Raw genomic sequence first — 144179 nt, forward strand, 5'->3', positions numbered from 1 at the left:
CTTTGATTACACTCTGGTTTGTTCCTGAATGGCTTCAGGGCCCTGTGGTGAGGTGGGGGGGGGGGGGGGGGGGGGGGTTCACTTGAACAATGGAGACCTGGACCTGTAGGTCCTGTTCTGTCTCATCCAATCAGCACGCAGCTCTCACGATATAAAGCAGCCTAAAGGGCAGAGTCCCACAGTTCACACTGAGAACATCACCCAGACCACGATGGATGGAAGCAGGACCACAGAGCACAGATCCAGCAGCCAGACTCCATCCAGTCCCAACAACAAGACTCCGACCTCCAGGACACCTCCTGTCCTCTCCTCATGTACGGTCAGCCAGACACGCTTCTACTTCTCTCCGATGGACATCTCTGACTGCAGGGACAAACTGGAGACGCTGAGCCGTGGTCAGGACTTCCAGGAGTTGGCTCGGGAGCTGGCTCTGCACTTTGACCAGCACGTGTGCGCTCACTGCCTGGCTGTGGACGGTCTGCAGGAGGCCAGCGATGTCGAGGAAACAGACCTGTGAAAGTCTTCCACCACGTCCACAGCAGCTCCACATCAGCCGCATGTTCACCCCACAAACCAAACGGTCCTTTTAAAGACCAAACACCCACAACTAAGAGCTCTCCAACAACAGCACTCTCATTTCTATCACTGCTGTCTGGACACGTCTGATCTTCATGTTCCTTTAGGCTTCAGATGTAATCAATACCAGTTATTGATTACATCATTAACTGGCTGTTTAACAAGTTTCATGCAGAAGAATACATTTGAGCCATTCAGTAAAACAAAGATGATTAAATCAACCTTGTTGGATTCATATTCAGAGCGATCAGTCAGATCATCTTTGCTTTGCATAACCCTTACCCTGCATTTTTGTTTTTTATTCATCTCAAACCAAATGATATTTCTACAAAGTGTGAGCAACGACAGAAAGCACCATAAAACATCCTCATCGCTCACACGAAGAGTCATTTTCCAGGCTGTTTAAACCTCCAAATAGGATCAGATATGAAATGTGTTCATTTAGTTCTGTTTTTAAAAAGATTCATTTGTTGTAGTTAATAAAAACTGTTTGAAAAGTCCTGATCAGCATTTTCTAAATGACAGAGTGAAACCAAGCTTCTCTCCACACTTCAGCTCAGAAAGGCAGCAGATGGGATAACTCTGCCTGAGTTTGCAGCAGATCCATTCAAACAGATCAGCGTCACATGTTTGTCCCCACAGTGAGAGACGTCCATCAGAGGCAGAGTGAAGCAGAGGCGTGTCTGGCTGACGGTGGACGAGGAGAGAATATAACTGCTGTGATTATATTGCATTCTCTGACATACTGAAAATCTGCAGCATCAGCAGGAACTGAATCTGCATCAACATTTAGTTCAGATTGTTTTTTGTGCTCATTTGAATAATCCTATAGATGCTTGTGAAGAAAATGCACAGTGTTAGATGATGCATATGATGCAGGTTAATTAACTACTATTTAACTGGTACATGAGCAATGATGCCGAAATCCAAAAACATTTTTATGTTTTTATTAATTAAAGCTGATTAAAAATAGGTACGAAAGTAACCAATGGGATATTTTTGAGTCCATCTCTCACACTCCGCTGTTGGTCTTTAAAAGGACTTGTGTCTCCTTTCATTGCTCATTGGCCAAAAAACATCTGGATGATCCCCGAGACGTCTGGGAAAACTTTCTGTGGGCTGACGAGACAAAAGCTGAACTGTGATTCTCGTTACATCTGGATCAAACTAACAGCAGCTCATAAAAAGATCACAACAACAGTCAGACATGGTGATGGTAGTGTGATGGGCTGGGCTGCTGCTGAATTCTGCTCCTGAATGTCTCCACCAGAAAAACCTGAAGGAGCTTCGACCATCACTTCCTGCTCTGCAGCTAAAGAGCACTTGGGTAATGCAGCAGGACGATGATCCAAAACCAGCAAATTCTCCTTAAAAAAGTTTTTGAGTGTCTGAGTCCAGACTTAAATCAGATTAAGAAAAAAACCAAATGTTTTTTGACCACTCAGGGATCCTGCATTTACCTGCAACGATGCTGAGAATGAAAAGGCACCAAAAACACAAACCCACCTTTGTTTTTATTAGCAACAGTTTCTTTAGCAGGACTTTGTTGTGCACATTACAATCACTAATTACCATAATACAGGTTATACACATTTTACCTTATAGACAAAAACTTATGCAAATCAAATATGTCCGCATAGGTGGAGCAGTTCATGTAATTTTGCAAGTTCAGTAATTTAAAAACACATAAATTCAGAGCTGAATGAAGATGTTTGACTTCATCATTTAACAACGATCAGAGCTGATTACAGAGAAAAACTGTTCACATTAATAATTAAAGAAAACACGGATAACATCTTAGTTCTGCCATAAAACTGGTGTAAATGATATGCAGATATGTTTTTATAATGAATAACTGCTGTGATATTTGGAGAGAACAGGTTAAATTATAACAAAATTTTTAAAATTATTTATTCATCATAAGTGAAAGAAAAATAATCATTAAGTTTTCTTTCACTTGTTTATTTATTCATCTTGTGTTTATTATTAATGACACATTTATGCAAAAAAAGCAAAAACAAACAACAATCATAATCAAACCACAAATATTGACAACAGAACAATATATGAAAGAACAACAAGATTCCTTTTAACAACAATCTAATATTAAAAAAGAAAAAAAACATTTTGGTCAAATGGTGATTTTGACCAAACCAAAGAAAATCATCCACATGAGTAATTTTGCTTACATAGTGCAGATTAACGTGTAAATCAAAATGATTATTATTGGTTGTGAGTGGAGTTAGTGGGCGGATGGCCACGCCCCTCCCTGAACCTGGTTCTGCTGGAAGTTTCTTCCTGTGAAAGGGAGTTTTTCCTTCCCACTGTCACCAAAGTGTTTGATCATCTGATTGTAGGGTTTCTCTGTATTGTTGTAGCGTCTTTTCGTTACCATATAAAGCCCCTTGAGGCGACTGTTGTTGTGATTTGGTGCTATATATATATAAATAAAACTGAACTGAACTATTTGAGATGATATCCAATCAGCAGCTTTTTCTGTGGTCGTGATGAACAATCATGTGTAAAACATGCAGAACAACAAGTCTGCACATGTTGTTTGTTTCTGTCCTCTAACAGTTAAAGAACAGCTGTAAAAGTGGATTTCTCTTTATAAAATGCTGCAGGTCGACGCGTCCTTGATCTCTTCATTCAAAATTTCTTGCATTAACTTATTTAGTTGTTCTTCGTGTTCTTCCTGGAGGTTTTCTTTCCCCTCTTCATTTGTCACAGATCTCATTTCTTTTTCATGTTTTTGCATTAAATTCTTGATCCTATTCGAATAGTCAGTCTTTTTGGTCACACGTCTCACCAAGTCGTAAATTTCCTTCTTATGTTCTTCCTTCTGAGCTGCTAATTCATCCACGTGTTTCTTCTGGGCTTGGTTGAACTCTTCAGCTTTCTTTCTGGCTTCCTGTTCATGTTTCTTCTTTAGATCATCCAGAGTTTTCTTATGAATTTCCTCCAGTTCTTTTATTTCCTCTTCTCTTCTTCTTTGATCCTCTTCTTTATTGGTTTTTTCACATTCCAGCTTTTCGTTATAATCGTCCTGTAGTTTTTCCATTTTTTCTTTCTCTTCCTCTCGTCTTTTGTCTTCGTCTTGTCGTTGTTTGTCCCACCATTCCTTCTGTTCTTTCTCCCACTCCTCTTGTTTTCTTCTCATCTCTTCTCTGGCTTCTTCCAGTTTTCTGTCCACATTTTCTTTTGCCTCTTTTTCTGACTGAATTTGTTTGTCCAGCTTTTCAAGTTCTGTTTCAAATTCTTGTCTGCGTCTTTCTTCTTCAGCTTCCTTTTCCCTTTTCTCCTTTTCCCTGATTTCCTGTTCCTGCTTTCTCTTCTCTTCTTCTTCTCTAATTTTATTTCTCATTTTTTCGAGTTCTTTTCCTCTCTGTATTCTCTCCTTTTCTCTTTCTTCATCCATTCTTTTCTTCATAGCCTCCATTTCTTCCTTATGTTTTCTTTCAAATTCTGCCTTTTGTTCCTGAATCTCTTCTTCCTTCTTCTTTAAAATCCTCAGCATCTCCTTCCTTATCGCAGTTTCAGCCTCTTGCAGCATCTCATTGGTGTAGAAGCTTCCTCCATTGTTCTTCACCATGGTGTCAATCTTTGCTATCAGATCACTGACTTGTGTGCGGTTTTGTTTGTCAGAGTTATTGAACACATGGTATCTTCCTCCACAGTCAGAGATCAGCTTCTTAAAGGAACTGTGACATTTCTTCTTGATGTAATCATCAACAGACTCTCCCTGACGCTCCAGTTCATCACCTCTGGTTAAAAGAACGATGGTGAACTTTTCAGAATTCTTCCCAAAAAATTTCTTGATGAGTTTCAGTGTCTCCTTCTCTTCTGCTGTGAATCTGCCGATCTCTACCACCAGCAGGAAGACATGTGGTCCTGGAGCCAGGAGACTGACACATTTCACCAGCTCCTCTTGAATTTCTTCATTGGACAAACTTGTGTCAAACAGACCTGGAGTGTCGACCACAACAACAGGACGACCGTTCACCTCACTATTTGCTTTCTGACAGCATTGTGTGACCGACATTTGACTTGATGCAGCTTCAAACTCGTCTCTTCCTAAAATGGTGTTTCCTGTAGAGCTCTTTCCACAGCCGGTCTTCCCAATCAGCACAATCCTGAGACAGTCTGAGTCCTGTTCTCCAACTTCACCACCTAAAACATGAAAACAGTTGCATTTAACTTAGAGTTAGATCAGGACTCAGTGGGTCATTGGAAATAGAAAATCTAAATTACTTACCAGTGACAAGTTTTAAGACTTTCTCCATTTGTGCGTGTAAAAATGTTGCAGTTGTATAACAGCACAGTTGTCCTGTAGGCTGACTAATTTTGTCCACAATCTCAAACATCTCTGGGATCTGCTGTTTTTTCTTGATGTTGAGAACAACTGATCTTCCTCCACAGCTCTGGAGGAGCTTCTGGATGTTCTTATTTTCCTTTAAAAAGTTACCAACAGCTGGATCTGTAGGATCTGAGTCCACGGTGAACAGAATCATGGTGAAGTTATTGACTCGAGAGCCGAATGCATCCTGGATGGTCTCTAACTCTCCCTTGTCTTCATCAGTGAGGGGAGCCACAGGTAGGACCAGGATGAAGGCATGGACACCCTCAGGATCACAGAGGGAGATACACTTGAATGATTCCTCCATCACTGCCTCCTGAGGTTTTCCATACAAGGCAGGCAGCTCCACCAGGGAAACCCAACGTCCACACACCTCTCCCTGATGTTTAACACACTCTGATGAGTTGGAGGCTGAATGAAGCTCAGTCTGACCTAAAATGGCCTTGGCTGCTGACGTCTTCCCTGCTCCTCTCCTCCCACACAGAACCAGGTTCAGACTGGACTTCAGATTGGGTTTAGCCTCTTCTTTTAACATGAGATATTTCCCCCAGTTTTCACTCACTATCTCATTCATTTCTTCCATCAACTCTGAATAATCTGTAGCAGAACAATTTTTTTCAAACCAGTTCTGCCTTTGGTTGCAGTCTTCAATGAGTTTTTCCACTGAGTTGTTGCCTTTCTCCTCTTTCTGTGTTATAATGACCATTGAGTGTTTAAGGGCATCTTGACCAAACAAGCTCAGGACCAAATTCAGAGTTTTTCTGTCCTCTTCGGTGAAATCAGAAGGTTTGACTAACAGCAGCAGAACGTTTGGTCCAGGAGGACAGAGACTCACACAGCTCTTCATCACTTCGAACAGAGTTTTCACAGACAGACTGAAGATGTCGGGGGTTTTGACTACTGTTAACGGTTTCCCTTTCCACTCTCCAGAGGCAGCGCGACATTGCTTTCCTCCAAGGACTTTAGGCATATTAAACTCTTTCTTTCTAATGATGATCTTTTCGAGGGATGATTTTTTGTTCTCACTTTTTCCAAAAAGCATTATCCTGAGTTCATGTGCTGAAAAACAAAGATAAAACTTGTAAATTACCTTTAAAATTGTGACACACAGACTTTTGTCACCACAGTTTTACTACATTCTGTTACAGGGTTTGAAACATTAATAAGATCACCTGATTGGTTAAATACCACCACCATTTACTTATTTTTCCTAAAGCAGTTAGCTGATGATTGCTCACGATAACAAGAAAACTGCAGATGCACTCTCTATTCACAGCGCACAACCAGTATCACCTTTTAATATCATCTGCCCCTCTGTGAATCGCTGCCTTATCGTGGTGGAGGGGCTTGTGTGTTTCAGGGATCCCAGGTGCTATGCTGTTGGGGGGCTTTTGCCACCTGGTTGTGTGTCCCATTACAAGTTGGCCCTGAGTGAGGGACCAGACACTAAGCCATTTAGAAGACCCTTATAAGACCCTTACCAGACCAAGGGAACAGTTTACCCTGTCAGGCATCCGGTTACCTGGGCACCATTTTGGAGCTAGGACATGGGAGGTGACCCGAGGGAGAGCATCTGGTGACTTGCCTTAGCCCATGGGGCCTGGCCGGGTGCAACCTGAAGAAGGAACATAGGCCCATCCTCCTTTAGGTAACCCATCTTAAGACGCCATAGAGGTCGGGTGCAATGTGTGTACTAAGAACGTTGACACTGGCAGACTGATCCCTGCTACAGAGACTGGTGACTTGGACATGGACTCTCACCTCTCTGGTGGGGAAGGAGCCTGAGCTAGTGCATGAGGCCTGGGAATGCTTTGGTATTCCACCGGATAAGCTAGAGGAGTTGGCTAGAAAGAGGAAGGTGTGAGGTTCTCTGCTTAGGCTGCTGCCTCCAGAAACCAAAGTCTGGGGACAACAGGGACAAAGTCATCCCTCACCATAGGTGAGGACACAGAGGCAGTTATACAACTCGTTGGTGGTAGAGCTCCTGGGGTGGATGAGGTTTGCCCTGAGTTCCTGAAGGCTCTGGATGTTGTAGAGCTGTCTTGGTTCACACACCTCTACAGGATCTCATTGAGAGCCTTTAGATTGGTAAGCCAGGGTGGGGGTTCTTATCCTCAACAAGGTGGACATAAGGGGGTGCTCCAACTACAGTGGCTTGCAAAAGTATTCGACCCCCTTGAACTTTTCCACATTTGGTCACATTACAGCCACAAACATGAATCAGTTTTATTGGAATTCCAGGTGAAAGACCAACACAAAGTGGTGCACACGTGAGAAGTGGAACGAAAATCAGACATGATTCCAAACATTTGTTACAAATAAATAACTGCAAAGTGGGGTGTGCGTAATTATTCAGCCCCTTTGGTCTGAGTGCAGTCAGTTGCACATAGACGTTGCCTGATGAGTGCTAATGACTAAACAGAGTGCACCTGTGTGTAATCTAATGTCAGTACAGATACAGCTGCTCTGTGACGCCTCAGAGAATATTGGGAGCAACAACACCATGAAGTCCAAAGAACACAGCAGACAGGTCAGGGATAAAGTTATTGAGAAATTTAAAGCAGGCTTAGGCTACAAAAAGGTTTCCCAAGCCTTGAACATCCCACAGAGCACTGTTCAAGCCATCATTCAGAAATGGAAGGAGTATGGCACAACTGTAAACCTACCAAGACAAGGACGTCCACATAAACTCACAGGCCGAACAAGGAGAGCGCTGATCAGAAATGCAACGTGGAATTCCAATAAAATTGATTCATGTTTGTGGCTGTAATGTGACAAAATGTGGGAAAGTTCAAGGGGGTCGAATACTTTTGCAAGCCACTGTATATGGAGATCACATTCCTCAACCTCTCCAGGAAAGTCTATTCCAGGATGATGGAAAGGAAGGTCCATGCTTTAGTCAAAACTCGGACACAGAAGGAACAATGTGGTTGTAGTCCCAATCACGGAACACTGGACCAGCTCTTAACCTCGCAGAGATATCTGAGGGTGCATGGAAGTTTGCCCTACTCGTCTACATGCGTTTAGTGGACTTGGAGAACGCCTTTGACCTTGTCCCTCAGAGTATTCTGTGAGAAGTTCTTCAGGGGTATGGAGTGTTTTGCCTGTTGCAGCAAGCCATTTGATTCTTCTACAACCATTGCTAGAGCTGGGTCCACACTGCTGGCAACAAGTCAGACTCCTGGTGGGTGTTGGACTCCAGCAGGACTGCCCTTTGTCACCAATCCAGTTCATTATTTTTATGGACAGAATTTCTAGGTGCAGTCCAGTGGTGGAAGGCACAAATTCGTCTCTGCTTATTTTTTCAGATTATGTGTTTCTCATCAGTTTGACTCATCAGGTGGTGTCCTCCAGCTCGCATTGCAACAGTTCACAGCCAAGTGTGACGTGGCGAGAATGAGAATCAGCACCTCTAAATCAAAGGCCATGGTCCACAGTTGGAAGAGGTTCTCCGCCTTCTTTCAAACTGGAATCGTTCAAACCTGAACTGAAGTTGGAAAGTTCACAGCTAGACGCAGATGATCTCACCTCTCCATAATCCATGACTTTCTAAAATAGTTTCCTAGAACTGTTATCAAGCTAAACACCTTTCTTACCAACAGTACCTTAGGCTACGTCCACACGTACACGGGTATTTTTGAAAATACGGTATTTTCTATGCATTTGGGCCTTTCATCTACACATTAACAGCATTCTGGGTCACTGACAGCTGAGATTTTAAAAAACTCCTGCCAGGGTGGAGATTTTCAATTTACTCACGCAACATCAAAGGTGTGCGCCGTTTTTGACATCACGCTGTGCGCCACGTTATTGTTTACATGAGATGAATTTCAATAATGGCGGATAAAGACAAAATACTGTCTATCTGCTGTTAATCTTACTATCTGCAGTTTTCACAGGCTTACATACACACACACAGTTACTGTCCCTCCGTTAAGAAAGACAGAGGCGTCAGAGTGAACTTCGGACGTGGTTTCTACATTCAACACAGACGTTGTCACAACCCAAATCCTGACGTCCGTTTTGAATAAATGTAATATTTTTTCAGTTACATTTCTGTATGCTCTATGCATGTGGTTCATTCCCAACGTGTGAGTCTACACAACAGCCAAAATACTGTCTTTAGTTATTAACATTTGAAATAATGAAAGCACTTGAAAATGGCACTTGCAAAGTAACACAAAATTAGCTGCCTTTCAGAAAAACAATAACATTTCAGAAGTACTGAAGGTTTTGTCAGGATACAAAGGCCTGTTTACTCTTTCCCTCCCAGGCTTCTATACTTCCGATTGGCCAACATTTCATTTTTAGCGTTTACATGTGGACGGGATTATATTTAAGAGTTGGATCATTTAAAAAAAAAGTCATCTCCAGGATTTCTTTCAGAAAGGTAGTGAGCCAGCAGTTGTCAGGAGTTTCCAGACAGTTTTACAAATTGCTGGATTTGTAAAACACTGTTGAAAACCCTGAACTTAAACCTGACCATCACATTATACTGTACAGAAAACACAGTTTTAGACTCACCGCCCCTTATAGGATCCACGTTGGCAGAGACTTTTTCTTCCTCATCTTGACTGGGTGAAACCGATGTTTCCTCACTGGAAACTTCCTCCCTCATGCTCTTCTTCACCACTGTATCTATGGCTGCTAACAGCTGCTCTTGTTCCAGGTTCTTCTGCCACAACAATTTTTCTCTACATTTCTTGATAATCTCTCCTAACTGTGGATGCTGCTGATACTTTTCAATGGAACTTGAACTCTTGTCTTTGGGCATTATCAGAGCCAGTGAACGATCAAATGATGGATCACCAAAGAGTTCAAGGACTCTTTGTAGCCTCTGTCTGTGATCCTCAGTGAAGTCTGCAGGCTGGAGGACCAGCAGAAACACATGAGGTCCAGGAGCAGAGAGTCTCACACAGTCCTCAACTTGTTTCGTCAGATCTTCTGGGGAGATTTTAGTTGACAGCAGATCTGGAGTGTTGATGAGATCGATTTCTTTCCCCTTCAGCTCCCTTTTGACTCTCAGACAGAGGTCTGCTTTATCCTCAGAGCTGAACACAGTCACTCCCAGTATGAAGTTGCCCACTGAGCTCCTCTTAGACCAGCTGTTCCCCAGCAGAACGACCCTCAGCTCAGACACTGAAAAATAAGTTCAGTTTCTGAAACACTGAGTTTATTTTAAACACACGTTTTTAAATTATTCATTGATTTTTTTGTAGAAACTATAATATTCATGCCTCATTCTGTGATGTTTTAACCACATTTTCTTCTCCTTTTGTAAAAGAAATGAAATGATTATGCTCTTCAGTCTAAAACAGTTTAAACATGTAGGAGACGAAAGTTAGCCTGTTAATGTCTAATATTTTATCCATGTTGTAAGATGTACATATTGGTAATAATTTAGATTCCAATGGTTATAGATAAGGAAACACTTAAATAAATGGGGAAATTAATTTTACTTTAAAATCACATTTTAGCATCATTTTCATGGTTATTTAGTGTTTTTCTACTTTTTTAGTTGCTGTTGCTTTAATCCGCTGTAATAACGCCCATGCTGGGCAGTCGGACCTCTGCACTGTGGAGGCTGTAACCAGTGTTGGGGAGTAACGGAATACATGTACCGCCGTTACGTATTTAAAATACAAAATATGAGTAACTGTATTCCGTTACAGTTACCGTTTAAAAAGGTGGTATTCAGAATACAGTTACTTTGTTGAAATAAATGGATTACACTGCGGGATTTTCCTGTGTCATAAGGCTCTGTCCTCTCTATATTTGGTAATATTTTTGGTGAGTGCGAGGGAGGGAGAAAAAGGAAAAGTACAACTTGTCACGGAGCAGAAACGGGAGCTGGAAGCATGTAAATATAATAACAACCACTGCAGCCTGACGAGCCCAGCTGTGAGTAAGCTATGAAGACTCGACTGTACGCTGTGTTCCTGTTTCCTCTGAAACAATAAGCTCCGTTGGAGTCTTTCAACGCCTCTCTCTGTCTCTCGCTAGCAAAGTGACCCAGACAACAAAGTAAAGCTAGTTTTCAGCTACGAGCCCGACACGAACCCGACGTATTAGCCAGAGGTCCCTTTGCTACGGTTCGGAGCCGCGGACCTGTTTTATATACGCGAGGAATAGTTTTCTATACGAGATCACTGCAAAAAGTGCAGCCTTACCTAATGTCCACCTGCTGTTACTCATTTACATCAAGATTTAAACATGTAGCTGGTGTTGGTGTGGAGAGTAACCTGCAGTAATAGTAATGAATCACACAGCAATAGTTCATTCACTATCATGCTTTTTACAAAGTAATCCAAAGTATTCAGAATACGTTAGGAAATACATTTTGGGACATGTAATCTGTAATCTGTAATCTGTAGTGGAATACGTTTTAAAAGTAACCTTCCCAACACTGACTGTGGCTAGCTCTGGAGTCAAACAGTTTAAATAATTTTGTCGTGCAGCGTACAGCAACATTCATGTGAGTTCAAGTTTGTGGAAATTAATATTTGTGCGTTTGTTTTCAGCTACAAAGCAACTTTTGTGGATTATTTCAACTGCACAAGGACACATGTACGGCTTCACTACCAGCTGGTGATTTCCACGGTCACTGAGCATTTTTACTCAATTTCTTCAAAAATATTAACAGTATGAACAAAACAGAAATATACTTATACATATTTAATCAATTTAATTTCCCATTCAATGCATTCAAGATTTTGACCTGTAACTACTGGACTCACAAATAAGCAGGAAATCAGGCTGCAGGATTTAATAGATGCTTCGTTCTCTCTTTAAATAAGAAAGCTCCTGGCATAACATTTCATTCCTCTAATCCACCAGCTTCTCTTATTTTATTCATGATATGAAATGTTGTTAGTTTGACTTACAGTCCTCAGACTCTGAGCTGCTGTGTTCTGGTTTGTTAAAATCATCATCTGCAAAAATACAGAAACATGAATCAGTGTGCTCCAATTTACAATTTCAGGCTGAAAACACGAGAATCTACAAATGCTACGGGAATAAAGTTTAAAAAAAAAATTTCAGTTTAGCAAAAGTAAGTTTAGTTTGTTAACTGCTCTGGCATCACCTTTACACAGACACTTTCAACACATACAGATCAATATTTAATCCAAGCTGTCAGAGCTCACAGCTCACATCAGTACAAAATGAAAATGATCAAAATTAAATCATCAATCATCATAATTCAATTAGCTCATTAAATGTTATTTCCTCCTAAAATCATTTATGTTCAGCGAAGATAAGTAAATAAACACTCTGTGTGTGTGTGTGTGTGTGTGTGTGTGTGTGTGTGTGTGTGTGTGTGTGTGTGTGTGTGTGTGTGTACATAATCATATACTGTGCATCCCAAAAGTCCCCGTTCATTTCCTTCTTTCGTTGCTTGGGCATCAGTGAAAGCTCAGACTTTACAGTTCTTGTAAGACGATCACTCGCCTTACAAGTGATCGTCAGGGTTTTTCAGTCCCTGACTGCAGTTCAATGTGAGTTTGAGAAACTTTATGGACGTCACATCAGTGCATTAGTGTAACACATAACACAACTTGTGCAATCCATAGCAAGTTTCTTGAAACGCCTCCTTGAGCAGGCGTTCATGCAAAGCCAACGAAGGTTCATCAAAGGGCTGCACTCTAACTCAGCATCACAGCTCGACTCAGCGGCTGCTTCAGAGAGGATAAAGCTCTGCCTGTACCAGCTTCAGGTTATTCAGAAATTTAAAGCAGCAAATTATAATGCTGAGTGTAAATGTGTGAATCACTCCTGCAACCTCCGTCCTGGAAAAGTTCAGTGACGAGTCTCTTCTCTCTGGTTGAAGCTGCTGTTTTAGTGTGCAGAGTCTCAAGTTTCATTTGGAGCTGATTTATGTGCTGAACATAAATGTTTTTATGTTTGTTTTTAAGAGAAAACTAATTCAACAAAAAGTGGAAAAAAAACTCATCATATTTCTTTTTCTGTTTACAAAACAGAGAATTATTATTATTATCATGATGTGGGTTTTTTTTTTCTTCCAACAGGTGAACAGGTGTGTTGCATGGTCAGAATCACAGTAAGTTACCAAAGGCCAACAGTGCCAACCAATTTTCACACTCCTGTCAGTATAAAGAATGAATCTGATCTCAGCAGGCTGCAGGTCTCACCTGCAGTCTGTCTGGACTCACCAGGTGCTGCTGCCATCATGTCACTGCTGAAAGTCCACCGACTGACTGACCTGAGAGAGGAAAAGATGATTTTAAGCTCTCTTGTGCTAAACTTGCTTATACAGACACATGCAGTATCATACAGTAAGTCTTTGGATGAGCAGTGAATACTAAATACTTTACACTGTGTCCCCAGAACTCCAGAAAAACAATGGTCTGCACAGCTCAGATGCCAGAAACACAGTAAGCTGTTGTGCATCAACTATTGAATTATTATTTTGTAACTTTGATGTGTTTCTTTGGTCTGTTGTTCAGAATGATGCAGACAGACAGCAGCTACGTCAAATCTCCAAGCAAAGCCTTACAGTCCACATAAAGACCTTGAAAAGCTCATCCATGCCTTCATTACTTCGAGACTAGACTATTGCAATTCTCTGTACATGGACCTCCAATTCTCTCTCCTCCAGCGTTTAGTTCAAAACGCCTCTTAACTGGCACCAGAGGGCATGATGACATCACTACTGTTCTAGCCAAGCTACACTGGCATGTCCGATGTCCGCATGTCAGATTCCAGTCAATCGTTTAAATCACGCTTAAAAACTCACCTGTTCCATTTGAAGCAAATGAGTTTGGACTTCCTCCCGGTCTGCAGTTGTGCTCTGTAACTGTAACTGTAACTGGTTTTAATTGTTTTTAACTGTTTTTGTTGCTTTTGTTGTTTCTGTTTTGCTACCTTGTGTGAAGCACTTTGATGGACACTGTCCTTTTTAAATGTGCTATAGAAATAAAATATTGATTGAGTTAGCAAACTAAAGTTTTTCTTCACAAGCACTGAAAACATTCATGCCAAGCTTCTAAGCAGTCATCGTGTGTTATACGTTTCCTGTCATTTGTTTCATTCTTGAGTATCTGAACTTTTCTTCTGCTTTTCTTTGTGTGAACATGAACAAGAAATTTGATGTGAGTAGTTTCACAGTTTGTTAAAACGATGAACTAAAACGACCTGGTCCAAAACTTTAGAGGTGGAAAAACTACATATCAGAAATCACTGAAAGTGAAGAGAGATGTGGAAGTGCAGCAAGACAGCAAGAGCAAAGTAACTCTGACGTGGACGATCTGTTTTTGGACAAACGAGGTTTAAAAGATAAATGTTTGTGTTTTAAGTGGATTCAGAAGGTTAGTAACACCATTTAGAGAGGACTCAGCCTCAGAATTATCACGAAAATTGATTTTATGAGCTAAAAATGAAAAGTCGACTGACTCAAACACTTGTTAAAAACATGTTAATACTAAACAATATTGGCGTTTTCTTAAAAATAAAAAGTGGACAGCATTATTTTAGCTCACTGAAACGCTCTTCTGGACTCAAACTAAGACCCTTGTTAATGTCACAGATTACAGTACCAGCGTACATGTAACATGTAACATGTAACATGTAACATGTAACATGTCAATTTAAGGATCTTTTCATAGGAAAGAGATTCTTCATCCACTTCAAAAGTGCACTTCTTAGTTTGTTTTCATGTTGCCACTCATTAAGTCAGTCATTCCATAAAATACACAAAATGTTAAAGGACAGTTTCAGGTTTAATAAACATTTGCAAGCAGAGCTGTTTATCTAAGCAGCAGAGTGAACCAATAAGGACAGCTGCAAAAACATCTGTACACTCAAAAACGGATTAGTATCCCTCACAAACATGAAGCAATAATTCTGAGTAAAATGCAGCTGAAATATGTAAAATCAAAGGTTTATTGATTTAATAAAATTATATTACTAAGGACAATAATCCTGGTATATACTGAATGTATATCAATCAACTACATTTCACCAGATTAAACATTTTATATTGTTCTTATGTAACAAATTTACAATGATTAATTACCCAAAGTCAGAGTTTTGAACATAAATATTATTTTTGAGTCTGTCCACATCTCTCAGCCAGTCAGGAAAAATGCAAATGAGGTGGAAAACCTGATTTAATTAAAATGAAGAAATGACCGAAACAAATTTCATGTCAAAAATGTTTTAGTTTAGCCAAAAAGGAGGAAGCGAAAGAGTCACAGCAGAAACACTAAAAAAGGCAAATAACTTAGATTCTATGAGAATAAAGAAGATGAAAATCTGACTGATCTGTTATAGTTTGAGTGATTGATTCCTTTTAACAGCAGGTGTGTGTGTGTGTGTGTGTGTGTGTGTGTGTGTGTGTGTGTGTGTGTGTGTGTGTGTGTGTGTGTGTGTGTGTGTGTGTTACCTGTTTGCCTCGATCCGACTTCACAGCTGAACACCTCTGCACGCTCTGAGACACAGCAGTGCTTCTTCTTCTGTGTGATTGTGTGTCTGATCACATGTGTGCGTGCGGTGGGGGGGTAGTGATGGTGATCATGTTTTCTGTACTTTCGCCAAAATAAAAATCTTTTTTTGTTTGTATATGTTAGTAATCATTAATCATAAAAATAACTTATTTCAAACAATAATGATCCACACTTGAGACCTGATTTTAAAATATATTTGTACATGTACGTATTAAAGCAGGTAGCATTGCGCGAGTGTTTTCCTTTAAGAAATCAAATCATTATTTTTAAAGTGTACTTCGGTTTGACTCTCGTCGTCTCTTTCCAATATTTTATTTGTCCAAGTGTGACAAACGTCACAAATCACGATGTATTAAATGCTTTTCACAGCACATCCATCCTCTGGGTTTCAGGGGCAGCAGCAGTCTGATCACCGCCTCCTCTGAAGAACTCGCCTGACATTTGTGATGGAAAATCTCTGAATGATCATCAGCAAATCAAAGTTGTCCTTTTGTTATTTATTGAAAGCAAACAAATCAAAGTCACTGATATATATAAGTGCATCATATCAGACTCAACCAAGGCTGAAGCAGAAACAGTGCTACAGTACGTCTCACTTCCTCCTGTTGACAGATGACACACCGTATGTGGTGAACAGTCCGCTGACTTTTCACCAAATAATAGAGGTGGTTTCTTTCTTACCGTAATGTGCACCTACAACTTCCTGTTTACCACAGAACGCAACTACATCAAACCTAATAAAAAACAACATCACGGAGAAACTTTATTAATCGTGGAGGAAAATATAGTTGTCATAAAATCATAAATACGACTCACAACAAAGCAAATTTATGAAATGAAGCACAGAAAGAGAAACATGTAGCCTCCACCTTCATCCCCAACACTCAGCAGGCTGAATCGTCTTAAAGGATCTTGACAAGTCAAAGATCAATTTACAAACTGTGGTGTTGGGTCAATGTTCTGAGCTTCTCAACTATCTTCTCACCTGAGAGGCTGTGCTGGCGGGTCTGACTAACTGGGTGGTATCTGGGGCTGTGATGCAGGGTGGCATGAAGGGGGATGGAGGTCAGAGTGATGGGGGTTTGCTGGAGGTGTCAGAGGAGCACAGATCGTGTGATGTGATGATGTTTGAGCAGGAGGAGGCGGAGTTAAACCTGTTGTTTTAACTCCTTTGCTCTATGCACATCAGAGTTTCACCCCCACCTTCAGCGATTTTTCTCTGCCCTCTCCTCACGTCCCTGTTATCGCTGCTCCAGCTTCCTTCAGTAGATCACAATCAAGTATCAAGTCTTTGTAAAACCAGGTTTTCTAAAATCTTCAAAAACTAAGAAAGCAGAGAAACTGCTCTGTAATTCCATCCATCCATCTTCATCCGCTTTATCCGAGGCCGGGTCGCGGGGGCAGCAGCCTAAGCAAAGCTCTGTAATTGAATACATTTTATTTCCATATTTGTAGATAATTTTTCTGTCTTATTTATATACTGTTATTTACTTATGGTCTATATTATTCTTATAAATATGCCTGTGTTTGAAGGACTGACTGCAGACTCTTATGTTATTTAACCATGTCATGTATTTCATTTTTATCAACTTCCTCTAATTAAAGGGAACGATGGCCCGTGATTTATACCCTCCTTCCTTGTTCTTTGCACCCCCAGCTGGTCGCAGCAGATGCCCGCCCCTCTCACAGCCTGGTTCTGCCAGAGGTTTCCTCCTCCTAAAGGAGAGGTTTTCCTCCCCACTGTCACCAAGTGTTTGCTCAAATGTGATCATCTGATTCTTGGGTTTTTTCTTACAAGATAAAGTGTTTTGAGGTGACTGTTGCTGTGAATTGGAGCTTTATAAATTAAATTAATTGAATTTCTCTTTGGGAGCACAATGATTAAAAACAAAAGAAAAGCAGTGCACATCCCACTCTAAGTGCATCTTATCACAGCCAGAATACTTCCTTCACACACCCATCCCACATGTGGCTATGGCTCACGTCCTCATGATCACAGCGTGCACCACACAACAGAAGTGGTTTCTTTCCTACAGTAATGTTTTCACCCACAGCTTCCTGTTTACCACAGGTATGAAATGTCACATGTTTTGTGTGCATGTTTAGTCTACAACACAATACAAAAGACATAAAACCTATTGTTTCTACTGTGCAGCAACAACAGTGCATAAACGTCTGTGAGCTGAGGAGAGCAGCAGCTCAACTTCTGGGGGAGGAATGTTTTCCCATCCTTGTCTAATGCAGTTTAGCATCATCCTGCTGAAACATGAAGGCCTTCCCTTAAAAATACTTTTTTAGATGGGAGCATATACTGCTCTGAAAGCTGTAGATACCTTTCAGTATTGACGGTGACTTTCCAGACGTGTACGCTGCCAATCCCATAGATGCTGATGCCCCCTCATACCATCAGAGATGCAGGCTTTGAACTGAGCACTGATAAAACGCTCTGGTCCTTGATTCTCTTTAGTCCAGAGGATGCAGTGTTCATGCTTTCCAACAAAAAATTGAAATCTAGATTAGTCTGAGCTCAGAACAGTTTCCACTTTGCCTCAAACCATTTTAAATGAGCTTTGGTCCAGGAAGGATAGTCATGTTCATATGTGGCTTCCTCTTTGCATAATGGAGCTTTAACCTGCATGTTCAATTCACTTCAATTTTATTTATACTGCGCAAAATCACAAAAACAGTCGCCTCAAGGTGCTTTATATTGTAGACCCTACAATAATAAAACAAACACTGAGCAGCACTTTGGCGATAGTGGGAAGGAAAAACTCCCTTTTTACAGGAAGAAACCTCCGGCAGAACCAGGCTCAGGGAGGGGCGGGGCCATCTGCTGTGATTGGTTGGGGTGAGAGAAGGAAGACAGGATAACAGGCAGTGTTGGGGAGTAATGCAATACATGTAACGTCGTTACGTATTTAAAATACAAAATATGAGTAACTGTTTTCCGTTACAGTTACCGTTTAAAAAGGTGGTATTCAGAATACAGTTATTCCCCACCCACCTCACCCACCTCACTTTGGAGGTGGGGTGCCCCCGGCCTCTCAGCCTGGGGCTCGGTCACTCAGGCACAGCTGGCTGCTGGCGGAGCTCACGGGCGCGTCACTGCAACTCCCCCTGGCTTCTGCTCCGCGGCTGCTGAGTGAACCCTCATCTGGGACTCTCCTCAGCTCTTACTGGGACAGTGGCGCGGCTGCCCCTCTGTTGGTCTTCCATGGTCTCTTGTGTTCTGGGGGCCTCTGGATGTCTGGAGTTTTGATCTCCTCCATACCTGCTTCATACCATAAAGGACGGGGCTGTGGCTCCCCACACTCCCTAGCAGATCATTACATGGAGAAACCTTTGGAATGCAAGCATGCTGATCCACACAGGTATGCACACATGGGTATTCACCGACGCGGACTACAGCTTTCTTGGCTGCTGCCTCAAAGCACACTGTGCGCTGTCTATCTTGCGTGCGGCACAATATCGTTTATTATTTAGTAGCTATTGATATCTACTGCTAGCTAGTTTATTGTGATGGTGCGTTTTTTTTTCTATTATTATGTTGCTCTTTGTTGTTTGCTGTCTCTTCTGTTTTTTTTTCTCCATACAGGTGACCCAGGAGTTTTTTTTGTTTGTTTTTTTTTCTCTCTTCCCCCCCTTCTCACCGTCTCTTCTCCCCTTTGGTTTTCTTTCTTTCTCTCCCTCTCTTTCTTTCATTCTTTCTCCCTGTCCTATCTATGTCTCATGTCTGACCCGTTTGTAGCAACTGAAAATAAAATAAATTCATAATTATAATAAAGGTCAATCAAATGGACCAATATGGCAAGGCCATGATGATCCACTTGGTAAAATAAATCCGCTTGGCATCTTTCTTGGCCTCAAGACAACAATTCTGATGGCTATAGATCCAAACGGGACACAAAAAAAAGAAGATTTTAACATCTAGTTGGTATTGGTATGGTGAGTAGCCTTCAGTAATATTAATAAATCACACAGCAATAGTACAGTAGTTGTAAAAGGCATGGTAATATATTAAGTAATCCAAAGTATTCAGAATACATTACTTTCATTGAATAATGTAACGAAATACATTACAAAATACATTTTGGGGCATGTAATCTGTAGTGGAATACATTTTAAAAGTAACCTTCCTAACAATGGTTACAGATATGCTGTGGAAGAGAGACAGAGGTTAATAACAGAAATGATTCAATGCAGAGAGGTCTGTTAATACGTAGTGAGTGAAGAAGAAACACCCAGTGCATCATGGGAATCCCCCGGCAGCCTACGTCTATTGCAGCATAACTAAGGGAGGATTCAGGGTCACCTGGTCCAGCCCTAACTATATGCTTTAGCAAAAAGGAAAGTTTCAGGCTGAAGAGGGGCCTGAAAACTGAAGGCTCTGCCTCCCATTCTACTTTTAAATACTCTAGGAACAACAAGTAGGCCTGCAGAGCGAGAGCGAAGTGCTCTAATAGGGTGATATGGTACTACAAGGTCATTAAGATAAGATGGGGCCTGATTATTTAAGACCTTGTATGTGAGGAGCAGGATTTTGAATTCTGGATTTAACAAGAAGCCAGTATTGACTGAAACTCTTCAAATAAACCTCTGCAGATGATCTGTTAGCTGTTTGACAACTACTCTTTCAAGGATGTTTGATATAAAGGAAGGTTGGAGATTGGCCTATAATTAGCTAAGACTGCTGGGTCTAGAGATGCTTTATGAGTAAAGGTTTAACTACAGCCAGCTTGAAGGCCTGTGGTACATAGCTGATTATTAGAGATAGGTTGATCATATTTATATTGTTTAGATTTAAGCCAGCTAAGTCCATGTGGTGTGACTGAAACACAGCGGAACCACAGATTCTGTGTTAGAGCCATTTTGTTTATTCTGGCTGCAGCTCTTGTTTGTCAGCCTCACGTCACACCACAAAAACTAACTCACAACAACCCCAATTCCTCTTGTATAGGTCAGCGAAGGTAATTGCAGATGACGCGCAGGTGTGTCCGCCCTCCCTGCAAAGCACCACAGACCACGCCCACCACAGTCCAATAGTAAGTTGAACGCTGTGTTGAAGGTGTCATTTTTAGTATTCTACATGGATGTTAAAAGCTGTGTAGAAAACTACGCAACTTTTGTAAATCACCCACAAAACAATGCTAAGTGTTTATTTATTTAATTTATTTATTTATTTATTTTATAAAGCACTTTTCATACAAAAAATGTAGCACAAAGTGCTTTACATAGCCATACAAAGCAGCCCACCCCACCCTCCAACTCACTCCCCACACTCTCATTAACATAAATGATGTGAATACACACATATTCGCCCCCCCACCCCCCCACACACACACACACACACACATACACACACGCGCACACTTAAAGAGTAAAAATTGGGCTGGGCTCGCATGAGCCAAGTGAGGAAACACTATAACAGGGAGCCGTCTGCACCGGGAGCCGGTCACAGACCGCAGCCTCCAGGCTGGGCACACAGCGGGAGGGAGGCAAAGGAGCCCCCCAGCCAGGCTGAGAGGACCCCCAGAGACCCAGCAGCCACGGTCGATCACAGCCCCGGTGCAGAGAGCGCCCTCCGAGGAAACACTGGAGATATGACACAATAGGATATATACAGGGTAAAATGATAAAATAAATAAGAACAGGATACAATATAAATATAAATATAAATAGAGTAAGAAGATTAAAAAATGAATAAGAATAAAATCAATAAATATTAGGTAAAGTCTAAATTAATAATAGAATAACAGGATAGAATAAATAAGCATAAAATAAATAAACGCTAAGTAAAAGCTAAATTAAAAAGGTGGGTCTTGAGCCTGTTCTTAAAAACATGTACGTTCTCTGCGGCCCTGAGCTCCTCCGGCAGGCTGTTCCACAGACGAGGACCATACCACTGAAACGCTGCCTCTCCGTGAGTATGTGTCCTGACTTTAGGGACAATCAGAAGGCCAGTGCCAGAGAACCTCAGGGTCCGCGAGGGTTCGTATGGTAAAAGCAGATCTGAGAGATAAGAAGGCCCAAGACCATTAAGACATTTAAAAACCAATAAAAGAACTTTAAAATCGATCCTGAAACACACGGGGAGCCAGTGCAGCGATTCTAAAACCGGTGTGTTAGTCATTGTTAATGTTTAACACTAAGATATAGTTAAAAATATAACACTGTCTAAAGTGTAAATTTAACAGTCAGAAGACTGGACACATATAGACACTTTTCTAGTGTCGATTTAACACTACTGATTTTGTAGTGCAGATTTGATTTTCACCCATACCTGAACTAATGGCTTGGTGGTGTTCCAGGGTAGGATAGCAAAGCCCTCTTTTCCACTTTTTCCACGTACAAGCTGGCCACAGTGGGTGAAACTGGGGAGCCCACGGCACACCCATGTTTCTGCCTGTAGTACTGACCCTTGTATGTGAAATAGGTGGAATTAAGACACAGTTCCAAACGCAAACACACTCGGTCGATGCTGAGAGTGGTCCTGTTGCTGATTTCATTTATTGTGCAAATTTACTGTTTATAAGGTTGGGTTACCAAAAACGCCCAATGTATCAAATGCAATAAATAACATATGTAATAAACAACATGATATCACAAGGAAAATGTGGATTTTGTTAGAAGGGTTAATAAACATAAATCAGCTCCAAAAAACGGAATTTTCTGGCTATTTTTGATGGGTTGGGTCTTACAGGGTGAGGAAGCAACCTCTTATTAACAAGTATAACAGCATTTACTCAATTTTTATTATTTAAACCAATCATATATTGTAAAAAAATGCTTTAAAGCTTTTATTTACTCTTTGTTTATTAATTGTACAAGAAGAATTTTTGTTTTATAATTAATGGCATAACTAAGGTTGATTTTACTTGTAGTGTGGCTGTTGTTAAATGAAATAAACCATGTTAATCCACATTTGAATTTGTGTGTTTCTTCATGCTACTAGGAGACACTGTCAAAGTGCAGGTTAGAATAATAACTCCATCTACACTGATGTATGTTTTCCTCTCCAGTAACATTACACAAAAACTTCAGTCAAGTTTCACAGAGCCTAGTGAAGAGCTCAGATATTCAAATAAGAAGACTAAGTCCATTATCACAGGTATGTGTAGTCTCTCTCTTTAAAATCAGAGCTCAGGTCTTGTTGGAAGATGTGTTCTTTGAGTGCCCTTCTGTTTTAACTAATGCAGCTCAATATATTTTACATTTCAACAAATCTATTTTGTCTGAAAATACTTTAAAAACTTTGTAGCCTGATGCTCTCAGTAATTTCTAATGTAATGGTTCAGGTCAGTACTATAACAGTGAACAGCTTTAGTGAGCATTAATGTGCCACTTTCCTGTACAGAAGCAGAACGACCAGGTTATCTTCCTTACCTGGCTCCACTTACCGTAACACTGGCAGTAGTGCTGGGTAATCACACAAAGGTTATTGCAACATAAAGGCTTTGTGCTGTAAAAGCATGTCACAGGGTGTTTCTAACCACCAGGGGGCGGTGTAGGAATATTGATATATAAACACCGACACTGAGTCCACCATTATCAATATGATATTCTCAAGGTCTAAAGTCCTTCTAGCAGCAAGTCCTGGCAGTCAGGTCCATCCCAAAAACCTCTGAGCACTTATTTTATGTAAATTGTGTTAAATTTCAATGATCATCGCCTCCAGTTTCCTCTGTATGTTTAATGGTTATTTCAGCAACCTCAGCTCATTTATTTCAAGTAATTGTTATTTCTGTTAGTATCCAGCAGCAGGATTTTTGGTAAAATGTTCTTCTTTTATCCTCTCTCTTCTTTACTTCTCTGTCCTTCTGAATTATTTTGGTAGCCTTTTGTCTTTTGTGCTTTGTATTATATATTTTGTCTCAACTGCCATCATTAATTTCAGATGTGTCCCCCACCTGTTTCCTGCATTACCGCTTGTATCTATTGTCTCGGTCTCTTCTCGTCCTTCTAGCTCCGAGTTCCCCTGTGTTTGTAGTCTTTGTGTTTATCATTCTAAGCATTTACCTGAATTCCCTGTTTTCTGTCACTGGTTTTATATCACCTGGAAAATCAATATTAAAGCTTGCTTTGCATTCTACTCCTGCGTTTGTGCCCATAGGGCAATAAGACGATCTATACAGCTCACGGTGGTTATCTTGGCTAATGAAGAATTAACAATGGGTAGAGGGCTTTCAATGTCACGGTCCTGGGTCTGTGACCCAGTGTTTTCTGTTTTGTATTGTTAATCTTTGATTTCATGATGTATCTTTGTTTATTCTTGCGTTTTGGGCCTGTTATATTGTACCTCTAAGTTCAGTCTATGTATTGGGGTGTCTCGTGATGTCTGATTACTCCCAGCTGTGCTCTCCTTCTGTGTCTCATTTCCTCGTTGTCCCTCTTTGTATTTAAGCCTTGTGTTTTCCTCTGTTAGTTGCTGGTTTGTCTGCATTATGGCTCTCCGGCATCTGTGGTCATTCCCTGCTTCATTCTGTGTCAACAGCCCACGTCTCCCTGCTTTGCCATTTCAGGTCTGTGTTTTGTTAGCTTTCTCCAGTTTAGGTTTTGATTAGTGTCCGTCTACTCTTTTCCCATTTCCGTTTGTATTCCACTTCATGAATAAACTCACTCGTATCTCAGCTGCCTGCATCTTGGGTCCTAATTCTCCAACCCCACACATCTGCCTCAGCGGACGTGACATTGAAAGTGTACAGAGAATTGTTTTGAACTGTTTCAGTAAGACTCACCATTTTAAAAAGTAGATGCTAATTTTGGAGTGTTTTGGAAATATGAAATAAATTGATGTGCGCACAAAAAAGTTGTCTTTGTAGGTTCATTTTCAAAGGGGTCAAACAACAATACAGAGCACAGCAGCAGCCGTTTGGCATTTTACTTAGACAAATAACAAGCATAAAATCATTTATAGAGACAAGTTATCTACCTGCTATGGCCACAAAATTATGGCGTTATTTTTGTGCCACTATTCTGAGCGCACGTAAAAAACATTTGCAGGTGCAAGTGTGAAGAAAGTGAAAAGAAATTTATTTTGAGCCAAGAAAAGCTAAATTTGAGTGAACAAAATTCATTGCTGCGTGCAAAAAAATGTATTTCAGTGTTTGCTGTTATCCACAAACACACACAACAGCCCCTCTCGCTCAGTTCTTGCATTTGCGCTCTCTATGTGTTGCTTGCGCTCTCAACATTTCTGCCTCTTTCTGTACACCGTTATATATATATCAACTCCCGTCAGAGTGATCGCAGTGTGGTGGATTTCCCCGACAAAACGTGTTGGCCTCAAAATGAGCTGCAGATGGGTTCCTTCAAGCATTAAATGATCAGGTTAAAGAACAACTGGTGTCACGGGATGAGCCAGCTTCCTTCGAAGAACTGATCTCCCTCACTTTTCATATACTGACACACAGATGGGAGAGAGCGAGGCAGATAAAAGTTATAAATATCCCTTATCCCTTATAAATACCTTCTGCCAGAACAGATTCTGTCTCCCTGCCAACCCATGCTTCCTCCTCCACTGCCTCTGGCTTTGATGCCTCACACTCAAGGTGATAAAGACATACTCCAGAGCAGAGAGAGAGTGGGGTGTTTTTACAGCGGTCGCTCAGGGCATTTCCTCACTACCTGCCAGGTGTCATTTTCCTGTGTCATTCAGTGGTGCATTTTGGTAATCTCAGTCTCTCACTGAGTGTTTGCCTGTGACTCGCAAGCATGTCATGGAGTGGGTGGGAGCTGTTATCCACCATGATTCTTATCTTCAACCACATTCGCATTTCTGACACCACCTTAAGAGAGTCCAGCTCCGTCCCCACAACATCACTAGCCTTCTAGATCAGTTTATTGAGTCTGTTAGCATCTGCGACCCTCAACCTGCTGCCCCAGCATGCATCAGCATAGAGGATAGCACTGACCACATCAGACTCTTAGATGGATGGATGTCACATCTCCGCATTTCAACCATCCAATCAAGTCGCTGACATTTAATTATCCCATATCCACGCGCACCTCATCTCTCCCTATCTGACTTACACTGTAAAAAATGTTTGTGAAATTAACAGTAAAATTTGGTGAAATCTTGTAATCAAAAAAGTGTAAATAGAAAAACAAAGCAATGTCTAATTTACATCAACATTTTCTAAATAATATATATTCGACTGTAAAGTACTGAACCAAAAAAAAAGTTAATTTTACAGGTTTGTATTTGCACGTTTTTTCAGATAGCTTTGTGTTAGGACGTGTTAGGGTGGAACGTTAACTATTAATATTCAGTTATTCACAAATGTTTGAACACATGTAAATCTTCATCTGTAGATAATGCAATTGACATTTATCAAAATTTTACAACTAAAACGAACCTGCCAATACTGACACGTGCACACTTAACAGTCACCACCTCCTCTGGAGAGCTCAGCTCACAGTTGTGATGGTAAATCTTTCTGAGTGAGAAGAAATAATAAATTTTCATTAAAAGAATGAAAGCTATCTTTGTGTTAGTTACTGAAAGGAAAAGAAAACAGACTTCATCTTGAAAAGGCGATGCACATCACACTGCAGGAGCATCAAAGACAGAAAACAGTCTGTCTCGTTTCCTGCCAGGCAGCACACCCTGCAACTGGCACCTTTTCAGCATCTTTCTCACAGTAATCTTTCCACCCACAGTTTCCTGTTTACCACAGGTATGCAGCTTCAGCTGTTCTCTGTTAAATCTGGGTCAGGCCATTCAAGAACAGTATAGAAAAAACATAAAACAAAGAAAACACAACATAAGAAATATTAGAAATTGAATATTGAAAACCAAGTATTCAAAAAACAAATTTGTCACCACAATCACTGTGATTACTGTTACTCCCATCACAGTCTCATGAGCTCAGATCACTCAGTTTTTATTTGGTTTTGCAGTTTGTGTTGTTTTTGGAGTCCTTTGGTTTGATTGGTATTTTGTTTTTTCACCAGGTCTCGTGACCATTGATTCATGGTAATGTACACAAACAGAATGTTTTCCAGGTTTCCATAGCAAAACTTTGCATTTGGTGCATTTGTCCTAACTCTATAATTTCCCTCCTGATTAATAGATTAAAAACAGAACCAGTTCAGATCTGTTCTTAGACGGTAGCAGCCTTACTTTTTTTTTTTTTTTTTTGTCCCGTTTGGATCTTTAGCCATCAGAATTGTTGTCTTAAGGCCAAGAAAGATGCCAAGTGGATTTATTTTACCAAGTGGATCATCGTGGCCTTGCCATATTGGTCCATTTGATTGACCTTTATTATAATTATGAATTTATTTTATTTTCAGTTGCTACAAACGGGACAGACATGACTGTGGGAAAGAATGAAAGAAAGAGAGGGAGAGAAAGAAAACCAAAGGGGAGAAGAGACGGTGAGAAGGGGGGGAAGAGAGAAAAAACCCCAAAAACACCTGGGTCACCTGTATGGAGAAAAAAAAACAGAAGAGAAAGCAAACAACAGCCTTACTGAGCACGCACCAGCATCAAGCCTCCTTCACTGTTGGCAGGAAGTCAAAACAGGGTTTTGTGGTTTTGAAAGAACGACGTCACAGGTAGAAGAAGCAGAAATGATCTTCCTCTGAGAAGTGTCTGTTCTCCCCAAAGCTTTGAATAAACTTTATTAAGTTGACATGTCTGGTAATTGGTGCCTGTGATGAAGATGATGTCCTTTGATTTATGTTTGTGGAAGCAGAATTTCCTTTTTTTCCCCCATAGTTTCTATCATCTTTCTCCACGTCCTCTCATTCAGCTGTCTTGTTCTGTGCGATGTCTTGATGTGCTGTTTGAAACCTCTCCATGTTGGCTTGAAAATTTAAGTTGAAAAATGAATAACTTGTTCACTTGAACAGTTTCAGATTTTGTGAGAAGCTCAGAATGTGACGTCTAAAATATATAACATTGAATGTGCATGTTAGGCAATAGTGTGCAATAAAAGGAAATACCAAGACCTATTCTGCTCTGCAGTGTGACAGCTACAGATAAAGTTTTGATATAATAGGTCTGTTGACTGACTCAGTGGATGTTTTTGTTTCCTGACTTCTTCCTGACTTTGAACAGGCCAAACTCTATTAATATTGTAGCTGTTTTTCAGTGTCACTGCCCATTTAAAGCTTTGAAGCATTTAAAGCTCACACTTTGATATAGTACTTTTAATACTAAACTACTGTACAAACTAGAGATGGCACGATACCACTTTTTTATGTCCGATACCGATATCATAAATTTGGATATCTGCCGATACCGATATGAATCCGATATAGTGTATTTTTAATCAATAAAACTGTTTTTTAAATATCTTGCTGCATTTTGTATAAGTTCATACTCAAGTTTAAAACAACAACTACACTAAAGCTATTCTGTTATACCTGTATGCAAAAAAAAATATTTCATAGTTCAGCAATACTGATCAATCTAATAAACTTAAACCTACACCATCCTCCCTATTCTGGTATTTTAAAGAGTACTTAGCATAAATATTAAGCAACCTAACTAATAGGGTTCCAACTCCCAGCAACAACAAAAATAAATAAATAAAAATAGGGAACCACCCCTCACGCTCCACCTCATGATGCTTAATCGACGTAATCAACCTTAATTTGATGCAGTGTGAAAAAAAATGCACAGAAATCAATTATTTTTCAAGAAATATTAAATAGATTCAACATCTTTCTTCAACAAAATTGCAGACTGCACAGATGGTACCTTCCCAAAGGAAAAAGTACTATAGCTTACTAGGGTATATTAGACTTAACAGTTACTATATACAGTAATTGACTTCTATTCATTTTACATCAAATTAAAACTTTGTGTGTCAGATAATTATTTATTAAAAGCTAGACATTTTAAATGAGAATAAGAAAGAAAAGTATGTCTTTGTGCCCCCTTTTCCCTGTTCATGCCCTATCGGCCCCCCTGGCTAAACTTTGCTAGATCCGCCCCTGCACAGTTACCAGCGTCAGCTACGTAGAAAAAGATCCTGGTGTAGAAAGTAATATTAAATAAATTCTAACAACAGCTTATAGAGCTTAAACGTGCTGCTGTTGTTCAGCCGCTGGTTTCCTCTTTCTGGTGCAAAGTGGACCAAAAACAAAGACGGACTCGCGACAGAAAAGCCGATCAGCTGATCATTAAGCAGTTTCATGATTGAAGTAGCAGCCGGAGAGCGAGAGGCAGTCGCTCGTTAAGCTTAACGCAGGAATGCTTTACAAACATTCAGAGATGGACTTACACACTTGCTTTACTTCTCTCGGGGATAACTTTGTCGGAGATGAAATGCCGGGTTGCTAGTGAAGCTCCACATGCTATCCAGACCACCGACAGGTCCCGCATGCCACAGCCGCTCTATCACGTGATGCATACTGCTCCGACGTGCTAACGTTCTGAGGTGAGTTACGGCGTGTTGCAAGTTTTGCAAGGTGCTTTCGTGATATTTAATGGATCGGATTACATTTTTTATTTTTCTCCGATATCCGATCCAGTAATTTAGGTCAGTATCGGACCGATACCGATAGTAATATCGGATCGGTCCATCTCTAGTACAAAGCTTTTCCTCTCACACTGCTGATATATCTGCTGGAGCTGTGTTACTTTCATTCTTCATGTATGTGTGTAATCTCCTTATATTTTTCAGGAAAGATGTTGCTTCGTAGTAGAGATGGCACGATACCACTTTTTTATGTCCGATACCGATATCATAAATTTGGATATCTGCCGATACCGATATGAATCCGATATAGTGTTTTTTAATCAACAAAACTGTTTTTTAAATATCTTGCTGCATTTTGTATAAGTTCATACTCAAGTTTAAAACAACAACTACACTAAAGCTATTCTGTTATACCTGTATGCAAAAAAAATATTTCATAGTTCAGCAATACTGATCAATCTAATAAACTTAAACCTACACCATCCTCCCTATTCTGGTATTTTAAAGAGTACTTAGCGTAAATATTAAGCAATCTAACTAATAGGGTTCCAACTCCCAGCAACAACAAAAATAAATAAATAAAAAATAGGGAACCACCCCTCACACTCCACCTCATGATGCTTAATCGACGTAATCAACCTTAATTTGATGCAGTGTGAAAAAAATGCACAGAAATCAATTATTTTTCAAGAAATATTAAATAGATTCAACATCTTTCTTCAACAAAATTGCAGACTGCACAGATGGTACCTTCCCAAAGGAAAAAGTACTATAGCTTACAAGGGTATATATATTAGACTTAATAGTTACTATATACAGTAATTGACTTCTATTCATTTTACATCAAATTAAAACTTTGGGTGTCAGATAATTATTTATTAAAAGCTCGACATTTTAAATGAGAATAAGAAAGAAAAGTATGTCTTTGTGCCCCCTTTTCCCAGTTAATGCCCTATCGGCCCCCCTGGCTAAACTTTGCTAGATCCGCCCCTGCACAGTTACCAGCGTCAGCTACGTAGAAAAAGATCCTCGAGTAGAAAGAAATATTAAATACATTCTAACAACAGCTTATCAAGCTTAAACGTGCTGCTGTTGTTCAGCCGCTGGTTTCCTCTTTCTGGTGCAAAGTGGGCCAAAAACAATGAAGAGAGACGATCAGCTGATCATTGATCAGTTTCACATTGAAGTAGCAGCCGGAGAGGCAGTCGCTCCATATATCGCTCGTTAAGCTTAACGCAGGAATGCTTTACAAACATTCAGAGATGGACTTACACACTTGCTTTACTTCTCTCGGGGATAACTTTGTCGGAGATGAAATGCCAGGTTGCTAGCGAAGCTCCACATGCTATCCAGACCACCGACAGGTCCTGCATGCCACAGCCGCTCTATCACGTGATGCATACTGCTCCGACTGCTAATGTTCTGAGGTGAGTTACGGCGTGCTGCAAGTTTTGTGAGGCGCTTTCGTGATATTTAATGGATCGGATTACATTTTTTATTTTTCTCCGATATCCGATCCAGTAATTTAGGTCAGTATCAGACCGATACCGATACGTAATATCGGATCGGTCCATCTCTACTTCGTAGTACAAGGTGTCACGGGCTGTGGAGGCAGACTGTGTGTGGTTCAATGAGGACCCAGGTGCAGAAACAGGCGAGTAGACCAAAACTAACTTGAACAAAAAATGAGCCTTTATTAGGTGGCAAAAACAAAGCAGTAAAGACAGAGGCAAAGTTAAACTGGAACCTAAACTGAGAAAACTGAGTCTTAACTATGACAACTAGGAAGACAATGACAAGGAGACTGTGACAACTATGAACAGGACTTTGTGCAAGAACTATGAACCATATACATGATCAAGCAACACGAACTTGACCTGCACAGAGTCCTGAAGTACATAACCTGACGTGACATAAGGGAAGGTACACAGATGATGTGACACTGAACAAAAGAAGACGGAGGTCTTAAATACACATGAGGTGATCAGGGGAAGGGGACACACATGAGGAAACAGCTGACTAGAATGAACCTAATGACGCCACAGAGGAAGTGTAAACTAATCGCATAGATCATGGAAACAAGACTTTGAAAATAAACAGGGAACCTGATGGGGAACAAAAATGACCCGAACTTGACAACATGAACCATACAGAGAAAAAATAGGTAAGAGACACTAAGCAACAAGGAAGACTTAACACAGAGGAAAATCGCACAATCAATCTAAATGAACAAAGAACTATAACTAGGAAACCTAGGAGCTAAAGAAGACTAAATGAACCAAAACATAAACAATGAATATCAAAATGCAATGAAACACTAAAACACTGTGTCACACAACAATAATCCTGACACAAGGCCCAGTTCGGTGTATTTATAGTCCCATTTTCTCCTTGTTGAAGCTCCTCTGTATGTTTTCTGGTTTGTTCCCTGGAATTGGTTTGTTGGTTACTTATTTATTGTGAATCACTTGTACTTTTGACCTTTTGCATTCTCTTAAATACATTAAATAAGTATGTTTTCAGTCACGTCTGCGTGACTCCTGCATTTGTGTCCTGCAAAGTATATCAGGTGTTCTCTCTAAAGACTTGTCATATGTGAGTGCACTAACTCGGGTGAAGGTTTGGCTAAAAGAAAATTAGAGCTGTTAGTAATTCATTTTAAATTATGTATGTAATTATTGTGTTTTTGTTTAAGTTTTAAATCTTTAGTGTTGCGGTTTAGGGATAAACACTTTTCCAACTTGTCACTGAGCCACTAAGCACCGCTGTGTTAGAATGAAAATTGAACTGAACTAAATAAAAAGATATAGAACTGAGCATCCTTGATCAGGTCCTCAGAATATTCCTGCTGAGAGGCAACCACATTCCTGATCATCGACACCAGAATTCATTATACAAATATATATATGCACAGCGAGGCTGCTGGTCAGTACATGAAAGATTGGATGTGTAATTTAAAAGGTTTAATTTGATGGTGTGTTCAGTAATGTCAAGAAGCACATAAACACAGAGGTGAATGAAGATGTTTGACTACATCATAGTAACAGTAGAGAAAACTTTATTCATCATTTACAAAGATAATACAAAAAAATTATATCTGAAAAAATGAGGACTCTGAGTTATGTAATTAATAAAAAGAATCATGAGACATTTCATGAGATAAAGAAAAATTTGGACATTACAGAAAAAAATGAATTTCTATTACAACTAATTTTTTACTGATAATTAAACATTTTAAAAATGGCACTTGTTCATTTATACATTTACAGTATAGGTTCAAAATATGCACAAAAATTAGGCTTATAAGAAGAGACAACTAAAAGGAAAATTATGTTAGAACTCAGGAACACAGAAGTGCATGTAACATGTAACAACAGCTAATTACTATACATGAGATGAATTAGTTTTACCAGTCAGAAGCATATTTAATGTTGGTGTAATGACCTGTAGTTTAATGATGACATTGCTGAGACTGATGATCACTAATCAGTTTCTGTGCTACTTTAAAGATTCTCTTATCTAAATGACAGAAAGAGAAGAACATCTGACGTTTCATTTCATAAAATGCTGCAGGCTGATGAGCTGCTGAGCTCTTCTCCCAAAATGTTTTTCATCAACTCATTTAGTTGATCTTTTTGTTTTTCCTGGAGGTCTTCTATGTCCTCCTCATTAGTTTGATTCTTCATTTGTTTTTCATGTTTTTGCATCAATTTCTTGATCCTATTCAAGTTTTCAGTCTTTTTGGTCACACGTCTCACTAAGTCGTACATTTCCTTCTTATGTTCTTCCCTCTGTTTTGCTAAATCATCCATGTGTTTCTTCTGGGCTTGGTTGAACTCTTCAGCTTTCTTTCTGGCTTCCTCTTCATGTTTCTTCTTTAGATCATCCAGAGTTTTCTTATGAATTTCCTCCAATCCTTTTATTTCCTCTTCTCTTCTTCTTTGATCCTCTTCTTTTTTGATTTTTTCACATTCCAGCTTTTCGTTATAATCGTCCTGTAGTTTTTCCATTTTTTCTTTCTCTTCCTCTCGTCTTTTGTCTTCGTCTTGTCGTTGTTTGTCCCACCATTCCTTCTGTTCTTTCTCCCACTCCTCTTGTTTTCTTCTCATCTCTTCTCTGGCTTCTTCCAGTTTTCTGTCCACATTTTCTTTTGCCTCTTTTTCTGACTGAATTTGTTTGTCCAGCTTTTCAAGTTCTTTTTCAAACTCTTGTCGACGTCTTTCTTCTTCAGCTTCCTTTTCCCTTTTCTCCTTTTCCCTGATTTCCTGTTCCTGCTTTCTCTTCTCTTCTTCTTCTCTAATTTTATTTCTCATTTTTTCGAGTTCTTTTTCTCTCTGTATTCTCTCCTTTTCTCTTTCTTCATCCATTCTTTTCTTCATGGCCTCCATATCTTCTTTATATTTTCTTTCCATCTCTTCCTTTTCTTTCTGCATCTTTTCTTCCTTCTCCTTTAAAATCTTCTGCATCTCCTTCCTTATCGCAGTTTCAGACTCTTGCAGCATCTTGTTGGTAAAGCAGCGCCTTCCATTGACCTTCATCATGCTTTCAATCTTTGCTATCAGCTCAATGACTTGTGTATGGTTTTGTTTGTCACGGTTATTGAACACATGGTATCTATCTCCACAGTCAGAGATCAGCTTCTTAAAGGAATCATCACAGTTGTTCTTGATGTAGTCCTCTATGGACTCTTTGTCATGCTCCAGTGTATCTCCTCCTGTTAAAAGAATGATGGTGAACTTTTGAGAATTCTTCCCAAAGAATTGCTTGATGAGTTTCAGTGTCTCCTTCTCTTCTGCTGTGAATCTGCCGATATGAATCACCAACAGGAAGACATGTGGTCCTGGAGCCAGGAGACTGACACATTTCACCAGCTCCTCTTGAAGTCCTTCTGGTGACAAACTTGTGTCAAACAGACCAGGAGTGTCGACCACAAAAACAGGACGACCGTTCACCTCACCCTCTACTTTCTTACAATATTTGGTGACCGACATTTGACTTGATTTAGCTGTAAACTCGTCTCTTCCTAAAATGGTGTTTCCTGTAGAGCTCTTTCCACAGCCGGTCTTCCCAATCAGCACAATCCTGAGACAGTCTGAGTCCTGTTCTCCAACTTCATCGCCTAAAACATGAAAACAATCAGAGTTAACACTTGTATACTGGATTAAAACTCTGGGTCATTGGAAAATATAAAATCTAAATTACTTACCAGTGACAAGTTTTAAGACTTTCTCCATTTGTGCGTGTAAAAATGTTGTAGTTGTATAACAGCACAGTTTTCCTGTAGGCTGACTAATTTTATCCACAATCTCAAACATCTCTGGGATCTGCTGTTTGTTCTTGGTGTTGAGAACAACAGATCTTCCTCCAGCGCTCTCACAGAGCTCCTGGATGTCTTCATTGTCCTTTAGAAAGTTACCAACAGCTGGATCTGTAGGATCTGAGTCCACAGTGAACAGAATCATGGTGAAGTCATTGACTCGAGAGCTGAATGTGTTCTGGATGGTCTCTAACTCTGCCTTGTCTTCATCAGTGAGGGGAGCCACAGGTAGGACCAGGATGAAGGCATGGATTGCCTGACAGAGGGAGATACACTTGAATGATTCCTCCATCACTGCCTCCTGAGGTTTTCCATACAAGGCAGGCAGCTCCACCAGGGAAACCCAACGTCCACACACCTCTCCCTGATGTTTAACACACTCTGATGAGTTGGAGGCTGAATGAAGCTCAGTCTGACCTAAAATGGCCTTGGCTGCTGACGTCTTCCCTGCTCCTCTCCTCCCACACAGAACCAGGTTCAGACTGGACTTCAGATTGGGTTTAGCCTCCTCTTTTAACATTAGATATTTTCCCCAGTTTTCACTCACTATCTCATTCATTTCTTCCATCAACTCTGAGGAATCTGAGAAGGAGTCTTTTCTGTCAAAATTAACGAAGTGCTGCCTTTGTTTGGATTCTTCAATGAGTTTATCCACTGAGTTATTCCCTTCCTCGTTATGCGTTCGGATGACGATGGAGTGATTAAAAGCATCTTGACCAAACAAGCTCAGGACCAAATTCAGAGTCTGTCTGTTCTCCTCAGTGAAATCAGAAGGTTTGACTAACAGCAGCAGAACGTTTGGTCCAGGAGGACAGAGACTCACACAGCTCTTCATCTCTTTAAACAGCTCATTCACAGGCAGACTGAAGATGTTGGGAGTTTTTACTACTGTCAACGGTTTCCCGTTCCACTCTCCAGAGGCAGCGCGACATTGCTTTCCTCCAAGGACTTTAGACACAATGGATCTTTTCTTCCCAACGATGATTTTTTCCAGGGCTGATTTCTTGTCATCACTTTTTCCAAACAGCATTATCCTGAGTTTATGTGCTGCAATACAAAAGGTTTTACAGTATTAACTTTTAAAAATTTTAAAAGCAGATATTTTCACTTCTCTCCGGGTACTCCGGCTTCCTCCCAGAGTCCAAAGAAACATGCAGTTAGTGGGGAAAGGTTATTGGAAACTCTAAAATTGCCGATAGGTGTGAATGAGCGAGTGCAACTGGTTGTCTGTGTATATGTTTTAGCCCTGCGACACACTGGCGACCTGTCCAAGGTGTACCCTGCCTCTCGCCCTAAGACAGCTGGGATAGGCTCCAGCTCCCCCTGCAACCCTGAAAAAGGATAAGCGGAAGCGAATGGATGATTCCTAAGAAGAAGAACTCCAAACACAGCTATGTCAGATATATGTATAGGGCTACCCACGGCCTTTCCCTGAGCCAGCCCCTGTGAAGCAGCTCATCAATCAGCACCTGGTGGATGGACCTTTACTCATGGGCCCTTGCTGTGCTCAGCCAGAATGCACCATATGTGACTGAACCTCTGTGGGCCCACCCCCTGCAGTTTTATTTGCACTATTTTTTTTTTTTTTTTGAACATCAGTTGTAAGCATAAGGATGACTATGAGTCATTGGGTTAGGGTTGCAAGTCTGGGATCAGTTTTTGGAATCATAGGGGTTTCGAGTTTTCAGCTGCAAATAACTGCACTTAAAATAAAAACATCTTCACTGATCTCACATTTTATTTTATTCTTAATGATTATAGTTTTTCATAATAAATTGGATTTTTCACTGATACATCCTTTTGTTTGTTTGTCCTTGTTTTTTGGCTGTTCGTATTAGGGGTCACCACAACAACATCTATTACTCTATCACTCCTCTTCTGTTACACAAATCCTCTGAATCCAATAATCTTTTCCGTGCTCTTCCTTTTTCACCTCTGCTGCCAGCTCCATCTTCATCATCTTTTGTCCAGCATATCCACTACCCCCTTCTTTACATGTCTAAACCATCTTACTTTGTATCCTAACTTCTCAATCTGAGCTAAGGGATATTTAAGTGCTACATCTGTTTTTATTGAAGGATTGTAGGTTTTGTAATTCTCTGATGAAAACACTAAACATAAAACTGATCATCACATTATATGCAAAAAAAAAAAAATGTTGTTCCTGCACTTACCGCCCCTAACAGGATCCAAGCTGGGAGAGACTTTTTCTTTTGGGTAATTACTGGACAAAACAGATGTTTTGTTATTGAAAACATTACAGCTCACATGTTCTCCCATGCTCTTCTTCACCACTGTATCTATGGCTGCTAACAGCTGCTCTTGTTCCAGGTTCTTCTGCCACAACAATTTTTCTCTACATTTCTTGATAATCTCTCCTAACTGTGGATGCTGCTGATACTTTTCAGTGGAACTTGAACTCTTGTCTTTGGGCATTATCAGAACCAGTGAACGATCAAATGATGGATCACCGAAGAGTTCAAGGACCATTTGTAGCCTCTGTCTGTGATCCTCAGTGAAGTCTGCAGGCTGGAGGACCAGCAGAAACACATGAGGTCCAGGAGCAGAGAGTCTCACACAGTTCTCAACTTGTTTCCTCAGATCTTCTGGGGAGATTTTAGGAGACAGCAGATCTGGAGTGTTGATGAGATCAATTTCTTTCCCCTTCAGCTCCCTTTTGACTCTCAGACAGAGGTCTGCTTTATCCTCAGAGCTGAACACAGTCACTCCCAGTATGCAGTTCCCCACTGAGCTCCTCTTAGACCAGCTGTTCCCCAGCAGAACGACCCTCAGCTCAGACACTGAAAAAAGTATAATTAGTTCAATTATTGAAAAACTAAGTTCATTTTCAATAGAAAATTATCAGTTATTATTCGTTTTTTGTAGTAGCTTTAGTCAAAAAAAAAAAGTAAACAAAAAAATAAAATGTACACTTTCGTTTAATCCCTTATTTCCATTTCATCTAATAAAGATTGTGACCTGTAACTAACAGGCTGATGAATGAGCAGGAAATCCAGGATTAGTAGAAGCTTCATCCATTTTTTTTAAATCCTAAACCTCTTGACACAACATTTGATGCATTAAATTAATTTTTTTTTTAAATTTTATTCATCATATATGAAATGCTGTTAGTTTAACTTACACTCCTCAAAGTCAGAGCTGCTGTGTTCTGGTTGATTGAAATCCTCATCTGCAAAAATATAGAAACAAATTCAGCATTCCAAATTTATTGAGAACTCTCAACCAATTAGAAAGAGAAAGGGGAAAAAAAGCATCCTCTTTATTTAGTCCACAATAACGTTTCAGCTTCCAACATTTAATTCTGAAGTTTTGCATTGAAAATTCAGTTTCAGGAATACCTGTAATTAAAATCAGTTATTCAAACTTAAAAGAACTGCCATTAGATTTGACCATTTAGCTTAAGTATAGGTTATGTTGAAACATGCAGGTCAACAGAAAACTATTCAGTCAGTTAAAAAAAAAAACACTGAAATTTTTAAAATGCTTTTACACTACAAAATTATTCATAAATCCCACCACTGGAAAAACTACCTAATACTGGATTTAGAGAATCTGATATATAAACACAAATCATCTGTGACACTTACTTTCATGCATGTGTACTGACGTGTGCACCTTTTTGTGTTTTTGATGCCCTTTCATTGTGTCTTACTGCAAAGCACTGATCACTTTCAGTCGTCACGAACTAATAGACATTGGCCTCAGCCCGAATTTTACTTCTGATTGAACCGACATTATCCCACCTGAGATTTAAGACTACTGGTCTCTCCGGGGGTTATTGTTGTGAACAGCAAGCGATGCAGACAGTGCAAGGAGAGAAAACAAAAGCGGGAATACAGAGTTTCAAAAACAACAACATAAACCCCTGCCGCCATCAATCTTCCTTACCAACATAAGATCCCTTGAAACAAAATGAAGGATCTACAATCAGAGATTTACTACAACTCCTTTGTCTGGGAGTGTTGTCTACTGACTGTAACTGAATCTTGGCTCCATGCAAATATCCCTGATATTCTACTCAGGCAAGTCTCTGAGGGTCATGTTTTTTTACTTTTCCAGTACTTTCAATACCATCAGGCCGACCCTCCTGGGTGATAAACTGACAGTGATGCAGGCGGATGCTTCTCTGGTGTTCTGGGTTGTTGATTACCTGACAGGAAGACCACAATATGTGCATCTTCCACATTGTGTGTCTGACAAGGTAATCAGCAACACAGGGACACCACAAGGAACTGTCCTCTCCCCCTTCCTCTTCAACCTTTACTCCACATGGCCATGTTTTAATAATCATCTGGGTCATTAAAAAATGGCCAGATGATGCCTTCCTTCAGATACAGGTTTCAATCTGACAGACTGGTCCATTTTTGAACAGCAGGACCTGGAGACATTCACTCAGTCTGTCCTTTTCTATATTAAGTGCTGTGTAGACAACATGACAGTGGCATAAACCATCTGGGTTTTTCCCAACTGATGATGTGTGAAGTCCAGGCTCTGATCAGAACTCGTAACTCAGCCTTCAGGCTGAGGGACAGTTCTCTGTACAGCACTGCCAGAGCCAACGTGGGGAGGGGCATCAAACAGGCCAAGGAGGCCTACAGGAGGAGGATAGAGGGCCTCCTCACTGACAAAAACCTCCAACAGCAGCCTCAAACTGGCAGAGGAGCTAATAATAAATAAATAAAGAATTGAATTGAATTGAATTGAGGCCACTCCTCCCCCACACCCCCGTACCCCACCTGCCTTCCAGCAATATGAGGCCAGGAGGAGACTGAGTGCGTTTAACCCCCAGGAGAGCTGCCGGTCCTGACGGCATCCCAAGGGCTGTGGTTAAAGCCTGCCTGGACTAACTGGAAGGGATCCAGGCTCCTTGACTCATGCCATGGTTCAGAATCAGAATCAGAATCAGAATCAGAATCGTGTTTATTGGCCAAGTATATGTGCAGACACATACAGGGAATTTGGTTCCGGTAGATGGTGGCTCTCAAGCACAGCAATGTAAATCACACACACACACACACACACACACACAAGTGTCTATATATACACATTACACATACATACACAAAGCTGTGTAAACCAACTATAAATAACGAATCTAAACTTATATACATAAAATACAGAAATGAATGAGGTGGAATGAATACTACAAAATGTACATAAGCTGCAGTTGCAGTCTGGCAGTGTGGCAGGTCAACTGTTAAGAAGGGAGATGGCGAGGGGAAAGAAACTGTTCCTGTGTCGGGTGGTCCTGGTCTGCAGGCTTCTGTACCGTCTGCCAGAGGGCAGCAGATCAAAGAGTCTGTGTCCAGGGTGTGAGGGGTCTGCGATGATTTTCCCTGCTCGTTTCCTGGTTCTTGAGAGGTACAGATCCTGGATGGAGGGCAGGGGGGCGCTGATGATCCTTTCTGCTGCCCGTACAGTCCACTACAGTCTGCTCCTGTCCTGTTTAGTGGCTGCTCCATACCAGACTGTGATGGAGGAGCACAGGACAGACTCAATGACCGCAGTGTAGAACTGGATCAGCAGCTCCTGTGGAAGACTGTACTTCCCCAGTTGTCTCAGGAAGTACATCCTCTGCTGGGTCTTTTTGAGGATGGAGTTGATGTTGGTCTCCCACTTCAGGTCCTGGGAGATGGTTGTACCCAGGAACTTGAAGATCTTCACAGTCGACACAGGGCTGTCTGATATGGTGAGGGGGAGCAGAGTTGAGGGATGTCTCCTGAAGTCCACTGTCATCTCTACAGTCTTAAGAGTGTTCAGCTCCAGATTGTGCTGACTGCACCAGAGTACCAGCCGCTCAACTTCCTGCCGGTATGCAGACTCATCACCATCTTGAATGAGGCCAATGACAGTGGTGTCATCTGCAAACTTTAGGAGTTTGACAGCAGAGTTCTTGGAGGTGCAGTCGTTAGTGTAGAGGGAGAACAGTAGTGGTGAGAGGACACATCCTTGAGGGGCACCAATACTGAGGGAACAAGTTTCAGAGGTGATCTCCCCCAGCCTCACTTGTTGCTTTCTGTCTGTCAGGAAGCTGGTGATCCACTGACAGGTAGCTGGTGACACGCTGAGCTGGGAGAGTTTGGAGGAGAGAAGTTCAGGCACAATGGTGTTAAAAGCCGAACTAAAGTCCACAAACAGGACCCTGGCATAAGTTCCCGGGCGGTCAAGGTGTTGCAGGATGTAATGCAGCCCCATGTTCACTGCATCATCCACCGACCTGTTTGCCCGGTAGGCAAACTGCAGAGGGTCCAGCTGGTGGCCTGTAATGTCTTTCAGATGGGCTAACACCAGTCGTTCGAAGGATTTCATGACCACAGACGTCAAGGCGACAGGTCTGTAGTCATTCAGTCCTGTGATGGTGGGTTTCTTGGGAACAGGGATGATGGTGGAGCGTTTGAAGCAGGAGGGAACTTCACACAGCTCCAGGGATCTGTTGAAGATGCGAGTAAAGATGGGAGCCAGCTGTTCAGCACAGGTTTTGAGGCAGGAGGGTGAGACGCCATCTGGTCCGGGGGCTTTCCTGGGCTTCTGTTTCTGGAATAGTCGGCTCACATCCTGAGTGTGTATTCTTAGTTTCAGGGAGGAGCTATTTTAACCCGTACAATAACCCACCCAGCCAATGTCATTGGCATACTTGACAATGACACCACCGGGGTTGGACAGCGTAAAGGGAAGAGGTAGAGATCTTGTCCTGCTGATTTTCAGAAAACAACCTGAAGCTGCCTGTACGTGTTCTCAGCAGAGCTAAAGATTCCCACATAATTCAATTCAGTTTTATTTAAACAGCGCCAAATCACAACAAGAGTCACCTCTGGCCGCTTTATATTTTAAAGTAGAGCCTACAATAATACAGACAGAGAAAAAGCCAACGATCTTATGACCCCCTATGAGCAAGCACTTTGGCCAAAGTGGGAAAGAAAAACTTCCTTTCAACAAGAAGAAACCTCCAACAGAATCAGCTCCTACCGCTATTCAGTGGAGATCATGCTCTCCCTAACCCCTGCCTGGGTGTTCGGTACTCAGGCCATGTCCACACTAATACGTTTTTGTTTGAAAACGCATCATTTTCTCTCCATTGTGGCATCCCGTCCACATCGAGATGGTGTTTTGGCTCTAGGAAAATGCAGCGTTTTGAAAGCGCTCTCCAAAGTGGATGCATTTGAAAATGCCGTTTTTGCAGCAGTGCAGAAAACTGAGCCTTTTCGAAAACGATGACGCATTTTAGTCATGTGAGTAAGTAATGGAGTGCTGGCTTCCACAGTCACCTGACCTAAACCCAATCAAGATGGTATCAGAATCAGAAGAATCAGAATCAGAATCAGAAAGGGTTTTATTGCCAAATGTTGAGCAGGTTTACAACATTAGGAAATTGCTGCGGTGCTTCAGTGCAAACATACTGTCATAAATTACGCTTAAATAGACATGAAAATAAAAATAAGAATAAGAATTAAAAGTGCTAAGTAGATAGATATATACATGATATATACATGATATATACATGATATATACATGATATATACATGAGTGCAGGTGGTGATCAGTGCCAAACATGGAATGATGCAGTGAACACAGCGTAGGGTCATGTGTTAGTGGCGGGTACAGTCATATGGTTATTGTTCATGTGTCCAACAGCAGAGGGGAAGAAACTGTTCTTATGGCGAGAGGTTCTGGTGCGAATGGACCGGAGCCTCCTGCCTGAGGGGAGCAGGTCAAACAGACTGTGTCCAGGGTGAGAAGGGTCAGCTGTGACTGAGCTGCACGCCGCAATGTCCTGGAGGTGTACAGGTCCTGCAAAGATGGGAGTCTGCAGCCAATCACCTTCTCAGCAGAGCGCACGACACGCTGCAGTCTCTGTTTGTCCCTGATAGTGGCTCCAGCGTACCACACGGTGATGGAGGAGGTGAGGATGGACTCGATGATTGCAGTGTAGAACTGCATCATCGTCCGTGTTGGCAGGTTGAATTTCTTCAGCTGCCTCAGGAAGTACATCCTCTGCTGGGCTTTCTTGATGACGGAGGTGATGGTGGGCTCCCACTTCAGGTCCTGGGTGATGGTGGTACCCAGGAAGCGGAATGAGTCCACAGAGGTGATGGGGGTGTCAGTCAGGATGATGGGGGGGAGTGGGGCTGTGTGCTTCCTGAAGTCCACAATAATCTCCACTGTCTTCTGGGCATTCAGCACCAAGTTATTGTGGCTGCACCAAGACACCAGACGTTCAACCTCCCTCCTGTAGGCAGACTCGTCCCCGTCCGAGATGAGCCCAATGACGGTGGTGTCATCTGCGAACTTGATTAGCTTGATAGACTGGTGGGTGGAGGTGCAGCAGTTGGTGTACAGGGAGAAGAGCAGAGGAGAAAGAACACAGCCCTGAGGGGAGCCGGTGCTGATGGTCCGGGAGTCCGAGACATTCTTTCCCAGCCTCACGTGCTGCTTCCTGTCCGTCAGGAAGTCAGTGATCCACCGGCAGATGGGATCAGGCACATTCATCTGGGAAAGCTTGCCTCGGAGATGGTCTGGAAGGATGGTGTTGAAGGCAGAGCTGAAGTCCACAAACAGGATCCTGGCGTAGGTTCCTGGGGAGTCCAGATGCTGCAGGATGAAGTGTAGGGCCATGTTGATGGCGTCATCTACAGACCTGTTGGCTCTGTATGCAAACTGCAGGGGGTCCAGGAGGGGGGCCGTGAGGGTCTTGAGATGGGAGAGAACTAGGCGCTCAAATGACTTCATGACCACAGATGTCAGAGCCACGGGTCTGTAGTCATTTAGTCCAGTGATCCTAGGTTTCTTGGGGACAGGGATTATGATAGAGGACTTGAAGCAGGCAGGCACATGACATGCCTGCAGTGAGGAGTTGAAGATGCCAGAAAACACTGGGGCCAGCTCGTTTGCACAGTGTCTGAGGGTGGCAGGAGACACGCCGTCTGGGCCGGGAGCTTTCTGAGCATTCAGACTCCTAAACTGCTTCCTCACATCTGCTTCATGAATATGAAGAGTTGTGGTGGGAGGAGGTGGTGTGAAATCCTCTTTTGTGTGGGGTGAGGAGGGGGGTGTTGTAGGTGAACAGTTTGAAGGTGGTGATGGCTCTATGGAGGGGGGAGAGGTGGGGGGATGAGTGTCCAAAGTGTCTCTATTGTTGGGGCCGTTGGAGGTGTGAAGGCTGCCTGATGGCTCGTCAAAACGGCAGTAGAAGTCGTTGAGGGTGTTGGCTAAGAGCAAGTCGTCAGTGGAGTGGGGGGTTTTAGGCTTGTAGTTTGTAATATTCCTAAAACCTTTCCACACAGAGGCCGAGTCATTCTCTGAGATCTGCTGCTGCATCTTCTCAGAGTGCTGATGTTTGGCAATGTCCACTTCTTTAGTGAACTTGTACTTGGCCTCTCTGTAGCAGTCCCTGTCTCCGCTTCTGAACGCCTTTCTCTTTTCCAGCCACAGCTTTTTGAGTTTAGGAGTAAACCAGGGTTTGTCATTGTTATAACTCACCCTGGTGCGTGATGGCACAATGCTGTCCTCACAGAAGTGGATATAGGAGGTGACAGTGTCCGTAAACTCGTCCAAGCTGTTAGAAGCAGCCTTCATTGTGTCCCAGTCCGTAGACTCCAAACACGTGCGAAGCTCCTCCACAGCCTCGTTGCTCCACAGTTTTTTGGTCCTCACGACAGGTTTGGAGAGCTTCAGCCTCTGTCTGTACGCGGGGATTAGGTGGATCATGACGTGGTCAGAAAGTCCGAGTGAAGCGCGGGGCACCGCGCGATAGGCCCCGCTGATCGTGCTGTAGCAGGTCCTCTCCTCTCTGGTCGGGCATTTAATATACTGCTTGTATTTGGGAAGCTCATGGCTCAGATTGGCTTTGTTAAAGTCCCCAAGAGCAATGATGAGAGAGTCCGGGAATGTCCGCTCCATGTGCAGTATCTGCTCCGCGAGTGCGCACTGAGCTGCCTGCACATCCGCATCTGGCGGGATGTAAACAGCGGCCAGGATGAATGAAGCAAACTCCCGCGGAGAATAAAACGGTTTGCAGTGAATAAAAAGATATTCCAGAGAGGAAGAGCAGTGCTGAGAAATCACTGTTACATCTGTGCACCAGCCACTATTAATGTAGAAGCAGACACCTCCACCTTTGGTCTTACCAGAGAGAGCGGCCTGCCGGTCCGCGCGCAGCAGATGGAAGCCCTCCAGCTTGAGCGCGCTGTCCGGGATGTCCTCACTGAGCCACGTCTCCGTAAAACATAACACACAGGAGGAGGCAACGTCTCTGTTCATGCTTCTCATCAGGGCCAGCTCATCTATCTTATTCCTGAGTGAGCGTACGTTGGAAAGGAAGATGCCAGGAAGAGCAGTTCGCAGTCCGCATCTCCTCAGACGCCCGAGTGCGCCGGCTCGCTTACCTCTCTTTCGACGTCTCACTTTCCTGATCAGAGTCTGCAGTAAATCTGCCGCAGATGCGACAAATATTGGAAGTAAATCCACAGGTGTTGTAGTCCTGTGGTTAAGAAGCTCTTCTCTGGTGTAAGAATATCCAGAGGAGTGCCCAGACACAGAAGTTATGCACAAAAACAAGACAGAAGTAACGCACTGAAGCACCAGGGCATCCATACACGGCACCATCTTGGAGAAGGTATGGGATAAGATGTCCCGCAGAGTGAAAACCAAAGGGCCAACAAGTGCTCAGCATCTCTGGGAACTCCTTCAAGACTGTTGGAAAACCATTTCAGGTGATGACCTCATGAAGCTCATGGAGAGAACGCCAAGAGTGTGCAAAGCAGGAATCAAAGCAAAGGGTGGTTATTTGAAGAATGTGTGTCCAAAACCTTTGACTGGTAGTGTATTTCCTCTTGATTGTATGTGTTGTATATTTTTCTCCTGTTTGTTATTTCCTCCTGCCTGGCTCAGAGTCTCCACTCTAATTCATCCCAGAGGTGTTCTGTCAGTTTGAGGTCTGGACTCTGTGAAGGCCAGTCAAGTTCTTCCACACCACACTGGCTCATACATGTCTTTAAGGACCTTACTTTATGAACTGGTGTGCAATCATGTTGGAACAGGAAGGTGACGTCCACGAACTGTTCCAACTGAATTGGGAGCATGAAGTTCTCCAAAATGTCTTGGTACGCTGAAGCATTAAGAGCTTTCACTGCTGGCGCCTGTTTAGATCTGAGATGAGGAGGGGCTAGAGGCATGAGAGCGGCCAACCCAGGTTTAAAACTGACCCATGGCCATTTGCCATGTCTTCCCTTCTCTCTCTCGACTCTGCAGAAAGTTGGCAGCCTCTGCATGTGCCTCAGCATCTGCTGACCCCACTCTGCAACTTTAAGCAGCCTAACACTTGCCATCATTTCCATTCACTTCTGCTACGCTGAGCATGAACAGAATACTCTGTTAGGGTTGAAAATTATATTTTTATTAAATGATTAAGCAAAGCTTTTTTAATTATCTTTTATACACACTACAATTGCGCTTATATGAGTTGGCATTCCGTCTTTTGAAGGTTCAGAGCTTCATTCATTGATTGTCTGAGTTGATATATTGCAGGATGACGTAGAAGTGCAAAAAGATATGCAACATGCTTACACAAATCACAATTGATAATAAGTAGCAGGATATTCTCTGGACAGGGAGTCCCAAAAAGATGTCCTGAGTGGAGCCTTAGAATCAGCAGCTAGCCAAGGCTACGTAGGGTGCGTTTTTGTTTTGTCTTTCCAATTCCAGGAAAGGAGCATATAGGAGGTCGAGGAGCTGAACGGGGGGAGGATTTTGCAGAAGCCATCAGGATGGGTGTTTGAAGAAGATAGCCATAATCATTTGTTGTTGTTACTGTATAAAACCTGTGCAGCCATTTCAGGGCCAACCTTGGTGCGAGGCAGTATGCTGTATCATATTCACGGTCCATAGTGCTATGTCACACTTGTAATTTCAACTGCCCAGCAAATTAAATCTTTTTAAATGACACAACATTCCCCCGGATTCCTTCTGAAAAATTTGAAACAAGTAGTTTTCAAAGACGGGGTGATAGTGGCTCAAGGGTTAGCAGTTCGTCTTGTAATCGGAAGGTTGCCAGTTCGAGCCCCGGCTCCGACAGTCTCGGTCGTTGTGTCCTTGGGCAAGACACTTCACCCGTTGCCTACTGGTGGTGGTCAGAGGGCCCGGTGGCGCCAGTGTCCAGCAGCCTCGCCTCTGTCAGTGCGCCCCAGGGTGGCTGTGGCTACAACGTAGCTGCCATTCAGTGTGTGAATGTGTGGATGACTGGATGTGTAAAGCGCTTTGGGGTCCTTAGGAACCAAGTAAAGTGCAATACAAACACAGGCCATTTACCAAAGTTTATGTTGAAAAAGCATTGGAGTTTGGTTAAGTTTGTGCTGTAAAGATTTAACTTAGCAATTTCTACAGGAGTTATGCTACTCTAACGATACTTAAAACAATAGGAAACAATAAGTTACACAAATTTTTGTTGACATTTTTAATTTTAAAGTCTTTTTAAAATCTGTCAGCAAGTGACACGTTTAACTCAAATGAAAGGATTTATATGTTTATATATAAATCATTTAGATTATATAAATTTAAATGTGTTTTAAATTTCAAGCGTTTAATTGCTTGATTGTATATTTATCCAGTAATGTATCGAGACATCAAGGTGCTGCATCTTAAATCTGTAATAGTAAATAAGAATAATCGACACAATTGACTGAATGTACTAAGCAAAAACTTAAAGATCTGTCACTGGATTAAAAGGTAATAAGTACCTACTCATATATGACATTTTAAGTTTTTGACCATGTTTCATAAGGACCGAGTTCATTAGTTTCTGGATGATGACAAATTCTGAGTATTTTGCCTCTATGTACCACCATAGTGGATTGTAAAATCAAATAATTTAGATGTGATTAAAGTGCATTACATCTTATATCCCACAGAAAATACCTTCTGCTGCAGTTCTGAGATAACTAGAGTTAAAAAAAATGTACACGTGAGAATCTACTTTATTCCTCTCACCACATTTGGATATATAGCAGCTGAGTGAAACCGTACTCCATGTAAAAGTGGTTTTCAGTTGTTTTTCTTTGTAATGCAGCCCAAAATGGACCTCTTAGCCTGATTTTTAATTTTTGTCCTTGTTTTCCACAGAGTTTTTGGTTTTATTAAACTAACATAAGTCTATTAGCAGTGATGTCACGTTCTGTAAAGGACAAGATGGCACTAAGTGCAGGTAGAGGAGATAAAGGACATGCATTTAATAGGCACAGATACAGCATTCAACATTGTTTATTGTTTTCATTTTTCTGTTGTGTGTCTTCCAAGGATTTTTTGACTGTTCTTGCAGTGACAATTTTTACTAAATGTGATGTTTCACTTTAACCAAATAAAAACTTGTAATGAGAAAAATTTTCATTCAGGGCTGATTTATGGCATGAACATTTGCTCCTTTGTTAAGAAAGTAATTATTGAATACAAAATGAAAAAACAAAACAAAAACAATTGTTCTTCCTTTAACAATACAATTTTATTTATATAGCACATTTAAGAAACCACAGGTATGCCAAAGTGCTTCACAGAATGAGTTAGGAGCAATAATAAATACAAATATAAAGTACAAAATACTAATAAAATATACTAACAGGCGGGTGACATAACTAACCAATAATACACCAGGCATAGTAGGCACAACCCGAAAGGCTGAAGGTTAAAACATTATAAACATTAACAAAGTGATAAAGATAAGTTCCAGTACACTAAAAATGTGGGCTCTAGGAGGCGGGGAAAGCAAGGCTAAACAAATAAGTTTTTAATCGAGATTTAAAAGACTGAATTGAATCAGACGCCCAAATAGCTAGAGGGAGGTTATTCCAGAAGCAGGGTGCGACAGCGTTGAATGCTCGGTCACCTCTGGTCTTGAGCTGAGATCTAGGTCGCATCAGGAGCATTTGGCCTGCTGATCTAAGCGCTCTCCCAGGGATATAAAAGCTGAGGAGATCCGTAAGATAGCTGGGTGCGGTGTTATTTATGATTTTAAAAGTGAGCAATAAGAATTATTGAGACAGAGAATTATTTTATTTTCATATTTTTATTTCCAACACTGGAACCATTGCTTTGTCTTGAAATGATCAAAAACCAAAAAGTTTCAACCAGTTTTCACATTTCTGTCAGTTCACAGTGTATAACACGGAATCTGATCTCACCAGGCTACAGTGTGTTTAAACAGTGTGTTATCTAGACCAGTGAAGTCTGGCTGGACTCACCCGGTGCTGCTGCTGCTGCCATTATGTCACTCTGCTGAAAATCCCACAGACTGATTGAACTGGAGGAAAGAAAGAAAAAGATTTTAGTCTTTCTTGTTCTAAACCTGCTTTTAGAAACACATATTTCCAAAGACAGAGGGCATGCATTATAGTTTTGGACAAACAGCGAATACTCAATACTTTCTCTGTACTTTGTCCTCGGATCTCTGCAGATTAAGATGGTTTGCTCAGATGGCAATACAGAAATTATTTAGATAGCATTAGTGTGATCATTTTGATTTTTGTTCAGAAATTACACATTTCTTTGAGTTGTTCACAAATCTTTTTTTCAAAATAACATTTATTATTACCATATAACATTTGTGATGGACACTGTTGGAAAACTCATCTCTGACATCAGAATATCATAAACTGTGAGCGGCAGGAAGGATGGGACACAAATCCAGACTCGACAAGCAAGTAAAAAGTAAACTCAAAAAACAGCGAACACAAGGAAAACCAACATTAACTAAACTGAGAATACAAAAATAAAACTAGACATGCATGCAGGCTGGCAGACAGTAAGGTATGAGAGAGATGCTGGCATAAATGCACAAAAGGATAACGAGGGAAGTGAGAACACATGGGGAACACAGCTGACACGAATTAGCATGACGCCACTGGGGAAAGCACACCGAACATGCAAACACAAGACTTTCACAATAAAACAGGAAACTGAGAAACATGTCAAGTGCACAAGAAGCAGATGAGAGGGAGCGAGGGTGAGAGAGAGACATGACAGACTGGGGAAACATGAATTAACAAGACAAGCAGGGGGAAACATCGAATGACACAGAACTCCTTTTTGTGCAAACATAATTTAAAAAGTCATAAAAACTTTATGGCACCCTTAAACTTTTTTCTTTTTTTGCTTTTATTTGTGAAAAGCCAGTTAGTACAGTTATTCGACACTTTGGTTGAATCAGTGGAAATAAACTAAACAGACCTAAAACTTTGGAAGAAGAGCTGACAAACGACACAACTGGAATCCCTCAAATTTAATGAGATAGGAAGAAGAGAGAAAGTACAACAACAATACAGTAAGAGTAAAGTTACACTGACATCCGTTTGTAAAACATTCTGGATGAATAAAGTACAGGTCAACATTTAAAAGACAAAATCTGTGTTTTGTGAATACAGAATTTTGGCAGAGATCTTTAGAGATCTAAAGCTTACCAGAAGTATGTTTTTACCTGACTTCTCAAAGAGAGATGAACGGTGTCTTTTTGACTGATTGAAAAAAATTCTCTTGGTGTTCAGTTTGGTTAAAAGCACAAAGGACATCACTTCCATCTCACTAAACTCCTCACATAAAGAGAACATTCAAACCCAGACCTTGATGTGTGGCATCACAGGTTACCAGTACCAACAGAAAGTCTTTACTAAATGTTTCAACTTCCAGTTTACATGTAAATTTAAGAATCTCTTTGTTGCTGAAGTGGATTATTTTACCCTACTTAGATGGTGCCACTCATTTAAGTCAGTTATTCCATAAAAGTACACAAAACTGATCAAAAACAGCTTAAGCTTTAATACACAGTAGCCTTCAGGGGTGTAAAGCTAAGCCTGTAAGTAGCAGAGTGCACCGATCATGCAGGCGGGTGTCAGAGTGCAGTGAGGAGAGCTGTAAGAACAGCCGTGCCCACACCTTTCAGTCACAAAACTGATACTTTACTTTTTAGTAAATCGTGACATTAGCTTTTGAAAGCCAAACAAAAGTTTTGCACTGGTTTAAAAAACGTAGCATATCTGCTCCTAAAAATTGGTTTGACACTTTTAACAGTTTGTCTTTGGCTCTCTTGCATGTATTAAAGTTAATGAAGACTAAACTTCAATCAGATAATGTTAAATGTAAATTAGACAAAGAAGTGTCAGAGTGTCATCCCAGTGCGAGGTTGGTGTAAGTCAGACATGAACAGCATACTGACTGATCTGTACAAGTTTAAGCAGGTTATAGTTCGGTGATTCCTTTGCAGCAGCAGGTGTTTGTGTGTGTTACCTGTTTGCTTTGCTTTGAGTTCGCAGCTGAACACCTCTGCACGCTCGGACAGACAGCACTGCTTCTTCCTTTGTCTGTTTGTGTCTCTCATGTTGGTGGGTGAGAGAGTGGGACACTTTGTAGGTGGGCTGTAAGCTGCCTGCCCAATCAGAACTTACACTCCCTAAACGAACAAAAAATAACAACTCCAATCAGAATCAGGGAAGTCATTACGGCTGGAAAACAAGACACAGCTGAATCAAACTATCACAGAACACTAAGGCACGGGAAACAAATAAATTAAAACAGCAAGTTAAAAAAAACAGAACGCTTACACAGAGGAACACTGCGAAGTGTTAGGACAACAAACCGAATTACCAAGGATTAAATAGAAACAACAGGGTGTTAGGGGGAATTGTTACATGTTGTCATTTTTGCGCTTACAACTGTGGATCTTGTTTCAAACTGTATGATCAAAGACCTTCTTTTGTTCCTATCCACCTCCCCGGCCTGTTGAGTGGTGGGGGAGGTTAGAGTGTTTAATTGCAGGCACATCCTATGTGAGGTTTCTTTTTCCTTGTTTAGTAAACGTCCTGCCGTTTATGGCCTCACCTGTGTTTGTGTACGGTGGACCGTTAGAGGGGTTAAACTGTATGTAGGGGTGGGGTGAGATGACACTTTTTTTATGACCAAGAATGGTAAATGGCTTGTATTTCTATAGCGCTTTACTAGTCCCTAAGGACCCCAAAGCGCTTCACACTACATCCAGTCATCCACCCATTCACACACTGGTGATGGCAGCTACATTGTAGCCACAGCCACCCTGGGGCGCACTGACAGAGGCGAGTATGTAGTTATCTTGCTGTAGCAATTGATTGTTTGTATCTTCCTTTAAATGCCAATTTTTTTTGCAATGCTCCTTTCAAAACACTGCAAATTGTCACGTTTATGAATAAGTAGATTGGGTGAAAAACTACAGTTTTCTTGCTGTAGTCATGTTAAGAATGTAGTTAATACTGTTGTAACCAGGAAGTCACGCACACAGAGACACTCACACGTGCATACACACCCACACACACACATGCTCGCACACACACAGTGCCTGACACGCCACATGGGTTTTTTCGATGGGTGGTGCTTGTGTAAACTATAACTGTATTTAACAAAAAGGCTGCAGAGGGAGCCAAGGTCAGAGCCGTTTGAGGTCGAGGGCAGAGTGCTGCTCTGAAAATCCGACCAGGCTTCCCTTGTGCACGTTAAAACCGATCGATCGCTGTTCTGTCTTGCTTTGATCATGGGAATAAGTCTCTGAGTCAGCGAGGTCTATAAGTTTAGACCTAACACAGGGTCTAATCAAATAACTCAAAAAATGCAATACAGACAGAACCTGCAACTAAGAGCTAATGTGTCAAGATACTAAGGAAAAGAACCAGACCACAAACACAAGGACTTGGAAAAGTTCATTTATAAGTAGAGCCGCTATTATTTTGCTCTCTGTGTTTTATGAAGCTTATGCACAAGTTCAGTAGTGAATGTCTGTAATCGGTCATCTGCCTGCTTTCCTGAGTGTTTGGCTGCTTTTCTGTTCTTTACACTGCTATCACTTTTCCATGCTGTCAATCATTACTCTAATCCAATCATTTTCTTTCCTGCCTTCTTTGGGCCAATCAGCCTCCATGTTGCATAGTTTAAATCTGTGCTCTCCATCATCCTCATTTTCAAACTCTCATTTTTGCCACTCACCTTCTCCCCATCTCCACATCACAGACTCCTCAGTCAGACCTCCATCCAAGCCTCAGTCTTCATCTTCATCACCACCGGCGCCTAGACTCTGGGTTGGTCCTGTCCTAAATCACCACCAGGATTCTGTTCTGCCACAATGGGTCATCAGAGTCTAATCACCAAATACATTCATTTCTCTGTCTCAGTTAATCATGTTCACTACTTCCTGTGAACATGATTATATTGAACTCTACATGTAGCCGAATCAGATGTTAATCAGTTTGGTTTAAGAACTACAGAAAAGGGCTTTCCTGTACACTGTATTAATAAAATCATTGGTCCCTTTGTGTGGATTTACCAAGTCAGTATAAAAATTACTACACATTGTTTTCACCTTGTTTTTATTTGCTTTGTCAAACATACCAATCAATTTGTTACTGAGTGGATCAGTGAAGCTACCTGGCGTTCTAGATACACAACTAAAAAGATATACTTGATATTTCTCATCAACAGTTTCTACAGTTAAAAACATATTTTCTGTGCTTTCCACCAACAGACAGGGAAACTGCTTCTCCATTTCTATTGGTCCTTTTAACTTTAAACTAGTCACATCATAGTCTTTGTTATTAGTCTCAGATAAAGAAAAAACATTCAACTCTATGAACTGATATAAATATTCCTGTTTTGTGCAGTTTCTGCATCTTTCTACTGTTGGTGTGTATGACTGATAGAGCACCTGCCATTTCCACATTACTGTTGAAAAGCTCATCTGAGTAATACTCACAGTAATGTTTCATGTTGTTGTGGCTTTCTAAATCTGTGTATGAATCAAAATTTATTCAAGTTGTGCACATTTGTGTCCAAATAGTTTCATGTTTGTGTGAAGTGGAACATGGATTTGTGAGTATTCATTTACATACAGTTTTTCTTATTCCTCCACTGATCATGCAATATACATTTACAACTATTTTAAAGTCAGTTCTCTCCATTCTGTACAGTTGAAAATGTTAAAATGATCCAGCTTAACTAACACTAAAACACAGTGCTGTTGAATCTTGTTTATTTAAATCTATCTAGAAAAGAAAGTGCACATCACACAGAATGAGCCAGAAACAGAAACAGAATTTTTAAAAGCTAGACTGCTTGCTTCGCCCACCGTTCCCACGTCTGACTATGTCTCATTTCCTGCCGGCAGCACACTCTGCAGACAGAATATAATACATGCGGTACATAGATACAGTAATATTTCCACCCACAGCTTCCTGTTTACCACAGGTGGGCAACATCTATGTATATGTATTCTAACTATGTATACAGACGTGAACAAAATTGTTGGTACCCTTCGGTCAATGAAAGAAAAACCCACAATGGTCACAGAAATAACTTTCATCTGACAAAAGCTTTTCAACCATGCTTCAACTGAATTATTTTAAAAATAAATGCATGAAACAGGCCTGTTTCATGCATCAAGAACAGTATCTTGAATCTTATTCCACTTCCTCTCATTTGGCTGTGTTGTTCTGTATGATGTCTTGATGTGTTGCTCAAATGTTACTCAAAATTTGGAGATTTTTGTTAAAAAACTAAAAAGCTTGTTCACTTTACTTGGATGCAACATGTATGTGTGATTTTGTTAGAAGTGAGACTCTTCCCCTTTGCAAAATATGACATGAGCATATCAGGCAATACAATCTTCAATAAATCAAACAGAATGCCAGGGCTGTACATTGTACACCTGTAGATGGGCACACAACATGTGTACTGCTTGGAAGCGATAAAGACTGAAGGTCAAAACATCCAAAAACCAACCTGGAATAATAAGTTCTGGTGGTGGTCACAGAAATGTTTTATATGATATCCATCCAGGCAATTTCTTCCACTTGTCCACTTCAACGTCATGGGGATGGGCCATAATGTGAGCTGGAGCCTATCCCAGACACATAGAGACAGACAACCATTCACACTCACATTCACCAGCATGTCTTTGGTGTGTATGAATATCCCAGCATACCTAGAGAGAACCTACGTAGAATTGGGCAGAATATGCAAACTCCAAACAAAAAGGCCCACACTGGCTTCAAACCAAGGACATTCTTCTTCTTCTTGCCAAAAACGATACTCATAACCATCTCACAGATGAAACATTATGTATAGCTACCTTCAAAACTATTAATATTTCCTTTGGCTCTTTCTCTTTAATTGATCTTTCTGAGTTAGCTTCAGTAATGACTTCCTCCGAACCATCAATGTGACTTTTAGACCCCATCCCTTCAAGACTCCTCAAAGAAGTCCTGCCATTAATTAATTAATTAATCTATGTCTATTAATGGACTACATACTACATAATTTTAAGGTGGAAGTTATAATTATCCATTATTTTCACATGATGGCAGAGCTACTGGGACCCGCCCATTTGGCGGGCAAAAACAGTAATGTGGCCATTTGCTCTCCAGCCTTCCTTTAAACATCTTTTAGTTTAACTTCCAGAAACCTGTTGTGCTCTTAGTTGCGTTTGTTTACAGGTGACAGAAGAGCTCAGAGTAAGGCACCAACATGTGAACACACCTTTCCTAACCCTGGCTTACAGGCCAAATCACACCAGTTGCCCCTTTTATCATGTAGTATTTGTCCAAATCAACATAGTTCAAGAATTACTTATGGTAGTTTGTTCAAGCTAGCTACCGTTGTTTTAACTATTCTTGTTCTTCTTGTTTCCATCCAGATGTAAAACAAATGTAGCTGTCCGTACTAGGTAAGCTCTCATGCTGGCAGCAGTGTAAAGTGAGCGATTCTCTACAAGATACATGTAGATTTCACTGAACTGGAGCTCTGGGAGAGACGTCACCACTTTAAGGCTTTTTTAGAAAGCCCTGCATGAAATAGGGGCCACAGGTAGAGCAAGAGTAACAATGCCACAAATGGTGTTGAATAGCACCTTAGGATTACCTCTGCTCTTTGTAACCAAGTGTGAGAAATAGGCAGCCCTCACATCTCTGATCACATTATTAAAAGAAGCTAAAAGGTCCTTTAGGTAGAGGAGATGAACAGTTAGGTGAGTTTTCCTCCACCTGCGCTCTGCTTTACGACAATCATGTTTTAGACAACGAATACTGTCATTTAGCCAAGGAGGAGATTTGCAAGCAGAAACTTTCCTCGTTTTAACCGGATAAATTTCAGCTAAAATAGAAAGGCAATAATTATTCAAAAGATTGGTTGAATGATCAAAAACTCTAGGCTGGGTAATAAAAGTATAGCCATCCGGGCAGAGTTCAACAAATGACGAATAGTCTACGTCCCACTGCCAGGTCTCAGTTAGGAATAAAAGAATCCAGTTTTTTAGATAATATAAAATCATTCAACAAGAATGATTTATTAGACAGAGATCGAGGTTAAAAAAGCGCCATATTCAGCGAAGTAGAAGCCTCCGTATTTGCGGAGGCTCAAGTTAAAGGACGTAGATACTCAGGGTTTGAACCATCTTGCTCATAGAATCCGAGGGAAGAAAAAGCCAGCCAGCAGAAGAGTCTGGATAAACCCTCCCCAGGCAGGCCAGTCTCAAAGAGCCGGGCCCAGCGTATCCAAACAGGGACGTGGAAAACAAGTCCACCTCCATGGAGCTTCTCTGAGCACAGGAGACAAGGCACGCTCGGTGTCACTTCCCAGCCGAACCCCGCAGCCAGTAAAGCCTGAGCTTTACCTGAAAGCCTCCTCTTCTCACTCTCCTTCTCCGTGGTCTAGAGGATCCGCCGAAATCACCTGACGAGGATCCAGCTGATGGAAGAGGGTGGAAAATGCCGAAGGAGGACGAAGAGACATCATGAGGCATCATAAAAGATGGGATAGATAGCAAAGCCAGACGATCATACACCAACGCAGCCAATACATCGTTAAAACTAAATGAGAACAGCAAAGCAGAAAAAAAATAACACAAAAGTAGTGGAGCAAACTGCACCCGGCAGCGGCAGAGCCAAACACATGCGCCACCATACCCTTCATCATGATACCATAGCACAATAGTGCCATGATGAAGGGTATGGTGGAACAGCTGCATCTGGGATGCTGCAATCTAGTGATTGCGCTTCTGGCTGAGCCGCTGTCCACATTGGATGGGAGGAAAGCATGGAAGGAGGCGTTGGATTCGGGCAAGGGAGGGTGGTGGTGTGGGTGTATCAGTATCAGTGTACATGTGTGTTGGAATGTATATCTTGTGTTCAGCCTGAGAGAGTGTCCTTTTGCCTATTAGTCAAAGATCAACAGTCCACAGCCTACGCAGGTGTGGGGGTAGCCGCATGAGAGATGCTGTAAATGTTGTTTTGGGACAAACAAACTGCATCAGTTTTACAGTTATTCTTAATGTCATCACTGGTCTCCTGTTGTATCATCTGTTTAAGAGCCGTGAGCTCGTCCAAGATGTTTTCCATATTGCGTTCAGTAAGAACAGTCTGAGTACTCACAGCTCTTCCCACATTTTCGATCATACCTGCCAGCTTTGTGGCGGTTTGAACAGCAGTCACCGCTTTCTCCAATTTCAGATAAGCCAGGGCCGAGCCAGCTACGATCACCAAGAGCCCCGTTATTATGGTTCCAAATAGGTAGATGTTCTCAATGTCCTCAGTAGACAGTCCTGCCAGGCACACAACGTGGCACTTCTGCCACCCATCCATTGTGTATCCAGCAGGGAACGTCCCTCCAAGACACTCTCCCAAACCTCGGCTTCTCGTCAAGAATAGAGTGTCAATTGCATTAAGGGACCAGTTGATCAAATCCATAACTCTTCTTTAGGTTTCAGAGAACAAGAGGGAGATAGAGGCTTTCTCGGGGTTAGAGTCAGACGAGACCAGATAAGGAGATAGAAGCAGCAAGCAGGGAAGATAAGGGAAGGAGAGGGTGAAAGATGTGTCCGCCTCCTCCGAGAGCCAAGAGACTATTTAAGTCTCACCCGTCTTTCTGTCTCCTTTCACTTTTTCCATGTTAGAAAAAATATTTTGCCCTGCCATGCTGTTAATTGATGTGGTAGATAAATAATTTATGAAAATATCACTAAATCGCTAATAATAGCGGTCACGTCCGGTTGGGGGCTCTGTTGGCTCTCAGGTGACTGTTTCCTCGCGGCTGCGTGCAGCGGGGCAAGGGGAGGGTCTGTGCTGATGGACGTGGGTTACTGACCTGGCAACCTGGCTGCCCCTGGGTGGGTCCGGGATGGGCGTGAGGTTCTGGGGGCGCTCCGTCTCTGGGCTGGGGCCCGGGCCGGGCCTCGGGGGCTTGGGTCCTGGTTGGTGTGTTGCCGGGGTTGTGGGCAGGTGGGTGCATGGGGGCCCGGCCCTGGAGCAGGGTGCCGCCGGTGCGTCGAGCCGCCTGGGGGGCTCTTCAACTGGTGGGGGGGATGGTCACATCTTGCAGGAGCTTTCTTCTCTTCAGGAACTCTCTGCAGGAGGGGGAGATACAGGAGAGGTGGAGGAAGATCTCAGCCTGGGCGTTTACCGTCTTATGTAGTCTGGAAGATGTGTGGATGGTGGGGTGGGTGCAGTTTTCTCTGTGGTGGGGTTGGGTGGACTGTCCAGGGCTCTGTGGAGCCGGAGGGCGCTACTGCACTGGGCCCCGGTCTGATGGGCCTGGGCCCCCCCTTCCCTGGCGGGTCGCGAAGGGTGGGAGTGCCTACTGGGGTCAGCGGGGGAGCTGGCCCCAGGGAAGGGTTACCTGCCCCTCCCTTCCTTCCCTCCCCATCTCCAGCTGCCTCCCTCTTCCCGCTCCTCCACAACCACCCACACATGCAGGGCCTTGGAGTGGGGGTATGTCACCAGGGTGCAGAGGAGGCTACCCCCCCCCCCGTCCCCTTCTGGCTGCCTCTGCCTCAATTTTATCCCACAACTTAGACATTCACATTACTCACACTCTCATTACACATACATATAGGATCTTGGGGGTGGGCACAATCACGGAGTCCAAATCACCATCAGGGTGTATACCTCACCCCTGACGTCGTTGCCCACCTCTCAATTTTAAATACACTTAGTCATTGAGGGCTAGCAGGAGGGACTATGCGCTTACCTGCTGCTCCTTGGCAGGTAGCTCCATGCCCTCCTGGGTTTTAATTGCACCTTAGAACACATATGCATCAACACTACAATGAGCGGGTGGAGGGAGGTTTGGAGTCTTCTCCCACCCCCATTCTCTGCGGCCTGCTGGAGCGGGAGGGCTAGTAGGAGGAGTTGGCCGTCCGACTGCGGTCTGGGGTGTGGGGCCTCCCTGCTGCTGCGGAGTCGGGGTGGTCTGCCTCTCCCCACCGCAGGGAAAAGGGTAACACCACCTGGGTCTGGGTGCAATTCCCCCCTCCAGGGGAAAGGGTACCTAGACCCGGTTTGTAGAGTACGCTTGGGGAGTGTGATTGTGTGTACAGCGTCTCTTTATGTCTGTCTCCACGTTGGTTGAGTGTGGAGTGAGTGCATGAGGGTGGGAATGGATGTTTGTGTCTGTGTGTGCCTGTATGTCTGTGTCTATATGTCAGGTTGGGTATCAGACGCCACCTCTCTGGGGACACCTCAGGCCCTCCAAGGTTTGGAGGCCTATCTCCACCCACCACCACTTCCCCTGCCGGTGGCGGACTCCCTCAGGTGTCGGTGTGTTGGTGGTTCTTTGTGTCTGGGGGTGGGCGTCCGGGTACACACCGGCTCACTCCTTGGCGGCCGCTTGTCGGGGCCTGGGGCCTGGGGCTCGCTCGGGCCCCTTTGGAGGTGGGGTGCCCCCGGCCTCTCGGCCTGGGGCTCGGTCACTCAGGCACAGCTGGGGGCCGGCGGAGCTCACGGGCGCGTCACTGCAACTCCCCCTGACTTCTGCTCCGCGGCTGCTGGGCGAGCCCTCATCTGGGACTCTCCTCAGCTCTTACTGGGACAGTGGCGCGGCTGCCCCTCTGTTGGTCTTCCATGGTCTCTTGTGTTCTGGGGGCCTCTGGATGTCTGGAGTTTTGATCTCCTCCATACCCGCTTCACACCCTGGAGGACGGGGCTGTGGCCCCCCCACACTCCCTAGCAGATCATTACATGGAGAAACCTTTGGAATGCAAGCATGCTAATCCACACAGGTATGCACACATGGGTATTCACAGACGCGGACTAAAGCTTTCTTGGCTGCTGCCTCAAAGCACACTGTGCGCTGTCTATCTTGCGTGCTGCACAATATCGTTTATTATTTAGTAAATATTGATATCTATGACTAGCTAGTTTATTGTGATGGTGCTTTGTTTTCTCTATTATTATGTTGCTCTTTGTTGTTTGCTGTCTCCTCTGTTTGTTTTTTTTGTTTGTTTGTTTTTTTTCTCCATACAGGTGACCCAGGAGTTCTTTTTTTTTTCTCCATACAGGTGACCCAGGAGTTCTTTTTTTTTTCTCTCTCTCTTCCCCCCCCTTCTCACCGTCTCTTCTCCCCTTTGGTTTTCTTTCTTTCTCTCCCCCTCTTTCTCTCATTCATTCCCCCTGTCCTATTTATTAAAAAAAAAAAAAAAAAAAAATGACAAAGGATGAACTGAAGCTCTGCCATCACGTAATGTCGCATACTGCTGTTTCTGATGTCATTTAGAAAAAAAAAAAAAAAAAGAAAATATCACTAAATCTGTCATTTATTATTTTTAATATTGAGTAATGATCATATCTCACCTCTAGTCTTCTCTGTCTTGATTTCAGGTTTCCACCATGTGCTGTAGATAGATCAGGAGGTTAACTCGACCAAGCAGTCAGAATACCGGAATAGGGAGGATGGTGTAGGTTTGAGTTTATTAGATTGATACATATATACCAACAACACAGTGTACATCACTGTCAGTATCCTTAAATTCAGAGCAGTTTTAGAGCAGTTTCTGAAAGTCAACAACTTTAATGGAATATATTCCCGACTGTAGTGTAAGCACAGCAAGTGCAGAAAGAGTGCAATGATAATTGAATTGGGGGAGGGGCGACCTGTTATCAGGTTACACATGCAAAGGGAGTTAACTTTTAGATTATAATACACCAACAAAGGAATCCATCTGTGGCCTTCCTCATTATCCATCCTCATCATTCCTATGAAAATACCCAACAAAGGTGTCAAAACACAAATAGTCATAGCCAAAAGTGTACAGCAGCTTGTAAGACTTATTTCTTTCAGTATGATTGGGCCTAAGGACTTTGGTAATAATCAAAGACTCACATAAATATGATGAAGATCAAGACACTGAATGAAATTATAGTTTCAAAAAGATTTAAAATATCACACACAAGTCAATGTCAGTGTTTATATTAATATACCTGCACAACCTCTATGTGTTATATAGACCTTGCCATTGCACAGCTCATAGCCTTAATGCTTCCTCTATGTGACCATCTAGCACTACTGCCAGCATAGACTAAGTGGAGAGCTGCTCACGCATTTAGTGCTGAGTTGAGAGCATCAGGCTGCAAATGCAGCTACACATTCAAAGGATTTCAAATTGTTTTAGGTCTTAAACTGGCTTTGTAACTCTTCAAAAAAAAAAAAAAAAAAATCCACTCAAAAAGCACATTTCCCACCAAGTCCAGAGCACCGGTTACAAATTCTAAAGTTTTATGGATCTGTGATAACTGCAATCTTCCTTTCTCTTCCTGTTCTGCACTACGTTCCATGCTAATGCTGCTGACAGACAGAAATTAAACTGCTGCAAAACACATGTGTCAGAGTGGGTGTGGGGATTAGGAAGCTCAGTTTGATTTGACAAGATCTTCACTGAAATTAAAGAAAACATGAAATCAAAATCTGAATGAAGATGCTTTGTTTCATCATTTAAGTACCATCCACACGAATCACAGGGAAACACTCAGTATTTGGAAAATCAACAGATGCATAAAATACTGTTATTCTTCGTTATGTCACTAATTATGAAGCACAGAATTTATATTTGACATTTATCAAAATAAAGTCAAATATTATCTACTGTATCTGATTATTTTCAATGATAATTGAGTAAATGTTGTTATAATTAGATATTGCAGAGGCATAAATAATATCTAAACTTTACGGTCATATATCTGACTATTTAATAAAAAATAATGAGATTTTATAATAAAACTCGATAATTACTGATTACACAACATGTATGAAAAAACCCAAAACAAATAAACACAATAAAAATAGAACTATTCCCAATAAAATACAATAAATCAAATCACACACTCTCCAGATTTTTACCAAACATTACAGAAAACAACAAATCAGAAAAGATTAAAATGACTGATTCAACTTACAGTGCAGTACAGAGCAAAACTAACAACTTAAATGAAAATCCTGGTACTTAAAGAGCTCAGCCCAGGAAAAATTATTTGATTCATAACTTCGAAAAAAGACAAGAATAAAGGTACCTGATCACCAAATGTGTCGTCTTTCTTTGTGATCAAACATTTAATACCCCCGCCCACACAAACACACACACACAATGATAACATTAGAATGACAAAGTCACACTGATAACTGTTCTGTTCTTTACTTATTTGAAAATAATTTGTTTTTCCTGCATCATTGCAACTTATCCTCTGTTTCTATTTTGAAGTCAATTATGATAAAAACATTTATTTGCTGGAAAAACACTGACCATAGCTTCCACTCTGCCAGGTGGGAGATTAATGAGCTGAGACAGAGTGGAACATGCTGGTTCCACGTGGGTCTTTTAGCAACTAATACCTATTCAGTCTTTGGAGTTAGTTTAACCAGTCAGAAGCTTTGGTAATGTTGGGATAGTGACTTGTGGTTTAATGGTGAGACTGGAGTCCGACACTGTGTTTAAGGCAGGTTCGATGACACCCAGTCAGAATTATTTGCTGTTGTGAGGAAATCCCAAACATTTAAAACGTGCAGAACAACAAATCGGTGCTTCTTTAACGTTTTTTCCCAGTACAAATGAAAGAAAAACAACTGAAATCATTCATTTCTCGTCATAAAATGCTGCAGCCTGATGCTTCACTGACCTCATCACTTAAGATTTTTTGCATCAATTCACTTAATTGTTGTTCATGTTTTTCCTGTAGTTCGTCCTTGTCCTCCTCAGTTTTTGCGTTCCTCATTTGTTTTTCATGTTTTTCCACTAGATTCTTGATCTTTCTCAGGTTTTCGCTCTTCTTGGTCACACGTTTGACTAAGTCGTTCATTTCCTTCACGTGTTCTTCCCGCTGAGCATTTAATTCATCCATGTGTTTCTTTTGGGATTCGTTGAACTCTTCTGCTTTCTGTCTGGCTTTTCTTTCATAGCTCTTCTTTAGGTCCTCCAGTGTTTTCTGATGATTGTTCTCTGTTATTTCCATTTCTCTTCTTATTTGTTCCTCTTGTAATTTGTTGTTTTCGTATTTTATTTTTTCTTGTTTGTAACTTTCCAGCAGTTTGTCTATTCTTTCTTCCTCCTCCTGTCGTCTCTTTTCATCTTCTTGTCTTTGTTTCTCTCGCTCTTCTCTTCGTTCTTTCTCCCAGGCTTCTTGTTTTCGTTGCATCTCTTCTCTGGTCTCTTCCAGCTGTCTGTCGACACTTTCCTTTGCCTCTTTTTCCAAATGAATTTGTCTGTCCAACTTTTCAAGTTCTTCTTTGAATTGTTGTCGATATCTTTCTTCTCCAGTGTCCTTTTCCTTTTCCTCCTTTTCTCTCATTTCTTCTTCTTTTTTCTTCTTCTCTTGTTCTTCCTTAATTTTGTTCATCATTTCCTCGAGTTCTTCAGCTTTCTGTTTTCCATCCTTTTCTGATTTTTCTTTCTCTTCTGCCATTCTTATTTTCATTGCTTTCATTTCTTGCTTATGTTTTCTTTCAATCTCTTCCTTTTCCTTCTGCATCTCTTCTTCCTTCTCCTTTAAATTCTTCTGCATCTCCTTCCTTATCGCAGCTTCAGCCTCTTGCAGCATCTCATTGGTGTAGAAGCTTCCTCCATTGTTCTTCACCATGGTGTCAATCTTTTTTATCAGCTCACTGACTTGTGTGCAGTTTTGTTTGTCAGAGTTATTGAACACATGGTATCTTCCTCCACAGTTAGAGATCAGCTTCTTAAAGGAATCATGACATTTGTTCTTGATGTAATCATCAATAGACTCTCCCTGACGCTCCAGATCATCTCCTCTGGTAAAAAGGATGATGGTGAACTTTTCTGAATTCTTCCCAAAGAATCTTTTAGTGAGCCTGATCGTTTCTCTCTCCTCTGCTGTGAATCTACCAACCCCTATCACCACCAAGAAGACATGCGGTCCTGGAGCCAGCTGGCTGATACATTTCACCAGCTCTTCTTGAACTTCTTCATTGGACAGAGCTGTGTCAAACAGACCAGGAGTGTCGACCACAACAACAGGACGACCGTCCACCTCACCCTCTGCCTTCGTACAATATGTTGTGACCGACATTTGACTTGATGCAGCTATAAACTTGTCGTTTCCTAAAATCGTGTTTCCTGTAGAGCTCTTTCCACAGCCGGTCTTCCCAATCAGCACAATCCTGAGACAATCTGAGTCTTTTCCTTCAACTTCATCACCTAAAACATGAAAACAATCAGAGTTAAAACTTGTATACTGCTGGATTAAAACTCTTTGGGTCACTGAACACATAAAAATATTAAAATCTAAACTACTTACAAGTCATCATGTTCGTCTTCAGCTTCTCAAGTTCATCATGTTGCATCTGTATGGATTTATCTTGTTGTAAGACTTTCTCCATCTGTGCATGTAGAAATGTTGTCTTTGTATAACAGTGTGGTTTGTTTGTGGCATCACTAATTTTGTCCACAACCTCAAACATCTTTGTAATCTGCTGTTTGTCTTTGATGTTGAGAACCACATGTCTTTGTCCGAACGTCTGAAGAAGCTTCTGGATGTCTTTGTCTATACTTAATATATTTTCAGCAGCTGGATCTGTAGGATCTGAGCCCACAGTGAACAGAATCATGGTGAAGTCATTGACTCGAGAGCCGAATGCATCCTGGATGGTCTCTAACTCTCCCTTGTCTTCATCAGTGAGGGGAGCCACAGATAGGACCAGGATGAAGGCATGGACACCCTCAGGATCACAGAGGGAGATACACCTGAGTGATTCCTCCATCACTGCCTGCTGAGGTTTTCCATACAAGGCAGGCAGCTCCACCAGGGACACCCAACGTCCACACACCTCTCCCTGATGTTTAACACACTCTGATGAGTTGGAGGCTGAATGAAGCTCAGTCTGACCTAAAATGGCCTTGGCTGCTGACGTCTTCCCTGCTCCTCTCCTCCCAAACAGAACCAGGTTCAGACTGGACTTCAGATTGGGTTTAGCCTCTTCTTTTAATATGAGATATTTTCCCCAGTTTTTAGTCACCATCTCATTCATTTCTTCCATCAACTCTGAGGAATCTGAGAAGGAGTCTTTTCTGTCAAAATTAATGTAGTGCTGCTTTTGTTTGGATTCTTCAATGAGTTTATCCACTGAGTTATTCCCTTCCTGATTATGCGTTCGGATGACGATGGAGTGATTAAAAGCATCTTGACCAAACAAGCTCAGGACCAAATTCAGAGTTTTTCTGTTCTCCTCAGTAAAATCAGAAGGTTTGACTAACAGCAGCAGAACGTTTGGTCCAGGAGGACAGAGACTCACACAGCTCTTCATCTCTTTAAACAGCTCATTCACAGGCAGACTGAAGATGTCGGGAGTTTTTACAACTGTGGGAGGTTTCCTGTTCCTCTCTCCAGAGGCAGCACCAGATTGCTTTCCTCCAAAACCTTTAGACTCTTTTTTCCCAACGAGGAGCTTTTCCAGGGCTGATTTTTTGTTCTCACTTTTTCCAAACAGCATTATCCTGAGTTCACGTGCTGCAAAAAACAATGTAAATTGCCTCAAAAATTATGAAACACATATTTATGTCACATTCTATTAAATAGTTTGTAATTGTTAATCATTTCACTTGAGAAATAATCACTTACAAATTTGTCTTAAAACAGGTTGCTTAGTGATAGCGCTGGCAGTTTCACTTTCCGATATGGTTTCTTGATTAGTTGAAAAGCCATATCAGCTCTCTATTTAGGAGGATAAGCTCATGCAGATGTTTTAAAGGCACTACCGTGATTTTGTTGGGCAGAGGTGGCAAAAGTACAAACTTGATTTACTTAAGTAGAAGAAATGAAACAACTTATTTACTCAAAAGTGGAAATGTACAGGATGTCAACGCTAGCCCTTTATATTATAACATATGATAACCTTTCTTTGGGGCCTCTGAAATACACCCAGAAACTACAAGTGGCTCAGTCAATAGGGGACCTACCATTAACAGGTGGGACTGATGACTTGACCTACAAGGCTATTCAGGTTTGGTTTATCTTATCAGGGTTACGAGGAAAGACACCTGGACAATTTCTAGGTAGTTAGTACTCCAGCTGGTGCAGGGGTGCAGCTGGGTAAGACCCATAGGACCAGAGATTAGGACCTTTTTATCAGAGAACCCTCCCCCCAAAAAAAGGTTCCTCTCCAAGGGTTGTTGGCCCGCAGATTGGCACCGGACTGTCCTTTGTCACTGATTCTGTTTATAATTTTTTTGGACAGAATATTTAGGTGCATTCAAGGGCTACACACTTATTAGGTGCTGGGATCAATGGTCTCAGGGTATAATCTCTGATTTTACCTCTGATCTTACCGAATTTCCCAGAGTAATCCACCCGAGGGATTAATAAACTTTTATCTTATCTGATTTTTGATTTTGTTGATTTTGCAAGGGACTGACTTCCAGTTTGCACTAGTGTGGTGTGACACAGTTAGGATGAGAATTAGCACTTCCAAGTCTGAAATGTCAAGAATGTCATAAGACATAAAGATTGGGATGGCCACTAACTTTTTGTCATGGTCCGTGGGAGTGCCTGGAGGGGGTTTTCCTTGTGTGGCTGCTGAGCCATCCCTTTGGGGCAGGGACTTCAGTGCTTCAAGTGAGCCTCAGCTGCGAGCAATCAGCGGGAGACCTACTTCAGCTGACTCAACCGGCCCCTCCTTGCCAGTTTGTTCTACTCTTCTTGGTGGTAAATTACGTTTCCCTTTGTGGTTTTCCTTGTGTGATTTATCTGTTGGAGTAATTCCTGTCTTCCCTTCATTCAGCGGAGTTTCAACCCTGGCTTCACCTTACTGGGACAGTCCCTGTCTCCCAGCCGGCTCGCCCGCCTGCCCTCTAACCTCCACGCTTCAGCTTGAGACCCTCCAGAAGCTTCCCACAGACCTCTCTCCCCTCTCCTCAGTGAAACGAACCATGACTGGCACAGTAAGGCGAACTATTCTCCAGTTTCTAGTTATCAAGCTCTAGTTTTCTCTTTCGATTTTAACTACCTCTCCATCTGTTACAGAATATCCCCTCGCCTCTCTGGCCTCTTCCGCGTTCCTGCCACTAGCCTTTTGGGCCCCTCGTCACTTTTGGCCACCTTTTCAAATAAATATCACTGTAAGCATTCCACGCCCATGTTTGTCTGCGTTTTTGGGTCCACTTTCCTGGGCAAAGCTGTTGGTTCATGATACTTTCTGCTTCTTAATTCAGATCAAACTGAGGTTATTGTACTCTGCCTTAAAATCTTAGAAATATGGTGGCTAACCAGATTCTTACTCTGGATGGCATTACCTTGGCCTCCAGTAACACTGTGAGGAACCTTGGAGTCATTTTTGACCAGGACATGTCCTTCAACGCACATATTAAACAAATATGTAAGACTGCTTTCTTCCATTTGTGCAACATCTCTAAAGTTAGAAATATCCTGTCTCAGAGTGACGCTGAAAAACTAGTTCATGCATTTATTACTTCCAGGCTGGACGACTGTAATTCATTATTATCAGGAAGTCCAAAAAACTCCCTGAAAAGCCTTCAGCTGATCCAAAATGCTGCAGCAAGAGTCCTGACAGGGACTAGAAAGAGAGAGCAGATTTCTCCTGTTTTGGCTTCCTGTTAAATCCAGAATTCAAAATCCTGCTCCTCACATACAAGGTCTTAAATAATCAGGCCCCATCTTATCTTAATGACCTTGTAGTACCATATCACCCTATTAGAGCACTTCGCTCTCGCTCTGCAGGCCTACTTGTTGTTCCTAGAGTATTTAAAAGTAGAATGGGAGGCAGAGCCTTCAGTTTTCAGGTCATATGATTGTTGGGTTTTTCTCTGTATCTACTGTACAATATAAAGCGCCTTGAGGCGACTGTTGTTGACTGTTGTTCTTACCAGAGTAAGAATCTGGTTAGATACCATATTTCTAAGATTTTCAGATTAAAATCTGGTTGGCTGATGCCTGACAACACAGGAGGGAAATGTCATTGTAGGATTAGTAGAGCTTTATCCCTCCCTTCCTAAATTATATAGCTTTTGGCATTATAACTAATACTTTAAATGAAATGATTTTTATTTTACTCATGATACATCAATGTTGTTAGTTCAACTTACAGTCCTTGATGTCATAGCTGCTATCTTCTGGTTTTTGGAAATCCTCTGCAAAAACATAAAGAACTCAAGTTATCCTTCAACACTTAAATGTGGAAAATCTCTTGGTGTTACAGGAATGTGTCATGAGGTCTCTACTTCTGATATGCCAAGTAATTAGTGTACTTGACTGAAATCAATTCATACCATCTCAATTAAGTTTAAAGACTGGACCCTGAGCCGGTGAGAAAAGACTAGAAGCAGAGATTTTATCCCAAGTTGTTTTTGGTTGTTTTTTTTATCGTATCAACTTGACCCCAATTTTATAAAGTTCTGATCATCTTCAAAGATGGAGCAATATTTCACAGATAACATCTTTTTTCTGCACATCCCAGTATCACTAACAATACCATGAATCTATTTCTTGTTCCTAAGTGGTCACTGGAGAAACTAAAGAAATCCGAATTTGGATTTCAAAACAAACCAAGAAAGTACCTCAGCATATCACTGTCTCTGAGTGAAGTATTTACAAGCATGACTTCCTTAATCCAGCTTCTTTGTGTTTCTTGTTGTGGGCAAGAAGCCATTTTGTCAGGGGTTTTTGTTATCCTGCTTTCTTTTCGTACTTCGTGTGGGTGGACTAATTATACAATTCACCCTGGAGTGTGTGTCTGTGATAATCCACCTGTTCCTGATTGCCTGGTGGATCAGGGAGCTATTTAAGGTGCCTTCAAGCAGCTTTCAGTTATTTATTTTTTATTTACATTCATTCTTTCAGCAAGTGAAGCGACTGGAAATGAACGAGTAACTATATTGGCAGAACAGGGCGACATGTACTGTGAGCATGTTGGATATGTTTATCAGCCAACGTTGCTCCTAAAACCAGCAGCACAGTGTGATCATGGCAGTTGGATCCTGCTCCACCCTGCTGCTGCACCTGTTTGTTGTGTGCTCTCACTTCCAATACCTGAACAGATGTTACAGTTACTCTCTAAATCTACTCTCTGTGGACGGTGTGAGTGCAAAATCCTCACTGCTGATCAATAACATGTGAGTGGACTCACCAGCTGTTTTGGTTGCCATGATGTCGATTTTCTGAAAAGACCTGGGGATGAACTGGAAGGAAAAAAAAAAAGTATTTTAGGTTCTTTGAATCACACGACATGTGATGGTAGGTGGACAAAGGGCTGTAAGCATGAATGGTTCTAATGGAACGGCACAAAAAAGAGAGAAGTTGTTATTGTGATATTGTTTTATGCAGTACTTCAGTTGGTCTCCGGTTGGTCACCATGTAGAGAATGTTTTATACAAACTGGGGGGTCAAGTGTAACCAATTACATTTAGACGATTAAGACATCATGAGTAACTGCAGAAAGAAGGTTCACATCTTTCACTTTCAATTTCAGTTTTCAAAGAAAAGTCTTTGTATAGACTGATCAACCAGATTGAAGAATCAGGGGACCTCAGTCTGAACACATGTAGAAGTGTTTTATACACATGGATGATTTATTTCACGTTCTCAACCTCAGAGATCATTTATGCTTTCAGGAGGCCTACTGTGCACAAGAAGATATTACTTGAATGAGTTTTAATTAAAGAATATTATGATGGATCCATTTGATCCACTCATGTGTGCTGCATTCAAGTGCATAATTGGACTAAGATTATTCCAAACAGTCGGACAGAAACGACCAACTATAGACCACATCACCTGGATCATAATCACATTCACATCTTACTACAAGGATTAATTTAGCAAACACTTCTGAGAACGATGATTAGATGAGATCACGAGAGTCTAAAAACTCCAGTAAGTGAAACACAATCTGAGTGTGGGCGGTACAACCTGCAACAAAGAGAATACCAGGACCTGTTCCAGCCCGCTGGGTACAGGTGAGCAGCTGCAAAAAAGGTGTGTGTGTGTGTGTGTGTGTGTGTGTGAGGGGGGAGTTGTGGCAGTTTCAGTAGAGATTAAAAGTTTCATATAGATAAAATATTAAAATATTCCTCTTCACTCAACTGTCTCACCCTCCAGTTTATATGCAACCTTTCTGTCTACTCAGAGGAAATCATTGATGTCATCATAGGTTATATAACAAATAACCTAAGTTTCATGTTTCTGCTCATTCTGTGCAGTAATTTGATAAAAGCACAAAACAAATATTAGCAATTATAGTTCTGCATCATATCACACAGGTTCACTCTCTGCAGCCATAAAGAAAAGATGTAAATGAGGAAAAATCAAAAGTATATTAAAGGCAGTAACGATCAAAGTGAAACTATCATTAACAAAGAATCACGACGCACCTCACAGCACAAACACAGCTAACAAAGGTGCAGCAGACCTGCAGAGAATCCAAAGCATGAGAAAACATTTAGTGATGAGTTTCACTGTTCAGAAAAAACAGCAGATAAATTTGTGCTTTACCTGTTTGTCGTCCTCCCAGTTCACAGGTGAGACATGGCGCCTGCTTCTTTGTTTGGTTTCACCTCTGACGACGGTATGAAGGCGGGCTTAACGCTGCCCACCCAATCAGAAGTTAGAAACACTGCTCATGTTTTCTCTGAGCCTTCTTTTCTTCACTTTTGATTGGGTGGGAACAACCACCCACCCATACTCTGTGTGCTGGTGTTTGGGTGGGGTGAGTCTACTCGACACAAATTTATGCTTTATATTTGTATATTTGTACAGATTTGTGTCGACGTTCAGAGGCTGGATCCATGCAGAACAGATGACAAAACATCTGCATCGGTGCGCCTTCGTGTTTGTCGTCTGGTTGCACCGATGTTCTGTACGACATCCTGATGTGTTGTCGGTCTGATGTTCGTTGTTTAAAGTTTAAAAGAATACATTTGCCCTCTGTCACTTTAATGCAGCGTGCATTGTGGTTGTGTGAGAAGCCGAGAGCATGAAATTTAATAACTCCACAGACTACAGCTAATCTGTCAGAAAGCAAAAGAATGCAGGGCCTGTTCCAGCCTGCTGTGTTAGGAACGACGGTTACAAATAAAAGTGCGAGACAAAGATCGTCACAACAAAAATGTGAGTGTGCGTGCCTGTTACTGTTGCTCCTGCTTTTTCTCTTCAGCTTAACTTTTACTTACTCGTTTCTTTGTCTTTTGCTTTATAGTTGGAGTGTTGAACTCTTTATATTGAATTATTTAAATTGTTTAGTCTGTTACTGTCTAGGTGCAACTGTGATCCATATAATTTCCTTTGGGATTAATAAAGTATTCTGATTCTGAAACAAAACAAAATCATCAAACAACACTCACACACAACCCTTGACACTCATGCCCATGAAGAGTGGATGGCAACTTCTGACCACGGTCTGTGGATATCAGCTGATACAGTGGCTGCAAAAGTATTTGACCCCCTTGAACTTTTCTACATTTGGTCACATTACAGCCACAAACATGAATCAATGTTATTGGACTTCCAGGTGAAAGACCAACACAAAGTGGTGCACACGTGAGAAGTGGAACGAAAATCATTTTTTACAAATAAATAACTGCAGCTGGGTTAGCCTCACTTTAACTCAATGCGTGCACGGCTGCAATGAACAAAACACAGTCCAGCAGCTTCACGCCGAAACTTTACGTGTCATGTCACTAACTTACTGACACAGTGACTTATCTTTCCGAGAAGTCAAAACACACTTACTGATGCTACATAAAAACAAGCTAACTTCTCCGGATGCTCCGTGTAACTCACGCGCCACCGCCCTCTCTCCTCGCGCTCTCTTTTTTCTCTTTTTCCTTCTCCACCCTGTGTTACCTTCACAGACCATATCCCCGTAGGAAATTACAGTTCTTCTTCTTCTTCGGTCAAGTTTAACGGCAGCTTGCATCCAAAACTGTTGCATTACTGCCATCTCCTGGCTGTCAACCGTCCGTCACTCCTGAATCCTCAGATCCTCTTGATGAGACCAGTATTTCTCAAAAAACGAAAAACCACCACCTTCCCTTCACCATGACTTAACTTATTAACCACTTGTTCCAATGTAAGTTCCCTTCCACCACTCATTTCACCCCACATCACCCTCCTGTGACTTGCATACTTCCTACAACTAAGGAGTACATGCTCAACCGTCTCCATATCAGTGCACCCATCACACAACCCAGTCGGATGTTTCCCTATCCTAAAGAGAGTACCATTTAAAAAGCAGTGGCCCGTTCGTATTCGACTGATAACAACCTCCTGGAAATTACAGTTCTCACAAGCAAGCCACAATAAAAGAAAGATAAGTTATTTTAAACAATGCAAACATGTTTTTAATCATTTGACATGAACTTTGATCTTTTTAATACACAAGAATTTTAATTTAAATAAATGAACTCTTTGATATTAATATTCTCAGACTTCACTTATCTTTTACTATTTATGCATCTTTTTAACCCGGGTTACAAATATAAAGCGCCTTGAGGTGACTTCTGTTGTGATTTGGTGTTTTGTATATAAAATTGAATTGTATTAAAATTGAATTAATTATTTTTCCTTGGTTGTGTGAAATCTGAGAAAAACATCTCTATACAAGGTCTATTAGTTTATGTTGTGAGGTTGGGTGTTGATTCTGGAGTGCAAAATTACTGATGGAAGATGGACAAGAAAAGGTCAAACAAGAAACAAGATCACATTCATTAGCAGGGATAGTAAAAACTTCTGTTTACCTTTGCTAGCCTCTTGGCTATGATAGTAAACAGTAGACACTGATGTGGCTCATTGAATCTTTTGGACTGTGTTCAGCACAATATGTTGTTCATCTGAACAATAGACTGGACTGGACTCATAACTCAGACGCCCTCTACAGGAAAGGGCAGAGCAGGCTGTACCTGCTGCGGAGACTCAGGTCGTTTGGAGTGGAGGGCCCACTCCTGAAGACCTTCTATGACTCTGTTGTGGCTTCTGCTATCTTTTATGGCGTGGTCTGCTGGGGCGGCAGCATCTCTGCTGGGGACAGGAAGAGACTGAACAGGGTGATCCGAAGGGCCAGCTCTGTTCTAGGATGCCCTCTGGACCCAGTGGAGGTGGTGAGTGACAGGAGAACGGCGGCTAAGCTGTCATCCCTGTTGGACAACATCTCCCACCCCATGCAGCAGACTGTGACAGCACTGAGCAGCTCCTTCAGTGGGAGACTGCGGCACCCACGGTGTGGGACGGAGAGATTTCGCAGGTCTTTCCTCCCCACTGCTGTCAGACTCCATAATAAAGACTTTAACTGATCAAGCACACACATCCATACATATGCAATAACACTAATGTGCAATAATACTAAGTGCAATAATCTTTTCTGGCATCGTTGTATTCTTACTCAGTTGTATATAGTATTTGTATTTGTATTCTATTTTTATCTTATTGTATATTTATTTTATTTTATTCTATTCTGTACAGCTGTGTACTGTATTTATTCTTATTGTATCCTAATTTTTGCCTCATAACTTTTGCACTGTCCACTTCCTGCTGTGACAAAACAAATTTCCCACGTGTGGGACTAATAAAGGTTATCTTATCTTATCTTATATTAATTAAGCCATTAATTGAAAGAGGTGTATGCTTGCCCAGGACACCAACAAGGCCAGGACTGCCCCTTCTAGCAATCGCAGCCTGGGTCCTTCATGTGTCAAACTAATGATTAATGCCCCCCCCCCCCCGTCAAATGATTTATGACTCAGGACGTAATAAAATAAGTAATAAAAGTTAATGTCAGTCATAAAACTATGATATTTCATAACTAAATAATAATCAAATGCCCCAAAAAATATGGTCATATAGAAAATATAGAATAGATTAGAATGCCTTTATTTTCACTATACAGTTGTACAATGAGATACAGATCATCTCCAACACAGTGTAAACGTGTGTGTGTTTGTGCGTGGTGGGGGGTTTGCACAGTTTTGCAGCTCTATATACATAAGAAAAGTATTAACAGAAGAAAATGTATAAAATGTACAAATATACAATCCAGTGTAAAAAAGTAAATATGTAAATAAATAGTGTTATGTATATACAGTTTGGGTTATTGCACATAGAATTTGTATTGTACAGTGGTGGTTGATAGAGGGAAATGGGAAAAATGATGGGGTGGGACTGTGTTATTGGTGCGTTCACGGTGGTTATCAATCAATTTATTTATTTGTATTATATTTATTTATTTGTAAGGCATCTGATATATTAAAATTAGTATTATTTGCAGATGACACAAATATTTTTTGTTCTGGGGGGAATCTAAAGGAGCTGCTGGATACAATTACTTCAGAAATGTGCAAAATTAAAAAATGGTTTAACAGGAACAAACTATCGCTAAATCTAAGTAAAACTAAAATTATCTTATTTGGGAATTCCCTTAGAAATGCACAAGTGCAGATTCATGTAGATGGTGTGGAATTTGAAAGAGTACTTGAACATAAGTTTCTTGGTGTGATTATAGATGATAAATTAAACTGGAAGTCTCATATAAATCATATACATAACAAAATTTCAAGAAGTGTCTCAATCTTGAGTAAAGTAAAACACATTCTGGACCACAAATCACTCCACATTCTCTATTGTTCCCTGATTGCACCGTATTTGAATTACTGTGCAGAGGTTTGGGGCAATACTTACAAATGTTCGCTATCATCAATCTTTATATTACAAAAAAGGGCCATAAGGATAATCCATAAAACTGGTTACAGAGATCATACAAATCCACTATTCTTAAAATCAAAAATTCTAAAATTCACAGATCTGGTTCATTTTCTCACAGCACAAATTATATATAAAGCAATAAATAACCTGCTTCCTGACAATATTCTAAAAATGTTTTCTAAAAGGGAACAGGGATACAATTTGAGGGGGGAATTAAATTTAAAACATCCTCGTATCCGTACAACATTAAAAAGTTTTTGCATCTCTGTGTGTGGAGTGAAGCTGTGGAACAGACTAAGTAAGGATATGAAGCAAAGTCCAATTTAAGGATATGGTTTTTACAGGGTACAGGGAAAAGGTAGAGATCTGATAGGGTGTTCTTGTCTAATATATATATATATATTTGTAGGTTGTGTATCCTTGAGGTGTTAATGGGGTTATTGAAAATGTGTATATGTGCGTATGTGTGTATATACGTATGTACGGATAGATAGAAACATATATGTGTATATATTAAAAAAAAAAAATACACATGACATAATGTAATTGCAAGGAGGTATTTCTGTAGTCTATTGATACTAGATAGTGGAAAAGGGGTGGGATTAAATAAGCTTATCGTTAGCTTCATAGCATAATTGCCTAAGTCATTTGACTAAGTCAATGACTTAGGCACTTATGCTATGAAGCTAACGTTATGCTTCTTCCTGCTCCTTTTTGAACATGGACGTTATTTGGAGTTGTGGTTGCTCGTTTTCCTTTTGTTTGCTTTGTTCATTTGTCTCTTTTAATTATATTTTTTTTATACTTTTTCAACATGTTCAAAATAAAGATTCAATCAATCAATAAGCACTTTTAAAAACAACACAGGTTGACCAAAGTGCTGTACATAGTAAAAAAGTAAAAAGTAGATAAAAAGGTTATGGCCTTTAGGAAGAAACTGTTCTTGAGTTTGTGGGTCTTTGTGCTGATGCACCTGTTTATTTAATCTTATATTTGTGTACTTTATTGTTATTGAATAAAACTTAGACACTGATAAACACAGATGACTGAAAGAAATATTTGATGGAAAAAGGAAACACAGTGTTGTGCTGCTAAACTTTGAGATTCCAACATTTAAATAAGAAAATGCCAAGAGGAGACTTGGAGCCCCGAGTCTGTATGTAAAACATGAAAACTCTACAGCAATGATACTTGTTCTTACATAGGTGCACTTACTCTTCATTATGGTACTTCACAGTTCCAGTGAAACAAGCTGATCAAATTTTAAAGTACATTTTTTGCCATCCTGTGATCTCATTTGCCAAATTCTCTTAATATCGTAGAGCTATTTTCATGGGCATGAATGTTGATGTTAGATTCAGTTTTAAATCTGGCTGTGATCTTAAACTCTCACAGCACTGATTTTAGAGTAATGTGCAACAACTGTAATGTCATTTATATTTGCAACCTGCTTTTTCTCCAGTCAGGGTTGTGGTTAAATTTAAGTTGTTCTTTTGTGTGATTGCACATTGCGCATCGCAGGACCCCTGAGCACGCTGTACAGCAGACGTTTCAGATCAGTTTTATCTACAAATCACCAAATTACAACAACAGTCACCTGGTAGTGAGACTGTTAGGCACACAAATGGTGGAAAAAGTAATTTTCAAATTTAGGAAACATTAAATGATTCGATTAACATTTATGGTTTTATTTATTATTACACCCTTTTCCAGTCCTTTTACATCTATGACAAAATGTGTACAGACTTTACGGAGGGCCGTACTTTAAATTTTTAACCTTTACTTTTTAAACACATGATGTCTGTGAATTACTTGCATAATATCAACATATCAAGGAGTCTGTTTTTCTTTACTCAAAGAAAAGACTCAAGAGTCAAAAAACTTCACAATATGTCAAATTAAAGCACAATTTCTCCAAATGTGCACTTCTTTTTCAGTCAGGGTGGATTTACAGCATCCACATCAGCTCAGGTAATAAAAATACAATCGTGACAAGAAGTGAACTTTAACATTGGAGCTTCCGTTCGAGTCTTGCTTAGATGATGTGAAGCATCTCATGGATCTTCTTTCTTGTTTTATGCATCAGCCTTGTGTACTTTATTTGAACAAATGTAGGGAGAAGCAGCTCCTTTTTAGCTTCTGTGATGCATTTACTTCTCACACCCTAAACTAGATGTGATTTTCCAAATGTGTGTGGAGCAAAATGACTTTTCACTGATGATGTAAATGTCCTGACCAAGAATCATTCAGGATTAACAACACAAACTGTTCTGATAGCAGAAACACTGTCTGTCTGTCTTATACTTCTCAGAGGTTACTGTTAGTTTTACAAACACATTTTTTTCATGTCTGTTTACGTGGTTTTCATGGGTAAAGTGATTATCTAACTTTTCTTTGCTCTCCAGTATATATGGGGAAACTTGCAGGCTTTATTAAAACTGTCACAACATATTATCTGATGCCACCTCAGGGCTTATACTATATCCAGATGCCACTCTATACGACACAAATGTCTAAATGATTTCCATTTCTGTACCTTATGACAGCTGAACCAACCATAGACAAACAGGTCTGACAGCTTGCGCTATAAAGAAATAAATGCACGTAACACACACTGCACAAGTTTTCGTTGTGGACATTTCTGGCATCAAACAAAATGTATTTGTTGAAACTCTTCCCCAAACAGTGCTGGAATTTTTGCAGTAATAGCTGGATAACTGAAATTCCAGAGAAGGTTTTATTGTTGATTATACGTTTACAGCACTTCAGGAAAGCAGTAGTCATAGTAACACATCTGTCATTGTTCTCTGTGCAAGTTCATCTGTTTTAATTGTACATTGTTTCTAAATGCTGTCTTCATTTTAATACACTTTGATCTTTGACTCCAAAATACAAAGTCCTACAGCTGAACTGACGGGACTGAAGAATGACGTAAATGGAAGAAACCACAATGTTGGAATTATTTTTGTTTGTAACTCAGTTATGCAGAAAAATATGTGGACACCACCTTTGAATGCTAGTTAGAAGTTGGTTACAGAGTTATTTAAGATATGAGGAACAGCAGGTGAGTGGTGCTTTCTTTATCAAACGGCACCAAGAGCAGAAATTTCACAGACAACATGATGAGAGTTCAACTATATTTAAAAGAATATATTTACGTCTCTATATCTAGATATCTTTATACACACACATATTTTTAAAATAAATAAATAAAAAGAATTCCCTTCTCATCCCTGCAGTGGGTCTTGTCTACTCCCCACTGCTGTGTAATCAATTATTGTAAATGTAAATGTTATCAGGAAATGATCAGACAGGAGAGAGTTTTCAGGAAACACTGTTAAATGTTTAGTTTCTATGCCATATGTTAAAACAAGATCTAGAGTGTTAAGGTTCAATGCAGGGGATTCAAACGCAGGACTCCTGAATCAGCTGAAAATGGTCTGTATTTGTATGGCGCTTTACTTGATCCTAAGGACCCCAAAGCTCTTTACACTATACACAATCATCCACCCATTCACACACACATTCACACACTGGTGATGGCAAGCTACAGTGTAGCCACAGCCGCCCTGGGGCGCACTGACAGAGGTGAACACAAGGATTTATTTACAGAGTTCACCAAAGTGTATATACAGAGAGTGCGGGGTAGTGCTACATGTGAGGGACGGGCTCCAGGGAAATCCAAGGTGGGAATAACTCGCTCTCCAACTCACGACAGCAGTCCTCTTCTTTCACACTTGACACACAGATTCACACGCGAAGGGTAATCCAGGGGGTCTGTAGATAAGGAGAGAGGAATGAGAACGATATTCACAGAAAGCACTTGACTTTCACTAACGTGTGGTAGACAACAATCCAGTGAAGACCAGCAGTCACCTCCTGGCTTAAATGCCGTTCACCTTGATGGGCATCAGATGTGTTCTTTTCCGTGGGCGTGGGCAGAGGGCGTGAACCCACAGTGACTTCCACCCCGGCGACAGAGAGGAGGAGAGAGAAAAAAAGACAGAAACGGCCGATCAGCGTGACATAGAGTGTGATTAAAGTGGTGGGTGGGTTCTTTTACATTTTGAGAGAAGCCAATTGAGTCTAATAACAGATTAAATGCCATGTTGAGGCTGTCATTTTTAGCATCTACATGGATGTTAAAATCACCCACAATAATTATTTTATCTGAGCTCAGAACTAAATTAGATATAAAGTCTGAGAAATCAGACAGAAACTCTGTGTAAGGCCCAGGTGGACGATAGATGATAACAAGTAAGACTGGTTTCTGAGTTTCACAGCTGGGGTGGACAATGTAAAGCATCAGGCTTTCAAATGAATTAAAAGTCTGTCTTGGTCTTTCATTAATTAATAGGCTGGTGTGAAAAATTGCTGCCACACCTCCCCCTCGGCCTGTGCTTCGAGATTTCTGGTAGCTAGAATTAGAGATGGACCGATCCGATATTACGTATCGGTATCGGTCCGATACTGACCTAAATTACTGGATCGGATATCGGCGAGAAATAAAAAATGTAATCCGATCCATTAAATATCAAAAAAGCACCTCACAAAACTTGCGACATGGCGTAACTCGTCTCATAACCGTAGCACGTCGGAGCAGTATGCATCACGTGGCTGTGTGTATTTGTAGTCTCGCTACCAAACCAGCATTTCATCTCCGAGGAAGTTTTCCCAGAGAGAAGTAAAGCAAGTGTGTAAGTTCCTCTCTGAATGTTTGTAAAGCATTCCCACGTTAAGCTTAACAACTGATATATGGAGCAAGTGCCTCTCTCTCTCTCTCTCTCTCTCTCTCCTGCCGCTACTTCATGAAACTGCTTAATGATCAGCTGATCGGCTTTTCTGTCGCGAGTCCGTGTCTCTTGTTTGTTTTTGGCCCACTTTGCACCAGAAAGAGGAAACCAGCGGCTGAACAACAGCAGCACGTTTAAGCTTGATCAGCTGTTGTTAGAATTTATTTAATATTACTTTCTACACCAGGATCTTTTTCTACGTAGCTGACGGCTGGTAACTGTGCAGGGGCGGATCTAGCAAAGTTTAGCCAAGGGGGCCGATAAGGCATGAACAGGGAAAAGGGGGCACAAAGACATACTTTTCTTTCTTATTCTCATTTAAAATGTCGAGCTTTTAATAAATAATTATCTGACACACAAAGTTTTAATTTGATGTAAAATGAATAGAAGTCCATTACTGTATATAGTAACTATTAAGTCTACGGTAATATATATACCCTAGTAAGCTATAGTACATTTTCCTTTGGGAAGGTACCATCTGTGCAGTCTGCAATTTTGCTGAAGAAAGATGTTGAATCTATTTAATTATTCTTGAAAAAATTATTTATTTCTGTGCATTTTTTTTTCACACTGCATCAAATTAAAGTTGATTACATCGATTAAGCATCACAAAGTGGAGGGTGGAGGGTGGTTCCCTATTTTTTATTTTTTTTTGCTGGTAGTTTGCAACCCTATTAGTTAGGTTGCTTAATATTTCTGCTAAGTACTCTTTAAAATACCAGAATAGGGAGGATGGAGCAGGTTTAAGTTTATTAGATTGATCAGTGTTGCTGAACTATGAAATATTTTGGGCGCAGTGTACTTTTTACACACAGGTATAACAGAATAGCTTTAGTGCTGTTGTTTATTTAAACTTGACTATGAACTTATACAAAATGCAGCAAGATATTAAAAAACAGTTTTATTGATTAAAAAACACACTATATCGGATTCATATCGGTATCGGCAGATATCCAAATTCATGATATCGGTATCGGTATCGGTCATAAAAAAGTGGTATCGTGCCATCTCTAGTTAGAATGACTCGGGGGTGTTGATTCATTTAAACTAACATAATCATCCTGCTGCAACCAGGTTTCTGTAAGGCAGAGTAAATCGATTTGTTGATCAATTATTAAGTCATGTACTAACAGAGACTTGGAGGAGAGAGACCTAATATTTAATAATCCACATTTCACTGTTTTACTCTTTAGTTCAGATGTGGATACTGTATTGTTCCTTCTTTGTGATTGTTTATGTTTAAGTTGTTTGTTGCTGGTTTTTAGTTTGTTTTTTGTCTTTTTGGAAGCTGACACAGTCTCTGTGGAGATGGGTTTTTGGGGGGGTAGCAGGAGGAGAGAAGCTGCAGAGAGGCGTGTAAGACTGTAACTCTGCTTCCTGGTCCCAACTCTGGATAGTCATATTTTGGGGGGGTTTAATAAATTTGTCCATATTTCTCGAAATGAGAGCTGCTCCATCCAAAGTGGGATGGATGCCGTCTCTCCTAACAAGAAGCAAGGCAAGTTTATTTATATAGCACAATTTAACAACAAGGTGCTTTACAGAGACATTAAAAACAAAAACAAATAGAAAGCATGATTTAAAATTTATTTTAAAAAAACAGTAGATAAAATCAGAACAATAGATAAAATCAGTAATTAAAATGTAAGTTTTAAAATTTAAGCTTAAAAGTGTGGATTTCGTGTTTTCCTCGAATGCAGCTGAGAACAGGTGAGTCTTCAAAACGGACTTAAATAAACTGAGTGTTTCAGCTGATCTGAGGCTTTCTGGGAGTTTGTTCCAGATATAAGGAGCATAAAAGCTGAATGCAGCTTCTCCGTGTCTGGTTCTGACTCTGGGAACTGATAAAAGACCAGATCCAGATGACCTGAGGGATCTGGAAGGTTCATACTGGGTCAGGAGGTCACTGATGTATTTTGGTCCTAAACCATTCAGAGCTTTATAAACCAGCATCAGAACGTTAGAGTCCATCCTCTGATGGACAGGCAGCCAGTGTAAAGACCTCAGAGCTGGACTGATGTGGTCCACTTTTTTGGTCTTAGTGAGGACTCGAGCAGCAGAGTTCTGAATGAGCTGTAGTTGTCTGACTGATTTTTTGGGTAGACCTGTAAAGATGCTGTTACAGTAATCAGTTTTTCTTTGGCACCAAAGACTATTACTTCAGTTTTGTTTCTGTTTAGCTGGAGAAAATTGTGGCACAACCAGTCATTAATTTCCTCAATGCATTTACCAAGAGCCTGTACAGGGCCTCATCTCCGGGTGACATTGTGATATATATTTGTGTGTCATCTGCATAGCTGTGATCGTTTATTTTGTTGTTGTTTATAATCTGTGCCAGTGGGAGCATGTAAATGTTAAACAGAAGAGGTCCCAAGATAGAACCTTGGGGAACTCCACATGTGATACTTGTCTGCTCAGATGTGAAGTTACCTATTGATAAAAAGTATTTCCTGTTTTCTAAGTATGTTTCCTCCAGAAGGTTTGCCAATTATCTATGAAGCCCACATCGTTTCTGGGACACCACTCAGACAGCCAGCAATTTAAGGAGACCATGCGGCTAAACATGTCACTCCTGGTCTGATTGGGGAGGGGACCAGAGAAAACTACAGAGTCCGACATTGTTTTGGCAAAGTTACACAACAATTCAATATTGATTTTAGTGACCTCCGATTGGCGTAACCGGGTGTCATTACTGCTGATGTGAATTATGATTTACTGAATTTACGTTTACCCTTAGCCAGTAGTTTTAAATTTCCCTCAATGTCACCTGCTCTGGCCCCAGGAAGACAATTGACTATGGTTGCCGGTGTCTCTAGCTTCACATGTCTGAGAACAGAATCACCGGTTAGACACATGAACGGGTTGGTGGTGTACCCGGGGCTTCTGTTTAAGACTATGCTTCCTCCTCAACCTCACCCAGCTGCCCTCTTTCCCCAGCTACTTGGGGTCTGCCGGGGAACAGCTAGCGGGGCCTACGCTATCTTCGGCTGCACCAGCTACAGGGGCCTGGCTAGCTACGGGTGAATGAAGGGTGCGAAGCCGAGTCTCCAATTCAGTAATCCTGGCCTCCAGAGCTGCAAATATGGTACAATTGTTACAGGTATCATTACTGCTAAAGGAGGCCGAGGAGTAACTAAACATCTGACACAATGAGCAAGAAAGTGCAGGAGGGACAGGTGAAGTAGCCATGGTGCTAACAAGTCGGCTACGAGCTAAGCTAAGCTAGTGAAACAGTAAAAACACAGTGAGTGAATACTTTGGCTATAAGTTCGGTAGTGAGTACACAGAAAGTGTGTTTTGGATGAAGCACGTGAAGATTATACTATGAAAAAAAAGAATGTATTTAACAGTTTTCAATTAAATTGCTAAGCAGATAAGCTACTCAGAAACACCACTTGGAACAGGAACAGGAAGTGATACTGTACCGCAGAGACAGCGAACACAAACTGACAGCGCCTCATTTTTCCAAACTCGTAATATAGGGATGTTGTCATGATGGGCTGTGTGGCAGGCCACAAAGGTGGACCCAAGAGCAAGACTCAAAACCAGGAGGGTTAAACTTAAGGCGCAGCTTTTATTGCTGGAAAAACACTTCTCATAGATAAACTCACAAAAACAAAACTCAACACCAAACAGCGACGCTGGAAGACAGGCCCACTAGCCCATGCCAAACAAACAGCATGCAGAGGACACAACACTACAAAGGCAAACACAGGGCTTAAATACACAGTTGAGTAATCACGGAATGGAAAACAGGAGGGAGACACAGCTCGGAGAAATTAGGGCTAACGAGACGGCTAAGTAAAACTGAATACACTGACATAGGACTGGAACTATCAAAATAAAACAGGAAACAATTTACAAAGACAGATTTGACAGAAAATATAACCCATAATACAAAATCAAACCAGCACAAGTCAAGAATCAGAACATAAATCATAATCTAGAAAACCACCAAAATATAAGAAACAGAAACAGAAAAAAGCAGACGTGGTGGGTAACATACTGAAGATTTGTCACCTAGTATAAATTGTTACATTTTGGGAGTGAGAACGTGTTGAGTAATGACAGTAAAGTCTTTGAACCAAAACTAACAGCCCCCACTGATACACATGATACGTCATAACCCTGATTCCAAAGCAATAACCATGAAATCTGATTCTTCACCTACGCTCTAGTGTTCAGTCAGTCACCCTGCTGTTCAAAAATTATGTTCAGTATTTACAAATCACACTTGTGGTGTCTAATAGACTCCAATTTGTTCATCAAGATTGAGAGTCATCTTGAGAAAAAGTTAAGCTGAAGAGAAAAAGCAGGAGCAACTGTAACAGGCACGCACACTCACATTTTTGTTGTGACGATCTTTGTCTCACACTTTTATTTGTAACCGTCGTTCCTAACACAGCAGGCTGGAACAGGCCCTGCATTCCTTTGCTTTCTGACAGATTAGCTGTAGTCTGTGGAGTTATTAACTTTCATGCTCTCGGCTTCTCACACAACCACAATGCACGCTGCATTAAAGTGACAGAGGGCAAATGTATTCTTTTAAACTTTAAACAACGAACATCAGACCAACAACACATCAGGATGTCGTACAGAACATCGGTGCAACCAGACGACAAACATGAAGGCGCACCGATGCAGATGTTTTGTCATCTGTTCTGCATGGATCCAGCCTCTGAACGTCGACACAAATCTGTACAAATATACAAATATAAAGCATAAATTTGTGTCGAGTAGACTCACCCCACCCAAACACCAGCACACAGAGTATGGGTGGGTGGTTGTTCCCACCCAATCAAAAGTGAAGAAAAGAAGGCTCAGAGAAAACATGAGCAGTGTTTCTAACTTCTGATTGGGTGGGCAGCGTTAAGCCCGCCTTCATCCCGTCGTCAGAGGTGAAACCAAACAAAGAAGCAGGCGCCATGTCTCACCTGTGAACTGGGAGGACGACAAACAGGTAAAGCACAAATTTATCTGCTGTTTTTTCTGAACAGTGAAACTCATCACTAAATGTTTTCTCATGCTTTGGATTCTCTGCAGGTCTGCTGCACCTTTGTTAGCTGTGTTTGTGCTGTGAGGTGCGTCGTGATTCTTTGTTAATGATAGTTTCACTTTGATCGTTACTGCCTTTAATATACTTTTGATTTTTCCTCATTTACATCTTTATGGCTGCAGAGAGTGAACCTGTGTGATATGATGCAGAACTATAATTCCTAATATTTGTTTTGTGCTTTTATCAAATTACTGCACAGAATGAGCAGAAACATGAAACTTAGGTTATTTGTTATATAACCTATGATGACATCAATGATTTCCTCTGAGTAGACAGAAAGGTTGCATATAAACTGGAGGGTGAGACAGTTGAGTGAAGAGGAATATTTTAATATTTTATCTATATGAAACTTTTAATCTCTCTACTGAAACTGCTACAACTCCCCCCTCACACACACACACACACACACACACACACACACACACACACACACACACACCTTTTTTGCAGCTGCTCACCTGTACCCAGCGGGCTGGAACAGGTCCTGGTATTCTCTTTGTTGCAGATGTACCGCCCACACTCAGATTGTGTTTCACTTACTGGAGTTTTTAGACTCTCGTGATCTCATCTAATCATCGTTCTCAGAAGCGTTTGCTAAATTAATCCTTGTAGTAAGATGTGAATGTGATTATGATCCAGGTGATGTGGTCTATAGTTGGTCGTTTCTGTCCGACTGTTTGGAATAATCTTAGTCCAATTATGCACTTGAATGCAGCACACATGAGTGGATCAAATGGATCCATCATAATATTCTTTAATTAAAACTCATTCAAGTAATATCTTCTTGTGCACAGTAGGCCTCCTGAAAGCATAAATGATCTCTGAGGTTGAGAACGTGAAATAAATCATCCATGTGTATAAAACACTTCTACATGTGTTCAGACTGAGGTCCCCTGATTCTTCAATCTGGTTGATCAGTCAGTCTTGGCCTTTAAAAAGACTTCAATTTCACTTATTAATGGTGAAAGATATGATCCCTCTTTCAGCCGTTACTCATGATGTGGGCGACCGTGGCTCAAGAGTTGGCAGTTCGTCTTGTAATCGGAAGGTTGTCGGTTCAAGCCGGGGCTCGAACAGACAGTCTCGGTCGTTGTGTCCTTGGGCAAGACGCTTCACCCGTTGCCTACTGGTGGTGGTCAGAGGACCCGGTGACGCCAGTGGCCCCAGGGCAGCTGTGGCTACAATGTAGCTGCCATCATCTGTGTGTGAATGACTGAATGTAGCATAAAGCACTTTGGGGTCCTCGGGGACTAAGTAAAGCGCTATACAAATACTATTTACCATGTCTAAATGTAACTTGTGTTACACTCTTTTTTTCTGCCGTTCCATTCGAACCATTCATGCTTACAGCCCTTTGTCCACCTACCATCACATGTGGTGTGACTCAAAGAACCTAAAATACTTTTTTTTTTCCTTCCAGTTCATCCCCAGGTCTTTTCAGAAAATCGACATCATGGCAACCAAAACAGCTGGTGAGTCCACTCACATGTTATTGATCAGCAGTGAGGATTTTGCACTCACACCGTCCACAGAGAATAGATTTAGAGAGTAACTGTAACATCTGTTCAGGTATTGGAAGTGAAAGTAAGCAACAAACAGGTGCAGCAGCAGCAGGGTGGAGCAGGATCCAACTGCCATGATCACACTGTGCTGCTGGTTTTAGGAGCAACGTTGGCTGATAAACATATCCAACATGCTCACAGTTCTGCCAACAATAACAACTTACAAGATAATCCAGTGTAACACTATCTGTACTTACCAAAGGTTTAATGCTTGGAAATCAGGATTGTTGACCTTCACTAAGCATCAGTATCAACAGTTTGACCACGATGCCTAGGCCCAAAAATCACACAGTTGGAATCAGGTTGCAAGAATTGAAATGTGTCCCAAATATCTGGATCCCATCAGAGGCTAGTTTCATAAAGGAGATTGGCAATAGAATAGAATAGAATAAAATAGAATAGAATAATCCTTTAATGGTCCCACAGGGCAGAATTTGGTTCTAACAGCAGCAAAAAAAAGCCCCACACATACAAACAAAACAGGACACAGTACAGAAACACACAAACTATATTAAAAAATATATTAGCTCAGTAGGTAGAGTGGTCCATGATTCCATGATCGGAAGTTCGGGGATTCGATTCCCCTGAACAGCTACCCTGAGGTACCCCTGAGCAAGGTACAATCCCTACACACTGCTCCCCGGGCGCCCAATGGCTGCCCACTGAGTGAATGGGTTAAATGCAGAGAGGAATTTCCCCACGGGGATCAATAAAGTACTCTTTCTTTCTTTCTTAAGCAGAATCAGCAGAATCAGCATACTTTATTAATCCCTAAGGAAATTATGTGGGTTACAGTTGCTTCAGTACAGTAACAGAAACTGACTAGACTATTTAAGAATACAATATGTTAAATATTGCTGCTGTTTTAATTCCCCGCGGATGTTGGGTCAAACATCGCACTGCTGCTCAGCACTGTCGCATGTTTAACTCCTCCACTGCTGAGCAGTTTTCAACAGTTTAGTTAAAACTAAAACTTTAAAATCCCGGAGTGTTCATGCACACAGACTGAGAACCTGAGCTCATGGTTTTATTCCACTTGTCGGACTGCTTTGGACACTGTGGCTCCATTAAAAACCAGACTGCCTAAAACTAAATCTAAGTCCTGGCTGAACAGCACAACCCGAGCTGTCAGAAAACACTTATCTGACATTATTCTGTCAAACTGTCACAACCTGCTTGTTTTATTTAAAACCATTAACTCTGTTCTTGGTGCACCACATACTGAATGTATCGAGCCCTCGTCTGCAGCCTGTGAAATTTTTTTCCCCTTTTTATTGAGGTCTCCTCCACCAGGGCTCACATGTCTCCTTGTGCTCGTGACCTCTCAGTCACTTTAAAGAAGACTGTTGGTTGTTTTAAGCCTGCAGGGCAAATGATGCCGTCCCTCCTCGACTCTTAAAAGAGATGCTACCTACAGTTGGGCCTTTGGTTCTTGAGCTGGTAAACCAGTTTGATGTCAGGTGTAGTCCCTAAAGATATTCAACATGCAGTAGTCAAACCCCTGATTAAAAACCCTGCTCTTGATCCTACAGTTCTTGTAAATTACAGGCCTATCTCCAAATTACATTTTCTTTCCAAAATTCTTGAAAAGATGGTTCACAGCCAATTAATGACCTTCCTGGAAAAGCAAAATGTTTTAGAGGTTTTCCAATCTGGTTTTAAATCCTTTCATAGCTCTGAATCAGCACTTTTAAAGGTTTTGGGTGGGCATTAGGGGCACAGCACTGGAGTGGTTCAGGTCCTACTTGGCGGGGCGAACTTTCTGTGTCAGTCTCTGTGACCATGTGTCGTCCTCCGCTCCTCTCTTGTGTGGTGTCCCACAGGGCTCAGTTCTAGGCCCCCTCCTCTTATCTTTATACTGCTTCCTCTTGGTTCTATACTGAGAAAACACGGCATTGCATTTCAATCAATCAATCAATCAATCAAGGCTTTATTCGCCACATGCAGGTTGCCCCACTATACACACACAACACAGACATTACACATAAATGTCCACAGCACAACATTATGGAGCACGTGACAAGCCGCAGGGTTGGGTAGGGGGTGAGGAGTAGCCCGAAGCAAACACAGCGGCCATCCTTTTCCCTTTTATGCTGATGACTGTCAGATCTATGTCCCTCTAAAGGAAAAAGGCACATACTCCACACAGCCATTACTTCAGTGTCTCGATGACATTAAGGCTTGGATGTCTGTTAACTTTTTAAAATTCAATGATAAAAAGACAGAGGTGATGTTTTTTGGTAGCTCCACTGAGACCCCAATGTGTATTTAAATACCTTGGCCCAATATGTTAAACGAGCTGTCACAAACCTGGGGGTGAAAGTGGACTGTGATCTGAAGCTTGACAGATAGATTAACTCAGCTAACTAAAATAAAGCCAATTCTTTCACAGCAGCACTTTGAGACAGTGATCCACGCCTTTGTTAGCGCTAAGTTGGATTACTGTAATGCACTTTATATTGGGGTCAGCGCATCATATATTACCCATCTACAGAGGGTGCAAAATGCTGCAGCTCATCTTTTAACTGGCACTTGAACGTTTCAGCACATTTCCCCTGTTTTAGCTTCACTTCACTGGCTGCCCATTCATTTTAGGATTCATTTTAAAATTGTTTTATTTCCTTTTAAAGCTCTCCGTGGCCTAGCACGATCTTATCTCTCTGGGCTGCTACAGCTTTACACACCTATCCACTCTGTCAGGTCAGCTGATCAGCTGCGCCTGAATGTACCCAGGACTGGACGTAAACTTAGAGGAGATCGTGCTTTTGCTGTAGCAGCTCCAGAACTGTGGAGCAGACTCCCCATACTCCATGTTCACAAAACACATCTAGACTGGTTTTGCAAACTCCCATGCACCTTGAAGTGTCCTCTAGAGGGTAAAGAGCTGGTCCAGTGCTCATAATTTGCGTTTAAGCTGATGATTCATTAACTAAATTCCAACTTTATCCCAACTCTATACTGTCTAGTGTAAAGACAGTATAAACAGTTTAGTATCAGTGTAGAGGATGGACATCAGTCAAGAAAATCTACTGAAGCTCATATTAAAGATTTTTGTGAGTTGTGATATTTTTCCCTCTTAGGGTTTCCCACCCGCCAATATAACCCTTGACTGTACTCATTTCACTGTTACCATTTACAACAGGCAACAGAAAATAGTTATTGTTTTAAAGCTATCATTCAATGCAGGTGTCCGAGATAACAGATTCAAACTGAGTACATTCATTAGAATTTAGATTTATGCACTAACATTATTTCATTGTTATATTAGTATAGCACAAGGTTCAGTTACCTTTGTATGAAAATTGTTCATAGAAATGTTCTTCAACAAGTTACTTTTTACTTTCTTACACTGAGTACATTTCAGAGCCTGTACTTTTGGACTTTTACTTGAGTAAAGAAGTTGCTTCATTTCTTCTACTTAAGTAAAGAAAGTTTGCACCTTTGCCATCTCTGTCCAACAATATCAGGCCAGTGCCTTTAAAACCTGCCCAGAAGCCTATCCTCCTTAATAGAGGGCTGACATGGCTGTTCAAACTTAGCCCGGCCCGTCATCAAGAAACCATATTTGAAAGTGAAACTGCCAGCGCTATCACTAAGCAACCTGTTTTAAGACAAAGTTGTAAGTGATTATTTCTCAAGTGATATGATTAACAATTGCAAACTATGTAATGGAATGTGACGTAAATATGTGTTTCATAATTTTTGATGTAAAATAACTTTTTTCTAATTGCAGCACGTGAACTCAGGATAATGCTGTTTGGAAAAAGTAATGACAAGAAATCAGCGCTGGAAAAGCTCCTCGTTGGGAAAAAAGAGTCTAAAGGTTTTGGAGGAAAGCAATCTGGTGCTGCCTCTGGAGAGAGGAACAGGAAACCTCCCACAGTTGTAAAAACACCCAACATCTTCAGTCTGCCTGTGAATGAGCTGTTTAAAGTGATGAAGAGCTGTGTGAGTCTCTGTCCTCCTGGACCAAACGTTCTGCTGCTGTTAGTCAAACCTTCTGATTTCACTGAGGAGAACAGAGAAACTCTGAATTTGGTCCTGAGCTTGTTTGGTCAAGATGCTTTTAATCACTCCATCGTCATCCGAACGCATAACGAGGAAGGGAATAACTCAGTGGATAAACTCATTGAAGAATCCAAACAAAGGCAGCACTTTGTTAACTTTGACAGGAAAGAGTCCTTCTCAGATTCCTCAGAGTTGATGGAAGAAATGAATGAGATAGTGAGTAAAAACTGGGGAAAATATCTAATGTTAAAAGAAGAAGCTAAACCCAATCTGAAGTCCAGTCTGAACCTGGTTCTGTTTGGGAGGAGAGCAGCAGGGAAGACGTCAGCAACCAAGGCCATTTTAGGTCAGACTGAGCTTCATTCAGCCTCCAACTCATCAGAGTGTGTTAAACATCAGGGAGAGGTGTGTGGACGTTGGGTTTCCCTGGTGGAGCTGCCTGCCTTGTATGGAAAACCTCAGGAGGCAGTGATGGAGGAATCACTCAGGTGTATCTCCCTCTGTGATCCTGAGGGTGTCCATGCCTTCATCCTGGTCCTACCTGCAGCTGCCATCACTAATGAAGACAAGGGAGAGTTAGAGACCATCCAGGATGCATTCGGCTCTCGAGTCAATGACTTCACCATGATTCTGTTCACTGTCAAGTCAGATCCGACAGATCCAGCTGTTTTAAGCTTTCTAAAGGAAGACAAGGACATCCAGGAGCTCTGTGAGAGCTGTGGAGGAAGATCAGTTGTTCTCAACATCAAGAAAAAACAGCAGATCCCAGAGATGTTTGAGATTGTGGACAAAATTAGTCAGCCTACAGGACAACTGTGCTGTTATACAACTGCAACATTTTTACACGCACAAATGGAGAAAGTCTTAAAACTTGTCACTGGTAAGTAATTTAGATTTTCTATTTCCAATGACCCACTGAGTCCTGATCTAACTCTAAGTTAAATGCAACTGTTTTCATGTTTTAGGTGGTGAAGTTGGAGAACAGGACTCAGACTGTCTCAGGATTGTGCTGATTGGGAAGACCGGCTGTGGAAAGAGCTCTACAGGAAACACCATTTTAGGAAGAGATGAGTTTAAAGCTGAATCAAGTCAAATATCAGTCACCCAATGTTGTAGGAAAGTACACGGTGAGGTGGACGGTCGTCCCGTTCTTGTGGTCGACACTCCTGGTCTGTTTGACACAAGTTTGTCCAATGAGGAGGTTCTAGAAGAGCTGGTGAAATGTGTCAGTCTCCTGGCTCCAGGACCGCATGTCTTCCTGTTGGTGATTCATATCGGCAGATTCACAGCAGAGGAGAAGGAGACACTGAAACTCATCAAGCAATTCTTTGGGAAGAATTCTGAAAAGTTCACCATCGTTCTTTTAACCAGAGGTGATGAACTGGAGCGTAGCAGATTGTCCTCAGAGGACTACATCAAAAACAACTGTGATCCTTCCTTTAAGAAGCTGATCTCTGACTGTGGAGGAAGATACCATGTGTTCAATAACAATGACAAACAAAATAAAAAACAAGTCAGTGAGCTGATAGCAAAGATTGACACCACGATGAAGAACAATGGAAGGCGCTGCTTTACCAACAAGATGCTGCAAGAGGCTGAAACTGCGATAAGGAAGGAGATGCAGAAGATTTTAAAGGAGAAGGAAGAAGAGATGCAGAAAGAAAAGGAAGAAATGGAAAGAAAATATAAAGAAGATATGGAGGCCATGAAGAAAAGAATTGATGAAGAAAGAGAAAAGGAGAGAATACAGAGAGAAAAAGAACTCGAAAAAATGAGAAATAAAATTAGAGAAGAAGAAGAGAAGAGAAAGCAGGAACAGGAAATCAGGGAAAATGAGAAAAGGGAAAAGGAAGCTGAAGAAGAAAGACGTCGACAAGAGTTTGAAACAGAACTTGAAAAGCTGGACAAACAAATTCAGTCAGAAAAAGAGGCAAAAGAAAATGTGGACAGAAAACTGGAAGAAGCCAGAGAAGAGATGAGAAGAAAACAAGAGGAGTGGGAGAAAGAACAGAAGGAATGGTGGGACAAACAACGACAAGACGAAGACAAAAGACGAGAGGAAGAGAAAGAAAAAATGGAAAAACTACAGGACGATTATAACGAAAAGCTGGAATGTGAAAAAATCAATAAAGAAGAGGATCAAAGAAGAAGAGAAGAGGAAATAAAAGGATTGGAGGAAATTCATAAGAAAACTCTGGATGATCTAAAGAAGAAACATGAAGAGGAAGCCAGAAAGAAAGCTGAAGAGTTCAACCAAGCCCAGAAGAAACACATGGATGATTTAGCAAAACAGAGGGAAGAACATAAGAAGGAAATGTACGACTTAGTGAGACGTGTGACCAAAAAGACTGAAAACTTGAACAAGATCAAGAATTTAATGCATAAACATGAAAGACAAATGAAGAATCAAACTAATGAGGAGGACATAGAAGACCTCCAGGAAAAACAAAAAGATCAACTAAATGAGTTGATGAAAAACATTTTGGGAGAAGAGCTCAGCAGCTCATCAGCCTGCAGCATTTTATGAAATGAAACGTCAGATGTTCTTCTCTTTCTGTCATTTAGATAAGAGAATCTTTAAAGTAGCACAGAAACTGATTAGTGATCATCAGTCTCAGCAATGTCATCATTAAACTACAGGTCATTACACCAACATTAAATATGCTTCTGACTGGTAAAACTAATTCATCTCATGTATAGTAATGAGCTGTTGTTACATGCACTTCTGTGTTCCTGAGTTCTAACATTGATTTACTTTTAACCGTCCACTCAGGCTGCTCTGTGGTTTTTAGTCGACTTGATTTGACCTCTGCTTTCGATACGGTTGATCACCACATTTTATTATCGAGGCTAGAACATGCTGTTGGTCTCAAAGGCATAGTCCTATCTTAGTTTAAATCAGATCTCTCAGAGAGGACTTTCTCCGTTGCTATGGGACAATACTTTTCCTCTTCTGCCCATATCTACTGTGGTGTGCCCCAGGGGCCTGTTCTTGGTCCTACTTTGTTCTTCCTGTATATGCTGCCTTTGGACTCTACTTTCGAAAAATATTAACATCTCTTTCCACTTCAATGAACTCACCCGAAACTCTGGCTGATTGGGACCCACACCCAGTTTCACACCTTGGCTCAGGCGATTAGAGGATCATCAGGGGTCCTTTTGTCCCTCTGTGGGGGGAAACTCCCACTAGGTTTATATCTGGGACTCTCCACCATTTGACCTTAGAACTGAAGAAGCTTCTCGGATGAGAGGTGAAACGTCTTAAAGCAACTTAAAGAAGTCCAGACGCTTTTCTTTGCAAGCTCCTTTGACTGTTCACTTTACAAACACGTCAGATCAGATACAAGGAGCTGAATTCACGACACAAAGAGAAAAAAAGTGGCTCGTTTATTTCACTGAAATGTCATGTGACCAACTCAAAACGGTTCTCTGTCGTTTGTTTGGCCCCCACGTGATGGTGTGTGTGCCCGATGACACCAGGGCCTGCTTCTAATGAGACGACCTGTGGTGTCCTCCCAGGTCTGGACAAGGCATCACTGAGTTCCTGGACAGTCTGAGGTCCAACCTGATGGTGTCAGGTGGACAGAAACATAATGAGGTGCTCTGTTGGATTTAGGTCAGGTGAGCTTTGGGGCCAGTCAGTGATATTCATTTATCCTCCAGGAAGTGCCTGCAAACTCTGTCCACATGAGGCCGGGCAGCGCACCAACGTAGAGTCTGCAGTTAGTGGAGGATTTCATCTCCGTACCTAATGGCAGTCAGGGTGGTGGTATCTAGCCTGTAGAGATCTGTCTGTACTTCCCTCCATGGATTTGCCTCCCAGACCATCACTGAGCCACCAAATCACTGATACAGAATCATGTTACACAGATCGTGTATGTCGATCACTCTCCTTCAAACATCTGCATCAGTGCAGGCTAATGTCTGATATCTGGCTGTCATCTGACTGTTGTTCCTCCTCTGCCTGTTCATTTTCTCATTAAAATAAACATTAATAATCATTCGTCCACTGTCACTTGAACGCAGCATGCATTTGTGATCTCGTGAGAAGCTGAGAGTGTGAAGACGATCTGTTTGTCCGAGGCGACCGACTCTGCACGCACAAAGATCGCAGGGCCTGTTCTGGCCTGCTGCTGTTTGCAGCTGCAGTAGCACCAACGCAGGAAGAGTCTGATGATCAGAAACATTCATCAGGACAACAGTCAGATTAAAACAGCTGAACCAGTTTCATCAGGTGAACGATCTACGTGGAAGTTTTTTGGGTCATTATCCATCTGCACTGTAACACTGGCTCCACCATGTTGGTCACATGACATGGTTTCCTTCAGATCATTGGCTGTTTCTCTCCTCCCGTCAGTCCGGTACTATCGAACCTTGGCTTCGTGTGTTTGTCACACCTTTGGTCTGTTGTCTGAGTGTATCTGCTTCTGTTGTCATAAACATGACTAAACTGCCAGTCAGTCAACTGTCCAATTACTTTTGACACTCTGAAAATGCTCGGCTTTGTTTTTTTAAACATGAATAAAAACTTTGGTTTAAGATCCTCTGCAGTGACGAGCAGTCATCAACACAGTGTCGTTATTCAGATACTAACAAACTTACCTGTGTCTCTGTAAACACCTGAGATATCACAGAATGAAGCTTTGAGTCGTAGCAGCACTCGGACCTGTGGAGCAGATGGCTGAGCTGATGTGCTCGAACACGTCTGAACACTACGTGTAGATAACATGCAGGGACTTGAAGCAGGGCAGACATTTAGAAGGTGAAAGTACAAACATGTGGCCGCGCTGTGTGTAAATATGTCAATAAAAACGGAGCTCAATTTTCTCATAAATAAATATTTTGTTCATTTATTCTCTAAACGGTTTAAACTGGAAAATGCACCATCGTAAGAAAAATATGAGCGCAAACCTTGACACGCCTGGACCGTCTACTCGTGTCGTTTCTCCATCACCCTGGTGGTGGCCTCTGACGTAAAGAGACAAAAACGACAGCTTGTAAAATAATAAACGCCAGTGTGCGTCTAGGAGCTCAGAGATAACGTAGACAGTCGGCAGATATGTGCGGAAAAGCTTTTTCATTGACAGCCTTCGTTTTCAGCAGGACTGCGTAGCAGACGAGTCCAGGTGCCAGCTGCAGCCTCCAGCTGCTGTCTGAAACTGAGAAACTCGACATTTCAAAATTGAGCCGGCTTCACCTCTGCAGCGGCTGATTCACCTCATCGACAACCTTTTCTGCCTCCTGCGTTCGTTGGCTCGTTGTGCTTAAAAAACATCATCTTCTGAGAAGAAGTTTTGTGGAGCTCAAAAGAGAAATACAATCATTTTACTCAGATCTAAAAACATTTATTGACCAAAACAACTTTAATGTGAATCCTTGGAAGTAAAACGATTCTGTTTCTGATCGTACACGACTGCTTCCTGTTCTCAAATGTAAATGAAGTACACATCTGTGTGGGGTCAAAGCTGTGTGCTCAGAGGAGACGATGAGGCTGAACGGACCAATCGGGATGGAGGCGACGACTCAGGTCGAGCCCTGCCCCCTGGTGGTCATTTGGTGGCATCAGCTGGTTAAGCTGCAGATTAAAAAGCATGTTTGAGATAAACCGAAGCACGAGGTGAGTCGACACAGAGCTGCGGCTTTAACGTCATTCACGGACACGTTTAAACACGTCAACCTGACAGGAAGCTTTTTTTCAATTTCTAGTACTTTAAAAATATTAAATATTTTCTGATATTTTAAAATATTTTAAAAACTATTTAAAAAAAATATGGTTGTTGTAATACTTCTGGAATAATTTAGTGGGGATAGTACAGATACAAGAAATTAAAGGTTTTCAGTACTAATTGTAAGACTAATGAAATGAATCAGTGTTGTTGGTATTATGCAGCGTCCACAGTCACATGATTTGATGGATGTGCAGGTTGTGTTTGACGTGTCAGCTGTTTTATACTCAAACCTATTGTAACATAATTACACATTTACAGCTGTTAAAGTCCTCTGATGTACAATAAAAAACCTTACTTTAGAATAAAACAGTTAAAACTTATAAACCTGTTTAATGTTACGATGACCAAAGCAGCGCTGCTGGTTTCAGCTTCACTTTTCATCTACAAGCCTAAAAGTTCATTTAAAACCAAAAACTTCGTGTTGAAAAACAAAGATTCGATTATTTAAACAGGTTACAAGTTTGTCCTTCTTGCTCGGCAGTAAATATTTTTACAACTTGAGATCACGTCATGGAGCAGTGACTCCATCACATTCAGCTGTTTTGTGCAGTAACTTTAAGAAGATGTTTAAATGTTTACTTTCAAACGCTGAAAAGCATCTTTGGGCGTCGATCTGAAGCCTCGACCAGCGCGTCACTGAGCCGTGTGGATCCTGATCCAGCAGGGAGACCTTCCCTCTGCTGTGGCCTGTTCTAAGCAGCCCGATATGAACCTTCAAATTTTACCCAGAATGCACTTTGTGAAGTTTTCTCCGGTGAATCAAATCGATCAAACGGCGATGCTCGTTCCTGCTCGCGTGTCGGGGGTCAGGGTTAACGCCTCCACGTAGCCGGAGAACCTGCAGCTGTTACATCAGCTGAGTTTACTGTACAAATAAATCAATCAGCTGATTTTCAGCGAGCACTGAGACGTGATGCTGACGCTAAACGGAGCACAGACTGACGACAAACAGACGCGTCAATGTTTCAGCGTAAAGGCCGACATTTTTGTTTATTCCAGCTTCCAAACAGTTCATCTCAAACATTTTACAGTTTTGGTTTTTTAGTAACAGGCGTCACAAAGTCCACAAACCTGAAGCATCCACCTTTCAAACGTCTCAGCGGGAGTTCAGGCCACGCCTCCGTACTGAGCGTCACAGTGGGGCGTGTCCTCTAACGAGCCACACAGGAAAATAATAATAAGCCATAAAAACCTCGTCAGTGGTCGAACTGAGCAAACTGGTGTTCAGCGGCTGTTTAGTCCGAAGTTCAGGAAACTCGATTCCACGACTGAAACCTTCCACCGCTCGTTTATGATCGACCTCGGTTCTGATCCAGACCTCGGACTTGTGCTGACGGGCGCGTAAAGAAAAGAAGAATTAAAGAGCGGCGAAGTCCAGGATGCACAAACTGAGGAACTGAAACACGGGAGGGAGGCGGGGACGAGTCCTCGCTCGGTCGGGTTTAGCCCTCGTCCAGAGTCACAGTGTTCACACCGACGCCTCTTCATCATCGTCCTGCTCATCGTCCGAGCTGCAGCCGGATCAGCGCCATGATTAAAGCGTTCATCGTCCCGACGTGCCCGCTGCGCTCAGGCCGAACACGTGCCCGTATCACGCCGGATCGGACCCGTCGGGCTGAGCTTCGTTTCCCCCTCAGACTGAAACATGTTCTTCAACAACGCCAGCGCACGACCTGCTGCGACTCTGAGCCGCATCACAGAGAACAAAAGGCTGAAATCAAAGAGTCAGAATGAACGTTTTAAATCAAACGTATTAATGTTTACATGTGTCGAGTTTGCACGAAGGACCGGAAACTGTTGCACAAAGTTAAAAACAGGCAGGGAAACATGGACGCAGCTGCAGGGTCACAGTCAGGAAACACCTTCACCTGCATTCTACCTGAACGCCACCAGAGGGCGACAAATACTTCCAGTCCTACAGAAGTCAGAGGAACCAATGACCTCTGACCTCTGACCTCTGCTCATTTTGGGTCATACTGAATCAATCATCAAGCCTGTAAATTTTGGTCACACCAGGTTTTAGGCGACAGCAGCCCCACCCGTGAAACACCGCCCGCTGAAACACGGTGTCCCCGCCTCGCTTCTCGCTTGGCGACATCGATACATAACAGACAAACAGCCCGGAGCACCTTGAGCATGCTGACAGAAGGGAAAGCGTGAAACGGGCATGTCTGTAACGTGTTCCTCGCAGGAAGTTCAAGCTTCAGCTTCAGCCTGAACAAAAAGCTTCATCCAGACGCTGATCTGTGTCTGAAGAGGGAAACGAGGAGAGGCGGGGAGGGGGGCGTGTAAACGATGTCGGGGGGCGGGTCACCGTCTCTGCTGGCTGTAGACGGGGAAGGCCAGCGTGACGTTGAGCGAGTCGTTGTGCTGGACCAGCGACGTGTGCTGGTAGTGCAGCACCAGCTCCTTCAGCGAGCCGTACAGGTTGTAGGGCTCGGCGAAGCCGTAGCCGGTGCTCGTCTTGTTGATGACGCAGTGCTTCACCTCGCCATCCACCCTGTGGGAGGGAGGGAGAGAGAGAGAGAGAGAGAGAGAGAGAGAGAGGTGAGACTGAGGCTGGGCCAGAGACTCGTGTCTGTAATGGTTGATCAGCTCCACCACCGAGCTGAAGGTCAGGGGGTCGGAGAAGCCGTACTTCCCCTCCCGATGGAAGATCTTTATCAGCTTGTTGTTGCCTCCTTTCCTGCAGGTGACGAGAGAACGGAGAGCTGGTCAACTCAGAGCCCGCGGCATCGTCCAGACACAAAGCAGACAGTCGTGCTGTGGACGTTTACTGCACAAACAACAAGACTGTAACTGTGCAAACCACGAAATCTGTAAATCGGCTGGAAGACGTAGAGCCTTGGCCCCCTGGTGGGCAGTGAGGGCGCTGCAGGTGAGCAGCCACAGATCACTGAGAATAAATTATTTTTATAGGATTTCAAAAATGTGAATTAACGAGTATAAGGTTGTTTAACTTTGTATTCTTACAAGATTAGCAAAGGTTTCATCCTGTTCCACATTCTATTCAACTGTTAATGTCGACTTTCAGCTGAACGTTTCTCTCAGCTTTATTTATCCACGAGTTTTGGCTCTTCCACCCGTCACACCTGTAGATCAGTCAGTCTTTACATTTAAACATTATTTAAATGCTTCATTTTTGTTTATTGGATTTTGAACCTGTGTTTGAAAAGCCGGTGATGCACTGAGAGCTTTACCTCAGAGTCAGAGTGTAATCTCCGTGCATCTTGGTGGAGGCGTCTCGGACCAGAAACGTACCGTCGGCCGTGAAGACTTCACAGGTTTAGGAGGTAAAGCTGAAACAGAGAGCGAGAAGGAGGAGTCACACCCCGAGATGGAGTAGTTACGTCTCTTTGATGGATGAATAGGGCTTTTGTAGCGTGATGTCACTAGAGGGAGCGTGGCCAGATTTTTGGTTGAGGCGCCATGTTTCTGGGCCAAACAAAGTGCTAGCGAAAGAGGAGCAAAAGTACACGGATAACAACAGCTATGGTTCGTACTTTCTGTGCGGTATGACTGGTAAGAGAATAAGCTTGAAAATGGTTTATCTCTTCATTCTTTCCCCACCTGGAAGCAACATGAGGCAGCTCGTGTATCGGATGTTACCAAAAGAAGGCGTCTAGTCTGGATAGCAGCTGTGAGATGAGCTGATATCCAGTTCTCGACCATCCACAGATATCTGTTGGTGTGCTCCAGTATTTTTATTGCGGTAAGTTATAAATATGTTCATATCACTCTTTATAGCCTATTAGTTTTATTTGCGATGCGCTCTGAGCTCATAGCAAATTAGAACAAACATCCTACTGAGTGATTTTGCAGAACTACCTTCTATTTATAGAGTTGCTAATTGTTTTTCATTATTGCAGACAAACCAGCCTATGAAATGGATGAAATATTGTGACTTGGTTCCAACACACACATGGGGCACTAAGAAAGCCCTGCTTCAAACTACATGCTACATACCACCATGCCAATCAGATTACTTCTTCCATGTGAGGGTGAAGAGGTGACCCTTGTGGATAAGGTGGTGAAGGTTTGCTGCGTTTTGGTGAACATGTGCCCCAGTGTGGCAGTAAAACCAGGGAAAATGCTCTTGTTAAATACTCTTAAAAGTCTTGTGCTGTATATGTAGTGATAAGTTTTCAAAAGAGACAGTAAATTACAGAATGCTAGTAGTGGGTGATATTATTTAAATGCTGTCATGATTTTATGTGAACATTTTGTCATTTGTAAACTATACATGACGTGGCCTGTATTTGTTGATTCCACATTGTAACTGATGTGATGTTCTACAAAGTGGTTTTAATTTTTAAAAAAAGACAAACAGTTGTTTGTTTCTTTATTCAACTTTTGAACAGTGTTACTTAGTAAGTACATATTCAGTAAATGCAAATTATTTACATGGCCCCCTAAATTAAAACATTATGGGTTATTCAGAACAGAACTATGCTTGGAGAAATATTTTCCCATCAGTTGATCCAACTCCTCCACAGTAGCAGGTGGAATTTTCCCTTTTTGAGGACGGCTCCTTTTACCTGTCACTACGGATGGTCTGTTTATGTTTTGATCAAGAGCCTTTTTTGGGCAGCTGGAGAGGAGAAGTCTATCTTATGGCCAACCTCTGGCTGTATCTTGGTCCCATTACCCAGCAAAACCCAGTATGCAGGTTCATCTGTAACAGTCCTTGTTAGGGATGGGTATCGAAAACCGGTTCTTGTTGAGAACCGGTTCCCACTGTTTCAATTCCTTGGAATCGTTTGCCATTTTTGCAAACGATTCCCTTATCGATTCCAGTCGCCCCGAATGACGTCACCACGTTGCGGAGCGTCATTTACCTGGCAGGAAACACGGCGCCTAAGCGGCTCAAACGCTCAAAAGTTTGATTATACTTTATGAGAACCGATGACAACAGGGCAACTTGCAAAGTAGATACTTCATTTAAGGGAGGAAACACTACGAATATGCAAAAGCATTTGCTCACAAAACACACGATGACCTTAAATGAATGTCGTGTTTTTAATTCCGCTCCAGACTCGTGAATCTCAACCCAGCAGCAGCGGTAACGTTTGCACGTCCTCTCCCGTTAATGCGGCAGGTAAATAATCAGCTAACAGTGCATATTATGTTAGCGCGATCTGCCTTATTACAAAACCTGCCATTACTGTACATGTAGGTGACCATGATGAGAGAGACAGAGTCTGGCTCAGATGCTGCCAGTTCTCGCTGCAGTCTACCGGCAGCGTCTCCTTTCAGGCAGGATAGACGAATGTCACCGAGCAGTGACTCAGTTTGTGGTCAAAGGCTTGCAGCCATTTGCCACAGCAGATGATTTTCGGTAAGTGAATGTGTTTAATTGTAGGCAGGGACATTACTGGATATTCTTGTGTAATTGCTACAGAATAATTTATGTTATACTTTGTTATTGCTACAGAAGAATATTTATTTTATTATTTTACATTTACAATTTTTTTCCCCGGGGTCCCTGTGACACCCCATTGAAGAGCCGTAGGCTGTGGATCTCTTAAGATCTCACTGCTGGGTTTGTAAGGCCATGTTACTCCTAAATGTCTGTCTTGTTCAAAGAGAAGAAATAAAACAAAGTTCTAAGCTAATCGACCTTAGTGTTCTCCTTTTTTTTTAAAAAAAGAATCGATAAGAGAATCGAATCGTTAAAATCTTATCAATACCCATCCCTAGTCCTTGTGCCACGGATCAACACTGTTGCTTCTACATTAAACAGAAGAGCAGCGACATGGCTGCAGGTCTCCAAGACTCCGGCTATACAGCTGCAGTGGGCGGCTTCAACCTTCCCTGTGATGCTCACAGTGACCCATGGCTGCAATGCTGCAATTCAGTCTTTAAGAGTGCAGGACCTGAAACACACACAGACAAAGTTCATTTAAAGACAAGAACTTTAATAAGCCAAGGCCGACACAAATGTGTTTTATTTACTTTCAAATCCATTTATCATAAATGTAACAAAGTGTTTTTATGTATCCATCTATAGAACGCTGCATGTATTTTAAATCTGAATGTTTTTTTTTTATCTGCCAGCAAAATATGAACCTAAAGTATGTAATGCAAGGATGTAATCACTTTCAAGAGGGAGAACGCATAAAGCTTGACTTTAAGTGACAATTATGGACACCTAATATGACAAGGAGATTCTGCAGGTCATTGATCAATGTATAAAACCAAAATAGAAAGTATTTTTAGTTACAAAGGACATAAACACGGAAGAAAGATGTGTAATCAGGATTATTTATAATAAATACGAATTAATTAGTGCAATTTCTTTAACCATAGAGAATGAATAAAAAATTCAGGACAGTGTCACATCAATGCACTGAACTCACTGTTATCCCTCTAACAGCCTCCACATGTTCTCACTGTATTTTCCCCTCATGAATGAATTTTTGCTAGCACTAATCTGAATGTTCGGGGGGAAATCAAACGCATTTTACTCGCAGTACTCAAGCTGACTTACCTTTGTTTGAATGACGGCGTACTCACGAGGTGGAGGCTTAAAAATAACCAAATCTTGTACCCAGTCCTTGGTGAATTGGATGCGCGCCTCCAGAGATTTATAATGGCGAAATTGGTGCGCCGTGTATGCGCTGACTCCACAGACAAGGTACAAGAATATATCAGCCTAAATCAAAAGCGGTTGGTCTTCAGAGTTTCTACTCCACTGCTGTTATTTCATACGGGTCCACATTTCCAATGCACGCTATTTTTTGCAAGTACTGTCTCTTTGCATCCAGATGCAATCTGTCTCTGTACCGTCCTTTTAATGCGGTAACTCTGCATTGAATCATATCTGTTATCAACCTCTGTCTCTCTTCCACAGCATGTCTTTATCCTGTCTTCCTTCTCTCACCCCAACCAGTGGCATGGAGATGTTGTGGAGATGCTGATAGAGTTTATATTTTGGAACATTACATTGTCTAGCAGGATTGCATTACAAATCTGTCTCAGTGCGATGGCATTATTTGCAATGGCCATGTTGCATATTTCTCGTTCTTGTTGTTCATTTAGAAGTTTTCTTCTGCCGCCCACTTGAGGCTGTCGTCCAATCCTAGACATACAAGTCAAAGGTCAACACTGTAAATTTGTTACAAAATGAGTTACCAATGTAATTGTACTGCTGTTTTATGGCACAGTGACTGGAATACTATTCACAGTATTTTCTCCATTTTTTTTCTTTGTCATTTTTATAGTATCATATAACATCACATGAAGATATCGCAGTACTCTTGGCCTACACACACACCAACACTGAATAGTTCAATAGCATAGTTCTGTACCTGTTTTCCCTGCGAAAGGTTTGGATGATGGAGGAGACTGTAGACCGAGGCACATTAGGCTGCACTCGGCGACCTGCCTCTGCCATTGTGAGGCGATGGTTTATAACGTGGTCAATAAGGGTGGCCCGGATTTCATCTGGGACATCATGGTGCCTCCGTGCTCCTCGGCCTCTTCCCCCTATTCCTCCACGCATTCTCACTCCTCCTCTTCCTCGAGCAGGAAGTTGCTGTTGTACTTGGCGAGGTGCTTCCATGTTCACACTGCAAATGAAACTGGCCCCGGGCCAAGCTCTGTCTATATACTCATGGCAGCAGTCATAATCAAAGACAACACCTGTCGGGTATCTAAACAACCTGTTTGGTTGGTCATCTGAGATGTGGGAAACTGCTCCTTCGTTAGTTCTAATTTCACCTGATTGATTGTCAAGTACTGTCATAACTTTATCAAATGTTCCAAGACATACTTTCATGGTATTATATCTTTGACTAATTTTGACAGTTGAACAGACAATTGTGCATATGATGACTTACACAATGAAACCATGCTGATATGTTTTGGAGTGAGTAACCATTTCACTGAAAAATCAACTAATCAGTTTAGATCGCCAAGATCTATTTATTTGGAAAATGTGCTAAATGTGGGCTCGTTGTGCTAACTGTAGCTACTTGTACATAATCATTTGAAAAGAAGCACAGAGTCACTTGAGACATGTACTAAAGCATTTGCAATTTGATAAAACCAATGAAAAATGACATTCTGTTGTGAACAATTGCAAGGTGTTTTGGAGATTTGTCCATGTTATTTTGAGAATGTCATCTCGGTTTCAGGAAATGAGCCAAACCAATCGAGAAAAACTGTAATACAAGGGGTTGGCATCAAGTTTTCAGGAATTACAGCCATTTTTACACATGGCCCTAAAGGGATGCAAAACGTTACAGATTTGTGTAAATGAAATGTGGGAAACTAATTGCCTGAAGGAAAAAATATAAATTCATTATGAGGCTATGTGCAAGCTTAATTCACTCATGGCACTTCAAAGTCAGCAGTCATCCTTCTGAAAATCTGATTTTCTAATTTTTCATTCTGGTTATGGCCCTTTATGAGTTTCAACTAATCCTGATCAACTTATACAGCAACAATGGAAAAAACAGCCTAATTTAACTTCATGTTAGTTTCATGCTTAACTGATGATCTCATAATCGAAATTGATTCTTGCCTTGTCCAAGTGAATTTTGTGATAAATGACACTTTTAGATATTCTGAAACTCTTTCCATCATTTCAGAAGTATGCCAAAGATGTTCAAACACTCTTTATTATCAAATCTTGTGTGTATTTATATGAGGTAAAGATAAACGTTTGTAATGTCAAAACCTGCTGTGCCATAAAAACTACTATGCATCATGAATTGTGAGTTTAAGACCAAATTCATTTGGTTTGTAAACTCACACCACAGCTGGTGTTATTCCATTTTTAAAGTGGTACACAATCTGCAGACTCTCTATTACATTTTATTCTTGGTGATTGTAATCTTAAGAAATCACTGAACAATTTCTTTCAATATGTCACTTGTCCTACAAGGCATAACAAAATGCTGGATTTGTCTTATGGACCAGTTAAGGGGGCATATAAGTCTGTGGCTGGACCTGCGCTAGGTTCTTCAGATCACAATGTTATTCACCTCCTCCCTGCTTACAGATCTGTGATTAGGAGGGAGAAGGCCTGTGTGAAGCGGACTAATGTCTGGACAAAAGACAGTTGTGTTGCCCTTCAGGGGTGTTTTGATTGCACTGACTGGTCCTTGTTTCAAGAGAGCACTTCTGATTTGGATGAACTCACTGATGTGGTGTGTGGCTACATCTCTTTTTGCAAAGACTCTGTGGTTCCAGTCAGAGAATTTAAGACTTTCTCCAATAACAAACCGTGGCTCTCTAAAGATATTAAGGATCTGATTCTCAAAAGGAAAATTTGCTTTTAATGAGGGAGACGTTGCCACTGTGAGAATATTGAGGAAGGAGGTGAGGGCTGCAATAAAGATCGCCAAGATGAGGTACAGAATAGAGATTGAGGCAGAACTCAGCAGTAACAACCTCCAAAGAGCTTGACTAGGTATGAAAACAGTGGCAGGGCTACACACGAAAGGTAAAAGCAGCATTACCTTAGAGGGGTTTACCTCTGACAAACATCTGGCAGACAGTCTTAACAGTTTTTACCTTCGTTTTGAGAACTATGACTGTTCTAGGCAGACCAGCACACTGAGGGAAAGGACTATCACTCCCCCATCTATTTGTATTGATGAGAGGGGGGTAGCTAATCTTTTTAGACACACCAAAAGCAAGAGTCCTGGACCTGACAACATCTGTGGACAGGTACTGAGAATTTGTGCTGATCAGCTGAGTGGGATTTTTCACTATATCTTCTCACTTTCTTCAGAGCTACAGATGGTACCTAAGATTTGGAAACATGCTATTATTGTTCTTGTTGCTAAGGGCAGTTCTGCTAAGGCACTGAATGATTTTAAGCCTGTGGCTCTGACTTCTTTAGTGATGAAGTCATTTGAGAAGATAATTAAGAAGGAGATTTTAATGCAGGTTGAACACCATCTTGACCCCTTCCAGTTCGCCTGTAGAGCAGGGAGAGGTGTGGAGGATGCTGCTGTCACACTCCTGCATCTCTTGTATGAGCATCTTGAGGCCCCCCACACCCACGCAAGATTATTATTTGCTGACTTTTCATCGGCATTTAATACAATTCAACCCTCTTACTTGCTGACAGGCTTTACAATCATTTTAAACTAGTCTGGTCGGCTGGGTGACAGACTTTCTGACTAATAGGTCACAATGTGTGAGGGTGAATCATGTATTTTCTGATGTGCTGTCCTCCTCTGCTGGATCACCCCAGGGTTGTTGCCTCTCTCCCCTTCTGTTCATTCTGTACACAAATGAGTGTCGCAGCAATTTCACGAAAAGACACGTCCTGAAGTTTGCTGACGACACAGTGATCGTCAGTTTTCTAGTGGGGGACGAGTCAGGCCATGGACAGGTTGTAGATGATTTTGTGAATTGGTGTGATGAGTCCTTCCTGTCACTAAATGTGTCAAAAACTAAAGACATGATTATTGATTTTAGGAAGTCCTCTTATAGCCAGAGGTGGAAAGAGTACTAAAATATTTTACTCAAGTAAAAGTACTATTACTTTGCTGAAATTTTACTCAAGTACAAGTAAAATTACCTGTCTAAAAATGTACTCAAGTAAAAGTAAAAAGTAGCTCATTTAAAATGTACTCAGAGTAAAAGTTACATAGTTACTTTTCTGTCAGCAGGAGGACAGCCTCTTCTGAGTAGTGCAAAAAAAGACAGTGGGATATAAATCTCAAAGTAGTTCTTTTTTAGTGAAAAGAAAAACTTTACAAATTAAAGTGCAGTGGCAGTTAAACTGCAAGTCTATACATGAAAATGGATAATGGTCACCAAACCAATCAACCAAACTGTCAGGTATCACAGTGTTTTCAATACAAAACCACATCATTCTTTCACATGAGAATGTGTTCTAAACTGTCAAATAAGAGAACAAGTACTGAACTGAACGGCAGCTGCTTTAAAAATGTTTTTTAATTTTTTAAACTTGGCCCTGCCCTACTGTACCTCTAGATTAAAGTTCCTTTGTATCCATCCTAGAGTGTTACTCTCTGAACTTCCTGTTAATTTTGAGGAGCAGTTGATTTTCAGAGTTAGTAGAGTTCATCCTTGCTCACTTTGCAGTGAACAGTAGTCCAGCACAGCTAAAGAGACGCTCGAAGGCAGCTGAGGCAGGCAGGCCAGTGTTAAGTTTGAGAGAAAGTTTTTTGACGTCCCTAATAAGGCATCAATGCATTACATAGCTACCGCTGGTAAATTACACCAATATACCTCGTGTTTTTTTTATTGGACAGTAACAGGCTAGTTAACGGGAGGTTGCAAGTGCTAATTAACAAGTAACAGAAGTCAGCTGTCTTTGACTAATCTAAGGTAAGTGAGCGCTCTGTTATTCTTTTGCCTGCAGTGTGAACATATGTGGGTTAAGTAAGAAAGTAGCCGCTTCTGTCTCTAATTTAACTATTTTTTAAAATAAATTATTATTAACAAACAGGAAAAACGTAGGTAAACACATTTTCTTTTAGCAATTTACCAACCCAGTAAAAAAAAATGTAAGTTGCGTGGACAACAACGTGCCCGATTACAGCAAGTTTCTAGTACCAACCAACGTTATCTGTGTACTTCACAGATGTCTTAACTTAATGTGATTAATTTGAACACAGCCTTTTTGCTACCATAACGGTACGAGTTGTATTTAACTTACCTCCACATGCTTGCGCAGGTTTGATGTGGAATTTTTAAAAGCTGCTAACTCGGTCTCTCTGGGCAAACACAGCTTACACTGCATAATAAAGCTGTTGCCTTTCTTGCACTTGCAGCCAAAATGGTCCCTTAAATACGGCCAGGGGTTCACATCCGTTTCTTCGAGTTCAGGGTCAGCAGAATTCGACGGGGCTTCTTTTTTCACTGGATCCGTAACACCGATGTCAGACTCCATCTTTAACGTGACCCCAATTTATTCTACTACCCATCATTCCCTGCAGTATTTCCGAAGCGCAATGTTTTTTTTTATTTTTAATTTACTCAGTAACGGGTGTGATTGAAAACGTAGCGAACTACAATACTTTTTAAAAATATACTTAAGTAAAAGTAAAATTACAGACTTGAAAAATGTCACGGTATGGCATGGCAAACCGTGGAAGGAGTGGGGAAGGAGGACCCAGGCGCGGTGCTCTATGTATAAACAGTGTGTTTATTTACAGTGTGAAACAAAGTAACAATAACGCCACTGGATCCCGGGCAGGCCGCCTGGGGAGCAGCGCCGCCGTTACTGGACCCGGGACTCGCCACCGGAGGGGCAGCAGTGCCGCCGCCACTGGAGCAGTGGCAGGCCCCCAGAACTGTTTTTCTGCTGTTGCCGGACCCGTGGCCGTCCGCCGGAGCTGCAATGTCGCCGCCATTGGACTCGAGGTAGGCCCCCTGAACTCTTTTGTTATGTTGATGGGCCGCCTGAGACTGTTTTGTGGCGTTTTTTCTTTTTGTTGCTCCGCTGCGGGATGCGCGGTCGGACTCTGGGACTGTGACCTTGGAGGGGTTGTTTTCTTTGGTGGTTTTTGCTTGTTTTGGTTCTGGCCCTCCGTCCTGGACCTCCCGCCGCCCGCCCTGGGTTGGTTGTGCTGTTTTGTTTTGGTTTTTGGGTCGTCAGGTGCCGACCCTTAGAGGGGGGGTACTGTCAGGGTCCTGGGACTGGGCAACCCAGGACCCCTGGGCAGTCATGGACCTGTATTATTATTATGTATTTTTGGTGTCGTTCCCCCTTCTCTGTGCGTGTACATATGTGTGTGTTTTTCTGTGCTGTGCTAGGCTGTGTCCCACTCATATGTTTAGGCGAGGTATGGGTGTGTATGTCTGCGGGTGTGCCTGGAGGATGGAGCTCGGCCACCTGCAGGCCTGAGGGGTGTGGCCCTGCGGAGGGACTGGCCACACCCGAAGTCACACACCTGCTGCTGATCAGGCCTCGTCGGGGGAGCTACTTAGGAGAGAGTTGGAGCTCCCACCGACGTGGGATCATTTGCTTGAGACTCCACGTTAGTCTAGGTTTGGTCTTAAAGTGTATGCCTGCCATTACTGAGTGTCCTGACAGCTGCCGCTATTGTTTCCCGCAGGAGGAGCGTGGAAGGCTTGGGAGAGCAGCGAGCACCGGGGGGTGCTGACACGGGAGCAGAGAGCACGAGGAAGACACGACACGGGAGTCTGGGGAATACACTGGGGTTTATTGTTACTTTCTACCACTCTGTAAATAAATTCACTGTTTGTACATTGAGCACCGCGCCTGGGTCCTCCTTCCTCACACATCCCCACGGTCTGCCAGCCAGACCGTGACAGAAAATGACTTTAAAAAGTACAAATACACAAAAAAAACTACTCAATTACAGTAACGCAAGTAAATGTAATTCGTTACTTTCCACCTCTGCTTATAGCTCATCACCCACTATCATTAAAACTGCCGATGTTGGGATCGTTGAGAGTTATAAATATCTAGGTGTGGTACTTGACCATAAACTGTGTTTTGAATCTCATGCTGATGCCACTAAAAAAGTTCAACAAAGACTGTTCTTTTTAAGGAAAATGAGATCTTTGAATGTCTCATCTGAGATGTTGTCCTTGTTTTATAGAAGTTTTATTGAATCTGTCTTTTTGTATCGCTGCCTGGTTTGGTAACCTGACGGTGAAGAATAAGAATCTGTTGGGACTTCTGGTAAAAACTGCTTGCAAAATTTCAGGGCGCTGGCAAGATGAACTTTTGGCCATTTACAATAGAAATGTGCTTAGAAAGGCTCATTCTATTATTAATTGTTTGAACCATCCACTTCACAGTGAGTTTGAGTTGTTGCCTTCCGGCTGCTGTTTTAGAGTACCTCCGAGGAGGACTAAAAGACTCCAGGTCTCTTTTATCCCCACTGCATCTTGTCTCCTCAATGGCAAATAACTGTCCTAGGATTTTCTATCACTATTATTGTCATTATTATTTTATAGTATTGTTCTGTTTATTTTTATCCTGCTGCTAAACTAATTTCCCCTTGTGGGACAATAAAGAAATTGAATTGAATTGATTTGAAATTCAGACAAATGCAGACAGAAGTGAAGAAGGGACACTGGCTCTGAAATCAGTCACAAATCATGTTCTTTGCACTTCTGTCTGCCAGAAACAAACAACAATTTGGCCTAAAATATTTCAGATTGAATTCCATCAGCAAAAAACAAAAGTCCCAGTTACAATATGACTTCTCAAACAGAAAAAGACTAGTCAAGTTTTATTGTCATTCCAACCATGTGCAGTGGTACAGAACACAGTGAAAGGAGACAACGTTCTTCTAAGACCATAGTGCTACATATGAGATATAACAGACAATCAACACAGGACTACATAAAGTGTAAAAATTGGGAAAAAAAGAAAAAAAAAACTAATCAAAGACAGTGTAACGGCAGACAGAACAGAACTATGCGAACACAAGACAGTGCAATAGAAATGTGCAAAAGACTGAGCATTGTGCAAAAAGTAATTTAGTATATGAATGTGTGCGTGTGCGTGTGTGGTTTTAGTGTCAGGGTTACAATTAGGTTATGTTAGGTTCAGGGTAAGGGTTAGGCATTCATTTCTGATGGTTAGGGCAAGCAGCTAGGGAAAGCATTATGTCAATGAATGTCCTCACTAACAAAGCTGAACGAGAATGTGTGTGTGTCAGTGTGTGTGTTCAGGAGTCTGACAGCCTGGGGGAAGAAACTCTTTCGCTCTGATACCTCTTGCCAGAAGACAGCAGTATGAAGAGTGTGTGTGACGGGTGCGTGGGGTCCTCTGACAATGCAGGGGGCTTTGGTAACCCAGGTATCAAAACTGTCGTACCCCAAGAGAGCAGAATTGAAGCATACACCAAGATCTTCTATAGACAGCTCAGTAGTTCCTGACACGTCATGCAAATAATATAGCCACAAAATACAAAGTCCTACAGCTGAACTGATGTGACTGAAGAATGACGTAAATGGAAGAAAACACAATGTTGGAATTCTTTTTGTTTGAAACTCAGTGATGCAGAAAAATATGTGGACACCACCTTTGAATGCTAGTTAGGAGTTGATACAGAGTTATTTAAGATATGAGGAACAGCAGGTGAGTGATGCTTTCTTTTTCAAACCACACCTAGAGCAGAAATGTCACAGACAACATGATGAGAGTTAATTTAAAAGAATAAATAGAATCAGATGTACATACATATATATGCAACTATTTGAAATATAGCACATTTATAGTTGATAAAAAATAATCTGGATTACAAAAACTATAAAACACATTTGATCTGTATACACAAAACTTGGACTTAATTTTAATACTTTGGTTACATAATTAAAGAATCAGATCCTTCTTGAAACATGACATCATCCATATGTTTGCTTGTTTACCTTAGCTTCAAAATTCCCACACAGCAAAGTGGTTCTGGCCTTGATCTGCCTTAGAACCATCATACGCTCCATAAAGAATCTGCAAATGAGTCGAGGTCACAGATGGCAGGGTAGAGCTGTTTAAGACTGAATTGGGTATTGGGAAACCAAACAACATGAGAATAGGTACAAAAAGCAATTTTAGTGACTTTGAATGTGACATAGTAGTGAGTGCTAGATGGGCTGGTCTGATCATTTCAGAAAGTGATGATTCAAATCAATTAAATTCCAATTTATTTATATAGCACTAAATCACAACTAAAGCACAGAGAGGGAGAGAGAGGAACAGAGAGGGAACAAGTGCAGGTGAGACACACATGTTAGTCAAATGGTTGTTTGCCAAAACTCATCAGAACATGTATCCAGTGCCTATTATAACTTTTTAGATACCATTTGTTACTTTTAAAATTTTATATTTATTAAGTTCTGCAGCTTGTTTGCACAACAAGGCTAAATAATTATATAAACTTTTCTGAATCTCAATATTGTACTTTGGTAGAATTAAAAAATAAGTGTAGTGCAGGTCTATGATGATTTTTAGTGCTACTATCATCTAGTTCTGATTCTGGTTCTGTCTTGGTTAAATCCTCAGTAGTCCTGATTTTGAACTGTTGTAGTCCTGTTTTAATTCTGGATCAGTTCTGGGTCTGGTTGAATTGGGGTTTAGTCCCTGTGTCTTGATACAGCCCTGACTTTGTTCTGCCTTGCTGCTTAATTAAAAAACTAGTTTAAGGTGTCCTGCACATGTGATATATATTTTCCCTATATGAAGTCATTCTTTTTTGAACAAAACTGAAAACACAGCCTATGCATACTACCCTTTAGGGCTAAGCCCTGGGTGTGTAAAATGTCTGGCTCCGCCTCTGTTGTAAACAATATCTCTCTGAGCCCATTGAAATCTGTGGGAGAGCAACAAGAAAATCAGGAAACTGAAAAACACCTTTGCTGAAAGGATCTGATGATTGAAGGTGTGTCTGCCCTCTTACGGACACACCTTCAATCATCAGATCCTTCTAGTGGCCAATGAGCAAAATGTTCAAAGTAGGGCGGATCTATAGTCTGTTTCTATTTAAGAGTCTGTGTTCTCTTGTGTAATTTTTTTGGATTGACAAACGGAGACAAAATATGAAATACAGGTGAGCTGAGTTCTATTTTTTACTATATTTTGGCATTCAAACTGTAACATGCTATAAATCACATAAGAAAACAACAGTTAAGTGTTCAGTTTGAGTTAACATATTATTTAAAAATAATGAGCAATGATTATGTTGGGTTCTGAAGAATCTTTGAGCATATATCTCAAAAATTGTGTGCTATAGTTTCACACTGTTCTTAATAAAGAAAAGTCTCTCTCAATACATCTCAACATGTTGTGGCTAATTGCATGTCTGGCTGCATTCCTCCAATCTGAGCTGTCACAGGGTTAGGTCTCAGGGTTTTTTTTAATTTATTTGAAACTTTGTTAGCTTATTTATGATTTATCACCACCTACTGATAACATGGGAGCAACATCTTCCCATCGAGTAACTGCAAAATATGCAAGGGCCAGGCTGCTTGCAGCTCTAGTTATGAAGAGCTTTCTGTTTGGTTTCATTGTTGTTCTAATGCTCTGAGTTTTAGGCTGAGATTCAGATTCGTGTATGAAAAACAACCTTTACATACAGCGGCTTGCAAAAGTATTCGGCCCCCTTGAACTTTCCCACATTTGGTCACATTACAGCCACAAACATGAATCAATTTTATTGGAATTCCAGGTGAAAGACCAACACAAAGTGGTGCACACGTGAGAAGTAGAGATGGCACGATACCACTTTTTATGTCCGATACCGATATCATAAATTTGGATATCTGCCGATACCGATATGAATCCGATATAGTGTTTTTTAATCAATAAAACTGTTTTTTTAATATCTTGCTGCATTTTGTATAAGTTCATACTCAAGTTTAAATAAACAACAACACTAAAGCTATTCTGTTATACCTGTGTGTAAAAAGTACACTGCGCCCAAAATATTTCATAGTTCAACAAAACTGATCAATCTAATAAACTTAAACCTGCTCCATCCTCCCTATTCTGGTGTTTTAAAGAGTACTTAGCAGAAATATTAAACAACCTAACTAATAGGGCTCTAAAACTCCCAGCAAAATTAAAAAAAAAATAGGGAACCACCCCTCACCTCATGATGCTTAATCGACGTAATCAACTTTAATTTGATGCAGTGTGAAAAAAAAAAAGCACAGTAATAAATTATTTTTCAAGAATAATTAAATAGATTCAACATCTTTCTTCTACAGAACTGCACAGATGGTATCTTCCCAAAGGAAAAGTACTATAGCTTACTAGGGTATATTAGACTTAATAGTTACTATATACAGTAATGGACTTCTATACATTTTACATCAAATTAAAACTTTGGGTGTCAGATAATTATTTATTAAAAGCTCGACATTTTAAATGAGAATAAGAAAGAAAAGTCTGTCTTTGTGCCCCCTTTTCCCAGTTAATGCCCTATCGGCCCCCCTGGCTAAACTTTGCTAGATCCGCCCCTGCACAGTTACCAGCGTCAGCTGCGTAGAAAAAGATCCTCGAGTAGAAAGTGATATTAAATACATTCTAACAACAGCTGATCAAGCTTAAACGTGCTGCTGTTGTTCAGCCGCTGGTTTCCTCTTTCTGGTGCAAAGTGGGCCAAAAACAATGAAGAGAGACGATCAGCTGATCATTGATCAGTTTCATGATTGAAGTAGCAGCAGGAGAGAGAGAGAGAGAGACAGTCGCTCCATATATCGGTTGTTAAGCTTAACGCTGGAATGCTTTACAAACATTCAGAGATGAACTTGCACACTTGCTTTACTTCTCTCTGGGAAAACTTCCTCGGAGATGAAATGCTGGTTTGGTAGCGAGGCTACAAATACACACAGCCGCTCTATCACGTGACCACACTGCTCCAACGTGCTACGGTTATGAGCCAAGTTACGCCGTGTCGCAAGTTTTGTGAGGTGCTTTTTTGATATTTAATGGATCGGATTACATTTTTTATTTCTCTCCAATATCCGATCCAGTAATTTAGGTCAGTATCAGACCGATACCGATACGTGATATCGGATTGGTCCATCTCTAGTGAGAAGTGGAGCGAAAATCATACATGATTCCAAACATTTTTTACAAATAAATAACTGCAAAGTGGGGTGTGCATAATTATTCAGCCCCCTGAGTCAATACTTTGTAGAACCACCTTTTGCTGCAGTTCCAGCTGCCAGTCTTTTAGGGTCTGTCTCTACCAGCTTTGCACATCTAGAAACTGAAATGCTTGCCCATTCTTCTTTGCAAAACAGCATCTCCTCATTTGCATCTCAAATGAGGAGATGCAAGTGGCGGAGGGCTTTCACTTCGGTGGCCTCAGAATCTCATCTCTGCTTTTCGCGGACGATGTGGTTCTGTTGGCTTCATCGGGTGAGGGCCTCCAGCTCGCACTGGAACGGTTTCGCAGCCGAGTGTGAAGCAGCGGGAATGAGGATCAGCACCTCCAAATCTGAGGCCATGGTTCTCAGCCAGAAAAGGGTGGAGTGCTCACTCCGGGTCGGGGATGAGTTCCTGCCCCAAGTGGAGGAGTTTAAGTATCACTACCCACGAGCTGTGGGTAGTGACCGAAAGAACGAGATCGCGGATACAAGCGGCAGAAATGAGCTTCCTCCGAAGGGTGGCTGGCCTCTCCCTCAGAGATAGGGTGAGAAGTTCAGCCATCCGGGAGGGGCTCAGAGTAGAGCCGCTGCTGCTCCACATCGAAAGGAGCCAGCTGAGGTGGTTCGGGTATCTGACAAGGATGCCCCCTGGGCGCCTCCTGGGTGAGGTGTTCCGGGCACCAGGAGGAGGCCCCAGGGCAGACCCAGGACACACTGGAGAGATTGTATCTCTTGGCTGGCCTGGGAACGCCTTGGTATTCCCCCGGATAAGCTGGAAGAGGTGGCTGGGGAGAGGGAGGGCTGGGCTTCTCTGCTTAGGCTGCTGCCCCCGCGACCCGGCCTCGGATAAAGCAGAAGAAGATGGATGGATGGATGCAGGGTGAAGTACAAACAGGGTAATTGGAGTTCAAACTGAAATATTAGCAGTCTTGGTGGTTGGCTGCAGGGCCAACGGCAGCGACGGAGCAGTCCTTGGGTGTCTTAGCAGGATCAGATGGGGTGTGCAGAGCTCCTTTTGGATCGGCTGGGGCTGCGCAGGGCAAACAGCAGGCTCCACTTGTGACTAAGGCTTATGTTGAAACTTGGCCACCCTTCTTCTGTAACAATAATGTGCGTGGACTTCTGACAGGTGGGCACAAGTTACCAGACAGAAAAGTCATGCAGAACAAATGTTTAACATCAGAGTCACTTTTACGGCAGAACAAAGACATTTGCGGCAATTACGTTAATACACGCGTGCGCTGCATCCGCTGAAAGGCTGCAGCTGTGTGTAAGTCAACAGCAGCAATAAAGAAGTTGCTGAAAAGTGCAAACATGTGGTTGGGCTGTCGTGCATCATTTACAGAGGTGCTGAAACCCAGGATCAGGATTCAAAATCGAATTGGGGGAATTGAAACGTGACCTTGTCCATCAGAATTCAATCAGTGTAGAAATTAATGACAATACCCAGCCCTAGCCACAGACCCCGGACCATGACAATTATAACTGTTCTGTTAAGGTCAGTGTTCATGTCTCCACCTTAAGAAAGAGACTAGGCAAAAATGGCCTGCATGTCAGGGTTCCAAGAAAAACCCCACTTCTGAGCAAAAAGAACATAAAGGCTCACCTCAGCTTTACCAGAAAACATCTCTATGATCCCCAAGAGAGTTTGGGGACAATACTCTATGGGCTGACAACACAAAAGTTGAACCTTTTGAATGGTCTGTGTCCCATTACAGCTGGTATAAAACTACCACAGCATTTCAGAAAAGGAAAATCATACCAACTGTAATACATGGTGCTGGCTCATGAAAGACTTGCTGTGGTAAATGAAACTGAAAAACCTACAAAAAAGTAGGAAACCAGGAAGGGAGCAAACACTTTTTCACATCACTGTATCCAGAAAAACAGAATACAGATAATGAATCTCAGCAGTATATTTCAGCAAAAGAATTACATTGGGTTTATACTTTTGTCTTTGTCTCTTTGTCTTGCAGGAATAAAAATGACCGATTTCCAGATGATGAAGGAACACTTTCATCAGCTCACTACAATGGCAAAAACAATCATTTAGATTCAAATAGTCATAAGGGGGAGGAGATTGGATGTATTAAAAAGAACATTAATTTTCGGCTTACTGAACCCTTTTTCTCAAACCCACAAGATTTAGTAATGATTCGTAGTCTATGCATTACTTATGAAGGAAAAGAAATACTTTGTGAGTGCTATGAGATTAAACCAGGAAAATACACGGTAGCTATAATTAATTATCTTGCACATAATAACACAAACAAGTTCATATACTTGAAATGGGGTATTTGGATTATATCTATTTACCTAAAAAATCTATATGCACGTATATTTGGAATTGAAATAGGAGACTATGAACTCCATGATATTAAGAAATTCCTTAAAAGTGCATACAAGAAAGAGCACTACGCAGAAATAAAAGCCCAGATTTCAAATAGAAAGCAATGTGCTAGACTTATGATAAACATGTTTCTTGGCAAATATGATCTTTTTAATGCAAAGGTCAGTGTTAAAGAAAACATGTCTTCTGAGGCTTTTTCCATTCTATATTCCGTTGCAAGTGTCATATGTGAATCTGCTCGCAATTTCCAAAATTTCCCTTTGACTCTCATGATTTTAGATATGATTGGAATTGAAGATACTGTTAAAACTCAGGAAGGCCTATTTTTTTTATTTGAAAAACATCCAATGGCACATGGAGGAAGCTGGAATAATACACAGGAACGAGGATTTGTTACATTGACAGATACATTTGAAGAACGAGAGGATGAAATAATTAGTATTTGGAGAAATAACAGGGGGGATGAGGAAGTTATAAAAAGAATGGAAGAAATAGCAAGAAAACAATTTAAATAAATATTTTAAGATGATTCTAAATCATCTTTTTAAGATAATTACATCCATTCATCCATCCATCTTCTTCTCCTTATCCAGGGCTATGTCACAGGACTGAAGTCCAAGTAATTGTCTTGGACTTAAAGACAGGATTATATTGAGGCACAAATCTGGAGAAGGGTACAGAAAGATTTCTGCAGCATTGAAGGTCCCAAAGAGCACAGTGGCCGCCATCATCTGCTATGGAAAAAGTTTAGGACCATCAGGATCTTTCCTAGAGCTGGCTGCTCACGCAATCTAAGTGATTAGTTAGAAGAGCCTTTGTCAGGGAGGTGGCTCAGCCTTTAGCCTCACCAGCCCAGTCAATTCAGTCACCTGCTGCTCAGTCTCCTGTTCTCCAGTCGCCTGTAGCACAGTCATCCGTCCTCCCGCCGCCTGTGGTCCAGTCTCCTCCTGTCCAGTCTCCTCTAGTCCAGTCAGTCCAGTCTTTAGTCCAGTCTGTCGCCCAGTCTCCTGTGCTCCATTCAGTCCAGTCTGTAGTCAAGTCTTCTCCTCTCCAGTCTCCTGTAGTCCAGTTTCTCCCCCAGTCACTCATTCATCCTCCTGTTCAGTTCCCTGACCTGCAGCCACAGCACCCAGAGCTGGCTGTGAGCTGGCCCGGCCGCTCCTCAGCCAGGGGTCTCCACACCCGCTGGCCTGGCCCGCTGGCCCCAGCCAGGGGTCTCTGCACCCGCTGGCCTGGCCGCTCCTCAGCCAGGGGCCTCCCCACCCGCTGGCCTGGCCCGCTGGCCCCAGCCAGGGGTCTCTGCACCCGCTGGCCTGGCCGCTCCTCAGCCAGGGGTCTCTGCACCCGCTGGCCTGGCCGCTCCTCAGCCAGTGGCCTCCCCACCCGCTGGCCCGGCCCGCTGGCCCCAGCCAGGGGTCTCTGCACCCGCTGGCCCGGCCGCTCCTCAGCCAGGGGCCTCCCCACCCTTGGATGAGGAGCGGAAGAGCTCACAGCCAGCTCTGGGTGCTGTGGCTGCAGGTCAGGGAACTGAACAGGAGGATGAATGAGTGACTGGGGGAGAAACTGGACTACAGGAGACTGGAGAGGAGAAGACTTGACTACAGACTGGACTGAATGGAGCACAGGAGACTGGGCGACAGACTGGACTAAAGACTGGACTGACTGGAATAGAGGAGACTGGACAGGAGGAGACTGGACCACAGGCGGCGGGAGGACGGATGACTGTGCTACAGGCGACTGGAGAACAGGAGACTGAGCAGCAGGTGACTGAATTGACTGGGCTGGTGAGGCTAAAGGCTGAGCCACCTCCCTGACAAAGGCTCTTCTAACTAATCACTTAGATTGCGTGAGCAGCCAGCTCTAGGAAAGATCCTGATGGTCCTAAACTTTTTCCATAGCAGATGATGGCGGCCACTGTGCTCTTTGGGACCTTCAATGCTGCAGAAAAGCACAAGTCCTGCTTTTGGGTCCCCTCTTCTCTTCCCCTCTTCATTTGCACAGCAACCCCTGACAGACATGCACGCAACTATTTGAGCTGTCTTCCTTCTCTCACCCCAACCGGTCGCAGCAGATGGCCGCCCCTCCCTGAGCCTGGTTCTGCTGGAGGTTTCTTCCTGTTAAAAGGGAGTTTTTCCTTCCCACTGTCGCCAAAGTGCTGCTCATAGGGGGTCATATGATTGTTGGGTTTTTCTCTGTAGTATTGCAGGGTCTTTACCTTGCAATAATACAGAGCACCTTGAGATGATTGTTGTGATTTGGCTCTAAATAAATATAATTGTATTGAATATAAATAACATTGAATTGCATTTGTCTTATTTCTATCTCACCGTTATCACTTGTCTACAGCTATGCTTTTGCATTTAAAAAAAATGCTGGGTCCTAGCCAACTTGTTTTGTGGGTGTGACTTTTATCCATGTATTATTATTATTTTGTTAATTAGACATATCATACAGGAATGTATGCATTCATTTACACAGAATAGTCAAAGAAGGAGAGCTTACTAAAAACAAAAAGAAAAGTAACCATCACACTAGAACTTCACTAAAACCTCTAAAGTAAATCATATTAAATGGAAAAATGAAACTTTTATAGCTTTTTCAAATTTCTTACATTAGAAATACTGTCTAAATGTTTATACACACACACACACACACACACACACACACACAGAGTTTTCTTCCTTTCTCATTTTCTCTCTCTGTCTGTTTTCCTTCCTATAATAATAATAATAATAATAATAATAATACATTTTATTTAAAAATAGCGCCTTTCAAAGCACCCAAGGACACTGTACAACAAATAAAAACACAAAAACTGGAAATATACACATTAATAAGAATAACATATAAAAGTTAAGAGCATACAGAGGTTTAAACATAAGCAAGCAAAGGAAGGAACAGAGAGAGAAAGAGAAGATGAAGATCTGAGGCACTGGGATGGGAAGTTCATCTGTACTAAATCAGAGAGGTATGGTGGAGTGAGAGAATGAATAGCCTTAAATGTATAAAGGATTATTTTAAAATGGATGCGAATTCTAACCGGGAGCCAGTGTAGCTGCTTCAGGATTGGGGAGATGTGGTGGGTAGAGGAAGTCCTAGTAATAATACGGGCAGCAGAGTTCTGGACACGTTGGAGCTTGTTAATGGATTTTTGTGTAAGGCCAAATAATAGTGAATTACAGTAATCAATTCGAGAGATAACAAGATTATGGACGAGAACGGCAGTGGCATGAGGAGTGAGGAAGGGGCGGAGGCGATTGATGTTACGGAGTTGGAAATATGCTGCACGTGTGACATTATTGATATGTGAATTAAAGGATAATGTGCTATCAAGAATGACACCCAAGCTATCAACAGCTCTCGACAGTACTACGGTTACACTAACCGACAGGTGTTGAAACAATAATGAAACAAAAATTCTTTGTTGGTGAGGTGCAGCAGGCCATGCAAGCAACAACAGCCTGGTTCCTTCATTTAGATCCTGAGGAGGGAGAATACCCACGTTATGTCAAATCAATTATGTATGGCTCCCTTGTCAAATGATTTATGACTTAGGAAGTAATAAAATAAGTAATAAAAGTTATTGGCTGAGGACTTCTGGTGACGCCATGTTGGACTAAGCAGCAAAACGACGAAGCCCAGCCACACAAGGCAAGAAATAAGTGACAATCAAAGTTAGCAGGCAACCAAATAACCAGCTAAATAGAAAACCTATACAAGATGACTACAAACAAAAAACAAAGAACGCTGAACAATGATAGCTGGAAGGAAAAAGAAGATAAGCAGAGGCCTCCCAGCCGAGCTAGCTTAAACACCGCTAACAATAGCCAAGAACAACCAGACCTAATGCTACTAGAAGAACTGAAAAAGCTACGTAAAGAGAATCAAGAGGGACACAATCACACAAAGGTGACGCTCGAAAGACTGGAGCAAGCGTCAGATGACAACATCATGAAAGCACGTGCACGACCGAGCGACAATCCCACGTTTGAAAAATCGAATGACCGTGGGGCCGGCAACACAGACATAGTGTGTTTCAGATGCGGACTAAAGGGACACAAAGCCAGGACGTGTCAGCGCAAGCAGTGGTGTAGCGAGTTTAAAAGCACCACCCATCGGGACTCAACATGCAGACAGAAACGGCGGCAAGACAACGCACGGAAAGTTTCCGAGGAGTCGGGTAGCAAAGACTACGCATTCCGGGTAAGCAGCGAGGATGCAGCGTTCCAGTCAGAGCATGGCATCAACAAAAAGGGTCTGATGGTGGACACAGGGGCAACTTCGCATATTGTTACAGATATAACGAAGTTCAGGAGATTCGACGACAGTTTCCAGCCCAAGTCACACTACGTAGAGTTGGCTGACGGCACTAAGTGCCACAAAACAACCTTGAGACAGGCACTGTACATCCCATCGTATCCACAAGACATCTTCTCTGTGAAAGCAGCTACCTCAAATGGGGCAACTATGATCTTCAAGCAAGGAAAAGACACCCTGCGACACAAAGACGGTACAAGGTTCCCAATATATGAGTACAACAGACTGTACTACCTGCAAACAGTAAACACTGAAGGTAAAGACCAGTGTAAGGGTTGCTATGACATGCAAACATGGCATGAAATTCTTGGTCACTGTAATTATGATGACATTCAGAGATTACAGGGTGTTGTTGATGGTATGGCAATCAAAGGGAAAACAGACAAATCTGTCGTACATTGTGAAGTGTGCACACAGGGAAAGTTTGTTCAAACTAGAAACAGGGACCCTGATGCACGAGCCAAAACCGCCTTAGAGCTGGTACACACAGACCTAGCTGGTCCAGTAGACCCAGAGTCCAGAGATGGATGTAGATTTGCACTATCATTCACTGATGACTATTCCAGTGCAGTGTTTGTGTATTTTCTGAAAAATAAGAGTGACACAGCAAAAGCAACACAGAAGTTTTTGGCTGATACAGCCCCGTATGGGCAAGTTAAATGTATCAGGTCTGACAATGGAACAGAGTTTATGGGAAATGAGTATCAGGCACTCCTTAGCGAAAATGGAATCAGGCATGAGACCTCAGCACGATACTCACCACACCAAAATGGTACTGCAGAACGCAATTGGCGTACTCTTTTTGATATGGCCAGGTGTATGTTAATAGAGAAACAGTTACCTAAAGAGTTGTGGACTTACGCAGTGCAAACAGCAGCTGTAGTGAGGAATAGATGTTTTAACAGACGCACAGAACAGACACCATATTTAATGCTGACAGGAAGAAGGCCAAACCTTTCCAGGATGCAGACATTTGGGTCAGTGTGTTATGCCTACAGGCAGAACAAGAGAAAACTAGACTCAAGGTGTGAGAAAGGAATTTTTGTTGGATATGACAAGAACAGTCCAGCTTATATGGTCTACTACCCAGACAGTGAGGAAGTACAGAAGCATAGACTGGTGAAGTTTGAGACTAAAACAAGAGTAGAGAAACAAACACAGACTGACAAGGTGCCAGATGATGAGGGTGACTTTGAGACACCAAACAGGTTTACCAAGACCAGAGAACAGACTGATGTGAGTACAGAACACACAGATACTCAGGAACAGATCCCAGTAAGCATGTCTGAGATGAGCAGCCAGTCACAGGAGAATGAACTCGACTGCAAGGCTGCAAGGTATCCTTCCAGAGTGAGAAAGAGGCCTGGGTATTTAAGTGAATATGTTACTGATAAGGAGGATTGTGATCAAGTACTCACAAACATGGATTATTGTTACAGAGCAATGTGTAACATTCCCCAAACATTCAAGGAAGCAATAACTTCATCTAACTCAGAGAAATGGGTCAGTGCAATGGATGAAGAGATGCAATCACTAAGTGAAAATGACACATTTACCTTAACCACTTTGCCTGAGGGTAAGAAGACAGTGGGGGGTAGATGGGTGTACGCAGTCAAAAACAATGTTGATGGATCTGAGAAGTACAAGGCACGTTATGTTGCTAAAGGATACAGTCAGAGGATAGGTGTGGATTATGAAGAAACATTTTCCCCTACTGCTAACCTGACTAGTATCAGAGTGTTGATGCAAAAGGCAGCACAAGAAAACATGCTTTTACATCAGATGGATGTTAAAGCTGCCTATCTTCACGCACCAATAGATTGTGAGGTATTCATGGAACAACCTGAGGGTTATGAGGTAAAATCCGACACAAATGAAAAACTGGTGTGCAAGTTGAAAAAGTCGCTATATGGGCTAAAACAATCAGGCCGAAATTGGAACAAGTTGTTGCATGAATATCTGAGTGAGAACGACTTTGTGCAGAACCCCGCTGACCATTGTGTTTACACAAAAATGACAGAAAACAAGAAGGTGATTCTGATAGTATGGGTGGATGACCTGATCATTGCTGCTAGTGATGAAAGTGAACTGACTATTGTGAAGAAAATGCTTGTAGCAAAATTCAAATGAAGGATTTGGGTAAACTGAGACATTTCATTGGTATAGATGTTGACCAGAGTGATAACTGTGTAAAAATGTCACAAAAACAATATGTGGAAAAAATACTTGAAAGATTTAGCATGCAGGATTGTAAAGAAAGACAGACACCTTGTGAGCAAAAACTGAACTATGCTGATGATGCAGAAAAGATGAGTGATGTCAAAAGGTACAGAGAGGCAGTTGGTAGTCTGATCTATTTAGCTACATGCACAAGACCAGACTTGAGTTTTATAGTCAGTAAACTTTCACAGTACTTTACTGAGCCAACTGAAGACCAATGGACTACAGTAAAACATGTACTGAGGTATCTGAAAGGGACAACCGAGAAAGAACTGTGTTACAGGAAATGTGACAACAAAGAACTGAGGTTGTGGGCATACAGCGATGCTGATTGGGCAGCTGATGTGACAGACAGACGGAGTACAACTGGTTATTGCATAAGCTTGTCTGTAGATGGTCCTTTAATCTCATGGAAAACTAAAAGACAACCTACTGTTGCATTATCTACTGTGAAGCGGAGTACATGGCTTTAGCTGCAACCCTACAAGAAGTTTTGTACCTAATGCAACTGTTACAAGGTATTGATGGACAAAAATATGCACCGCCAAAAGTTCATGAAGATAATCAGGGTGCAATTGTGTTGGCGAAGAATCCTGTGATGAGACAGAGATGTAAACATGTTGACATAAAGTACCACTTTGTGAGATCAACTGTGAGTGCAGGAAAAATAACTCTGGATTATTGTTCAACAGAAGAGATGGTTGCAGATGTAATGACAAAACCTGCAACAAAAGTTAAGTTGTTCAAGTTTGAGAAGTTTATGTTTGGGCATTAACATGGTATACGGACATGTATACAGTACTGAGGAAGAAACCTTTTGTTTGTTGTTTGTTTGTTTGTTTGTTTGTTTGTTTGTTTGTTTGTTTTTTGTTTACTTAAGAGCATCATAATATGAGAGCAAGTGGGGGTGTTGACATAAGAAGAGAAAATGCTCTCAATTATGGAGACAGTCAAATGGTTCATTTATGTTTGATGTGTGGTTTACATTTGTGTGGCTGTTAATAAAGTCAGTGCGCTCTAGGGGGCGTATGCGTTCATCAAAATGGCCGAAGGCTAATGTGTGTTTATTCCTCCCTAAATATCGTCAGTGAAGTTTGCCATGCACGTCAGATTTTCCTGCGCATTTTCATACCTCTGCCAACAGTCTTGTTCTTTTTTAGTGATAAGTTTTCTTTCTCTCTGACATATAAACCTGAGTTCACATTTTCTTTTACAGACTATGTATATATATACTCAGTACATACTGGAATACAAAGGGGAATATCCAATTATATAGAGAACGCGATATATGAACTTTGTTAGCTATAATGTAAAAGGAATCAATAACCCAATTAAGAGAAAAAAAATCTTAGGTCAACTAAAGAGATTGCAGTGCTCTGTAGCCCTGATTCAAGAAACTCACCTCTCTGAAATAGAACATGTTAAATTAAAAAGAGAATGTGTTGAGCAACTATATAGTGCATCCTGCAAGAGTGGGAAAAAGAGAGGGGTTGCTATCCTTTTTAACAAATGTGCATACTACAATAATGAAAAGGTTGTATAAGCCGTGAGACCAGTTTTCCCGTGCTTCACTCGCGTACGTCAGTTTGAAGAGGAAAAAGAACTCCACGGGACTCCGATGTGGAAAGATGTAACAAAAAATTTATTCCACAGTTTGCATCTTACAGGAGTGGTCAGGTTTAACTTATCCTCAACAAAATAACCTACTACCGTGTGGCTCTGTTCTACCCTGCTGCCGCGTATAGCTTATGCCTCTTTTTCTCTCTCGCCCCCCTCCCGCACCGCATGCGCTAATTTGCATATATCCGTGTTGCCCGGATTTTACTATAAACACGAGGCCTTAAGGCACATGTATTGATGGTACTACGTAACCAAACCAACACAGCAATAAAATAATTTTAGTTCCACCATAAACATGCATTTACTTCCTAAATTATTAATTACACAAACAAGCTTAACAACAGCAAAATATAAATACTAAAACATATGAACTATCTTAACTTGGCTCCCACAAAGGTCTTTCGGGACGATGAAGGCCGCTATGTTATGGTAATTGGAAAAATCAGAGGCTTAAAAATTACAATTTTAAATGTATAGGCTCCAAATGAAGATTGCCCGAATTTCTTTAGAAAGGTTGCATCTCTTATGGCAGATAAAGGCAAAGGACTCTTACTTATAGGGGGGGGGGGGGGGATTTCAACTGTGTTATAAGCAACAAGTTAGATAGATTACCAGCAATAACAAGACCCCAGTCCAAAATGTCTAGAGGTCTCTCAAGCATGATGGCAGAACTGGGACTCGTAGATGTGTGGAGACATCAGCATCCTACGGATAAAGATTTCACATTCATGTCTCATGTGCATGGAAGCTACACAAGAATAGATTTTTTCTGTATGTCAAAAAAAGAGCTATTCAGGGCAAAAGAGACAACAATTCAATCAATTACTATATCTGATCATAGCCCAGTTACTGTGAACATTGATATGGGACCCAACCAGAAACCGTGGATTACTGCGGAAGTGCGTGCACTTCTAAGGACCCGAGACTCTGCCTTCAAAGAGGGAGATAAGGTGGCGCTTAGAAGAGCGAGGGCTGAACTTTCTCGGGCCATCAGAGAGGCGAAGCGCGCACACGCCCAGAGAATCCACAACCACTTTAAGGACAGCGGCGACACACGACGCATGTGGCAGGGCTTACAAGCCATCGCTAACTACAGGACGACACCACCTGCCTGTGACAGTGACGGCTCCCTCCCAGATGTGCTTAACAACTTCTATGCTCGGTTCGACAGGCAGAACGACGTGGCGGCGAGGAAGACCACCCCTCCTCCGAACGACCAGGTCCTGTGTCTCACTACAGCTGAGGTGAGGAAAACTCTACGCAGAGTCAATCCACGTAAAGCTGCTGGACCAGACAACATCCCAGGCAGAGTGCTCAGAGAATGTGCTGATCAGCTGGCAAATGTTCTCACCGACATCTTCAACATCTCTCTGAGCAGTGCCGTCGTTCCCACGTGCTTCAAGGCCACCACCATCGTCCCCGTGCCCAAGAAGTCTTCTGTGTCCTGTCTCAATGACTACCGCCCTATCGCACTTACACCCACCATCATGAAGTGCTTCGAACGGCTCGTCATGAGACACATCAAGACCCTGCTGCCCCCCTCACTGGACCCAATGCAATTTGCATACCGCCATAACCGCTCAACGGACGACGCCATCTCCACTGCACTCCATCTTGCCCTGACACACTTGGACAAGAAGGACTCACACGTCCGAATGCTGTACATAGATTTCAGCTCAGCATTTAACACGATCATCCCCCAACAACTGATCGGAAAGCTGAGCCTGTTAGGCCTGAACACCTCCCTCTGCAACTGGATCCTGGACTTTCTGACCGGAAGGCCTCAGTCAGTACGGATCGGGAACTGCACCTCCAGCACCACCACACTGAGCACTGGGGCCCCACAAGGCTGTGTGCTCAGTCCTCTGCTGTTCACACTGCTGACTCATGACTGTGTAGCAACACACAGTTCAAATCACATCATTAAGTTCGCTGATGACACGACCGTGGTGGGTCTCATTAGCAAGAACGACGAGTCAGCGTACAGAGAGGAAGTGCAGAGACTAACGGACTGGTGTAAGGACAACAACCTGTCTCTGAATGTTGACAAGACAAAAGAGATGGTTGTTGACTTTAGGAGGACACGAGGCGACCACTCACCGCTGAGCATCAACGGCTCCTCTGTGGAGATCGTCGACAGCACCAAATTCCTGGGCGTACACCTGGAGAAGGACCTCGGCTGGTCCCTCAACACCAGCTCCCTGCACAAGAAAGCCCAACAGCGTCTCTTCTTTCTGAGAAGACTGAGAAAGGCCCGGCTTCCACCACCGATCCTGACCACCTTCTATAGAGGAACTATTGAGAGCATCCTGAGCGGCTGCATCACTGTCTGGTTTGGGAGCTGTGCCATATCAGACCGCAAGACCCTACAGCGGATAGTGGGAACAGCAGAGAAGATCATCGGGGTCTCTCTACCCTCTATTGAGGACATCTACACCACACGCTGCATTCGCAAAGCCACCAGCATTGTGGCTGATCGGACACACCCCTCTCACACACTCTTTACACTCCTGCCATCTGGAAAAAGGTACCGAAGCATTCGGGCACGCACATCCAGACTGTGCAACAGCTTTTTTCCACAAGCCATCCGTCTCCTCAGCAAAAAGGGACTGACTGATAAACACGCACACACACACATACACTAACATTATCACTCAGCTTAACTCAAATACCTCAAAACATTGAGACTGGACTGACTAACCAACACAAGCGCAAACACACTGACCTACACCACCAAACCATCGCACACACCAACCTGTAAATGCTCTTTTGCACAATATTATTACTAGATATATTATATATTTTTTTTTTTTTTGCACTAACTTGTCTTGTAGCACCTTGGTTCCTGGAGGAACGTTGTTTCGCCTCACTGTGTATTTTTAAACTGTATATGGTTGAAGTGACAATAAAGTTGAACTTGAACTTGGAATGTTTGATTATTTTAAACACTGGAGACTGAACGTCTCATTGTTAACAAACCCACAGGTCAAACAGGAAGTACAGTCTGCTCTATCTGAATACTTTGCTATAAATGATGATAGTAGTATCTCTCCTTCAATAGTATGGGATGCCAGTAAAGCCACAATAAGGGCAAAACTTATCTCTATTGGAGCCAGAATGAAGAAACAAAGGCTAGCAAAACAGGTAGAACTAGAAAATGAAAAAGAAGATTGGAGAAGGAACATAAACAACAAGTTAAAGATGACATTTTTAAAAAGCTAAAAGATGCCAAACAACAATTAGATGAGATATTAACAAACAAAGCAGAAGGGAATCTTAGATACGAAGATAGGAAATATTATGAAATGGGAAATAAAGCTAGCAGGCTACTTGCATTCCAACTCCGAAAGACTCAATCCACTCGTATAGTTCCTAAAGTTAGAAACCCAGACACCAATTGTATTGAAACACAACCTGAGGAAATATCAAATGCTTTCGCAAAATACTATAAAGGGTTATACAAGGGAGAAGCTCAAGAACAACAGAAGGAAAAAAGTACAAAATTTCTGAGCGCTCTCAAATTAACTAAATTGTCAAACGCTGAAGCAATAAAACTAGAGCACCCCATTAGTGAAATAAAAGAAGCTATAGCCAAATTAGGAAACAATAAATCACCAGGAGCAGATGGATATGCTGGAGAGTATTATAATATATTCGTGAACGAACTTACTCCCATATTATGCAAAGTATATAACTATGCTCTAACTTCAGGAGATATCCCAAAGTCATGGTCAGAAGCAATTATTACAGTTCTACATAAAGAAGGAAAAGACCCCATAAATTGTACAAATTATCAACCAATAAGTCTCCTGTGTGTGGACTACAAAATTTTAACATCCATACTAGCCACTAGAATCTAAAACTATATAAAGAAATTAGTGAAAAGTGATCAGACTGGATTCATCAGCGGCCGCCAAGGGGACTAATAACATAAGGAAGGCCCTAAATCTACAGTCAATAGCAGAAAGAGATGAAATGCCATCAATGTTCTTTAGTCTGGATGCAGAAAAGGCGTTCGATCAAGTGGACTGGATATTCCTTCAACAAACATTGATAACGATGGGATTTGGAGAAACATTTGTTACATGGATCAACTCACCATATAAAGAGCCTAGGTCAAAGGTCAGGGTTAACGGATGCTGTTCTGATCTATTCAAGATAGAAAGGGGTGTGATACAGGGGGACTCACTGTCACCCATCCTCTTTGCGATTAGTATAGAACCCTTGGCTGAAGCCATACGTTGCAGTGCGCAAATCCAAGGAACGGAGGATGAAGGAGGAATAGGATAGCTCTTTTTGCTGATGATACTTTACTTTTTATTAAAAACCCACTTCTTTCCATCCCAGCACTTATGGAGTGCCTACACAGGTATGGGTCAATCTCAGGATATAAGATTAATGAAAATAAATCAGAGGCAATGATGATATCTGGAGAATGGCCTATGCAATTAAATGAAAGGGTTTCCTTTTGCTGGCCTAGACAGGGATTCAGATACCTGAGAATTACACTTACAGGAAAACCTAAGCAACTATATGAAACTAATTATAACAAACTCCTTGGACAAATAAAGAAAGATATATCACGATATTCTACCCCTGTCTTTATTAGGACGGGTCAAAGTGGTGAAGATGAATCTCTTACCCTGACTTTTGTTTTTATTTCAATCATTGCTGGTAAGACTTCCGGCGTCTACTTTCAGTATGTTAAATAAACAAATTTCCACATTCATTTGCAGTGTTGGGACTAACGCGTTATTAAGTAACGCGTTACAGTAACTACGTTATTATTGTGGTAACGACCACGGTAACTAGTTATTATGCCAAAACCAGGAACGCGTTAGTCGTTACTGGGATTTAGATAGGCTCGTTATTCGTTACTTCGTGTGGTGGCTATGGCGGAGCTTCCACAGATTCAGTAACATTAGCAAGTGGTGGAAACCAGCAGGTGGATGAAGGAAAAGGGAGGCAGGAGGAGAGACCCGAAGCAGCTGCTGGTCCGAGAGTGTCAGGTGAACTGAACTTCAGGTAAGAAGTTATGACCTGCAGTCTATCTGGGTCAGATATAAACCAAGTTTAGGTGGAGTTTATTTTCGTTGTGCTGACTTTTTCGTACTGCGTGCTAGCTAGCATGACGGGGTTTCTATACAGCTGGGTGGTGCTATATTACTGATGTTGAACTTTATTTTGTTCATAGGTTAGTTATTAGAGTTGCCAACCGTCCTGTAAAAAACGGAATCGTCTCGTTTTCAGAGAAAATATTACGCGTTTCGTTTTGAGGTGAAAAGGAACAGTTTGTCCCGGAATTCAGCTACAATGGAAAAGATACAAAGCTGGAGTTATTCTGTGTTTACGCTGCACAGCTGCCTCTTCTTCTCTCATTCTCCCCCTCCCTCTCCTGTTTCTACTTCAATCATGAAACTGATCAATGATCAGCTGATCGGCTTTTCTCTCTCGTTTGTTTATCGCCCACTTTGCACCAGAAAGAGGAAACCAGCAGATGTCGTGCTAAACAACAGCAGCACGTTTAAGCTTGATCAGCTGTTGTTAGAATTTATTTAATATTAATTTCTAGTATCAGCTGATGTTTGCTGGAGCCACAGCTGTAAAGCTGCTGGTCATGATGTCGGTTTGGTTATCTGGTGAGAGGGAAACATGAAGATGAAACCAGGAGATGTGATGATTCATCATCAGAGCTGTGATGGAGAAACAGGTTTACCTTTTAGGTGACATGAATGAGTTGAAGGGAAGTTATGAACTGTTTCTGAGAGACAAATAACACCAGGATCCTTTTTTAGGTAGCTGACAGCTGGTAACTGTGCAGGGGCGGGTCTAGCAAAGTGTTGCCAGGGGTCCATGTAGGGCATTAACAGGGAGAGGTGGGCACAAGGAAATACTTTTCTTTCTTATTCTCATTTAAAATGTCTCGCTTTTAAAAAATAATTATCTGAATCTTACAACAAACGATTGATAGATTGATGCATATATACCATCAGAACAGTGTACATCACTGTCACAACAGTGTTTATTTTCATTCAAAGGCTTTATGATTTTTCCTATAATGGTGGGCCGGTCTCTAGTCAAAATGCCCGGGACGATTTTCTGTCCCAGTCCAGCCCTGTAAGCAGCTCATCTGCAGTCTGGTGTTACCCACATCTTCCTGTTTGGAAGGCAGAATTTCCGAGTTCTGAGTACAATCGAAAGCACCACGACTGCAGTTTTTGTGTTGGATGTAAAAAGCAGGCTAGAATCATGCAGCGGTCAACGACAGTCCAGGCGTGGGATTTCTCTCGTGGAAATATGCACATTATCTTTTCCTGTCTATTGGTAGGTGGCACAGTGCACTGTGGCAAGTAAGCAAGCTAGAAGACTGGCAAAGTTATGGAAGCAACACATTAACAAGAGAATTCTGAGTAAAACCAAAGTTACTTTCCCTAGTAACTAGTTACTCTGAAAGTAACGAGTAACTTGAAGTAACTGAGTTACTTTTGATAGAAGTATGAATGAATGAATATGAATATATGAATGAATATGAATGAATATTCTTTATTGTCATTGTCACAGGTACAATGAAATTGAAAGATGTCTCTGGTCAGTGCAACATCACAAAAGATAAATACTTAAAAACTATAATTAAATACTTAAAAACTATAACTAGTAATGTAACTAAGTTACTAATTTAAAGTAACTTACCCAACACTGTTCATTTGGCAAAAAAGAGACCCAGAATACGACTTGACCTCAAAAGAAAAGGGGGGACTGGGACTGCCAAATTTTAAATACTATTCCTGGGCAGCACAGCTAAACGCAGAGGTGGCGTGGATAAAAAATGACCAGGAAACTGGATGGATTCAGATAGAACAAAGCACAGCTAAGAATGTACCCTTATTAACATTACCCTTCATTGATGCAAAATTAATCAAAAACTTAAAATAGAGAATGATTGGATAAAACATACCCTGAAGGTGTGGACAACAATTCGGAAAAAATTGGGGGGCCCTTTGTCCATCTTGAGAGCCATTCCAGTGAGAGGCAATATAGAATTCTTGCCTTCCGTGTGGCTTTAGTAGATGGACCAATGCAGGCCTTTACACAATAAATCAGTTATTTAATGGAACAGAGCTCAAATCATTTAGCCAGCTCCAAGAACAATTCCAACTTCCTCCTAAAGATTTATATAGATACCTTCAGATAAGACATTATATCATAAACCATAAAGAAAGAGACCTGATCAATAAATTTTCTAACAGCATAGAAGAATACTTTATTAACATTATAGAAAAATATCTCCCAACTAAGAAACGTGTCTCTCATATTTACAAAAGGCTTATAAATGAGACATGCCGAAATACATCCATCCATCCATCTTCATCCGCTTTATCCGAGGCCGGGTCGCGGGGGCAGCAGCCTAAGCAAAGAGGCCCAGACCTCCCTCTCCCCAGCCACCTCCTCCAGCTTATCCGGGGGAATACCAAGGCGTTCCCAGGCCAGCCGAGAGATATAATCTCTCCAGCGTGTCCTGGGTCTGCCCCGGGGCCTCCTCCTGGTGCCCGGAACACCTCACCCAGGAGGCGCCCAGGGGGCATCCTTGTCAGATGCCAGAACCACCTCAGCTGGCTCCTTTCGATGTGGAGCAGCAGCGGCTCTACTCTGAGCCCCTCCCGGATGGCCGAACTTCTCACCCTATCTCTAAGGGAGAGGCCAGCCACCCTTCGGAGGAAGCTCATTTCCGCCGCTTGTATCCGCGATCTCGTTCTTTCGGTCACTACCCACAGCTCGTGGCCATAGGTGAGGGTAGGGACGTAGATCGACCGGTAAATTGAGAGCTTCGCTTTTACACTCAGCTCTCTCTTCACCACGACGGACCGGTGCAGCGTCCGCATTACTGCAGCTGCAGCCCCAATCCGTCTGTCGATCTCCGGCTCCCTTCTCCCATCACTCGCGAACAAGACCCCGAGATACTTGAACTCCTCCACTTGGGGCAGGAACTCATCCCCGACCCGGAGTGGGCACTCCACCCTTTTCCAGCTGAGAACCATGGCCTCAGATTTGGAGGTGCTGATCCTCATTCCCGCTGCTTCACACTCGGCTGCGAACCGTTCCAGTGCGAGCTGGAGGCCTTCACCCGATGAAGCCAACAGAACTACATCATCCGCAAAAATCAGAGATGAGATTCTGAGGCCACCAAAGCGAAAGCCCTCCGCCACTTGGCTGCGCCTAGAAATCCTGTCCATAAAAATTATGAACAGAACCGGAGACAAAGGGCAGCCCTGGCAGAGCCCATCACCCACCGGGAACGAGTCCGACTTATTGCCGGCAATGCGATCCAAGCTCTTGCAACGGTTGTATAGGGATCGAATGGCCCGTAGCAATGGGCCAGACACCCCATACTCCCGCAACACCTCCCACAGAACACCCCGAGGGACACGGTCGAATGCCTTCTCCAAGTCCACAAAACACATGTAGACTGGTTGGGCAAACTCCCATGCACCCTCAAGTATCCTGGAGAGGATAAAGAGCTGGTCCAGTGTTCCGCGACCAGGACGAAAACCGCTTTGTTCCTCCTGTATCTGAGGTTCGACTAGCGGACGAACTCTCCTTTCCAGCACCCTGGCATAGACTTTCCCAGGGAGGCTGAGGAGTGTGATCCCCCTGTAGTTGGAACACACCCTCCGGTCCCCCTTCTTAAAGATGGGGACCACCACCCCGGTCTGCCAGTCCACAGGTACTGCCCCTGATCTCCACGCAACATTGCAGAGGCGTGTCAACCAGGACAGCCCTACAACGTCCAGAGCCTTCAGGAACTCGGGGCGGACCTCATCAACACCAGGGGCTATGCCACCAAGGAGATGTTTAACTGCCTCAGTGACCTCGCCCCCGGAAATTGGCGGGTCATTCCCCTCATCCCCAGACTCTGCTTCCTCCTCGGAAGACGTGTCAGTGGGATTAAGGAGGTCCTCGAAGTATTCCTTCCTTCCAACCAGTGATATTTAATGTCTGCAGAGTGGAGGCTGATGGGCCTGAAGGAGGCAGGCAGAAAGATGACTGGACTAGACCAGTGATGTCACAATGAGCTTGACTGCATGGCAAAGTGGTCAGGTGACTGAATAGAAATTCAGTTGTTGACAATCAACACCAGATGTTCAGAAATCTTTCATAGGTCATATTTGAGGGGTATTTCTTCTAGAGATGGACCGGTCCGATACTGACGTAAATCACTGGATCGGATATCAGAGAAAAATAAAAAAATGTAATCCGATCCATTAAATATCAAAAAAAGCACCTCACAAAACTTGCGACATGGCATAACTCGGCTCATAACCGTAGCACATCGCAGCAGTATGCGTCACGTGATAGAGCGGCTGTGTGTATTTGTAGCCTCGCTACCAATCCGGCATTTCATCTCTGAGGAAGTGATCCCAGAGGGAAGTAAAGCAAGAACTAAATATTATTATTACTGATAATGTATGGGAAGAGCTGTGTAAAACTTGTCACAAGGGAATAAGTAGTCAATTATGGAGAGAGTTTGACTGGAAATTTAAAATTAGATTTTTTTAATACGCCTCTTGTTATCTCCTCATATTGTAAGGAAGCCAATGCAGAACTTTGTTGGACAAAAAATTCTGGGGAATAGGAGACTATTAGTATATCTTTTGCGACTGCCCAATAATTCAAGGTTTCTGGTTAAGAATCAAAGAAGAAATAGAGAAGATCCCACAAAAATGACAGCAAGCTTGCAACTGAAGATGGACATCTTCTACAGGAGATGGAACTGTGTGGCCAGATACTTGGATGAATGAACAAGAACTCTGGAACATTGTAATATAAATCTCCCCTACGACATGTTATTGTATTAATCTTCGTCTGCTTTTTTTTCCCCTCTTTCTTTCCTGTCTTAAATGGTCTTATGTCAGAGAATGTTAACATGTTGCTTGTTTTTTTGTTTGTTTTTTTGTTTGTTTTTACCACAAAAATTACTAAATAAAAAGTTCCCAAAAAAAAGTTAATGTCATAATTTTTATCAGTATCATAAAATTATGATGTTTCATAACTCGGTAATAAACAATAATTACATGCCCCAAAAAATATGATCATGAAAATATGGACTAGGATGATGAATATGTAACCCATCTCAACTACACACTGTCACATGACCCATGTCAGCTGATTTGAGGTCCCTCTCCTGATTTGCTCCTTCCACGTCGCGGCAATAATCAAAACGGGCTGTGGAGGGATACTTCCATGTTCGACTCCTGCATGGCGTTTAGAACGGCGTTGGAAAACAAAGCGTTTTCTCCCCTCAGTTTGTCTATAAAATCCTATCACCTCAGCAGTAAGTGTTTTTAACATCTACCAAAAACAACCTTTTAGTTATCAGTAATGAGTCGATCATTTCTGCCTTTAAAAAATGACTTTGTTCAGTGGTGTTTCCACCGCGAGCAGAACTCCGGTTCTGTCGATTTTGTATTTGTTTGTAGAGAACGCTACTGGAATGTATGGTTTATGCTACGTAGCCAAAAAGGTTAATAATTTAACTATTGTACCTTTGTGAAAGATGATTGATGATTCACATTGTTGCACAGAATTGCAGAAAAATGTATTTGTTTACCGCTAAACTGAATTGAACTTGATGTGCTAATGGACCTTTTTCCGGCCTCTAGGTTATTTTTTTTTTCACACTGAATTGATCTTCTTCATATTGAAGTGGCGAGCTGGTAGGACCATTCTTTTCCCCTCTTTTCACCCACTTTGGATGACATATTTCCCCCCTTACATGATGCTGGACCCTAAGGAGGAAATCCTTAAAAGTGAACTTTAAAAAGGAAACTTTAAAAAAGGACCAAAAGGACTCTTGCACAGAGAATCACAACAGTAATTTATTAATTAATTGTGGTAAATTTATTTGTGTTTTGTATTTCTTATTTTGTTCCATTTCCCCTTGATGGGTCTGTCTGGCACAGACCCACTGCTGGAACAAGACAGTTCTACTACAACAGCAAAAGCAAGACGCAAGTCACCAAAATTGTTTGTGCTACTCGTGCACGAGGGAGAAAACTGTGACGAGCACCATTCCTTCCGCTTGAACCCCAGTCGCTCTAGTCTGCTCCCTCATAACACTGCTCTTTATTGAGGTTACATGAATATGCATAAGTTCATTAACATATGACGTCTTACACAGGCATACATATGAACAAAGAGTACCGTGTGTGTGGTCAAGATGTGACCCTGTGAAGACTCCCCACACCTACTGGCACCAGGGAATCCAGCAGTTCACTTAAACAAAAGGCTCTTACACTCAAACAGATATAGGTGTGTTTGCTATACCATATATCAGCAAGAGAAGATACAATCTCTCTCCCTAGGAGGTGTGTGATCTATGCCAGAACACTCTGAAGATTAGTGAACGTACTCACACTCGCGCACCCAGGTCCCCAAAAAGTTCTCTGAAAAGGTGTCATTTTTGTCTAAAAAGTTAACTTTATGGCATAAAATGAGAACAAACTCAAACTATCTCAAACAACCTATTTGTAACGCAACGTCATTAAGGACTAGTTTTATTGTAATGGGTGAGTTTACTGACTGACGCGCAGAAGAAATAGTTCTTTATAGAGCGTAGATGGTGTGACGAGATCTTGTTCAGGAAAAACCAAAACTATATTGAATAAATGGTGGAAAAGGGGTGTTGGGTTTATATTTTACTATTGTTATTGAGAAACATAACCATTTATGATTAGAAGTATATAATCATTTGTAGATTGAAAGAATGTCTCATCCTGGGGGGGGGGGGGGGGGGGGGGGGGGGGGGGGGTTGTGTGTTAGTTACTGTGTTAAAGCATAGTAAAAAGGTTATTGTTAGTTAAACCGGTGCTTTTGTAACAGTGAGGATGGGGGAACAGGAGGCTGCATGTATCGATGAAAAGCTTTATTTTATTTGTGTTTGTTTAATCCAAAAAAAGAAAATCAAAGTGAAACTTAGAGACGCTCCACCTCAGCGTGAGACACTCATACAGGAGTGAGGATCCCCGACAGCGGCAAGTGCGTCTTCACACAGCAGCAAGTGTGTGTAAAATGACATTCTCTCTGACTCACAGTGCAACCCTCGAGATGGGACTGTTCCCAATCCACCAATAAAGCAATTTAAAATGGAGGCGGCCCTACCTTTTACCAATGAGGAAAAACCTCTGATCAATGAAACTAGGTCAAAAAGGCAGGCTGTTGCTTTGACCAATGAGAGACAAGGGGACAGTTTTGATCTGACCAATGAGCCGAATTTCCAGCCTTCTGACGAATTTATGAAATCAACCAAGCCAGCTTTGCAGACTTCAGAAATACATGAGTACTGACCAGCTGCCCTGCAACTGTTTTACTGACCGGCATCACTGTACCAGCAGTGATCAGTGTTTCTGGCCCCTCACCACATTCAGGTGTTTTTCCACTTGAAACATCACTCTTTCGCATATTTTTTGATGACCTACCAAAGAGCAATTTTTACCCCCCAGTACAGAAGACTCTGCGTTGATATCAGGTCTTAGATAATCGTGAGTTTTTGTGTCTGATGGTGAAAAGCAAGTTTCAGAAGAGGCTACAGGTGCTGTGGAAAAAGTACAGCTGTGTAAGTTCTCTTAAACTGTGTTATCAACACTTTTCTGAGTTTATTATGCTTTTAACATGTGACACATGTAATGTGATCATCAAAGAACATGATTTTTATAAAACTTTTATTAGTATGTTAGTAGTATGTTAATGTTTTCTTACACCGTGCGTAATTTTTATAGAAACCTTGTTAACTGTACAGGGTCGCAAATGCGACCAAATTTTTCAGTGGTGTGACTAAAAATAAATATTTGGTTGCACCTGTGCGACCAACTGTTCGGGTAACAAAAAAAAATCTCTGCAACCTTCCCTGTGGTCAACAACAGACACACATTATGCCCCTATCGTGGACTAAACCAATCAGAGATAGGGCTTTGGAGTTGACGTCACGGCGTAATGCATTGTGGGAGCGCAGCTCCATTTTCGGGGTCTACGAATCAAAACAAACACACTGTGTTGGAACGACGACGACAAGAAACATGCTTAAAAGCAGCTCAAAAGAAAACGGACGGTATAGAGACCGATTGCGTCCAGAGGCGAAGCAGCGGTACTTGAAAAAAATAGAGTGCATCGCAAATCTGGACCCATATGAAATACGGCAGTGGAGTAAAGACCCAGACGACTTACCGCCACTGTCCTACCCCGATATCTTCACGTATCTTGTTTGTGGAGTAAGCACTTACACAGCGAACCAGTTTCGTAATTACAAGTCACTGGAGGCGCACATCCAATTTACAAATGGCTGGGTGCAAGATTTGGCTATTTTCAAGCCGCCAAACTCTGAGTACGTCGTCAAAGTAAGTCAGCTGGAGTGCACCGAGTGAAATAGCCATTTTCCACCCCCCACCATAATTAATGTTACACATTTATCATTTAACTGCTAAAATATCGTTATCATATTATATGCCTGTAATTGTAAAGTACATGCAAATTAACACATTGATAATCGGGCAAATTATTAACACCAATTTGTGTCCTTCCTGTCTCATTTCATTTATTGTCTTTACATCAACCAAGTCACTCCATTCGATGTTTGATCGCAATTTCTATAACTTCCGAGACCACCAACGATGATATTATTCAGCTATAAAGTGTGATGTGAACATATTTACAACTTACCGGAATGAAAATGTCTTGAGCACACCAACTGATATCTGGAGACGTAACAGAACTTGATATCAGCTCGTCTCACGGCTGCTATCCAGGCTAGACGCCTTCGTTTGGTAATATCCGATACATGAGCTCCTTCATGTTGCTTCCAGGTTGGGAAAGCATAAAAAGACAATCCAAACTTATTCCCGTGCCGGTCGTAAGATCGAACATTGCAGCCGACAACACAGCAAGTACGAACCATAGCTATGCTATCGCTCCTAGCTTAGACCCCCAAAATGGCGGATCGGGCCAAAATCCTTTCCACGCCCACCCCCGTGACATCATGCTCCAAAGCCCTATAGTAAGGGGCGGGACCTCTTTGATTGGCCGTGGTCCAGTTGAAAGTGCAGGTGGAAGTGGGAGGTGAGTAGCTTGAATAAAGCGATATCGATTCATTAACGGATTCCACACAAAGACATAAACACAGAACGGACCGATGCATCAGAATCAGCTTCGTCTTTCTCGGCTTTCTCACCCGACGGCCCGTAGACGGTCGGAGCTCAGCGATCCTGATGCGTGCGGTCCACTCTGTGATTACGTCTTTTTGCGCTGATTCTGAGCTGCAGGTTTTGTCTCTCCAGCCAAAATTCACCGAGCCAGCAGCAAAAGAAGCAGCAAACTGCGCTTCACATTTGATCAATGTCGTCATGAATTTTGCTGTTTTGCTTCCACGACTATTAAAATCACACTTCATGCACAGCTAGCTCTCTCTCTCTCTCTCTCTCTGTACTTCAAGAACAGTTTCCCGTCTCCAATCTCTGTTTTCTGTATTATTCATTGGCTTATTACCCACCAGTGTACCGCTGTTTACAGCGCTGTGGCTGCTGTCTTTTTCTTTTTCACTTAAATGACCTTGGACAAGAAAGCCTGTTTTTTCTGTTGTTCAATACTGAAGAAATTTAAACTTTATATGCAGAACATTGTAGAATATTTTTAAGGTTATCTGCTCTAAAACGCCAGACCAGGAAAATCTCCTTCATGTTTTTCTGTGTTTTATTCTCAGTTACTTTCACACAAAGGCATCTGCTGTGATGTTCACAATTCTGATGAAGTCAGTACTGATAAATGATCAGAATTATAATATTTCTGACTGTCTGAGGCTAAGTTGAATCGAATCGGGACTTTGAAAACCGGAATCGAGTGGATTATAGAAATCAGTGATGATACGCAGCCCTAGTGAGCAGCCTAGGCCGACAGAAGTGGATGTAGCTGTAATAGGAAAAGAACTATTGCTAACTTTTCTGTTAAGTTAAGGCCTGATCCTTCTGAAATTCATAGCCAGTGCTCTGACACGGTGTATCCAGGAAACACATTATATGCTGCAATACAGTTTTTTTCAATCGCTAACAAGCGCCTACCCATACTTCAGATACTTTTTCTAAACTCTTAACACAGACTCACACCTACAAAACACAATTGGCCAAATGGATAATTTCCTTCTCAAAAATACATTTTGTTAAATATATACTAACTCTTCATTTCAAATTAGAACACATCGTTCTCTGCACACACTAACTGTACAAAAACACTATAAATCTGACTCAAAATGAAATTAGTCTGTCAAAGAATAACACTTGTTTTCACTTCACAAGGTACATGCAGTCAATCAAAGTACACCAGGTTTCAAAATACTGGCTATTATTGACATTACAAAAACTGCATAGACTTTTATGTTTCAGTTTCACAGGTATTTGCATGCGAAACATGCAATCCACCATATTGACACCAGAAATGTCTTGGTTGGTAACTGTATGTCCACATGTACAGTAATGTTCACATTCAAAAGCATTCCAGTAAAAAGCAAACAAGTTTTTGTTTCTTTACTGTTTACTACAGGAGGTACAGTAGAAACACGGTATGATAGGACAGAGAAAGTGTTACAGTATTGCTTACAGTGAACAAAATATCCATGAAACACACAAGAGCATTCTGAACAAAAAAACAACAGCAAAAAGCCAAGATAAAAAGGGGGGGAGGGGGAGGGGGGCTAAAAAAAGGCAAGAAATTTGCATCTAATCTCTGCGATCTTCAGGGTTAGGCCACATGTTTTCTTTTTTTTTTTTCTTTTTTTTTTTGTCCCGTTTGGATCTTTAGCCATCAGAATTGTTGTCTTGAGGCCAAGAAAGATGCCAAGCGGATTTATTTTACCAAGTGGATCATCATGGCCTTGCCATATTGGTCCATTTGATTGACCTTTATTATAATTATGTATTTATTTTATTTTCAGTTGCTACAAACGGGACAGACATGACTGGGGGATAGGACAGGGAGAAAGAATGAAAGAAAGAGAGGGAGAGAAAGAAAACCAAAGGGGAGAAGAGACGGTGAGAAGGGGGGAAGAGAGAAAAAACAAACAAACAAACAAACAAACAAACAAAAAAACACCTGGGTCACCTGTATGGAGAAAAAAAACAGAAAAGAAAGCAAACAACAAAGAGCAACATAATAAGAGAAAAAAAAAAAGGCCACATGTTTTCATCAACATCACATCTGATGTCATCCAAGTCGATGCACCTGGGATAAAACCGCCTGGTATGTCGGATCCACCCTTGGCAATCGTCAACTGTGATGTCCCTGGAGCCAGCATCCATGGCTTCAAGGAGGGACATCTGGTCATGTGGCTGATGGTCATAAACCTTCCACCGCCATGCAGAAAATAACTCCTCTATGGGGTTGAGGAAAGGTGAATAGAATAGAATAGAATAGAATAGAATTCAACTTTATTGTCATTGCACATGCACAGGTACAGGGCAACGAAATGCAGTTTGCATCCATCCAGAAGTGCTTTAGTGATATAGATATATTACAATATATATTAGCAATAATATAGATATGTGAGTATATTACAGAAATGGGTCTATTATGGTATGTTATAATGTACACGGTATGAAGTATGTTGTGAATATTCTATAACTATAAGTATGTACAGGCTGTAGTGAGTACAAGCTATGTACAGGATATGAACAGGATATAAATATGAAAAACTATACAGAATATGAAATAAATAACTTTACAGAATCTGGGATATACAGCTATACAGAAATGGGAACTATGCAAGTTGTAAACAGTTGTAGGATTAAAGATTATCGAATGTACAGAATGATTATTTACACAGAGCTATACAGTAGTGGAAGGAAGGAAGGAATAGGGTGGAAGGAAGAGACTTACCAGTCTTGGGTGGACTTCAAACCATGTTGTTATTGCTTGCGAGTGATGGAAAGCCACATTGTCCCAGGTAATTACAAAGGTCCTCATGTTTTCACCCTCCTGACCCTGCTCTGGAACCAGGCGCTGGTGGAGATCATTGAGAAAGGCAAGCAAGCGCTCTGTATTATAGGGTCCAACCTGACATCTGTGAAGGAGTAATCCTGCATTTGCAATTGCAGCACACATGGTAATGTTTGCCCCTCTCAGTCCTGGCACATCAACTGTGGCCCTTTTTCCAATTACATTCCGTCCACGTCGACGCCTTTTGGCCAGATTGAATCCTGCCTCATCGATGTCTATGAATTCATGAGGGGCCTGGTTGGCCTCCAATTCCATAACTCTCTGAAACAAAGTTTATGTAAGTCATGTTATTACTGTATACCATACTGTACTGTAACCTAGTATTGTGTAGGTTACCTACTTGCAAAGTGCAAAGCTTATAGAACTGGACATTGGATTGAATATACACTATACCTGGACATATTGTCGTCGTAGCTCCTTGACCCTCTCACTGTTCCTCTCAAAGGGAACAGTGTAGAGCTGCTTCATCCGCACTCTGTGTTTGGACAATGTCCGCGTAATGGTTGTGAGGCTGATTCTATCGATATTGTCAAATATCTCATGGTCCGCCACAATTCTAGTTTGAATTTCACGCAGTTTTATTGCATTATTTGCAGTAACCATTTCTACAATGGCAAGCTCCTGATCATTACTGAGGAGCTTTCCTCTTCCCCCAGAGGGTGGTAGACGTTGCATTCTTTAGAAAGACAAAAAATTCAACATATGCATTACTGTATGACCATATTGACATGTCAAGTGAGAATAGAAACAATCCATGTAAAATGCAATACTTACCTGTTGGTTTGTTGAAAGATGCGTATAATGGAGGCAACCGTTGACCGCCTCAAATTGGGCTGCACTCTTTCACCAGCCTCTCTTAGTGAAAGACCATGGTTGATTACATGGTCAATGATAGTGGCACGGATTTCATCACTGACTACTGTTCTTGCAGCCCTTGGAATGCCACCACCACGCATTCTTACACCTCTACCTTGCCCTCTCCTTGGGCCTGCTCTTCTCCCTGGGCCCCTTGCTCTTACTCTTCCTCGACCAGACATTACAGTGTTTGTCTTTTTTTTTGTTTCCAAAAACATCACTCCTCAAGGTCTTGCCTTATGAACCCCACTGAGTCTAAGCCAGAATGGAAGAAGCTGTGGTTGGCCCAATTTACCCAACATAAATCAGCTGTGTGTCAATTATTCAATTGTTTGTTTGTTTACAGCTGAGATATATTTTTGATATTGATATTGTTTTTGTACTGATATCATTGCAGAGGCAGAGGTTTTTATACTGTATCTAAGGTTTGGAATATTGTTTTTGCTATTGTGGGATGTTGTGTGTTAACATTCGTAGATACTACAAAAACAGTCCATAATTTTGTTGGGAGGTATAGCTTGTCTGTTAAGAAAATGTAAGCATTGTGGAAATGTGTTCATTGACTGCATATTGGGTGAACACGACATGAAATGTGTGAATGGTATGGCCACAACAGACCGATGCTGTGCTAATTGTGTTTAGAGTTTTGCAAATGTGACAACTGTTTGGACAAACGCTTGTTAGCGACTGAAAAAAACTGTAATATCGTAGAGCTATTTCCAGGGGCAAGAATGTTGATGTTAGATTCAGTTTTAAATCTGGTTGTGATCTTGAAGTCACTGTCACAATGTACAACAACTATAATGTCAATTAAATTTGCAAACTGCCTTTTTTCCAGTCAGGGTTGTGGTTAAATCTAAGTTGTTCTTTTGTGTGATTGCAGACTGCGCATGAGAGGACCTCTTAGCACGCTGTACAGCAGACGTTTCAATTCAGTTTTATTTATACAGCAGAAAATTACAACAACACCTGGTAGTGAGACTGTTAGGCACACATATGGTGGACAGAAAGTCATTTTCAAATTTAGAAAAAATCAAATGATTCGATTAACATTTATGGTTTTATTTCTTATTACACCCTTTTCCAGTCCTTTTACATCTATGACAAAATGTGTACAGACTTTACGGAGGGCCGTACTTTAAATTTTTAACCTTTACTTTTTAAACACATGATGTCTGTGAATTACTTGCATAATATCAACATATCAAGGAGTCTGTTTTTCTTTACTCAAAGAAAAGACTCAAGAGTCAAACTTCACAATATGTCAAATTAAAGCACAATTTCTCCAAATGTGCACTTCTTTTTCAGTCAGGGTGGATTTACAGCATCCACATCAGCTCAGGTAATAAAAATACAATCGTGACAAGAAGTGAACTTTAACATTGGAGCTTGCGTTCAAGTCTTGCTTAGATGATGTGAAGCATCTCATGGATCTCTTTCTTGTTTTATGCATCAGCCTTGTGTACTTTATTTGAACAAATGTAGGGAGAAGCAGCTCCTTTTTAGCTTCTGTGATGCATTTACTTCTCACACCCTAAACTAGATGTGATTTTTTCCAAGTGTGTGTGGAGCAAAATGACCTTACTCTGATGATGTACAGTGGCTTGCAAAAGTATTCGCCCCCCTTGAACTTTCCCACATTTTGTCACATTACAGCCACAAACATGAATCCGTTTTATTGGACTTCCAGGTGAAAGACCAACACAAAGTGGTGCACACGTGAGAAGTGGAACGAAAATAAAACATGATTCCAAACATTTGTTACAAATAAATGACTGCAAAGTGGGGTATGCGTAATTATTCAGCCCCCTGAGTCAATACTTTGTAGAACCAGCTTTTGCTGCAGTTACAGCTGCCAGTCTTTTAGGGTCTGACTCTACCAGCTTTGCACATCTACAGACTGAAATCTTTGCCCATTCTTCTTTGCAAAACAGCTCCAGCT

The 144179-nt window shown here is 41.7% G+C and overlaps 4 protein-coding genes across 8 annotated transcripts; 1 reads left to right on the forward strand and 3 right to left on the reverse strand.

The window, feature by feature from the left end:
• Positions 1-2050: 2050 nt before the first annotated feature.
• LOC146697666 (uncharacterized) lies at positions 2051-15375 on the reverse strand. The gene is made up of 6 exons (XM_085476479.1): positions 15336-15375; positions 13105-13154; positions 11818-11865; positions 9458-10072; positions 4832-5992; positions 2051-4746 (listed from the first exon to the last, which is right to left on the reverse strand). Exons 2-6 carry the CDS (start codon positions 13121-13123, stop codon positions 3185-3187), a joined length of 3405 nt encoding a protein of 1134 aa, XP_085332605.1. The 5' UTR covers positions 13124-13154; positions 15336-15375; the 3' UTR covers positions 2051-3184.
• A 15121-nt stretch (positions 15376-30496) lies between these two features.
• Positions 30497-50504, reverse strand: LOC146697667 (GTPase IMAP family member 8-like). The gene is made up of 6 exons (XM_085476478.1): positions 50428-50504; positions 48390-48448; positions 37286-37333; positions 36318-36944; positions 34033-35190; positions 30497-33945 (listed from the first exon to the last, which is right to left on the reverse strand). Exons 2-6 carry the CDS (start codon positions 48409-48411, stop codon positions 32384-32386), a joined length of 3417 nt encoding a protein of 1138 aa, XP_085332604.1. The 5' UTR covers positions 48412-48448; positions 50428-50504; the 3' UTR covers positions 30497-32383.
• Positions 50505-60836: 10332 nt separating this feature from the next.
• Positions 60837-70058, reverse strand: LOC146697668 (GTPase IMAP family member 8-like). 4 transcript variants are annotated; one of them, XM_085476481.1, is made up of 6 exons: positions 69933-70058; positions 69812-69849; positions 68569-68620; positions 67529-67573; positions 63729-64937; positions 60837-63628 (listed from the first exon to the last, which is right to left on the reverse strand). In XM_085476481.1, the coding sequence occupies exons 3-6, from the start codon at positions 68585-68587 to the stop codon at positions 62061-62063; spliced, it is 2841 nt and encodes a 946-aa protein (XP_085332607.1). In that variant the 5' UTR covers positions 68588-68620; positions 69812-69849; positions 69933-70058; the 3' UTR covers positions 60837-62060. The 4 variants fall into 4 exon arrangements, with proteins under 4 accessions (XP_085332607.1, XP_085332608.1, XP_085332609.1 ...); XM_085476482.1 differs by lacking the exon at positions 69812-69849; XM_085476483.1 differs by lacking the exon at positions 67529-67573.
• Positions 70059-83808: 13750 nt separating this feature from the next.
• LOC146697669 (GTPase IMAP family member 8-like) lies at positions 83809-94106 on the forward strand. 2 transcript variants are annotated; one of them, XM_085476490.1, is made up of 5 exons: positions 83826-83885; positions 83969-84006; positions 85402-85453; positions 89277-90431; positions 90517-94106. In XM_085476490.1, exons 3-5 carry the CDS (start codon positions 85435-85437, stop codon positions 92076-92078), a joined length of 2736 nt encoding a protein of 911 aa, XP_085332616.1. In that variant the 5' UTR covers positions 83826-83885; positions 83969-84006; positions 85402-85434; the 3' UTR covers positions 92079-94106. The 2 variants fall into 2 exon arrangements, with proteins under 2 accessions (XP_085332615.1, XP_085332616.1); XM_085476489.1 differs by lacking the exon at positions 83969-84006 and having other exon boundaries at positions 83809-83885.
• Positions 94107-144179: the final 50073 nt, after the last annotated feature.

The sequence above is a fragment of the Copadichromis virginalis genome, linkage group LG12, assembly GCF_057382275.1.
Source record: "Copadichromis virginalis isolate Kocher_CV1m ecotype Utaka linkage group LG12, C_Virginalis_male_GT1.1, whole genome shotgun sequence".
In the NCBI taxonomy this organism is placed as follows: Eukaryota; Metazoa; Chordata; class Actinopteri; order Cichliformes; family Cichlidae; genus Copadichromis; species Copadichromis virginalis.

Bases quoted from the DNA above. Each gene is read 5' to 3' on its own strand.
- LOC146697666 (XM_085476479.1), bottom strand. The intron at 5,993-9,457 runs GTGAGTCTAAAA...TTTGTTTTTCAG, and splicing joins CGTGGATCCTATAAGGGGCG to CACATGAACTCAGGATAATG. The intron at 4,747-4,831 runs GTAAGTAATTTA...TTCATGTTTTAG, and splicing joins AGTCTTAAAACTTGTCACTG to GTGGTGAAGTTGGAGAACAG.
- LOC146697667 (XM_085476478.1), bottom strand. From the start codon at position 48,411: ATGGCAGCAGCAGCAGCACCGG. The intron at 37,334-48,389 runs GTGAGTCCAGCC...ATATTTTTGCAG, and splicing joins GGCAGCAGCAGCAGCACCGG to ATGAGGATTTCAATCAACCA. The intron at 36,945-37,285 runs GTAAGTTAAACT...TACTTTTTTCAG, and splicing joins CAGCTCTGACTTTGAGGAGT to TGTCTGAGCTGAGGGTCGTT.
- LOC146697668 (XM_085476482.1), bottom strand. The intron at 64,938-67,528 runs GTAAGTTGAACT...TGTTTTTTGCAG, and splicing joins CAGCTATGACATCAAGGACT to CACGTGAACTCAGGATAATG. The intron at 63,629-63,728 runs GTAAGTAGTTTA...TTCATGTTTTAG, and splicing joins GAAGACGAACATGATGACTT to GTGATGAAGTTGAAGGAAAA.
- LOC146697669 (XM_085476489.1), top strand. The intron at 90,432-90,516 runs GTAAGTAATTTA...TTCATGTTTTAG, and splicing joins AGTCTTAAAACTTGTCACTG to GTGGTGAAGTTGGAGAACAG.